Genomic DNA, 121,896 nt, shown 5'->3' on the forward strand with positions numbered 1-121,896 from the left:
GTGAAAGATGATGGGGAGTCTTTTTTAAATTTTTCTTTTTTTTAGAGACGGGGTTTCACCACGTTGGTCAGGCTGGTCTTGAACTCCTGACCTCAGGTGATCCGCCTGCCTCAGCCTCCCAAAGTGCTGGGATTACAGGCATGAGCCACTGCATCCAGCCTTTAAAAAATTTTTTTTTTTTTTTTTTTTTTAAGACAGAGTCCCACTCTGTGTCCCAGGCTGGAGTGCAGTGGCCATGATCTTGGCTCACTTCAACCTCTGCCTCCTGGGTTCAAGCGATTCCCCAGCCTCAGCCTCCCAAGTAGCTGGGACTACAGGTGGGCGCCACCACGCCCAGCTAATTTTTTGTGTTTTTAGTATAGACGGGGTTTCTTGTGTTAGCCAGGATGGTCTCAATCTGCTGACCTCATGATCCACCCACCTTGGCCTCCAAAGTGCTGGGATTACAGGCGAGCCACCACGCCCGGCCTGGGGAGTCATTTTAGGAGAGGAGGTAGCAGCAACAGAATTGTAGAGAGCCCAGAGAAGACACAATCAGGAATACAAATCTCTGCTCTGTCTTTATCTCACTTTAACAAAGTGATCAAATAAAAGAGGTTATAGAAATCTCTTCCTTCAGACATGTCCTCCTTTTCTGTGTGGTTTTCTATGTGCAATTTATTTATTTTGAGATGAAGTCTCACTCTGTTACCCAGGCTTAGTGCAATGGTGTGATCTTTGGCTCACTGCCACCTCCGCCTCCCAAGTTCAAGTGATTCTCCCATCTCAGCCTCCTGAGTAGCTGGGACTACAAGTGCATGCCACCATACCTGGCTAATTTTTGTATTTTTAGTAGAGACGGGGTTTCACTATGTTGGCCATGCTGGTCTCGAACTCCTGATGTTATGATCCTCCTGCCTTGGCCTCCAAAAGTGCTGGGATTACAGGCATGAGCCACTGTGCCTGGCCATGCAATTTATTTTATTTTTTTCAGACAGAGCCTCACTCTGTCACCAGGTTGGAGTGCAGTGGCGAGATCTCAGCTCACTGCAATCTCTGCCTTCCAGGTTCAAGTGATTCTCCTGCCTCAGCCTCCCAAGTAGCCGGGACTACAGGCTCGTACCAGCATGCCCAGCTAATTTTTGTATCTTTAGTAGAGACGGGAGTTTCACCGTGTTGGCCAGTATGGTATCGATCTCTTGATCTTGTGATTCCGCCGTCTCGGCCTCCCAAAGTGCTGGGATTACAGGCATGAGCCACTGCGCCTGGCCGTGCAATTTATTTTTATTTTTTTTAAGGCTAGTCAAGTGAAACAGTGGGCGTGAAGAAGGAACAAAGAAATCTGTTACTGGTTGTGATCAATTAGTTTTAAACACCACTGCACCCGGACCAGCAACTATGTACAATTTGAAAGAGCAATGCATTTCTTTCAGAAACAGCTAAAATAGCCCATCTTTTTCATAACATAAAGAGAGGTTATCAAGTGCTGGGGTGGGGAAGGGTACTGTTTAATGTTAGGGATGGGGAAAATGTTCTGGAAATGGGTAGTGTGATGGTTGCACAGCATTGTGAATGTATTTAATGTTATTGAATTACGCCTTTAAATATGGTTAAATTGTAAATTTTATGTTACATATATTTTACAATGTAAAAAAGCCTGGGTTTTTTGAGGCATGAAATAATAGCTGCAAAAGATGTTCAGTCTTAGTGCATTGCTGCTGCCCCAGGTGTGTGTGCATAGGAGATTATGTAAGGGGGCTTAACTCACAGCACATGGTCTGACAAAGTACCAGTTCATGGGAACCAGGGAAAAGATGAAACTTTTGAAAATAGATCGCAGGGAAAATCTGACATAAATATAGGCGATGCCTGGAACACTCTTCACTGGCCCCTTTGCCTGGTTGACTCCTGGGTTCCATATCATTTCTTTTTGGAGGGCAGTATCTTTCAAACTTCATTGTGCATAATAATCACCTGGGAACCTTGTTAAAACTGCATTCTCATTCAGTAGATCTGAAGTGAAGCTCTAGCCGGCATTTCTAACAAGTTCCCAGGTGATGCTGACACCATAGATCTACAGACTATACTGGGGGGCTGTGTAAATTTAGTCTTTCTTAGTTCACCATTATATCCTCATGTCCAGCAAAGTGATTAGCAAGTAGGAGATGCGTAATAAATATTTATTGAATGAATGAAGTATTTAACGTTGGTGTAGGAGGTTCACACACTTTGCCAAGTTGCCTCATGCTCTGTAGAATAAGGACATTAGTACTAAATTACTTCTGGCCTTACCACCTTGCTGTGTCAACTCTAACCTTTGAAATAGTGGCCACAGGTCAGGCGCAGGGGTCTCACGCCTGTAACCCCGACACTTTGGGAGGCTGAGGCGGGTGCATCATGAGGTCAAGAGATTGAGACCATTCTGGTCAACATGGTGAAACCGGCGTCTACTAAAAATCGGGAGGCCGAGGCAGGGGAATCGCTTGAACCCAGGAGGCGGAGGTTGCAGTGAGCCGAGATCGCGCCAAGAGCAAAACTCAGTCTCAAAAAAAAAAAAAAAAAAAAAAAAAAATCATGGCCGTAGACACGTGAATTGTGATGAACCCTGGTATACAAGCTCCGGGGAAGCCTTGCTATGTGGTCTACGATCCCTGCAAATAAATTTTCTCCAACCAAGGAGGGAGTGGAGTGCAAGGAACCTGCTGGTGTGGGGATCTCCAGATTTTGGTACCTTTCTGAGTAGTTGCTACCTTGGCCTCCTCCAAATCAAAAAGATTAACAGCTTGTTAAACAGAGTGTGTGTGGAGGTTCATTACCCTAAAATCCATGAATGTAATAATATTGCCATTATTTACTATTATCGTTTAGGATGATGATAACGACACTGGCAGTTGAGCGATGAAGTAGGTGGGGAAGTTGGGGGAAGGGACAGAGTGTGAGAGAGCCGGAGAAAGAGAAACTACAACTCCCAGAATCCCCCGGGAAAGCCCACGCCGCGGCGGCGCCCCACCCCTCTCGCAGACTGGACCCGCCCCCTCCGGTGACGTCACAGAAGTGACGTCACGGCGTCCAGAGCGAGGCTGGGGTAGGGAGGCTGACTGAGCTGGAGTCGTCCGCTTGTAGTGGAGGCTGCTAGGAGTCGGCCAGAGGGTGAGCGGGGAGCAGGCGAGCGAGCCACAGAGTAGGCAGGAGGGAGCGTCGCGCGGCGCAGAGGAGCGCCGGGGTCGGGCCGGGGCGGAACCACAGCCGGAGTGGGGCAGCCCGAGCCGGGCGCCGCGGGGTCCCCACCCCCACTCGGCCGGACAGTGCCCGGTGTTCCCCCGTGCTGGGGGCGGCGGCGGCGGCGGCTGACGGGACCGCCGGGACCGCGGGGGTGTTGCCACCTCCACCGAGGAGCCGGCGCGGCCGCGGGCTCCTCAGAGCCGGGGCCCGGGCCCCGTGACAGACGGGCCGAGGAAGGGAGAGAGGCGGCGGCGACACCATGTCATCTCCCAGTCCGGGCAAGAGGCGGATGGACACGGACGTGGTCAAGCTGTATCCTTCGTGGAAGGGAATTCGGGTGTATTTGGGGGGGCGGTGTGGGGTTGCCCAGGGCACCTCCGGAACCACTGCAAGGGCCCTGGGGCACTCCAGGCCACTGTCCGAGACTCCCCTCCTCCCCCAGTGCCTACGGCGGCTCCTTGGCACCTCCCAGGGGCCGAGAGCCTTTTCAGCTCTCCTTTCATCCGCAGCACCCCGAAATACGCGTTGCTGCTCGCTCTTCCTGCACCCTCAGAGCCCGTGACTTTCCTTCGCGACGTTTGGACTCCGGAGACGGCCTTTTTCCTTTTTGCAGGACCAGTCGCCTCGCTCTCTGATTCCATCTTCAGGGTTTCTCTCTCCTGTTGGCTTGCTCTGGATTTAGGGACTCCAGGCAGAAATTCCCGAGAGGGAAGCTTTTTTCCCTTTCTTGAGATGCCCCCATTTCCTCCAACTACAATGCTGCTTGAACTGGGGTCACTCAAGCGACCTCTTTTATCCCTAATTCCTTTCTATATTAGGAAGAGAGTCGTCTGCTCAGGGCCCCCGCTTCTAAGAAAGAGCTCTGTGTGTTTTCAGTCAGACCCTCCTGTTAAGCTTTCTGGTCCCCGGGAGGACCCTACTGTTTTCCTTTCCACTGACAAAGCCTGTCCCACCCATAGTTGTCTGCGATGAAGACCCCCCCCCGGGCCCTCCAGCAAGCCACCCTCCATATTGTGGGTATGACAGCTGGGGAAAGAGGAGCTCCTGGACAAAATAAATACCCCCTGGACTGGCCAGTTGGGCAAAACTTCCTCTGAGCGGGTCAGGTTCTTGGGGGAATACTTACCCTGATGTCTCCAAGTGACACCCTTTATATTCTGTTTCCCCCCTCTCCAACTATGCACTCTGGAGGTTGCAGTGGGAAAGCTGTAACTGATAAGAGCCCTTCAGGCAGTGGTTTTGGTTGGAGTCCAGACTGATTATTTCAGGACCTGCTAGAGAAATTCGCGAAGGTTCCTGTGACAAATAAGAGGATTTTTTTTTTTAAGGGGTAATTTAGAGGGTGGGGGAAACCCAGAGTTCTGGGCAACTAGTCCTTGAGGAGGGAGGAAAGCAGGGGGTTAGGGGGTGGTAGTGTGGAACACAGTTTAAAAGTCCTGTCTACTGTTTCTCTTTCTGCCTCCTCCCCATCCCCCCACCGTTTCCCCCTGTTGCAGGGTTTTGTTTATATAACTCAAGTTGTTTGGCTAAATTCTTCAGGTGATTTCCTTTTCTCTTCCTTTATATTTGCTGCTGTTTTTGATTGAGTGTTTTACCTCTTTGTAGTGGTCAGTGATTATTGTTGAAAAAGAATTCAGTTAGGGAATTTACTGAAGTTTTAAAGAAGTAGTTTTTGCATAGGGTTTGGCAGTGGGGGATGGGAGGGAAGTTGTCTGGGCAAGATATTTTTTTAAAAATAATCTTTTCAGAAATACGATGTTTCTCACTTTGCTCAGGGAGAACTTGGCTAGAAATTAGGAGCAGTAGGTAGACTTCTAAGTTTGTGGTTTGGAGTTTAGAATTTTTTTGGGGGGGGGTGGGAGATTAGAGCAGAGCAGCTTGTATAGTGCACCCACTGTATGTTCCGTGCGAGTGAAATCAACTCTTTATGAGCTGTTTGTGGCTGCAATTGTTTTGTAAATGTGTGAATGATACCAGTAATGTTGGCTTTTCATAAGGCTGCAGGAAAACTTGTAACTTGTGTGTACATTTTACACAAAGCAGTTTCAGGTTTTATTTTTGTTTAGAAACTAGGAAATGACATGGTGGCAGAACCTGAATTATTTTTATCTTGAATTGAGAGTTTCTGTCACACCTAACGCACATTTCTACCTAATGTTTAATTGGGATGGAGTGGGGAGAGAGAATTCCAGCTGTTTGTGATCATTGTCAGAGTCTCAAATTATGTACAAAGACATATTTTTTAAAGATTGAGGATAAAGAGGGGGGCCTAACTTGACCCGAAGCCTTTTTCATACCGTGCCTTTTGTTCATTTAGTAGTTGTGGCATCTAGAATGATTACCGCGTTTAGGAGTCGGGGTGTGGGGGGTGGAGAGGGAGAGGAAAACAGACAAAGAACAGCAGGGTGTCTTTTTTTTTTCTCCCCCTAAGTGGCTTATTTCATAGCTTATTTTTAGTGGAAGATGAAGAAAGGCAAAGATGTATTGGCCTTCTGTTCTTTCCCCACCTTCCTTCCTTTCTGACAAAAGAAAACAGAGGCGCTTTAAAATTGTTGATCTCTGAGATAGGAGGATAACAGTCTCGAGATTTAAAAGCCAGAGGTTATCTTTGTTTCATGTTTATTTTCTGGTATAATGGAGTTTGGAAGTTAAAATTTTTGGATTTCCTTTTGTGTATGTGTTGTGTAGGTGAGAGATTTTGTGTCCTCCTTTCTCTGTTGAATTCACAAATCAGTAGGCCCAAATGGAGCCAACAGTTTTTGAGTAAGGTATATTTAGCAGAAAATCTAAGGAAAAATTCCCCAGCCCTCTACTAAAATGAGTACAATTGGTCTGAAAAGGCTGGGGCTTGAGAAAGATGGTGGAGAGGAAGTAGGAAGAAAAGGTCTGAAGGAATGCACTTCTTGCCCTCCCCCCCCCATGCCCCTTGATGATTTCTTTGGTGTTGGGGGGGTGATAGCTGGTTTCCTTGCAGTCTCCTGTTTCAGCCCATTTTTGGATGTCTCCTGAGCGTAATTATACCACCACGATTTACAGCCTGGCAGGGAACCTATATAGTAGGAAAGTAGCAGTGTGGGGGTAGGGAGAGAAGAGGATGTGTAACTAATTGGCCGCTGCCTTCCACCACCTCGCTCAGTTCTTTTGGAGACACCGTCTCTGGTTGTTGTTTGGAGTCAGTGATATTTCTTTTGTGACGGGTTGGTAGGAGGAGAGCTGACTCCCAAGTTATGCAGGGAGTGAGTGTTTTGCACCGATGCACTTAATAATCTGGGTGATTATGTTCTGAAACTCTGACTCATTCATTGTTTCTCTTCTGATCCCTTGCTTAAGGTTGTGCAAACCTCCCCAGGAGCCTAGAAACTGATTTACATGAGTTTTGGATCCTTTAGGAATGTGCCCCAATAAAAAAAAAAAAACCTTGCAGTTAGCCTGGGTCCTATGGAATGGTCTCGAATAGTGCGGCCATTTGTTTGCAAAGTCAGGTAGATTGGTGATCTGTGCTGCCCAGTGCCTGGCAACCTTTGAGGTTTCCACCTCCAACCAGCTGATTATTTAGATTGTCTGAGAACTGGGACTCTGGTGACCTTAAAGTGTGATTTGCCCTAAAGGAATATCGGTTTAAGTTCTCCCTGATGGAGGAACAAACAGCTCAGATTACACGGGTTTCCTTGTTGGTGGGGGTTACTCATCTCACCCTGTTGCACAGCCCTGGTGATCCTTTTATCTGTGAACCAGTGGCCCCTGCTGAAGGCTAGAGCTGCTTGTTTTGGAAAAGCGTATGCAGGCAAAAGGCCTCAGGCACTGCTCCTTATCGCTCATTGGCTGCCCTGTTACTACCCGGAAAAGGAGGAGGGGAGGAGCTACCAAACAGCTGATGGAGTGTGTGACAAGAGAGTGTGTTTATATACAAAAGAGGTGGGGGCTGAGGAGGCCCTGTGAGGGGTGTTACAGGAACGAGAGTGTTTTCGAGGGGTGAAAAGATAAGAGGAAAACCTGACTTGTTAGAGTACAAGAAATGTTTAGAAAAATTAAGGTTAAATCAGAAAAGTGGATCTGATAATAATGGGGACCAGCCTACACCATAGTGTACGATTTCGTAACTTATAATACCAAGAGTTTTCAATAATTCTTTTCAGGGGGAGTGCAGGATACACCCCTTTATTTTTAAAATTTTTTGTAGAGACCGAGGTCTGACTAGGTTGCCCAGGCTGGCCTCCAACTCCTGGCCTCAAATGTTCCTCCCACCTTGGCCTCCCAGAGTGCTGGAATTACAGGTGTGAGCCCAGAGCACCTGGCTTAGGGTATGCCACTTTAAATGCACTTAAGTGACTCATATGCAGGGATTCAAAAATATGGCAGAAATGTCATCTCCCCTTAAAGTGTCAAAAGTGATAGAAAGGGGCAGTGTCTTAAACTAAATTCATTAACAGCCTGAGTGAATTTTATGGAATTGTTGGTGTCTGCTTTAGGGTTTCAGACGCTCTCTGTAACAAATTCAAAACCTCACATGTGGTGGAGTGTGGTGACTCAAACCTGTAATCCCAGCGTTTGGGGAAACCGAGGCAGGAGGCTCACCTAAATTTGAGTTTGAGGGTCCAGTGAGCTAAGATCATGACACTGCACTCATGCCTGGGCAATAGAGCAAGACTCTCCCAATTAAAAAAAAAAAAAAAAAAAAAAGCCTGACGCAGTGGCTCACACCTGTAATCCCAGCACTTTGGGAGACTGAGGTGGGCAGATCACCTGAGGTTAGGAGTTGCAGACAAGCCTAGCCAACACGGCAAAACCCCATCTGTACGAAGAATATAAAAAATTAGCCAGGCATAGTGGTGTGAGCTTGCAGTCTCAGCTACTCAGGAGGCTGAGTCACGAGAATTGTTTGAACCTGGGAAGTGGGGGTTGTGGTGAGCCGAAATTGTGCCACTGCATTCCAGCCTGGGCGACAGAGCAAGACTCTGTCTCAAAAAAAAAAAAAATTCCTCATATGTTTGGGTATCTGCTTTGTGCTAGGCATCGTGCTGGGAGTTTGGTAGTGAAAAATTCAGTATGGGTGGTCATGGTGCTTATGCAATTAGTGAAAACTTTTTTTTTTAAATTCAGAAAGGACAGGCTATGTTTGCTGTGTATAGTGCCTTTTTGAGTAACTTGTATTTACTCTTAGAGTGGACTTTTCACGGAATAGAAAGGTTAAAAAGTGAATTTTCTGTGATGGGATGTATATGGGGATCTGTACACCTGTTTAAAAAAATACTGCAAAACTTAAATATTAAAATGTGTCACCATTTGTCTTTGACTTAACTTTGGTATTGTGCTCTTAATCAGTAGTTATTTTATTCCTTAGTAGTCTGTTATTCTTTAATTTGTGTTCCAAGTGTAGACAATTCCATAATCTTTTAACTAGCTCCAGTGTCAATTGGGAACCTGTGGTTTGCCTCTTTATTTCCTGTGGCCTCTGTTTTAGTGAGATGAGATGAAAGTTGGCACAGCTTTATGGTCTTCAAGCTAAAAGTTAAAGATTTGGCAACTCCCAGTGTTCTGAATTTGTCTTCCCTGCCTAGATTTTGGTGACAAATATAACATACTGGTACTTATTTTGGTTAACCAGGAACCTATATGAGTAAGCATTCGCAGCTTCAGAACATCTGATTCCTGCAGTGCAGTTCTAGTAAATTACACACAAGCCTCAAAATTCAGCTTTTTGGGGAAAAAATATTTTACAAATGTGACCCTGTATTTGTGTATGTGTGTTAGAAAACCTAGATTTGTTAGTTTTTCCAGTGTTGTAATTTTCTTACCCATGACCTGCCTGGGTGACAGAGCAAGACTCTGTCTATAAAAGAGCATTTTATAGATATATTTAAAATTTGGTATTCTCTTCAGTCTTGACAGATTTGATGGTTCCAAGAATCATTGGATTTTTAGGCATGTAATCCAGCTCTTACATTGCATTATAATGTTTATAATGTAATAGCTTTTTACCTGTAGACCTACAGAGTGTACCTGTTAGTAAAATAGTTAATAACTTAGTTGGATTTTAAAAGTAATAAGATAATTGAGGTAAATATAGATTACAGGAAGGAAAACCAGTCACCTGTAATGCTATCCTTTAAACAGTAGTTTTCAAAGTTTAGTGTAATATTGATCACCTGGAGAGTTTGTTAAAACAGGTTACTGCATCCTACTCCTGGAGTTTTCTAATTGATTGGGTCTAGGGTGGGGTCTAAGACATTTCCAGATGTTACCCCCAGTCCTGGAACCACTGTCTAAGAACTGTTGGCCTTAAATGCTAACCTATGGCTTTTTTCCTATGTCTTTTATTCTCCCCAGGATATATCGTTTTCCACCTGTTGATTATATCATATGTGTCTGCTTTATTTTGGCTTAATATTTTGCAACTGTTTTTCCAAGTTACAAATAATAGGCTGGATGCAGTGGCTCATGCCTATAATCTCAGCACTTTGGGAGGCTGAGGCGGGCAGATTACCTGAGGTTGGGAGTTTGAGATCAGCCTGACCAACATGGAGAAACCCTGTCTCTACTAAAAAATACAAAATTAGCCAGGCATGGTGGCGCATGCCTGTAATCCCAGCTACTTGGGAGATTGAGGCAGGAGAATTAATTTGCTTGAACCTGGCAGGTGGAGCTTGCGGTGAGCGGAGATTGCGCCATTGCACTCCAGCCTGGGTACGAGTGAAACATCTCAAAAAAAAAAAAAAAAAAATCTCAGAGGCCTACACTCAGCGGGTTGTTCTGTTGTGTTTTAGTTGTTATTGTTTTGGCACTGAAATGGCCTAGCATAGTGATTAAAGATGAGTTCTAATTTCCTCTTTGTTTAAACTTTGATTTTTTTTTGTGGTAATGGTGATCCTCAATTTAGGCATACTTTTGTATTCTCAGAGTGTCTACCACAAGTCTTTAGGTTAAATATATTTATAAGCAGATAGATCTGACTAACAAGAGCTGTAAAATTAGTTTTGGCATCTTGAAATTCTTTTTTCTTTTGTTTATTGAGGTATAATTGATACCCGATTAACTGTACTTTTAAAAATTTACATACAATTAACTGTACTTTTTTAAAGCGATATATTTGATAAGTTTTAATGTTTTGTATCACGCATGAAGCTTATCCTTATCAAGGTAGGAGACATATTTATCTTCCCCCAAAGTTTTGTGTGCCCCTTTGTAATCTTTCTCTTCCTTCCCTCCAACCATTAATCTCATTTTTGTCACTGTAGATTGTTACATTTTCTAGAATTGTATATATAAGTGGAATCATTCAGTATATACTCTTTTTGTGTGGGTTCTTTAACTCATAATTGTGGCATTTACCCATGTGATCATTTAGTTCATTTTTTTTTAATTGCTAAGTAGTATTCTGTTATATAAACTACTGTTAATGCATTCACCTCTTGATGCCTAGTGGCATTTGGGTTATTTCCAGTTTTGGACTATTACAAGCAAAGTTGCTATGAACATTGTATGGGCATATGCTTTTTATTCTTTTGGCTAAGCTGGATCATGTGGTAGCTTTTGTGAGTGGGGGGTGTATGTTTGTGTTTTCAGACAGGGTTTCACGCTATTGTCCAGACAGAAGTTCATGGTGTGATCTTGGATCACTGCAGCCTTGGCCACCATGCCTGGCTAATTTTATTTTTTGTAGAGATGAGGTCTCACTGTTGGCCAGGCTGGGCTCAAATTCCTGGGTTTAAGTGATCCTCTGACCTCAGCCTCCTAAAGTGCTGGGTTTACAGATTTAAGCCGCTGTGCCCAGCCATATTTAACAGGTAGTTTGAATTTAATATTTACTGATGATGGTCCGCATTTCACACACAAGTACAGTTGTGACAACTGTTGTTTCACGTGTGTGTGTGTGTTGTTTTTGTTTTGTTTTCTTTTTTTTGAGACTGAGTTTTGCTCTTGTTGCCCAGTCTGGAGTGCAATGGCGAGCTCTGGGCTCACTGCAACCTCTGCCTCCTGGGTTCACTCGATTTTCCAGCCTCAGCCTCCTGAGTAGCTGGGATTATAGGCATGTGCCACCATGCCCAGCTAGTTTTTTCAGTTTCCCCATTTTGGTCAGGCTGATCTCCAAATCCCAACCTCGGGTGATCCGCCCACCTCAGCCTCTCAAAGTGCTGGGATTACAGGTGTGAGCCACCTTGCCTGGCCTGTGTTTTTTTGTTTGTTTTGAGATGGAGTTTTGCTCTGTCCCCAGGCTGGAGTGCAATGGCGCTATCTCAGCTCACTGCAACTTCCACCTCCCAGGTTCAAGCAATTCACCTGCCTCAGCCTCCTGAGTAGCTGGCATTACAGGCCCTTGGCCCCACACCCAGCTAATTTTTGTAGTTTTAGTAGAGATGAGGTTTCACCATGTTAGTCAGGCTGGTCTCAAACTCCTGATCTTGTAATCTGCCCTCCTCGGCCTCCCAAAGTGCTGGGATTACAGGTATGAACATCACACCTGGCCTTACTTGTGTATTTTTAAGGAAACATGTTAAATTACATGCTTTAAAGTACCAATTTCTTTTTTTGTCATTAACTTTATAGTATATGAATTTTGTTGATTTTTTAATCAGTAAAATGAATTTTATCTTACCATGGTGATTGTAATACTTTTCACTTGAATAATGATTTAAACACTTTACTACCTGTTTTTGAGACAGAGTCTTGCTCTGTTGCGTGGATTGGAGGGCAGTGGCATGATCTCGGCTCACTGCAACCTCTGCCTCCTGGGTTCAAGTGATTCTCCTGCCTTAGCCTCCCAAGTAGCTGGGATTACTGGGACCTTCTACCATACCTGGCTAATTTTTGTATTTTTAGTTAAAGACAGGGTTTTGCCATTATTGGCCAGGTTGGTCTTGAATTTCTGACCTCAAGGTGATCCACCTACCTCTGCCTCCCAAAGTGCTGGGATTACAGGTGTGAGCCACGACCCCTGGCCAATCTGGTTTTTTTTCTTTTTGAGATGGAGTCTTGCTCTGTTGCCCAGGCTGGAGTGCAGTGGTTAGATTTCTACTCACTGCAGCCTCTGCCTGTCAGTGCCTGGCCTAAATCACAGATTTGTAGCTGAATTTGGTCCAAGCTGATTTGGTAGCTTCTCTTTTCTCCCTAGTCCCATTTGAAATTAGTGAATTAAAATTTTTTTTTTTTTTGAGATGCAGTTTCATTCTTGTTGCCCAGGCTGGAGTGCAATGGCACAGTCTCGGCTCACTGCAACCTTCACCTCCTGGGTTCAAGCGATTCTCCTGCCTCAGCCTCCCGAGTAGCTGGGATTACAGTCATGCGCCACCATGCCCGCCTAATTTTGTAGTTTTAGGAGAGACCGGGTTTCTCCGTGTTGGTCAGGCTGGTCTTGAACTCCCGATCTTGGGTGATCTGCTCTCCTCAGCCTTCCAAAGTGCTGGGATTACAGGCATGAGCCACTGCCTCCAGCCATGAATTAAATTGTTGTTATGAAATATTTTTGTTAGCCTGAGCAACATGGCAAAACCCTGTCTTTACCAAAAAAAAGATAAAAAATTAGCCCAGTGTAGTGGTATGCACCTGTAATCTCAGCTACTCTGGAGGCTGAGGCAAAAGGATCACTTGAGCCCAGGTGGCAGAGGTTGTGGCAAGCTGAGATCACATCACTATACTCCAGCCTGAGTGACAGGGCAAGGCCCTGTCTCAAAAAAAAATGTTTTATGGCCCTTTGAAATTACAGTTTAGGAATCTGGCCAGGCATCATGGCTCATGCCTGTAATCCCGGCAATCTGGGAGGCTGAGGCAGGCAGATCACCTGAAGTCAAGAGTTCAAGACCAACCTGGCCAACATGGTGAAACCTCATCTCTGCTAAAAATAAAAAATTAGCGGGGCATGGTGGTGCATGACTACAATCCCAGCTAACTCAGGAGGCTGAGGCAGGAGAATCATTTGAACCCAGGAGACAGAGGTTGCAGTGAGCCAGGATTGCGCCATTACACTCTAGGCTGGGCAACAAGAATGAAACTCTGTCTTAAAAACAAAAAGGGTCTGTCGAGAGGCTGTTGTTGCAATAGTGGTTCTCAGTTGGGTATAAAATTTGAAAGGAATTGGGGGAACCAGGTACTATGGTTATTTTATTTAATTTCTCCTCTGCACTTCACCAGATGCTTGTGGAAAGTGTCTGGTTGTTATAGGCTGGTGCTTGTGGGGGTATCTGCCCATGCCCAGTGGAACCCAAATCCTCAAGAGCCTAGGGAAGCTCCACATGGCAGCCGTATGCTTTTGAGGGATGAAGGATCTTTTTTTTGCCTTTCCCTGCTTTGTAAGTGTCTAGGACATTAGGTAGGCAGTGTGAATAGTTGCTGCTGATATTCTGACCTTTCCCCGCAGAGAAGTCAAGGAGGACTAGGTAGCCTTTGTGAAGGGAGGGGTTTGGCTGGACTTTACCAATTCTCTGGAAGACTTTGCCATTCTCTGGAAGACTGGCATGGCTGGCGGGTCTGTCAGTGGAATCACACAAGATGCCTGGCCTATAGCACTTGGAGGATCCATATTTCTGATATTAATTAATTGGGAATGGGATCTTTGTCTTTGGTTCAGTCTCCTGGTTTCTAACTTAAACTGTTTTTAGAGGAGCATTATACATGAAGGTAGGAGATACTCCCTACATACGAAATCATGTTATTGTTGTGAGTTAATGTATTTTCTTTTTATTATTAGGCAAAATTTTTTTCATGTATTAAATTTTATCAAGTATACTTTTTAAGGTTTTTTGGATTATAAAATCTTAGTTTGAGGTAATATAAATAGAAAACTTGATACAGTGTGTGTGCCTGGTTCATGTTACCTCAGAAGCAGTTGGGCTGTCAGCCTAGTGAAAAGTAAATTTAGTTGTTTTGTCCAAAGGGTGCCAGTGTAACTTTGGTGATCTGGATTTTGCTTTTCATTTTGATGACTATATTGCATAGACAGTTTCTGAAAAGTTGATTAATTGAAAAATTCAAAATGTTGGGCATTTCCGTCTAGCGTTTGCAGGTAGAAGGTTGATTGGTTAGAGTCATATCAATAAGCGATCACCAAGTATAATATAGTTAGATCTATTGTTTCATGTTCTTACAGACTGCTGAATGTTTACTACCTTTTTGCTATTCTTTGAATCTAAATGTGTAAATAAATTAGTGATTCTCCTTGGCAGCAAAACATGGAGCTATATAACCCTTTTGTTTTTTTAAGACTCATTCTGTTGCTAGGCTGGAGTACAGTGGTGTGATCTTGGCTTACTGCAACCTCCAACTCGCTGATTGAAGCGATTCTCCTGCCTCAGCCTCCTGAGTAGTTGGGATTACAGGCACGCACCACCACACCCAGCTAATTTTTGTGTTTTTAGTAGAGACGGGATTTCGCCACATTAGCCAGGATGGTTTTGATCTCTTGACCTCATGGTCTGCCCACCTTGGGTTCCCAAAGTGCTGGGATTATAGGCGTGAGCCATTGTGCCTGGCTGGAACTACATAACTCTTTTAATTATTTTCCAAAAGAAGAAGAAACTGGGCAACAAATACTCACTTTTGCTAGTTGCAGTGGCTCACTCCTGTAGTCCAGCTATTGGGGAGGCTGAAGCAGGAAGATTGCTTGAGCCCAAGGCTGTAGTTTGCAGTGATTGTGAATTGCCACTGCATTCTTCCACCTGACCACCATAGTGAGACCTTGTCTCTAATAGTAAAACAACAAAAAAAAAAAACACAAAAAAAACCAGTCACTTCTATATGGCCTTTGGTTCTCACAACTGTGAATTGTACTTGGTCAGATCATTAATTCAAACTAGAGGCTGGGTGTGGTGGCCACGCTTATAATCCCAGCACTTGGTTTGGGAGGCCAAGGCAGATGTCACCTGAGGTCAGGAGTTTGAGACAAGTCTGGCCAACATGGTGAAACCCTGTCTTTACTGAAAATACAAAAATTAGCTGGGTATGGTAGTGGACACCTGTAAGGCTGAGGCAGGAGAATTGCTTGAACCCAGGAGGTGGAGGTTGCAGTGAGCCGAGATCGAGTCACTGTAATCCAGCCTGGGCAACAGTGAGACTCTGTCTCAAAAAAAAAAAAAAAAAATCAAACTAGGAGATCCTGCAAGGACAGTCCTGTGAGGGAGCTCTCAAACAGTTTGGGTTGGCTTTTCTTTTTTTCCCCAATGAGACAGTGTCTGTCTCTGTCCCCCCCCCCCCCTCTGTCTCTCTCTCTCTCTCTCTCTGTTGTTCAGGCTGGAGTGCCATCATGGCTCACTGCAGCCTCAACCTCCTAGGCGCAAAGCAGTCCTTCTGCCTCAGCCTCCTGAGTAGCTGGAACTACAGTCTCACGCTACCATGCCTGGCTAATTTTTGTATATTTTTGTAGAGACAGGATTTTGCCGTGTTGTCCAGGCTGATCTTGAACTCCTGAGCTCAAGCCATCTTCTTGCCTCAGCCTCCCAAAGTGCTGGGGTTACAGGTGTGAGCCATTGTACCTGGCCATCAATTTTTATTACAAATTATATTCAAATAGATGAAAAATAGGGAAAAGAATGTTTGTTATGTATAGCAGTTTTGACAGGAGTTTTAGCCCTTTATCTTAACTTGGTGGCTGGTATTAAAGTTGCTCTTAAGTATACTTAAGCATACTAAAATGTTGAACACAATATGTGTTTGGTAATAGAATTGTCAAGGGAACTGAGGAAAAAAGTACTCATCTTTGCATCACAATATGACATTATTAGCATCTGTTAACTTTACAAACCTGATTCATTCAGTTCTCCACAGCCACCATCTTGATAATGAATTTTAAAAAATCATGTATTTTGTCACTCTAATTCATTTGTATCTGTAAAGATTTAAAACAGAACATACCTTTCTTTTGAGTTAGATTGGTTTTTTTGGTTGAAAGAAGGAAAGGAGGTAGACTTTTAAATGTCTTGATTGCTGCCCATTTCTCCCAGCAGTGAAGAAAGGAGCTCTTTAGTGCTGTCTCTGATTATCAAATGCCATGTATGTGAGTATATCTGTGTTGTCTGTAGTGCCGTTGTGAACCCTCACTCGCTTTTATCTTTTCTATCCATGAGCTCTTGCCTTAGTAATAGTTACCAGTTCTTTCTCTTGGAATAATTAAGGTGACATTTCCCTTGTTTGAGCTTTAGCTAACACTTTCATACGTAACGTATAAACCATGATATATCAGAAAGACTGTATCTGTGGTTCATAAAGACTATAATTTCTAGCTTTGCGCAGTAGCAGTGTCATTAGCCAATGAGGTTTATCTGAGGCGCGATTATTGCTAATTGAAAACTTTTCCCAATACCCTGCCATGACGACTTGCAATATAGTCGGCATTGGCAATTTTTGACAGTCTCTACAGACTGATTTAAAAAAAAAGACTATAATTTCTTTTCATATTCATAAGTTGTTTGTTTTCAATTGTATGTTTGCTCTCTATATATTTTTAAGTTAATTAATTTTTTTTCAGCTGGAGTCTCGCTCTGTCACCCAGGCTGGACTGCAGTGATGTGATTTCAACTTGCTGCAATCTCCACTTCCTGGGTTCAAGTGATTCTCCTGTCTCAGCATCCTAAGTATCTGGGACTACAGGTGCGGGCCACCACGCCTGGCTAATTTTTGTATTTTTATTAAAGGTGGGATTTCGCCATTTTGACCAGGCTTGTGTTGAACTCTTGACCTCAGGTGATCACCCACTTTGGTCTTCCAGAGTGCTGGGATTATAGGCATGAGCCACCGCACCCAGCCTGTGTCTTCTCTGTTAGTGTTCTTAGCTTATACTTTAATTTTTAGGACTCAAGCAAAACAAACTCACTGATAGGAAAGTACTTTAGGTTAATTATAGGCAGCACACACTCGCCTTTGGAGAGAGGGTATTTCCAAATCCTTTAATTAAAAGTAGAAGCAAAGCCCGGTCCTTGTTTCTTTTTTCTTTTAAGATGGGGTTTCACCATGATGGCCAGGCTGGTCTTGAACTCCTGACCTCAGGTGATCCACCTCGGCTTCCCAAAGTGCTAGGATTACAGGCGTGAGCCACTGCGCCCGGACCAGGTCCTTGTTTCTAGGAGTTTGAGCTTAAGTTATATTTCATCTATTTTACTTTGTACATTTTGGCAGTGATGTATGAAACTTGATCTTACTTATGCTAAACCTGTGCAATTATTTACAATTTTGATGTGTACTCTCTGAATGTAAAAGTAACAGGCAATGCTTTGAGTTTGCCTTAGCACTGAAGTCAGACCCAATGGAACTTGGCACCTGAATTTTGTGTTTCTCTCTCTCTCTCTTTTTTTTTTTTTTTAAATAGAAACAAGGTCTCTGTCACCCAGGATGGAGTATGGTGGTATGATCGTAGCTTGCCTTAAACTCCTGCGTTCAAGTGATTTCTCTCACCTCAGCTTCCTGAGGAGCTGGGAATATAGGCATGCAAGATCACGCCCAGCTAATTTTTAAATTTTTATTGTTTTTATAGAGCTGGGCTTTAACGTGTTGCCCAGGCTGATCTTGAACTCTTGAGCTCAAGCAATTATCTTGCCTAGGCCTCTCAAAATACTGGGATTATAGGCACAAGCCACTGCATCCAGCCAAGTTTTGTGTGTTTTTTTTTTTTTTGAGATGGTGTCTCCCTCTGTCACCCAGACTGGAATCAGTGGCATGATCTCAGCTCACTGCAACCTCTGCCTTCCGGGTTCAAGCAATTCTTCTGCCTCAGCCTCCCAAGTAGCTGGGACTACAGCTGCACATCACCACGCCCAGCTAATTTTTGTATTTTTAGTAGAGACAGGGTTTCACCATGTTGGCCAGGATAATCTCAATCTCTTGACCTCATGATCCACCCATCTTGGCCTCTCAAAGTGCTGGGATTACAGGTGTGAGCCTCTGTACCCAGCCCACATTTTGTGTTCTTTAGAGGTCCTGGTCTTTCTTTACTTCTGAATAATTTGGTTTCTCTAAACTAGTTTAATACCATCTGGCCAGTTTGTGAGATTCAGAAACTGTATTTTCTTTAAGTCCTTGAGGTAGGAAATCTAGAGGTTGCTTTTTTTTTTTTTTTTTTTTGAGACCGACTTTCACTCTCGTTGCCCAGGCTGGAGTGCAATGGTGTGATCTCAGCTCACTGCAACCTCTGCCTCCCAGGTTCAAGCGATTCTTCTGCCTCAGCCTCTTCAGTAGTTGGGATTACAGATTATAGACATGTGCCACTATGCCCAGCTAATTTTTTTGTATTTTTAGTAGAGATGGTGTTTCTCCATGTTGGTCAGGCTGGTCTTGAACGACCTCAGGTGATTCGCCTGCCTTGGCCTCCCAAAGTGCTGGGATTGTAGGCGTGAGCCACTGCAGCCAGTCTGAACTGGATTATCTTAATGAACATGTGTCTTTTTATTTGCTTAATGAGAATTAGAAATTCTGTTTTTTACAGAATCAGAAATTAGTGTGTGACTTGTGTGCTTTTAAATTGGGACTATTCCTCATTTGAATGAATTGGGTAAAATGTGATGGTTTTAGTCTGCCAGTTGTGGCAGTTTTATTTCTTAAATGTCATTCTTAAAGTGTTTTGTCAGCTCTGATGATGTTCTGATGGCATCTTATTATTTAAAGTTAAATTTTAATAGGCATTAGAGTCATAGATTTTAGCATGTTTTTATACTTGGAGAAAACCTGGACTGCAAATACTAGTATTATAAAGCAATGGTGGCTTTCTGAATATAAGGGTGGAAATTAATAATAATATTATTACTATACTAATAAATGTGGAAATTAATAATCACTTCTCTTTAGGGAATAGCAAATGTGTCCTTAAGTAGTAGCTTAAGAAGTATTAGTGCTTGACTCTACCATTTCAGATTAGGAGAGTACACTCTTGTAACTTTGTTATTGATAGAAAAAAATAGAGGTGAATGTTGAGAGCAGACTGCTTTTCAACTGTGATTAACATCAGTTTTCCTAGTAGTCATTTTTGTTATGTGAAAAATAGAATTAAAACAACAGCCTAGTAATGTCTGTTAATCCTGTTTATGAATATAAGATTTGTAAAGAAAAATAAAAATTATTTTAGCAGGTTTTAATATCAGTGTTCTGGCACCTCTCTACAACAGTAGATTTAGACGGCATTGCATCTTACATTCTTTTGTTTTTTTTGAGACAGAGTCTTGCTCTGTTGGCCCAGGCTGGAGTGCAGTGGTCAGTCTCAGCTCACTGAAACCTCTGCCTCCCTGGTCCAAGCGATTCTCCTGCCTCAGCCTCCTGAGTAGCTGGGATTACAGGCACCCGCCACCATGCCTAGCTAATTTTTTGTATTTTTTTTTTTTTTTTTTTTTGGTAGACATGGGGTTTCACCGTGTTAGCCAGGATGATAGTCTTGTGTTAGTCTCGATCTCCTGACCTTGTGATCTGCCTGCCTTGGCCTCCCAAAGTGCTGGGATTATAGGCATGAGCCACAGCACCCGGCTAGAAATTGAACATTAATAACAAACATCTTGCTACATATTTTTCATTTATTTATTAAAAAAATTATTTGTGTGTGAATTTCTCCTCAGAAATCATTTATTTATTTATTATTTTTTTGAGACTGAGTTGCATTTTGTCACCCAGGCTGCAATTTTGGTTCACTGTAGCCTCCACCTCCTGCATTCAAGTGATTCTTCTGCCTCAGTCTCCTGAGTAGCTGGGATTATAGGTGTGTGCTGCCATGCTGGGCTAATTTTTTGTAATTTTATTAGAGATAGGTTTCACCATGTTAGCCAGGCTGGTCTTGAACTCCTGGCCTCAAGTTATCCTCCTGCCTCGTCCTTCCAAAGTGCGTGGATTACAGACACAAGCCACCGTGCCCAGCTATTCTTGCTACATACAAATAGTAGTAGTAATTAATTCCCTAATTTGAGATTGTAGAGAAAGTTCAGAATTATATATTAATTTATGAGGACTCCTGGGTTTTTGTGTGGTATGTAAGTCACAAGTATTTGTAAGCAGCTGTTTGTTAGTTTAGTAACCTTGGGGCATTTTTAAACCTTTGGCCATAAATAGTGCCAGTACCTGCATGTCATGTAGATAGTAAGAGTCAGAAGTATGGCACTTAAGTTTATCTTACTGGCTTGGTGACTCTGGGCCGGTGTTTAACTGGCTCTTTTGTAACTCTGGTCCTTTATTTGCCTTCTGAAATTTGAGTGCCCTATTGGGCACTTGTAGTTAACAGAGTTAGTAGTCTTTTAAAAAGTGCTAACTTTTGGCTGGCATGGTGGCTCACGCCTGTAATCCTAGCACTTTGGGAGGCTGAGTCAGGTGGATCACTTGAGGTCAGGAGTTCAAGACCAGCTTGACCAACATGGTGAAACTCCGTCTCTACTCATGGATCTCAGTGAGCTGAGATCGTGCCATTGCACTCCAGCCTGGGTAACAAGAGTGAAACTCCATCTCAAAACAAAAAACAAAAAATAAATACTAACTTTTAAACTATAAAAGTAGAATTTTTATGTAATAGTATTTACATGTAAATGCTATTTTACATATAAAGTTCTACAAACTAGTTTTACTTCTTAAATAAAAATATTTTTTATACTATATTTTAATAAAAGTATCTAACTTTTCCAGGATCCTGGCTCACTGCAACCTCCACCTCCCTGGTTTAAGCAATTCTAAACCTCCTGAGTAGCTGGGATTAACAGCATGTGCCATCATGCCTGGCTAATTTTTGTATTTTTAGTAGAGACGGGATTTCACTATGTTGGCCAGGCTGGTCTCGAACTCCTTACCTCAGGCTGCCCGCCTCAGCCTTCTAAAGTGCTGGGATTACAGGCATGACCCACTGCAGCTGGACTTTAAATATACTTATTTATTTTTGAGACAAAGTCTCGCTCTATCGCCCAGGTTAGAGTGCAGTGGCGCTATCTCGGCTTATTGCAACCTTCGCCTCCTGCGTTCAAGCGATTCTTCTGCCTCAGCCTCCTGAGTAGCTGGAACTACAGGTACCACCATGCCTGGCTAACTTTTTGTATTTTTAGTAAAGACAGGGTTTCACCATAGTGGCCAGGCTAGTCTTGAACTCCTGACCTCAAGTGATCCACCTGCCTCGCCCTTCCAAAGTGCTGGGATTACAGGCATAAGCCCCCGTGCCCAGTCTAAATTTATTTTTAAAAGGTATATATCTATTTATATATATTTATGCTTCTATATATACCTCTCTCTCTATATATATATTTTAATCTTTCACCTCTATTCTGTGGTGCACATATATCTGTATGTATGTATATATATTTTGTAGAAATGGAGTCTTAACCTGTCTATTCTTGAACTCCTGGCCTCAAGTGATCTGGCCACTTTTGATTTCCTGAAGTGCTGAGTTTACAGGGTGAGCCACCATGCCTGTTTTTTAAAATACTTGTTTTATGTTTTTTATGGATATATTTGACTTCAGAATTTTCTAAGCAATTGAAATTACTCCTTTAAGTGAGAAAATGTTGATGAATTTTGGTATATGTATGTTCATTTCACCTGTATTCTGTGACAAAAGAGAAGACTTAAGAAGTACTTTAGCAGCTCACCTTCCATAAAAATCATATGTGGCCTATTCTTATTCAGAATAATAGGAAAGATACTTAAATCAGACATTTAAAATCTCATTCTGCAAGTGCAAAACCTGAAGTTTAGTGTTATATTTAAATGTATATATACATAATTTTAGCTTTTTTGTGTGTGGGCGTGTGCCTGGTGAAAGAGGAACAGAATTTTACTCCTTAGGTTATTGGTAAGTAACGCGGAGGTTCCCACACAGGTGTTGTCTACAGCCCCTTAGAGACCTCCAGGATACTTTCAAGGAGACTGTGAAGTCAGAACTTGCTTCATAGTAATATTAATTCATTATGTGCTTCTTTACTATATTGACATTTGTACTAATAGTGGATAAAACTGCAGATGTCTTAGCACACCAAAACCGTCTTAATAGATATTGTATTCTTCACCACCACATACTTACAGTTGAAAAAAGGCAGTTCCATGGAAACATATCCTTGATAAGGAGTAAAGATAATTGATTAAATTTTGACCCTCAGGTACATGTCCTTTTAATATTCTGTGCACTGGGCTAGGCGTGATGGCTCATGCCTATGATGCCAGCACTCTGGGAGGCCAACACAGGAGGAACATTTGAGGCCAGGAGTTTAAGACCAGCCTGGGCAACATGGCGAAACCCTGTCTCTACAAAATATCAAATTTTAGCTGAGTTTGGTGGCCCTTGCCTATAGTTCCAGCTACTCTGGAGGCTGAGGTGGAAGGATTGCTTGAGCCCAGGAGGTTGAGGCTATAGTAAGCTATGATTGTGCCACTGTACTTGAGCCCAGGTGCAGAGTAAGACCCTGTTTCAAAATACAAAAAACAAAACAAAACAAAAAATCCGTGGAATGAAGCGGGAAGCATTTTTGCTGCATATTAAAAGTGTGGCAATTTCCAAAAAAGCAGCACTTGTGATTTTGAATTGCCATCTGAACTAGCTGCTTTTTCATTGGATGCTATTTGTATTGGGGTCATTCAGAGTTGGGTATCTGTCCAACATTTTCTAAAAAATGAAGAAAATGAGCCCATTGCTACAAGAGCAGCTGACCAGTATATGTTGTCAGTGATGAAATTTGAACTTTAAAGCAAAAATTAGAATTTTGGAATACATGTATCAGCTACTGTGTGCTTAACAGTTTTTTGATACATTTCTGACAGGATTTTTGATGTTGTATGATGAAACGGTGTCAACATTTGGAAGATCTGTGTAAGTTAGTGAACTGCTATTTTCCAAATGGTCAGTACATGATAGAAAAATTATGCTTAGGTAAAAGATCCATAAAAATGCAAAGTAGACCAGTGGATTTTAATATAAGAAAATGAAAAGTTCACTGGTTCACCTTAAGATTCCACATTGCAGTTAGCTTTTAGGAGATAATCACTTGTCAATTTTGGTACAATATCAACAAAAATGTCCAGAATTATCTGAAAAGTCCATAAAAGTACTCTTTCTAGTTACATTCAAAACATACCAGATTGAATGCAGAAGCGCATATGAAAATCCAGCTTTCTTTTCTTAAGCTGGACGTTAAAGAGAGCTGCAAATCATTAAAAACTATTTTTACTATATTATTCTTTGTTTTAGAAATTAGTTATTTTTCGTAAAAATGATTTATATTTACAGGCATAAGATTTACTTTTAAATGAACTAATATTTTGTGTTTCTAAAATGGTAATAACACACATAGGAAAGCTCTTTGAGGTCTTCAAATTTTTTTTTTTATTGAGACAGAGTCTCTATGTGTTGCCCAGGCTGAGTGCAGTGGCACAGTCTTGATTTACTGCAGCCTCTCTGCCTCCCAGGTTCAAGCGATCCTCCTGCCTCAGCACACTTAGTAGCAGGGATTATAGGCACGTGCCACCATGCGTGGCTAATTTTTGTGTTTTTAATAGGGATGGGTTTACGCCATGTAGGTGAGGCTGGTCTCAAACTCCTGACCTTAGGTGATCCACCTGCTTTGGCCTCCCAAAGTGCTGGGATTACAGGCATGAGCCACCGTGCCTGGCTGAGGTCTCCAGTTTTTAAAAGTGTAAAGTGTGCTGAGACTACAGTGTTTGAGTACTACTCCTCTAATGCATATCAGAAGATATAAATATATGTAAGAAGAGAAGTTTCATTATTATAAAGTCTAGGATGTGCTTTAATTTTAACCTAGCACAGTGTCTGGTATATCAAAACTTTTTTTTTTATTTGAGATAGAGTCTCTGTTGCCCAGACTGGAGTGCAGTGGCAACAGCACTCACTGTAACCTCTACCTCCTGGGTTCAAGTGATTCTTTTGCCTCCGCCTCTCGAGTAGCGGGGATTACAGGGGCCTGCCACCATGCCTGGCTAATTTTGTTGTTTTAGTAGAGACAGTTTTGCCATGCTGGCCAGGCTGGTTTCAAATTCCTGACCTCGAGTGGTCTGCCTGCCTCCGTCTTCCAAAGTGCTCGGATGACAGGCATCAGCCACTGCGCCTGGCAATGTGTTGAACCAGACTGGATTGAGTTATTCAGTAAATTGTGTAAATACACATTTAGCCAAGAAGGAAAATTGGTGGTGTGTGAAGATGGCAGGTGTTTTTATGTTAGTAAACAGTGTCAGGTTTATGTGGTATTTTATAGATTCTAAGACATTTTTTTCCATATCTTAACAAATCTTTGAAATTGAGATGTCTTAAAATGGTGATGAGTCATAGTCTAATGGGCAACTTTTTTCTTTCTTGGTGTGTCATAGATGTGATGAAATTTGCTAGTGTCTCTTTTTGTGTGGAGAGAAGGAAACATACTGGGTAAGCAGTTCAGTTCTTGAGCTCCAGGATATGCTGCATTAAATGTTACTTTTATGAGGAACTGAATTGACTCTGGGCAGTTGACAGTAGGCTCATTGTTGGAATATTCTGTTCATAAAGCAAGTATCTTTATTCCAAGCCAGAAAACTATACTTGAGTGCAAGAATTCAGGCCTTTAAAATAAAATATAAAACTCATATTTATGTGTGTTTTTTAATATGTAGAGCTTTTTGTTTTTCTGTTTAATCATATTGTTGATTTTCCCATCTTTATTTATGTATTTTTGCTTATTTTTAATTGACATATTTGTGGCATATGGTGATATTTCTATAGATGTATACAATGTGTAATGATAAAATTGGGCATATCTGTCACCTTACTTATCATTTCTTTGTGTTGGGAATGTCCAAAATAAACTTCTCTAGTTATTTGAAAAGACACAATCAATTGTTTGTTTTTTTGTTTTTAAATTGAGATGGTATCTTGCCATGTTGCCCAGGCTGGTTTTAAACTCCTGGGCTCAAGTGATCCACCTGCCTTTGGCCTCACAACTTGCTGGGATTACTGGTGTGAGCCACTGTGCCCAGCTACAGTAAATTGTTAATTACAGTCACCTTCCAGTGCACACTTATTCCTTTTATCTATCTGTAATTTTGTATTTGTTAACCAATCTCTGGCTACCTCCCCACCAGACTCTAGTAACCACTATTCTGCTCAGTTTCTGTGAAATTAACTTTTTTAGCTCCCACATATGAATGAGAATATGTATATGGTATTTGTGTTTGCCTGCCTGGCTTATTTCACTTAACATAATGTCCTCCAAACTCATCCATGATGCTGTGAATGATAAGATGTGGTTTTTAGGTTTTTTTATGGCTGAATAGTATTCATATGTAGTATGTAGTGTATATACATACCACATTTCCTTTTTTTTTCTACCACATTTTCTTTATCCATTTATTTGTTGGCCTCATTTTTTAAATTTCTAATAGGCCTATTAAAAGATAAGTTACTGTTACTGAATTCTGTTGTTAACATTTTTGTGTCTTTATTTTGTATAAAAGAATAGGACCATATCATGGAGACATAAAGATATCGTATGAATAAATAGCCTAGGTGTCCTTAGAAGTACATTTTAAAAAGGAGTATAGGGCCTTTGAAAAGTTGAGTCTATCAGAGAAGGCGTCCTGAAGAAGCAGAATGTCATAGAGACAGGAGGTATATGAGCAAGAGGGCACCCATGGGATATGAGGTGGTTGGTAGCTGCTTCTTCCCCGCCCCCCTTCTCCCGGTACCTTCTTGATTGAAGAATCAGGTTGTAAATAAGTCCCTCTTAAGTATTTATGTACTAGAGTGCAGTGTTTGTGACCAAGATTATGTGGGTTGCGGTAAGGTGAACGGGCTGAGTTTTTAATGATCTGACACTCTGGAATCAGTAGGGCCACAACTGTTACTTTTCTGGAGGTGTGATCTCTTATCAGTCAGCCAGAGGAGGACTCTTGGTAAAGAATTTACCCACAGAGGTTGAAATCCAATCCTTGTTGGCAGGGTTTTAATGAATTTGACAATGAATGGATTTGTGGCACATTATATAAGAATGATTAAGATAATTTTTTGAAATGCATCTGCTTTTTCAGGTGGCTCACACCTGTAATTTCAGCGACTCAGGAGGCTAAGGTGGGAGAATCATTCAAGGCCGGCAGTTTAGACCAGCCTGGGCAACAGAGCAAGACCCCTTATCCCTTTTTTTTTTTTTTTTTGAGACAGAGTTTTCCTCTTATTGCCCAAGCTGGATTCAGTGGTGTGATCTTGGCTCACTGCAGCCTCTGCCTTCTTGGTTCAAGCGATTCTCCTACCTCAGCTTCCTGAGTAGCTGGGATTACAGGCACGTGCCACCACACCCAGCTAATTTTTTGTATTTTTAGTAGAAATGGGGTTTTACCATGTTAGCCAGGCTGGTCTCGAACTACTGAACTCAGGTGATCCACTTGCCACGGCCTCCCAAAGTGCTGAGATTACAGGCATGAGCCACTGTGCCCAGCCAAGACCCCTCATCTTAAAAAAGCATAGACTTTTTCAGATGTATGACATTTGAAGAAGTGAAATACAGTGGAACAACTATAGTCTTCAGTCACAAGTTGTATTTGCATCTCTCTTTGCCTTGGGTTTCCTCACCCAAAAAAGGAAGGAAATACTTGTAATTTGTTTTGAGGTTATATTATATGAAATGTATGTGAATGTATTTAGCATGTAATTGCTTACTGGACAGCTCAGTTAGGAATTGTAGTTGACTGCTAGTAACAGTTCTGTAACTGTGATGGGAAGTTAGGCAGATAAGGGCGGGCTTGATGTCATCAGGGAATCCAGATTGCCACAGTGTGTATTCCCAGCCCTCTTCAGTGCATGACTTAAAGGAATGGCTTCTGTCATCATGTCACTATTTCATGTAGGGGGAGGAAGAAAGGGGTGAGTAAGCAGAAGGCTAAGAGTTAGCCTAAGACTACTCCCCTCCCCTAGTGACCAAAGGAACTTTTCTGAGTGTCCGTCCCTACACATTGCCCTGATCAACCTGGGTGAAAAGTGTCTTGTTGCAAAAAAGTCTGGGAAACAAGGATGTTTGACTGCCCTGAATAAAATCAGGATTTTGGCCAGGCACGGTTGCCTCACCCCTGTATTCTCAACACTTTGAGAAGTTAAGGCAGGCGGATCACGAGGTCAGGAGTTGGAGACCAGTCTGACCAAAATGGTGAAACCCTGTGTCTACTAAATATACAAAAAGTAGCTGGACGTGGTGGTGCTTGCCTGCCATCCCAGCTACTCAGGAGGCTAAGGCAGGAGAATCGCTTGAAGCCGGGAGGCAGATGTTGCAGTGAGCCAAGATCGTGCCGCTACACTCCATCCTGGGCTACGGAGCAAGGCTCTGTCTCGTAAAAATAAATAAATAAATAAAATCAGAGTTTTGATAGTAAGAAGGAGAGAATAGATACTGGGTTGGATAAAGTGCAGTGTCTTCCACAGCAAATGTTTCGTTTTTTTCTTTCATTTACATATTTGGAAGCTTTCATATAGACCTAGCTACCCATGAAATGTCCCCCACCATGGAGTTTATTTTTTTATTTTTTATTTTTTTCACCTGGAGAACACTGAATTTTTGTTTATGTGTATGTTACGACTTTTAGATTCTGCTTTGCTGAGGGACTGGGCTTACGTGATAAAATTATTCTTGAGCATTAAAGGAAAAAGAAAAAAGTTAAAGTTTTTTTTTTTTTTTTTTCTTCATAGTTTAGCTTGTACCCCCAACCTTTAACTCAGAGGACCTGATTTGGGAGTTTGGCGGTGGCTGAAGGTTGGTAGAGGAGAGGCAGAGTGTTTGTAGAAAAGGAGGCTGCCTGGAGGCCTGTCCAGGGTTTTTGTCCTTGGGTCCATGCTCGGTGACTCAGAGACCTTGGCGCTTTCACTTTCTTCTTGGTTAACTGTCCTTATCTATCAAATAAAGGGTTGGTTTAGATGATTTTAAGTCTTTCCAACTTGAATATTCTGATTTTATATGTAGATATTATACATGCAACTCTTTTGTGCGCATGTGTGTATGTGTGACTGTAAAAGGCCTTCACAGTCATATGTATACGTGGTATTGCCTTCTAGGGAATACAGAATTGAAGATAGAGAGTTATGACATAATTTTAAAATCTCATTTTGAGTCTTACTCTCTTTGCCAATAAATATGTACAATAAAAATAGATAAATTCTGCAGTTTATTACCTTCTTGGTATGCATTTTTACTAGGGCTTTTTAAGAAGTTGAAAGTAGAAAACCTTTAACATCTTCATTTCTGATTTTAAAATGTGGCAGTAAAATGTTCCATGTTTAGAAACCTGTGTTTCAAGGAAAAGTCTCAGTCTTATGCCATTAGTAATGATGTGTTGTTACCCTTTCATTTCTAGAAATGGATCCCTGGTATTAGATGGAGTATTGTGAAAGCGTAATTAAAAAAAAATTTTTTTTTAGGGGACAGGATCTCACTATATTGCCAGGTGGTCTCGAACCCCAGGGCTCAAGTGATGCTATCACTTTGGCCTCCTAAATTGCTAGGATTACAAGTGTGAACCACCATTCCCAACCTGAAAGTATAGTTTATTAAATTTTATTTTTTTTTTAGACAGAATCTTGCTCTGTTACCCAGGCTGGAGTGCAGTGGCATGATCTCGGCTCACTGTAACCTCCGCCTCCCGAGTTCAAGGGATTCTCCTGCCTCAGCCTCCCTTGTAGCTGGGACTACAGGTGCATGCCACTGTGCCCAGCTAGTTTTTGTATTTTTCATAGAGATGCAGTTTCACCATATTGGCCAGGCTAGTCTTGAACTCCTGACCTTGTGATCTGCCTGCCTTAGCCTCCCAAAGTGCTGGGATTACAGGTGTGAGCCACCACCTGGTAAAGGTATAATTATTAAAATGCTATCCAATGCTAGTTCATTACCTGCTTACCCAAGAATTCAAATGCTTTGTTTGCCCTGCTTAGGTCAGACTTTGGCCTACTCTGTGAATGAATCAGTTTTTGTCATTATTACAGATGGTGTAATTGAGTCAAGATGTTAATGTCCCTTGTCCAATATGGAGAGCTAGTTAAGAATGTCTTCTGGGGAAAAAATAAAAAAGAGAGAGAAAAATAAAAGGCCGGGCGTGGTGGCTCATGCCTGTAATCCAAGTACTTTGGAGGCGTAGGCGGGTGGATCACCTGAGGTTGGGAGTTCAAGACCAGCTTGACCAACATGGTGAAACCCCGTCTTTATTTAAAAAAAAAAAAGAGAGAGAGAATGTCTTCTGATTCTGTCCTGTGGAGCAAGAATATATATCTATTCACTTGATGGAAATTTACAGTTCCCTTTTGTCTTGTTTCAGTTTTTTCATGTGGAATTCATCTAGAGAGGCAGTATGGTTGAGTGGATTGGACAGGCCCTTGTGAGAATTCTTTCAAGGCCAGGCGCAGTGGCTCATGCCTGTAATCCCAATACTTTGGGAGGCCGAGGTGGGTGGATCACCTGAGGCCAGGAGTTCGAGACCAGCCTGACCAACATGGAGAATCCCCATCTCTATTAAAATACAAAATCAGCCAGGCGTGGTGGCGTATGCCTGTAATCTCAGCTATGCAGGAGGCTGAGGCAGGAGAATCACTTGAACCCAGGAGGTGGAGGTTGTAGTGAGCCAAGATCATGCCATTGCATTCCAGCCTGGGCAACAAGAGTAAAACTCTGTCTCAAAAAAAAAAAAAAAAAAGCTTTCATATAATTTTGTAATTTCAACCCAATAAATTTCTCCTTCATCTCTGTTCCTGATCCCTGGTGTTATGAACGATAGGTTTCAGAAGCTTCCATGTTTTAGGACCTCTCCTACCTAACGGTAAGCAGCTCAGATGTTTGTTATTGATAATTAGAATATTTAATTATTAGGTAAGAGCAAGATGTTATAGATTCTTAAATTTGGCTTATTACTTGGAAATGTTATTGAGGAAATTAATAAACAGTTGTGTGATTTTCTAAATTACAATATAACTTTTAGTCACATAAAAAGTGACTAAGCTTGTCCGATAGCAAGAGAGGACTGCTTCAAATTATAATTAATGATATGGCAGAACAAATTCTAAGTTGGTAGTAATATTTATTGGTTAAAATAGAGTAGTAGGTCTTTAACATGGATGTGACTGTAGATCTTTATTTTTGGCTGCCCTGTATTTGTGAATAAAACCAAACTTAAAGCAGGTAAAACTATTTTATTTTCGAGTTAGTTGACAAGTTTAATTCAGATTGAATTGCATAATAATGACAGCATTAAGTTTCTTGTTTAACTGTGTATGCACTTGTAGTCCCAGCTACTTGGGAGGCTGAGGCTGGAGGATCGTTTAAGCCCAGGAATTCAAGTCAGTCTGGCTAATATAGCAAGATCCCCATCTCTAAAACAAAACAACTCAGATATATAAAATTAGAATAGCATAAATAAATACCTGTATACCACCCTACTATGTAGACTCAATATTTTGCTATATTTGCTTTATCATATTTTTGGTTGAGCCATTTATGATTTGCAAATACTGTGACAGTTCAGCATACTTTTAACATGTATCTTCAAAGAATAAGGACTTTTCTGGCCGGGCACAGTGGCTCACATCTGTAGTCTCAGCACTTTGGGGGTGCTGAGATGGGTGGATCACTTGAGGTCAGGAGTTTGAGACTGGCCTGGCCAACATGTTGAAATCCTGTCTCTACAAAAATTAGCTAGATGTGATGGCATGTGCCTGTAGTCCCAACTACTCAGAAGTCTGAGGCAGGAGAATCACTTGAGCCTGGGAAGTGGAGGCTGCAGTTAGCCGAGGTCATGCCATTGCATTCCAGGCTAGGTGCCAGAGTGAGATTCTGTCTCAAAATAAAAATTAAAAAAGAATAAAGATTTTTTTTTTTTGAGACAGACTTTGCCCAGGCCGGAGTGCAATGGTGTGGTCTCTGCTCACTGCAACCTCTGCCTCCTGGGTTCAAAAGATTCTCCTGCCTCAGCTTCCCAAGTAACTGGGATTGCAGGCCTGTGCCACCACACCTGGCTAATTTTGTAATTTTAATAGAGACGGGGTTTCTCCATGTTGGTCAGGCTGGTCTTGAACTCCTGACCTGAGGTGATCCACCTGCCTCAGCCTCCCAAAGTGCTGGGATTACAGATGTGGGTCGCCACGCCCGGCCTAAAGTCAGCTTTTAAATTAGGGTTTAAATTTGCTTTTATAGCTGTGTATTTTTAAAAATTTGCTTGAGGCCAGCAGGTTGATGCTGCAATAAGCTATGATTGCATCAGTGCACTCCAGCCTGGGTGACAGAGCGAAACCCTGTCTCTGGAAAATGCAAACAACTTCCTAAAATAGGTGAACATTTTTCTGCCCTTAGAAAATATAGAATGGTGAGTGCAATTGGACCTTCAAGAGTAGATACCAGAGACAGTGATGGAGTTAGTCTGGAAGAAAATAATAGTACCTGCTGCAAAGGGTCATTGTTACCAAGTAAGTGAAATGGTGTAGTAGTAGTTAGCACCGTGTCTAACACATAAGCACTCCAATGTTAGCTTTAACAGAAATTGCATATGTGGGATATGTATTGATTTGGAACTATAAACACCAGGACTTTTTTTTTTTTTTTTTTTTTTTAAGAGAGAGTCTTGATATGTTGTGCAGGCTGTTCTCAAACTGCTGGCCGCAAGTGATCCTCCCATCTTAACCTCCCAAAGTGTTGGGATTACAGGTGTGAACCACTGCGCCTGGCCAATACCAGGACATTTTAAAGGTTGCTTTTTTCTTTCTTTTTTTTTTTGACATGCTCTAGTCATTTGTTTATTACATTTTTTCCGATGATGAAATATTTTAAGCAACACAACAACTATGTGGAATAAAATAATAATGAGACCCTATTCATTACTCAGTTGTCAGATTTTAACATTATCTTCAGAATTTTTTTTTAAAGACGATAACACCTGAAGTTACACTAATGCCTCCTGTGAAATCTTACAATTCCACTTTCCTCCTTGTTTTCGTGAATTAATCTTTCCATTTATGTTTTTCTATTTTCTCATATGTATGTATGTAGTATTTTGCATGTTCATATAAATATGCTCATTTTAATTCAGTATGACTATTGAGATTTATTGATGTTATTAGAAGTATTCTAGTAGCTCTACTTGTTTCTAATTCATTTATATTGATTTATATACATGTACCTTATTTTTTCTATTTCGTTAATGCACATTTAGGTTATTTCCAGTTTTTCACCATTATATACAGTGTCATAATTAACATTTAAATAATGTCTTTTTGAGCACATATGTGTTTCTCTGGGATAGTGTTTTTCAAGCCTTTTTGTTTACTAGGCACAGTTAGAAATGTACTTTGCTGGGGGGTGGGGGGAGGTGGCTCACACCTGTAATCCCAGCACTTTGGGAGGTCAGGGCAGGCAGATCACCTGAGGTTGGGAGTTTGAGACCAGCCTGGCCAACATGGTAAAACCCTGTCTCTACTAAAAATACCAAAAAAATTAGCTAGATGTGGTGGCAGGCACCTGTAATCCCAGCTACTCGGGAGGCTGAGGCAGGAGAATTGCTTGAACCCAGGAGGCGAAGGTGGCAGTGAGCTGAGATTGTGCCATTGCACTCCAGCCTGGGCAACAAAAGTGAAACTCTGTCTCAAAAAAATTTTAAAAAGTATTTACATTGAAACCCAACATACATGTATATGTGTGTATATATTCATATATATGCATATTTACATGTAATGTAAATTACAGTTTTATAAAATACCCTGAAAAAATATTTACCCATACAATGTCAGAGATGCATCCTTGAGATACAAATAAATATCCCTCATTAAAAAAATTCTGATCAGTACCATCTTTGACAAATAATAGTCTAATATATGTAACCTGAAGCAGAATTCCTGATCTTGATGGTGCTCATTTTCAGCTTGGCGAGAGATGAAAAAAATCACTCTTCAAAGTGGTTTTACCAAACTCACATTCCCATCAGCAACATAGCAGAGTTCCTGTTTATTCATATCCAGTCCAACATTTGTCCATCTTTCTAATATTTTGCCTATCTGATGGATGAGAAATGGTATCCCAATGTTTTCTTAGTCTGTTTCCTAGTGAAATATTTTGAGTGCCTTCTTTCCATCAGACCCTTTGCAAAGCAGTAAAGATGCTAACAAGAGAGACATGGCTCTCCTATTCTAGGGAGAAATATTAGCCAGCTAACATGGCTTTCCTATTCTAGGGAGCTTGTATTGTAGGAGGGAGAGAGATGAACTTTGCCTACCAGTGAGTGGCAAAGGTACACACAGAGGGGTGCAGTGAGCAGTCTGCCTGGGGAAATGGGGCTGTTCGAAGAGATGAAACTTGACTTTGGTCTTGAAAGATGAGTCGGCATTTTCAGAGAGCTGTGGAGTTGAGGGGCATTCTAGGTGGAGGGAAGGCTAAGGCATAGAGGTGTAAAACCATATCATTCAAGGAACTTAATGAGTATTAATGACTGTGTAGAGTCTCAGGATTGGTGAGGCCAAGGGATAAGCAGAGGAGAGCCTGCAGACTTGGAGGCAGGTACAGTTGTATCCTGCTGTTACCCAGAGTTGTTGAAGGTTTTAAGTAGGGTGTTAACAGGAGTTTGGTTTTGTTTTTACAAGTCTAGGAATGGATTCTGGTGTTAAAACAAGTTTGATGGTCAATCAAGTTTTTGTCTTAATTTCAGTTTCAAACATTAGCTTGAAAGTTTACTATTGCCTTTTTGAAACAGGTAGGTAATAGAAGTTGTTATATTTCCTCAGAACTGGAGTTGGTCATTTTCTACTCTTTCCTAGCATATGGCACATTTTCTTTCATCTATGTGCCTTGTTTTTTGGTGTTCTTTTTCTTGGTTTGTTTTTGTTTTTGAGACAAGGTCTTAACTCTGTCACCAGGCTTGAGTGCAGTGGCATAATCATAGCTCAGTGCAGCCTCTTGGGCTCAAGTGATCCTTCTACCTCAGCCTCCCCAGTAGCTGGGACTATGGGTGTGTGCCACCACACCTGGCTAAATTTTATGTTTTTTGCAGAGATGGGGTTTCACCATGTTGCCCAGGCTGATCTCAAACGCCTGGGCTCAAGTACTCAACCTGTCTCCCCCTCCCAAAGTGCTGGGATTACAGGCAGGAGCCACAGTGCACAGCCCTCTTCTTTCTTACATGTTAAGCATACACATAAAGAAAGGGTCTACATTGCCCAGGCTGGTTGTGAGCTCCTGGCCTCAACTGTCGAGCCCGTGCTCCTTAGTTTGTTAGTTTTTTAAAAGTTTTTAAACTTTTTATTTGCATTTTTAAAAAATTGTGCGTTCTAATAATTGAAATCATTTGAACAACAAAAAATATGGCGCTCTGATTAAACTGCATTACAGCCTGCAGGACAGCTTGGGCCAGCTTGGTTTTACTCTAGATTTCACTGTCGTCTCACTCCACTTCTCCTTCACCAACAGGCAAGTTCTTTCCTTCTCTTCCAGCCAGAGAGACAGAAGGGAGAAGCAGGCATGGCCTTCATTGTCAGTCGTTCTTTGATGTGAAAGGGGCAGCACAGTTCTTTAAACTTGATCCAGCCTCTTTGCATCTTACAAAGTTAAACAGCTAAAAGAAGTGAAATAAGAAGGCAGTGCTTGTGGAATGTACGGTGTATATTGGCAGTGCATGCCTCATTACAATTCGCCTGCTTGCTTCTCCTGTTCATTCCTTTCTTTGGAAGGCAGTGGATTTTTCTCTTGGGTTTCTGTCTTCTTCAGTTTTGGCTTACCGAAATTTCTTGATCTCAGCTCTATCAGGTTTGTCAGATGTGGTTGCAGAGGAAGAGCGGAGCAAGGTGTGCGAACAAATGAAGTCTGGTCTGCGCAGTGGCCACGATTGAGTTGTTGCACCTTAGTTTTAAGTGGGACAGCAAATTGTCTTCACAGGTGTTTTTTATTGTCAACTATGACTACGTACAGCTTTGTACAGGTTGGTAGTTTTAAGAATTTGGATTTTGGGGCTGGATGCTTGAGCTGGCCAACATGGCAAAACCCTCTCCCTCCTATTAATAAAAATACAAAAATTAGCTGGGTGTGGTGGCACATGCCTGTAATCCCAGCTACTTGGGAGGTTGAGCATGAGAATCATTTGAATCCAGGAGGCAGAGGTTGCAGTGAGTCTTGATCGTGCTGCTGCCAGTTGCTTTTTTTTATTATTATTTTTTGAGATGGAGTTTCGCTCTTGTCACCCAGGCTGGAGTGCAGTGGTGTGATAACCAGCTCACTGCAGCCTCCGTCCCCCCACCCCCACCGGCTCAGGTGATTCTCCTGCCTCAGCCTCCCAAGTAGCTGGGACAGGTATGTGCCACCACGCCCAGCTAAGTTTTGTATTTTTAGTAGAGACAGGGTTTTACCGTGTTGGCCAGGCTGGTTTCGAACTGCTGACCTCAGGTGATCCACCCACCTTAGCCTCCCAAAGTGCTGGGATTATAGGCCTGAGCCACCGCACTTGGCCTGCAGTCCTTTTTTTTGTTGTTGTTTTTTGAGATAGAGTCTTGCTCTGTCGCCCAGGCTGGAGTGCAGTGGCACGATCTCAGCTTATTGCAACCTCTGCCTCCTGGGTTCAAGTGATTCTCCTGCCTCAGCCTCCTGAGTAGCTGGGACTACAGGTACATGTAGACCTTGTGATCTGTCCTTCTCAGCCTCCCAAAGTGCTGGAATTACAGGCGTGAGCCACTGTGCTGCCCAGCCAGTCCTTAATAGGAGCATTTGTCTTGCTTTAAGGCATGAAAATTTGAGGCTTGCCAGTATCTAATTTAATAGAAGTAGTTTTTGAAGAGCAAATTATAGGGAGCGTTATATTTTGAAATACTCAGTGCCTTAAAAGAATAAATATGACCCATAGCATGGAATAGTAAGCACTTATTTGCATGTGAATGTTTGATACTAGCTTTTGGTGAGAAGTCTCACACTTGTGCTAGCTTTAAGGAGCATATTTAAAGGTATGTTGGTATGTTCATTGAAATGCAGGGGTGCACTGAGCAGTGCATAGATGCTATTTTTAATTTAGGAGAATCCTATGCAGGTAGGTTAACTTTTTTAAACCTTACAGTTCAAAGCGGTTGGTTTTTTGTTTTGTTTTGTTTTTTTACCCCTCCTTTTCACATCCCAATTCAGAGTTTTAATTGTGTTTCCTAGCTATTTGATATTTAACAATGACATACTTCTCTGCTATCTCTAAAATAAAGGCTTTTTATTAGTTTAGGACTTAGTCCAGGGAGAGCTTTTATTGCTCGAACCATGCTTGAGATGAAAAGAACTAGGCAGAAGCATGTGTTGCCCGTCCCTGCCTGTGCCCTTTCTTCTCAGAAAATCCCGGCTTGTTGATTGTCTCAGCCTCATGGTCTCTTGTTATCACCAACCTCCTTGTACCCCAGACTCTAGCAGGCACACACTCACACACGTGCACACACAGTTCAGCTTGTGGGGAAGGAGTAGGGACATGAGGGTATGTCCTCAGGGTAGAAACTGGGACTGTGATTTTCTTTCTGTCTTTAGCAAATGTAATGCATGTTAACACCTTGGCAGCAAAAGTGGACTGGATTAGCTGGATACAAGTGACTGTTCTAAAACAAAATGAAAGAGCATAATCTCAAATTTGTAGGCAACATGTGAGACCCAGCGAATGGAACTTTAGCAGGTGGTTTGGCCATTAGCTGTGAGCATGCTCAGGGTGTGTTTAGGCAAGTGAACAGGATGTTCTCTGTGTGTACTGTGTAACCTTGAGGCCTTGCATCTATTTCCATTTCCCTAGAAATGAAATCTAAAACAGATAGGCTGCTTTCCTTCCCCCTGGCTTTCCAAACAAAAGTGAGGTTTGTAGATGTGAACTAGACTGTGGCAAAGTGCTGGGGAGGATGGTGGTGGTTAGGGATTTAAGTAAGGCTTTTTTTAAACTGTTAGAACTCGAGTATGGTAAGTGGCTTCTTTTTAAAAGTGGGAAGAAAATAACAAGATCATTAACCACTTGTGCATATTTCAAATGGCTTAGAAATTTAAAACAAATTTGTTAAGGTTTGAGAAGCTGAGTGTGTTGATTTCTGTGGTGGATAAAAGCCGATGCTGTATCTGGAAACTGTTTTCCTCTTTTTCTTAGATACCTCTTGAATCGGATCTTTTTAATGGAAGAGGATTTCTCTTTTCAGCTGGTTATAATACCTGTTAAACTTTGTGTTTAGGATTTTAGAGTTGTGGAATGAATATCATTCACATTCATTCATTATCTGCCTATCTAAAAAAGCTGAAGTCATTTGAAGAAAAATTAACAAGTGCAGGAATATGAGCCGTTTGAAAATTTAAAAATGCATCTGAGAGAGCTTTCCAAGATTCAGAGGGTTTTATGGATTTTTTTCTGTCTTTTAAATAATTGATATGAAAGGTACATTTTAGTTGGATGGACTTATGAGGCTTGTAGAGGTCAAAGAATTTTGAAATTCTAGATTGTCTTTGCATTGCCTTTGGTCTGTTTCTGTATCCTGAACTAATGATTGAAAGGATCTGTGGAACTCAACATTTTTATGGATTTTGTGATACAAGGGGACTGCAGAGGTAGCTGCATGCTGTGTGGATGGTAGGAGTTCTCTTGAAAACAGGCAGGGTTAGGAGAGTCTGGGCCACTTAGCTAAGTCTGTTTGCTTTTGCTTTGGCCATAGGTGCAGGCAGGCTATTTTACAGAGTTAAAGTTCTGCTTCTAAACAGATGTCTTTCTGTTTCAGTGTTTCTTCCTGGTGTTCAGAAAACCATATGTGAGGAAAATAGTGTTCTGTTTGGAGGTTAAGGGTGTTGCCTGCCTGAAAGCACCAGTAGTAGTATTTAGTACTTATTTTAAAGTGTGAAGCAGCAGATGAAGAAACCTTCCATTTAACAAAAGGGAGCGAAGCCCGTGGTTTCAGTCTCAGGAAATGTGCTTCTACCACTCCTTTAAAGCTATGAAAGTTAATTTCACAGCCTTGGGGAAAGACGTTTCCCCTAAAGATCAGAACCTTAAGTTGGAAGTTGTCATTTGATCTATAACTTAGACTGAAGGAAAGTCTCTTGGAGTGCTTACTGTGTGCCAGACACATTAATCATAGTAGTAACAGCTGACATTTAGTGCATCCTGGGCAGGGCACTGTGCTTTTAGCACTTTAAATATCTTCTTCAGTCCTCAGAATAACTCCAAGAGGTAGGTACTATTTTCATTTTTTCTGTTTAAAGATGAAACCTTAGGCCCCAATCTCATGCCAAGTAAGTTGTAGAGCTGAGTGATAAGCTCAGTCTGTCTAACTCAGGAGCTTTGACTCTGAACCACTAAATTTTCTGTTATACTGATAATTCCCTGGACTGTGTGGCAAAGAGGGTGGTCTTATTTCATGAAGGGAGTGGGCTCAGAGAAGATACCTAATTTACTCTCGTAAGCCTTGTGTTGGAACCAGAACTCAAACCTGGGCCAGTTTGAAGTGAAAGCTTATGTTCTTGCCACTGAGTGTATCTTATGACCTCTTAGAGTACATTACTGTAATCTGATTTACAAAGGTCTTTTTATTTCTTTTGTCAGCTGCCCTCTGTTTCTGGAGGGAAATTGTTGAAAGAGTTGATTTTTGGTTCAGCATGGTGGCTCACGCCTATAATCCCAACATGCTGTGTTGGCCAGGGTGGTCTCAAACTCCTGACCTCGAATGACCCACCCACCTCAGCCTCCCAAAGTGATCCACCCACCTCAGCCTCCCAATCTATTAAAAATACAAAAATTAGCCAGGCATGGTGGTGCACTCCTATAGTCCCAGCTCCTCGGGAGGCTGAGGCAGGAGAATCACTTGAACCTGGGAGGTGGAGATTGAGGTGAGCCGAAATCACACCTCTACACTCCAGCCTGAACAAGAGAACAATACTCTGACTCAAAAAAAAAAAAAAGGTAAAGTTGATTTTTTAGTTGCTTGTTAGAAACTTGTTATGTTGTCCGCTGGCAGCGACGCTGCACCTGGTTGTAGTTCTGAGGCTGTCTGGCCAGAGCCCATTGGTTTAGTCAATACGGGCTACCTCCTTAAGCTGCTGACACCAACCTGGCTTCCAAGATCTGCATTGAGTTCCAAGCGGGGAGGAGAAGCAGATATTTGTTCTTAGTGTCCAGATTCCATTTGTTCCTTTATAAGTGTTAACTCTCTCCATGTCAGTAACAAACTACAAAGTATGGGGTTGTGGTTAAGTACAGAGCCTCTGAGGTCAGACTTGGTTCTGTCACCCGCTCCCTACTAGGTGATTGAGGTAAGGCTTTTAACCATTTTTCCCCTTGAGAGGGTCTGGCTCTTGCTCATGCTGGAGTGCAGTGGCGCAATCATAGCTCACTGCAGCCTCCAACTCCTGGGTTCACCCGATCCTTGTGCCTCAGCCTCCGGAACAACCGGGACTACAGATGAATACCACTGCACCTGTTTAAAGGCTCTTAACCTTTCTGAGGCTCAGTTTCCTTTTCTGTAAAATGGATGGATGTCCTCATGGGTTATTGAGGGGCTCAAATGAAACAAACAGGCCTTAGATGCTTGGAATGGCATCTAGACATGGTGGGTATTCAGGAAGTGATGGCAGTGGTGGTGGAGATAGCAGTAACTTCTCTGCTGTGTGGTCCTTCTCTTCTGTTACAAAAGACCAGGACCTTTTGTAGCAGGTAGAGGTGAATGTTCTCTGGAGTAGACTGTTGTGTTAATGCTCTGAATTGGATATAAAGTAAAATTTGGGATTCCCTTTATTTTGTAGGCACATGTGAGTCAATAAATCTCCTTGTAATTTAAATACTATATTGTCAAATTCTATGTTGTACTTTTTTATATTCCTTAAAGCCTTGACTTTTGTTGGAAATTCACTTGGTTGTGTTGAACAAAATATTTGAGGACATTTTTTAATGATTAGCTTCGATACTATCATGAGCCTTTAAGTTCTTGTTGAACTTATAATGTACATTTCATTTCTTAGATGGAGAAACTGAGGTAGGAAGTAGGGATAGCCTTCGCCTAAGGGCTATTGACTAAAGCATGAGTGAGCAGGCTTTATAAGGGCCAGAAACAGGTTGAGCATCCCTCATCTGACAATCTAAAATGCTCCAAAATTCAAAACTTTTTGAGCACCTACATAACACAAGTGGAAAATTCCACACATAAGTACTTAACACAAACTTTGTTTCATGTATGGAATTATTTAAAATATTGTATAAAATTACCTTCAGACTATGTGTATAAGATATATATAAGACATAAATGAGCCCAGCCTGGTGGCTGATGCATGTAATCCCAGCATTTGGGAGGCTGATGTGGGAGAATCGCCAACCCAGGAGTTCGAGACCAGCCTGGCCAACATTATGAGGCCCCATCTCTTTAGAAAAAGAAAGAAATATACATCAATTTCATGTTTAGACTTGGTTCTCATCCCCAAGATATCTCATTATGTATATGCAAATATTCCCAAACCAAAATCCAAAACATTTCTGGTCCTAAGCATTTCAGATAAGGAATCCTCAACCTGTAGTAAATATATTAGGCTTTTTGGGCCATATGATTTTTTTTGCAACTGTTCAACTCTGCTGTTTCATCACAGAAGCAGCCATTGATAATACATAAATGGATGGGCATGGTATGTTCCAGTAAAACTTTATTTACAGAAACAGGGTGGTGGGCCCTAGTTTGTGGATCCCTAAACTGAGGGAACATTTTAAATTCTATCTCATAATAAAGGCCTACCTTGGTCCTGCATCTCTCTGTGTACATTTATTAAAGGTTGTTTTTCCATAGGCTTCATTCTCAATCTTCTTTTCACATAATACATCCTTTGCTATAAAATGATTTATAGACCAGGTGTGGTGGCTCACTTCTGTAATCTCAGCACTTTGGGAAGCCAGGGCAGAAGGATTGCTTGAGGCCAGAAGTTTGAGACCAGCCAGGGCAACATATCAAGACCTCGTCCCTAAAAAAAAAAAAAAATATTTAAGAATTAGCCACGCATGGTGGCATACACTTATAGTTCCACAGCTACTTGGGAGGCTGAGGCAGGAAGAGCATTTGAGCCCAGGAGTTCAGGTTACAGTGAGCTATGATGATGCCACTGCCTTCTAGTCTGGGCAACAGAGTGAGACCCTGTCTCTGAAAAATGATAATACTTAAAAACATATGTATGCATCTTTAGTTGAATTGTTTCCTAAAGTAGGTTAGGGTAGGTGCCTGCCTTCCAAATATCTCTCTAAGACTATCCCAACAGGCCTCTAAAACTTTGCATGTTCAATGCTGATTTTAGTACTGTTCCCTCCAAATTCACTGCAGTCTGTTTTTTTGTATATGTTCACTTATCTATTGCCCAATAGGGGAACCTGTGTGTCTTAACAACCTCCCTCATCCTGTTTGTTCGGTCCTGTTTATTGTCTCCCCCGACCCTGCCCTCCATCGCTACCAACCCTATTTGATTCAGGGCCTCAGGATCTTACCTGGACTGTTGCAGATCATCTTACAACTTCAGGCCTCCCTGCATCTCGTCTATCTCCTTCCACTCTGCCTTTCATCTTGGCTGCCAGAGTGATCCTGGTTTTGTTTTGTTTTGTTTGTTTGTTTTGTTTTTTTGAGACAGAATCTCACTCTGTCACCCAGGCCGGAGTATGGTGGCGGGATCTTGGCTCACTGCAACCTCTGTCTCCTGGGTTCAAGTGATTCTCCTCCCTCAGCCATCCAAGTAGCTGGTATTACAGGTGCCCACCACCATACCTGGCTAATTTTTGTGTATTTTAGTAGAGACAGGGTTTCACCATGTTGTCCAGGCTGGTCTCAAACTCCTGACCTCAGGCAGTCCACCCACCTTGGCCTCCAAAAGTGCTGGGATTACAGGCGTGATCCTGTTTTTAGTACATCTGATTATGCTGCTTCCTGCCTAAAACTCCTTTTTTGCTCTTTAGCACCCTTGGTTTAAAGCCTAACCTTGTTATAAAAAATCAGTTTGATGGAGAGGCTGATAGATAGGTCAGCCGTGGTATAAAAGTCAGTTTGATAGGTAGTGCCTTCCTACCATCAGTCTAAGATACAGTGCTATGCTGTATGCCTCCCCACTCCCCTAACCTTCTCAAGGGACACTTCCTAACTCTTCTACAGAGTCGCTTTCTCTTTTGGGTAACTTTATTTATTTAGCTTGAGAGAGAATCTTGCTCTGTCTTCCAGGCTGGAGTGCAGTAGCACAATCTTGGCTTAGTGCAACCTCTGCCTTTCAGGTTCAAGTGATTCTCCTGCCTCAGCCTCCCAAGTAGCTAAGATTACAGGCGCCCACCACCACACCTGGCTATTTTTTGAATTTTTGTAGAGATGGGGTTTCGCCATGTTGGCCAGGCTGGTCTCAAACTCCTTACCTCAGGTGATCCGCCCTCTTCGGCCTCCCAAAGTGCTGGGATTATAGGCCTGAGCCACCGTGCCCAGCCACTGTTGTTTATTCTTCAGTATTCTCCTCAAGCTTTGCATCTTCCTCAAAGCCTTCCTTGAACCACCTGCCCCATATTTGTCTTAGACCCTTTTCCTGTCTTCTGTATGCTTTAATTGAACCCTTTGTTTTCCCCTCACATACACTTTATGTAATCAGCTGTTTGCTTCTGGCTCCAACTCCCACCTCTTTCAAGCTGCTCCTTAAAGGATAGATTCTGTATCTTACTCTTTGTCCCTAGCTCCTAGAACTGTTTGTCTTGCATATCTGGGCTTAAGCATTATGAAGAAGGGGGGGGGGTGTTAAATATTTATTACTAAAGAGGTGGGGCCATGTGTGTTTATATATTTTTTAATACAGACAGGGTCTCATTATGTTGCCCAGGCTGGTCTTGAACTCCTGGGGTCAAGTGATCCTCCCACCTCAGCCTCCCAAAGTGCTGAGATCACAGGCGCGAGTCATCCTCCTGGCTCATTTATCTCTTTTTGCAGGAATTCTTATTTCTACTCTTCCAGGGCAATTAGAAGCAAAAGGAAAAGAACCTTGGACTGGAGTCTGGTAGAAAGAATGCTCAGTGAGCAGACCTGGGGCTCTGAACTGTTTCCTTGTATGTTTTTCACAGCCTTGCAGCTCACTCCTTGGAACAGTGGTTCTTCGAAGTGTAGGTCAGAAGCTCATGGAGTGCTTCATTAAAGTGCACACGTCTGATGAATACCTACCCCCTGCCCACCCCTCTCTAGTTATCAGTGGAGTAGGAAATGTCATGCTCCTGGTGATTCCTGTACATGCTTCTTCTTCCCATTTCCAGTCATTTTTCCCACCTGACATTTTCTCCCTGCTCCTTACATTACATAGTTCTTCATGGTCTTTCTTCCTGTGTCTTGCATTCCTTCTCTGAGAGAGAGGGGCTCCAATTGCAATGAGGTGCAAATGATGGTTTGTTTTAGTGTCTCCATTAAAACTCCAAATGCACTTACATTTTCTAGTGAAAGCATTGGTATAGATGATGGTTAATATTCCAGAGTTAAATAGTATACTTCAGATATAAGTGAGTTAAATTGGCTTTTATATTTGGGAAATTACATTCCAAATTCTAAGCAATGGACTTAAGAAATTTTGAAACAAAACTTAAGGCTCTTAGTTAAGGACTCATCGAGTCAGATCTGCAGTAGAGAACATCATTCTGTACCTCCTGCCATATCCCCTTCTTGTGACCCCCATTTCTTCCCTTTACTGGTAAGAAACCAAGGAGCAGACAGTCTTTCTTGGGGATAACCAGACATTGGCCCCTGGAAAGTGGGTTGGAAAATTGGAAGGTGATGCTCATTCATGTTTCTCTGCAACTAAATCAGATGGGTTCAAAACAATTATTTGCTATCATATTTAGCAGTATACTTAGCTAGTTTTGAGATTGAGCCTATGCAGATAGTTAGCTGGAGCCTCTAAAAGAAGAAACCTTTTTATTTTGAGTGAGTGACTGCTTAGTAATCTACATAACAAATGAACCATTTTGCTTCAGAGACGTGAAATAGGCATCTATAAATGAATAGTTTCTGAAACTGAAGTTGTTAAGACAAAGTTCATCTTTTCACAGTAGGGTTTCTCCAGAAAACCCTCTTTTCTCTATTGAAATGCAGCTAGTTGAACTAGGAAAGCATATTCCAATAATAGGCCCATGCAATTAGCCTTTAGTATAATGGAATGAATGCTGGAATTTTTTGTGCATTATCATCATCAATTGGTGTTAGTCCCAAACCACATAATAGCTAGAAGCCTTGATTGAGAGACACAAACAAAGGTTTCTTATTCATGGGCATGCTTTAATTCTTGAAACTAGTAAAATGTTAGGCCCTTAAATCTTACACTCTTTTGATAACCATCTACTGATGGTAAGATTGAGACATGGTGCTTCAGAATTATGTCATTCTTTTGAGTTAGAAGAAATATCGAACTCTTCATATAGTGCCATACCCAAGCCAAACCTTGTATAGAAATGACATGGTGGTGTGCTGGTGAATATTGAACAACCACCCTGGGGAGGGGGTAAAGCCCTGGTTTCTAATGTTTGCTGATTTCTGAGGTATAAATACTCCATCATGGCTGGTTTCAGGCTACTAGTGTTAGGTTGCTAAAGTTGGAGAAAAATGCATATAAGCAGCTGTCTTAAATTAATCTCAGCTATCAAATGTTCAGGATTTTCCAGTCTGTTTTTTTTTTAAAGATGAGGTTTCACCATGTTGGTCAGGCTGATCTTGAACTCCTGACCTCAGGTGATCTGCCCACCTTGGCCTCCAAAGTGCTTGTATTACAGGCATGAGCCTCTGTGCCCAGCCGTCTAGCCTGCATTCTTAATGGTCAGCTTATTCTTGTCTTTACCTTTGTTTTTTAAAAATTAGTTGTTTACGGAGGTGTAATATATGCAGTAAAATTCAGCAGCTTTAAATATATACATTTGATGAGTTTTGACACATGTATACCTCTCCACAATCATGTTATTCCATACCCTTTCTATACACAGTTGCCAGATTAATTTTTCTAAAATCATGCTTTGCATCTGTTGTCTACCTGAGCACAAAACCTTTACAGGCTATGTACTGTTCATAGGCTAAAGTACAAACTTCTGTGGTCTGGCTCGCTACCACCTTGCTTTTCGTCTACTTACCTGTCTTTATGTACCACAGCCTGGCTATGTGAACCCCTTATTCCAGTAAAACTGATTAGCCGGTTCTAGGCACAGTTTCTGTATCTGTGCCTTTGTTCTCAGCTGCACCCTGCCTACGATATTTCTTGGACTTCATATTCCTTCTTGACTACTTGGCCTTTCCCTAAAGTCTGGCTCAAGCCCCATTTTCTCACACGATCCAGGCTTTGCTGATTACTCCTGCATCCTGACTGCTATCATACCACTTGTTTTGGCACTTAACCATCACAACTTGTGTTGAAATTCCAGAGGCATTTTTTGGAGTCGTTCGATCTTACCCAGCAAAGTTGTAAACTATGATGGGGTAGGAAATGTACAACATGGTTTTAAGCAGTTTGCTAAAACAAAAACAACAAAAACCTAATAAATGGCTTTTGATGATGATAAACCTTTAAGTAGCTCTTCTAACTCGGTGAGTCACAAATTCAGTGACACTACTGGGGAGATTAGTAGTCTGCTATAGCATCCACGTAGAAACCGAAGCTCTGGTCTCTTCCAGAGCACAAATGTGTAGTAATGTCTCTCAAAACCAGTGTTAGTCATTAAAATGCACATTGGAGATTTTATCTCTGCCTTGAAAATTCATCCAAAGGTAGTTAGCATCATGGACTTGGGACTTTTGGCAAGGATTAAGTGTCTAAAGTAGGTCCCAAAAGAAACTTCTTTGTTTCTTTCAACCAGCTTTATTGCACTTTTTGAAGTACTGGTAAGAGGTCAGGAGGGTGTATCTCATTGGTTTCCTTCCTGTCCCAGGAAGCCATATTATGGTATTCTGAAAGAACTTTTGTCTTTTTCAGTAACTTTATTATAAGCAAATTGTTTTTCTTTTTTTTTTTTCCCCATCATTTGCACCTTGGAATGTTTTTCTTTTTAAAACTTGTGTTTTCTCTGTAAGACATTGCATGTATTTATTGAAAGCAGACATTAAATGATAACCTAGCAAATACTTAAAATAATTCTAGATACGTATCTGTTTCTCAGGATACCTTGTAAGTTCCTCTTTCCTTAAATATAGGCTTTATTCAGGGCTGGGCACAGTGGCTCACACCTGTAATCCAAGCACTTAGAGGCTGATGCTGGCGGATCACATGAGGCCAGGGGTTCAAGACCAACCTGGCCAACATGGTGAAACCCTGTCTCTACTAAAAATACAAAAATTAACCGGACATGGTGGCACATGCCACCCAGCTACTCAGAAGGCTGAGACATGAGAATCACTTGAACCTGGAGGCAGAGGTTGCAGTGAGCTGAGATGGCACAACTGGGCAACAGAGCAAGACTCCATTCTCAAAAAAAAAAAAAAATTGACTTTACTCAGGGTTTCACAGTTCATCCTTATCTCTTGGTAGTTAGTACCCTTTTCTTGGGTGATTTCTTCTATTATTGCCTGAATGTGTTTTTAGAATAAAAATTTCATATCTCTTGAGCTCTGGTCTTAGATGGCCAAATACCTATTGGACATCTCTTTGCTGCTCTTCGGAGACCCCAGATTCAATATGTCTTAAATGGAACATCTCTTTCAGTCTTTTTTTATTTTTATTTTATTTTTTTTAAGGCAGTGCCTTGCTCTGTGGCCCAGGCTGGAGTACAATGGCACTATCATAGCTCATTGTAACCTCTAACTCCTAGGTTCAAATCATCCTCTGGCCTCCTGAGTACCTGGGACTACAGGTGTAAGCCACTGTGCCTGACCTCTCTGTAAGTCTTAGGCCCTCTCTTATTCCTCAATTGCTGAATGGTATTACCATCCCCAGATAACTCAAGCCACAAACCTTGGAATCATCCTTGGCTTGTCCCTCTTCCTTTTCTTTCTGTATCTGTCAGGTCCACCTCAAACATTTCTTAAAAAAATCTTTTTCCTCCTCTCTGTTTTGAGTTCTGGCCAACCTTATTCTTTGTGGGAAAGGGGACTCCCCTGCCTTCCAAGCATCTAATTTGTGAACTAAGAGCAGATCTACTTCCATGGCATCAGATTAAACAAGCTCATAAGACTATAAGGTACAACTGGAAAACCAGCATATAATTTTCATTATGTACCAGTGTGTGCTCCCTATAAGTTAACATAGGTAGGATCCCATACTATAACTGGAAAGAAGGTTATTTGAGAAGGAATTAAAAGCAATGAGATGAATCAAATGTATAATGGTCTGACACAATCTGATGATGCCACCATCTCATCATATATCTGTCGTGACCAGAAAACTCATGTCTGTGAACAAAGACTCCCTTTTCTTCCCTATCCAGTTGCTTCAGTGGCCCCTGCCAGTCTCTTTCATTCTTCTTCCGTGCTTGCAGGGGTGACCCTTTTGTGAGATACCTTGATTCTTTGCATGTCTGAATACATTCATTCTGGCTGTACTTGAATCTTGCTATGTGGGAAACCAGATTTTCTCTTTCAGATGGCTTGTACTCCCCTCAGTCAAAGTGTGTTCTCGAGTTAAACTCTGAGGGGCCATCTTATTTCATGTCCTTGGAAAAAACTTCACTGTAGCTGCCATGTAAGAGCAAAATGCTATTCTCCCATTGCATTTGGCCAGCATCACCACCTCTTGAAAACAACTTTGGCTTCCCCACCTCCTGGATGAGGACAGAAGCACCTTCAGTGTGCCTCCTCAGCATTGCTGGGTCATCTTCATATCACTCTTATCTTCCTCTTTGGTAATTGATTGTTCATTTCACTACTAAACTTGGAGCTTTCAGAGGGCAGATGCTCTCCTATTTCTAGATCCTGCTGTCTAGCATAGTGTCTGGCACCTACTCACACTATTCATTTAACCAGTTTCTGTTGAGCATCCACTATAGGCTAGGCACTCAGCTAAGCAACAGGAATAAAAGCAGATGGGGTTCTTGCCCTCTTGGAACTCGAATTTTGTTCTAGGTGAGGGAGGATATAAACAGACAAAATAATACTCATGATAAAACCTACAGGGAAATAGACAGTAGAATGAGGTAGAGAATAGTTGGGATGGTCTGTTGGGCATGTACTTCACGTGGTCAGAAATGTCTCTAAGGAAGTGCCATTTAGACACATCATAAAGGCCTGGTGCAGTGGCTTACACTGTTAATCCCAGCACTTTGGAAGGCCAAGATAGGAAGATTGCTTGAGGCCAGGAGTTTGAGACCAGCCTGGCCAACATAGTGAGTTCCCATATCTATTAAAAAAAAGACACACTGTAAAGGATAACAATCAGCAAGCTATCTGTCAGAACAGGGAAGTCAGGGCTGGGCAGAAGAAACAGCCATTGCAAAGGCCGTGGGAAGGAAGAGAGCTTACTGTGTTTGAGGAAATGAAAGACCAGTGTGGCTAGAAAGGCAGAGAGGAGGCGTGTGGCAGACCGAGAGCATGTCAGGCATATTGTGGGCTTGGATGAGTGAAATTAGACAATTGTCGATACAGTGAGTGATTCACATCGTTAAGATTTGTTCGGAACTAGCACTTGGGATTCTACATGTTAATTTTGCACATTCTTTTCTGGGATGTTAATACTTAATTATTGAAAGATAACCTAGAATTTATTATTTTTTTAAGAGACAGGGTATCACTGTTGCCCAGGTTGGAGTGCACATGCCAGCGTGCCTTGTACTACCTGTAGCCTTGAACTCCTGGGCTCAAAGGATCCTCCCATTTCAACCTCCTCAGTAGTTAGGATAACAGGTGTGTAACACCATGCTCAGCTAGTTTTGTTTTGTGTTTTAAATAATAGACATGGGGTCTTGCTTTGTTGCCTAGGTTAGTCTTGAACTTCTGGGCTCAAGAAATCCTGCCTTGGCCTCCCAAAGTGCTGGGATTACAGATGTGAGCCATCACACCCAGTCATAGTTTTAAAATTTTGTAGAGATGAGGTCTTGCTGTGTTGCCCAGGCTGGTCTCAAACTCCTGGCCTCAAGTGGTTCTCCCACCTGGGCCTCTTAAAGTGTTGGAATTACAGGGATGTGAGCTACTATACCTGGCCAAGAATTTCCGTCTTTATGTGAAATATATCCTACAAGTGCAGACACTCTTAGGATGTTCCTTTTCTTGTCTGAATTTCTGTCCCTCAGTAGCCTGGAATATAGCTATATTGAGAGTTTTCTGTGTCGTATTGAGAATTTTCATATAGTCTTATTAACTATTGTTGCATTCTGCTGGTTGATCTATTTTAGCACAACTATTGAAATAAATACTGTTCATTTAATGCCACATCCTTATCTGAATATCAGTTCAAGGATAAGCACAGCTGAGTCATTTAAGCTTGTATGAGTACAGTTTTTGAATTTTGTTGATGGTGCTTTAAACTGTTTAGATTCTCTGTAGGTGCAAGCCTTCTTTCCTCCCCTGTTCTCACATTTATTCTGTGTCCTTGGCTGCACTAGGTCGCATATGCATTATTGAGGTTAATGGGAAGCCAAATGCGGAGCCGGGAGCCACAGTGAGTAGCAACTCTACTACTCACCAACAGTCCGACCTTGGACAGTGTTGCAGCCTGACAATGTATTCATTTTTTATAATGAAAACGATACTTGCATGATAGGGTTGTTGAGAGGATTAAATGGTGTAACATATGTAAGACACTAACATTATCTTGATAGAAGCTTGGTAAATGTTTGTCACCTGTTAATCCTCAGCTTCCCCATAGGGTGAATGTGCTTATCCCCACTTTTGTAAATGGTGTGGGGAGGCAAGGCTTAGAGAACATTGCTTTAGGCTGGTGCTCTTCAGTCACTGGGGACTCTTGTTAAAATGCAGATTTTGATTCAGTTAGTCTGAAACCTGAGGCCCAATGTATTTATTTCTAACAAGCTCCCTCACCTTAACTAGGGAGGCCCTAGGCTACTTACCTAGGAAGTGGGGAAGATGGGCCTCAAACCCAGGTTTGTTCTACTCCTAAGCCTTCCCCCGTCCCATAAAGCTTCTCTTATTCTCACTTCTGAGTTTTTTGTTTGTTTGAGATGGAGTCTCGTTCTGTCGACCAGGCTGGAGTGCAATGGCACGATCTCGACTCACTGTAGCCTCGCCTCCCAGGTCCAAGTGATTCTCCTACCTCAGCCTCCTGAGTAGCTGGGATTATAGGCACCTGCCACCACGCCTGGCTAATTTTTTGTATTTTTAGTAGAGACGAGGTTATGCCATGTTGGCCAGACTGGTCTCGAACTCTTGACCTCAGGTGATCTGCCTGCCCTGGCCTCCGAAAGTGCTGAGATTATAGGTGTGAGCTACCGCACCTGGCTGTGCAATGGGTTTTGTTAAGAGACTTGTATGTTATTTAAACATTCCTGGCTGGGTGTGGTGGCTCACAGCTGTAATCCCAGCATTTTGGGAGGCCAAGGCAGGCGGATCATGAGGTCAGGAGTTCTAGACTAGCCTGACCATCAATGGTGAAACCCTGTCTCTACTAAAAATACACAAATTAGCCAGGCATGGTGGCAGGTGCCTATAATCCCAGCTACTGTAATCCCATCTACTCAGGAGACTGAGGCAGGATAATTGCCTGAACCTGGGAGGCAGAGTTTGCAATGAACCAAGATCGTTCCACTGCACTCCAGCCTGGGCAGCACTGTGAGACTTGGTCTCAAAAAACAACAACAAAAAATCATCCCTCAGTCTACTAAGATCTGAAGTTATATTTTATTCATTTGCTCAACCTTTACTTAAAACTCTTTGTATGCTGAGTTCCCTTTTTAAAAATCTACTTTGAAAAAAGTAGGACTAGATGAAAATGGGTTAATAATACTTAATGTTGTCTATTGGACAATTATTTGTTGTCTCATCATCTTAAATGTTCCACATTGTTCATCTCTCTCCCTGTCCCCAAACTTGCTCTTGCTACCCCTGCCTGCCTTTTATTTTTATTAGAACAGTGTCATCGGCCAGGCACAGTGGCTCACACCAATAATCCCAGCACTTTGGGAGGCCGAGGCAGGTGGATCACTTGAGGTCAAGAGTTTGAGACCAGCCAGGCCAACACGGTGAAACCTAGTCTCTACTAAAAATACAAAAGATTAGCCAGGTGTGGTGGCAGGCACCTGTGTAATCCCAACTATTCAGGAGGCTGAGGCAGGAGAATCACTTGAACCCAGGAGGCAGAGGTTGCAGTGAGCCAAGATTGCGTGTTGCACTCCAGCCTGGGCAATAAGAGTGAAATTCCACCTCAAAAAAAATAGAACAGTGTCATCACCTGCCAGATTAGAAATACCAGATATTCTTGAGTCTTTCTTCTCCCTTACGTACAATTAGTCATCCAGTTCTTTTAGTTCTTCAAAATCTCGTTGAAATGTGGCTTCCCTCCAGCCCATCTGCTACCTGTCAGCTCTCACCTATGTAGTAGCCCCCACCGACCTCTCTCCCACCAGCGTCTCCCTGTGGCACTGTGCAGTCTCGCTGTGGTTCATCTTCCTAGTCAGAACAAGCCTGAGAGTGCCACACTCCTCCAGAAGCCCTGTGGTCTTGGTAGAGAAAGGCAAATAGGTGGCTCAGAACAGACTTGAACTAGACTGCCTGGGCTCCTATCCTTCACAACTCATCAGCCCAAGAGTGAGAAAGGTCAGTTTGCTAGGGAAAACATTTAAATACAAATACTCATCTTAATGTGTTTAAACATGTTGAGACAGTTCTGTAAAAGGTGAGGAACAGGCCGGTCGTGGTGGCTCGTGCCTGTAATCCCAGCACTTTGGGAGGCTGAGGAGGGCAAATCACCTGGTCGGGAGTTTGAGACCAGCCTGGCCAACATGGTGTAACCCCGTCTTCACTGAAAATAGCCGGGAATGGTGGCCTGCGCCTGTGATCCCTCAGCTACTTGGGAGTCTGAGGCAGGAGAATCACTTGAACTCGGGAGGCGGAGGTTGCAGTGAGCCAAGATCCCACCACTGCACTCCTGCCTAGGCAACAGAGTGAGACTCCATCTCAAAAAAAAAAAAAACAAAGGTGAGGAACAAATTAAGGATAGATACATTGGTTTCTTACTAATTTTGTGTTTAAGACAGTGCTTATTTCCTTGGGGAAAAATACTGTAAAGAAGACAAATTTTAATCTGTATGGCTCAGAAGTGAATAATATTTATATGGTCATAATGTAATCTCTGAATAGTGATTTGATCAACAATGGTGATATGACTATTCCATGGAGAGGGAGAAAGAACATGGGGGTGAGGTTGAGAAAGTCATTTAATAATATTTGAAACTATAAAATCAAATAGTTTATACAAATGTTATGTAGATATAGTGAATTTCTCTTCCATGTGTTTGAATTATCTTCTGTGGGATCTCACATTTAGTCAAGGATAAACTATGGCTTTTAAGCAAATTGGAGAGTAACATATGTTACATGAATGTTGGATGTTGAGTGACTTAAATCCATGTCATTCTTTTGTGAGAACACATTATTTTGCATGCTGTAATAGCAGAGTAGTTTGGAATAAGGAACTATTTAAAATATCAGGTCCACCTAAGAAATAAGAAATTAACTTCATATCCTATTTGGGGCATAGATTTATTAATTTTTTTTTTTGAGATGGGTCTTGCTCTGTTTCACAGGCTAGAGTTTAGTGGTGTGATCTCAGCTCACTGCAGTTTCCACCTCCCAGGTTCAAGCAATTCTTTTGCCTCAGCCTCCTGAGTAGCTGCGATTACAGGTGTGTGCCACCATGTCCTGCTAATTTTTGTATTTTTGGTAGAGATGGCGTTTCGCCATGTTGGCCAGGCTGGTCTCGTACTCCTCACCTCAAGTGATCTGCCTGCCTCGGCCTCCCAAAGTGCTGGGATTACAGGCCTGAACCATGGTGTCCAGCCTTATTGGGACGTAGATTTAGAAGTACAAACACTTTTTAAGTATTTGAGATGTAGGTAAGATACTACTATTTGTTGTTTAAGTGATGCCATGATAGACTAAACTCTGTCCTTATTTTTAGTTTTTTCTGGTCAGGTTCTGGAGTTAACCTGTCTCATAGATTAAGTGAGATTTAATTGGTTAGCCTTCTCTTTGAGATAGTTGATGAAAGGTGCTTCATATCTTAGTAAGTTTGTGTTCATGAATCCTGAGCACGTGCATGTGTTGTGTTAGAGAGGCAAGAAGGAAGGTCAGTAGAGCAAATCTTTGTGAAAAGCGTGCTTTTCCCCCTGGGTCACGAAGCCAGGCCTCTGGTGGATTGGTGAACAGCATGAGAGGAAAAAAAGCACCGGGAAATTTAAGCTGCATTTGGCAATTGAGGTGGTGTGTAAAGGTGAACTTTATTTTACTATAAAAGCTTTGATATTGGTATTGGTGAGAGCATGAGGGAAACAGGTCTGCTCATGTGATAGTAGTTAGAAAGTAACTGGGTGCAACCTTTTCGAAGGATATTTAGGCATTATTAAAATTAGGGATACAGCCCTTTGAATAGAAGTTCCACTTCTAGAAATTGCAGGCAGCTACTTGAAAAAGTATACCAACACACATGTACTGGGATGTTTATTGTAACTAATAGCAAAAAAAAAAAAGCAGCAGACAATGTTCACTAATGGATGTGAAATTACGGACAGGTAAATGGTATATTGACATTATGCAAGCACTGAAAAAGGAGCTGAGATCTATATGTCCTCAAACTTATCCTCCATAGATGCATGGGCAGAGGTATTTTACAGAACAGTTTGTACCTACATGTCTTTATGTGTGTGTATATAAACATTTCTATGGAAAGTGCATAAGCCATGGTAGTATCTGGGCAGTGGGACTAGAAGTTGGGGGGGGTGGAAAGGCTGTTTTTTAAGCCCCAGCCATGTTTTTTAAAAGTCAAGAGAAAAAGCCTACAATTCAACACTTGATCTGATGGGGTTATTTGGTTGTATTGAAGGTGCTCTTGTCTTTCAGGAGGGGCTTTCCACTGCACCATTCCCTCTGATTGCAGCACCAGCATGTCTCACTTGGTGGCACCTGAACCTGTCAGTTCTGTTTGTCTCTGTGGTGCAAATACGAGAGAAGGAAACTCAATAGTTTTGTCACCTTTTCAATGTCAAGTTTTCTTACTATGTATACATCCACTGTTGTGTATGTGTGTAGGTTTGTTTTCTGTTGTTTTGCTAAATAGCTTGTTTTTTTTCACATTCAATTCAGGAAGCACTCCTTGTGAGAAACTTGATTTTTAATGTTCTTCTCATACTTCATAATAATACAGCCTTTATTCTTACTGTTGATGCATACTTAAATCTCAAACTTCTACTTAAATGATTAGGTTGGTTTTCATGTCATTTATTTATCACTTCCATATGTCCTAATTGTACCTGACAGCTCATTTCTTAACTGTGTGTCAGTCATTTCTGTTGGTCTTGAGCTAGCAGTCTTGCTAATACGGCAGGCTGGCTTTTTCTCTGAGATCTATCACCTGTTACTTGTATAATGCTGAAAATAGCTCTAACCACTCTTGTATCACATTGCACACCTAGTTACAGTCTACTTTCACCTCCCTTGACTTTCCAGGGTTTTCTTATTTACTTACATTGGTGTGATTTTCTTGTGGTAGGGAGTTTCTTTCTGTAAAATTATTTCTTTTGCGTATTTTCACTAGGGACTTTTTTTTTTTTTAAAGCAGTATTCAGGTTTCTGTTGAAAGTTATCGCAGTTCTTTCATCCTAAATATTGATAAAGATAATAAATACAGGCAGCTTGTAATAGTTATCCGAACATATTGTCAAATAAAGTATTTTCCTATTAACTACACTTCTGTATAATTTTTAAGCAGAATTTCAGTCAAGAAGATACTGCTATTTTTCCATATCTCTTTAGATTACTTTCTGATTTTTTAAAACACTGTTTATACAAGTTTTTATCAAACTTCCAACAGATAATGGGTACTACTTCTCATAAGTCTTCCAAAGGGACAGTGGAAACTGGGCCCAGTTGAATAAAGCCATATTCGTTTGTTTTGGAACGCAGGGTTCTCTGCATGTAGATTGCATTTAGCACTGTCTAGTGTATTCATCTGTAGTTTCAATTTTTTCAGAATAAAACCTTGACGATGATTTTGAACCTGAACTTTATTCCTTTGCACATGTATTGCTTTAAAAAGGCCAAAGTCTAGTATTCTTCCCCCTTTTAAGTTTTATGAAATCAAGGTTAAATTATTATTAGTGCCACTTAATATTTGACACCTGCTATGCTTAATGAACTTGGAGTAGTAAAGGGAGCAGCAGGGGTCAGCCATCCATGTTATATAAGATAGAGAATGAAGGGGCTATGATTAGAGCTTTAGAGTAGTGGGTTCTCACCTGTTATAAAAGTACTCATTTTTTATTATTGCATATGTGTTACCTTTCCTTTTTCCTCTGGATTTATAGGCATTTATATTTGAATTTTAAGAATTTTCTTGAGATTATATTACAGAAGTCATTAAGATGGGGAATCAGTCTCTAGAGACATAAACTGGCAGTTAGTGTAGGGAAGGAAAGGAAGACAAGACATGGTCTGGTTTGTGGAGTGGGATCTTTGAGTACGTGGCTCCGTGACTTTGGGGTACTGAATATAATGTAAGAGGAGGGAGGTAATGTCGTATCTAGCATCTCTTCCTGCTCATGTCTGTGGTCTACTATTCACACTTTGAGCATCTTTATCTGCTGGAGGGGGTGCCACTGCTTGGTATTTATTCTTACCCACCACTCTACAGAGGTAACGATTTGTCACTGTGAAGAATGCCAGAGAAAATATTTCCTCGTAAAATTTAACTGCTTACTGTGAATGATTCATATATGTCTGATTAAAATGTCTGTGAGTAGAGATTTTTATACACTGACTTAGCTAAATGCCATTTTCATTGAGTGGCATTGCCGTCTATATGTCAAGTTAGAGTAAAAACTATATTTAAAATGGAAAAAAAAGGGGGGTCCAGGCAAGGTGACTCACACTTATAATTCTAGCACTTTAGGACCTGAGGTAGAAGGATCACTTGAGACCAGTAGTTTGAGACTAGGCTGGGCAACATAGGGAGACCCCATCTCTACAAAAAATAATAAATGAGCCAGATGTGGTAATGCATGCCTGTAGTCCCAGCTACTGGGTTGGCTGAGGGGGAGAATCATTTGAACCTGGGAGAGTCGAGGCTGTGGTGAGCTGAGCTGAGATTGCACCACTGCACTCCATCCTGGGCAACAGTGAGACCTTGTCTCAATCAGCAAGTAAATAAATGCAATGAAAAGAAATAAGATGAAAAATGGAAACAGCGTTTTTAAAGTTTTTTTTTTTTTGAGATGGAATCTGGCTTTATTGCCCAGGCTGGAGTGCAGTAGAACGATCTCAGCTCACTGCAAACTCTGCCTCCTAGATTCAAGGGATTTCTCCTGCCTCAGCCTCCCAAGTAGCTGGGATTACAAGTGCCCACACCACCACACCCAGCTAATTTTTTCAATTTTTTAGTAGAGATGGGGTTTCACCATGTTGGTCAGGCTGGTCTTGAGAACTCCTGATCTCAGGTGATCCACCCGCCTCGGCCTCCCAAAGTGCTGGGATTACAGGCATGAGTCACCGCACCCGGCCAACGTTTTTCAGAGAACATTGGAAACTCGAATACCAAAGGCACTACATAGTTATTCCATCAAGTCATATTAAATTTAGCTTCGTTAATATTGCGAAGTTGCTTTGTGATGAGCACTCTGAGTGGTACAGCAAAGGCACATACAGCCCAAAAGGGGAAGTAGGATGTTTTTAAATAGATGTTTTGGGGAAGAGGAGTTTGGGGGAAGAAATAAATAGATGTCTTCGTTAGGATTTTGCAGAGGGCCACCTGATTATTTGGATGTTTTTATATCATTTATGAGGAAATTATATATTGCCTATGACTTAGAAGTTTTCAAGGTGAGATGCTGTTGTGATTTTTTTTTTTGAGACACAGTCTTGCTGTCATCAGGCTGGAGTGCAGTGGCATGATCCAGCTCACTACAACCTCCGCCTCCTAGGTTCAAGCAATTTTCCTGCCTCAGCCTCCCAAGTAGCTGGGATTACAGGCACTTATCACCATGCTTAGCTAATTTTTGTATTTTTAGTAGAGACAGGGTTTCACCATGCTGGCCAGGATGGTCTCAATCTCTTGACTTTGTGATCCTGCCACCTCGGCCTCTCATAGTGCTGGGGTTACAGATGGGAGCCACCGCGCCTGGCCTGTTGTCGTTTTTAAGGTTGTGATTTCTTTGTCTTAGCAGCCTGTGATTAGGTAGGTTCTGCCTTTGGAATGACAAGGCTCTTCCTGCATGTTTCTCTCATGTGCACAAGGGTTTCATCTCTCCTCAACCCTTAAGGTTTGCAGGTCTAGGTCTTTGCCTGTGCTTCCTTTCACGCCATAGCCCCCACATAGAGACTCTGTGACAGACATAACTAAATGCCACCTGGGACTTCTGTACAGCATGTCAGACACACAGCTCATTGTTTCCCTTCAGGCTTACGGTTAACCAGGAAAGATTTTTGTTGTCTCTGAAAGTAATTTTATAATTTCCTGAGAGCAGAAAAAGTGGATTTTAATTAAGTACCAGATGTCTTTTAAGGTCCTACCTTCTAGAAGTTTTCCAAAAAATTTTTACAACAATTTTTCTAGATTTAGAATTTCATTGCGGACTTGTTAATGTCTCTGAAGTGTCTCATGTCTTGAGAATCTGGCAGGACTTTATTTTTTCTCTGCAGTTCAAAGTTGTTTTCCAAGTTTGCAGATTTTAAACTGAATGCTTGAGTAGCTGATAGTTATTTGACAGTGAGTGTTACTTTTCTGTATAATTAGTATGCCACTCTGAGAAAAGAAATTTTTAAACAATTACGGGAATTAGATATGAAACAAAAGGACATCATTTTTTAAATTTAGAAACAGGGTTTTATTCTGTTGCTCAGGCTGGAGTGCAGTGGAGTGATCATGGTTCACTGCAACTTTGACCTCCTGGGCTGAGGCAATCCTCTCGAGTAACTGGGACTATAGGCACATGCTACCATGCTCAGCTAATTTTTGTATTTTTCATAGAGATGGGGTTTTGCCATATTGGCCAGGCTAGTCTCAAATTTCTGAGCTCAGAAGATCAGCCTGCTTTGACCTCCTGGAGTGTTGGAATTATAGGCCTGAGCCACTGGTCCTATTTGCTTATTAATTTATTTTTATTTTATTTTATCTTTTTGAGACTGAGTCTCTCTCTGTTGCCCAGACTCACGTGCAATGGCACAGTCTTGCTCACCACAACCTTTGCCTCCCAGGTTCAAGTAATTCTACTGCCTCAGCCTCCTGAATAGCTGGGATCATAGGCATGCACCTCCATGCCTGGCTAATTTTTGTATTTTTAGTAGAGACAGGGTTTTGCTGTGTTAGCCAGGCTGGTCTTGAACTCCTGACCTCAGGTGATGTGCCCGCCCTGGCCTCCCAAACTGCTGGGATTACAGGGTGCAAGCCACCATGCCCAGCCCAAAAGTAAGCTTTTGATGAACGCTTTAGAAGTTAAGAGAGTAATATACTGTTTAGCTAATATACTGCTAAGTTATATACATGCATTTGCACATTATGTAAATTTATAATTTTCAGTTGCAAGTAAGTAAATATGCACTATTGCCATAAAACAGCAAAGCAGTGAAGTTTATTAAGAGGCTATTGATATTCATCAGTAGCCTTCTAGCTTCTAAATATCTTAAGGTGCGTGACTGAAATTGGAACTTCTTTCAAAATCTTTGTTTCGACGATATTTTCTTGTTATCAAGATGACATCATTATTTTTCCCTGTTTCCCTTCACTTTTCTCTCTCTCAAACTGTTTCTGCAATTGGGTCACTCTGACTTTGACTGTCTCACTTTGTAAATCTGCCTTTAAAAATACTTTGTTGAGTATAGGGGTGTGGTACTTAGATTTCTGATAAGTCTGAAGTTTTTTCTATGAGTCAATTTTTTTTTTCCAGTCTTTTTACTTTATTATTTGGAAGTCTGATAGAATAATATATTCAGGGAAAAGCTAAGCTGAGTATTCAGGATACCATAGTAAGTTGCCAATTTTTATTTTTATTTTTTTGCTTCTGGGCAATACATATTTATTTTGAAATGGCTATTTTTAAGTGCTACTTCCCTTACTCAGAAGCTGTTTGACAGCTTTGGCCAACTATTATAGTTGTAAACTTGCTAAAAGTTGATTGGAGTGTATCTTTCTTAGGATATATTTTCCTTTTTTTTTTTTTTCCTACATACAGTAATTTTATGAACTTCGGTTACCTGATTTTTCTAGCCTATTGTAGATACGTTTTAAAGGATAGTAGCCTTGTCACATCTCCCAAACATAGCTGAAGGTTAAGAACAAAGAGAAGGCCAGGCGCAGTGGCTCACACCTATAATCCCAGCACTTTGGGAGGCTGAGGTGGGTGGATTACCTGAGGTCAGGAGTTCAAGACCATCCTGGCCATCATGGTGAAACCCCATCTTATAAAAAATAAATAAATAAATAAAAATTTTAAAAAAGAACAAAGAGAAACCAGGAAAAGAACCCCTCAGTGCAAGGACTTTAGCATAACAATGGGGAATTTTCTATAGCAAAAAATAAGTATATTTCTTATTTGTTCCTAAGGGCATCCTTGTATTTTATAGTACAGTGTAGCAACTATTATTCATAATGATGACCCAGCATCAAGAAAGGGTGTAGTTTGCTTTTTTTAGTATTCTGCTTAAGCACGTAGGAAAAAACCAAAACTATAAAGAGAAAAAAAAACCCTATGTTAAAAAAAACCTTTGAATTTTAGTTTTGTGGCAATTCATTTAGGCAGAGTTCTGTATATTTATTTTTACATTTAAAAAGTTCCTGTCGTGTCAGCTGCTGGGCCCAGTATCTTTGGATATACAGTATTTTATTTAATTTTCCACAATTCTGTGAATGAGGTAATGTCCCTCCCCCCTTTGGTTAGAGATTAAGAAACAGGCTCAGATTTAAGTGATTTTCAAGTTGACTTTAAGTCATGAGTTTTCCAGCTGTTTATAACGTATTGCCATTTGATTTATCTACTGATAACCTCAAATTTAGTGTGTTCAGAAGTAAACTTATTAATAGTATCTTTCATTAGAAAACTACTTCCTGCTCTCCTGTGTTTCACTTCGCCATTAATAGTATCACCTTTGGCTGGGTGCAGTGCCTCATGCCTGCAATCCCGGCAGTTTGGGAGTCCAAGGCAGATGGATCACCTGAGGTCAGTAGTTGGAGACCAGCCTAGCCAACATGGTGAAACCCTGTTTCTGCTAAAAATACAAAACTTAGCGGGGCATAGTGGTAGGCACCTGTAATCCCAGCTACTTGGGAGGCTGAGGCAGGAGAATCACTGGAAACTGGCAGGCAGAGGTTGCAGTGGACCATGACTGTGCCATTGCACTTAGCCTGTGCAACAAGAGTGAAACTCCATCTCAAAAAATATATATGTGTGTGTGTGTGTGTGTGTGTGTGTGTGTGTGTGTGTGTGTATGTATAGTATCACCTCACCTGTCAGGCAAAAATTATATTAAGGTCTCAACTTCATTCCAGTGTTCATATTATTTTAAAATTGCTTTAAATTTATTTGTTTTTAAGCAGCAGAGTCTATTTGTGTCACCCAGGTTGGAGTTCAGTGGTGCCATCATAGCTTACTGCAGCCTCAAAGTCCTGGGCTCCAATAATCCTCCTGCCTCAGCCTCCAAAGTAGCTGGGACTACAGGCTTGTGCCACCCTGCCCAGCTCATTTTTTTGGTATTTTTGGTAGAGACGGGGGTCTCACTGTGTTGCCAATGCTGATTTCTGACTTAACTCCTGAGCTCATGCGATCCTCCCCTTTCAGCCTCCTGATTAGGACTATAAGCGTGTGCCACCATGCCTGGCTAATTTTTAAAAATTTCATTTTTGTAGAGACTGGGTTTTGTTATGTTACCCAGACTGGTCTCAGACTTCTGACCTCAAGCGATCCTTCCACCCTTGCTTCCCAAAGTGTTGGGATTATAAGTGTGAGCCACTGCACCTGGCCTCATGTTCATTTTATATCGAGTGTCTACTGCTTGCTGGTACTCTTGTCTGAACAAAATAAACAATTCCTGCCCTTATGGAGCTTACACTGCAGTAGGAGATAAAAGTAAAATATGTAGTATATTGCGTGGTGGGCATGTCAGGAGTATGTGGTTGTAAATAGGATGTCCCAGAAAGCCTCACTGAGAGGGAGACATTGGAGCATATATGCTTTGTTTACACTTAGAAATTTAGAGATTGATTTAGAAATTAGAAGATTGATTTGGAGATCCAGTTTTTGGTTTCTTATGAAAATTAGACATTGTAGCAATGTTGGAGCTTTCTACTGGCTCTGCCAGGTCTATTCAGCTGTGAAGGCCTGTGAGGGCCCCGTTTAATCTCCCATCATTCCTGTCGCTATTATCTTAGTTGAGGCCTTGAATATTTCTTTTCTACTGTTTTGCTTTAACACTGTTTATTCCCACTTTTAGCCAGTCCTACACACCACAGTGGGTTATCTTTGTAAAGCACACATAGATGCACTGTGCATGGAATACTGTTTCCCTGTTTGCCAGATAAATCCATACTTCGGAGCCCTCTATAATCTGGTCTTGGCCTACTTTCTAGTATTCCCTTGGTCCACTCATCAAAATAAATATGTATTGTTCTCAATTTTGTGGACCAGTCGTATACTGAACCTTTGCATTAAATTCCTTCTCCCACCTCAGCGTGTCCAAATCACACTCTGCTTAAGACATTCTATAAATCCTTACCTTCCATAGCAGACCGTCCCTATCCCTCCCTCCAGGCTAGAAGAAATTTCTCCTACTCTGAGCTATAGAAGTGCTTTATGCAAACTCTTTCTGCACTTCCTAATGAACAGATCTCCTGTTCCCTTGCTAGACTTCAAACTTCCTGAAGACAGTCTCTGTTTAAGAGTAGTTTTTATGGCTGGGTGCGGTGGCTCATGCCTGTAATCCTTAGCACTTCAGGAGGCTGAGGGTGGGTAGATCACTTGAGGCCAAGACCAGCCTGGCCAATATGGTGAAACCCTGTCTCTATCAAAAATGTAAAAATTACCTGGGAATGGTGATCCACACTTGTAATCCCAGCTAGGGAGGCTGAGGCAGGAAAATCACTTGAACTTGGAGGTGGAGGTTGCAGGGAGCCGAGATCACACCATTGTACTCTAGCCTGGGCAACAGAGCAAGACTCTGCCTCCAAAACAAAACAAAACAGTTAGTTTGCCTTATGATGCTTACCTGAAAGGTGTATAGAATATTTAGGAAACCAACTCTGATTAGAAATAAAGCCTCTTTGATCTTTTGCGGATCTAACAGAGCTAGACTATATTCTTCATAACTCAGTTTAATAGGTTCCTGTTAATTCTTAAAAATAGTTTTGGGGGGGATACACGGAATAAAACTGCTTGAGCTTAGAAGATAATGACACAAGTATGTTGTTTTGTTTATTTGCCCTTGACATAGTATTGCCTCCCAGGTTGAGATAAATGAATACAAATATGCCCTAATTCTTTTTATTTTTTTTTTGTCCTCCCGCTTATTTCTTTTTTTCTTTTGAGATAGGGATCTTGCTGTATTGCCCAGGCTGGAATGCAGTAGTCCAGTCACGGCTCACTGTGGCCTAGACTTTCCAGGCTCAAGCAATCCCACCTCAGCCTTCCAAGTAGCTGGGACTACAGATTGGAGCAAGCTACCATTCCTGGCAAATTTTTAAAAATTACTTGTAAAGACAGGGTTTTGCTATGTTGCCCAGGCTGATCTTAAATTCCTGGGCTCAAACAGTCCTCCCACCTTGGCTACTTAAAGTGCTAGGATGACAGGCGTGAGCCACTGCAATGGTCCCTAATTTTTATACATATGGATTTCATCACTGATTGAAGCCCACCCTGCCCCCATAGTCTTTTCTCTGTGCCATTTTTCTTTTTTTTCTCTTTATTAGCAATCTTTTCCCAAGTTATGCTTATTTTCTGAATAACTTTTATTTCTGCCATTCAATTAAATAAAAAGTTTCCCCCTCTTCATTTGAAGAACATTAAAAACCTTAAAATTTTTTCAGCTCTTATTTCAACCAGGAGCCTTTCTATTGGACATAACCATTTTTCCTTATCGTTAAAGAGCATATCTTTAGTTAGGATGTTGCCCAGAGGCTGTTTGTCATGGATGTACAGACACATGCTTGTCTTTCTTCCATGTGATTGAGTTTTTCAGACATCCTTATGAAGCCACTTAAACTTGTTTCCTTCAGAATATTAGCTATTGATTGACTGTCTTGGCAGAGTATGCTTCTCTTTCAATGTAAAGTCTTTGTTTTCTTTTTTTTTGAAATGGAGTTTCACTCTTGTTGTCCAGGCTGGAGTGCGATGGTGCGATCTTGGCTCACCACAACTCTGCCTCCCAGGTTCAAGTGATTCTTTTGCTTCAGCCTCCCTAGTAGCTGGAATTATAGGCATGTACCACCATGCCCGGCTAATTTGGTATTTTTAGGGGAAATGAGGCTTATTTTTAGTAGAGATGGGGTTTCTCCATGTTGGTCAGGCTGGTCTTGAACTCTGGACCTCAGGTGATCTGCCCATCTTGGCCTCCCAAAGTGCTAGAATTACAGGCATGAGCAGCCACGCCCGGCCAGTCTTTGTTTTCTTAAATACTAAATCACTTGCTTTTTTTTGGTCGTCTTCAAACTGTTAAACCTCAGAAACATTTTTGTCTCCTTCAAACTGTTATATTTCAGGAAAACTTAGATTGTTTCATAAATGTTAAGAGAGGACGGGCACAGTGGCTCACACCTATAATCCCAGCACTTTGGGAGGCTGAGGCAGGCGGATCATGAGGTTGGGAGTTGGAGCCTGAGCCACATGGTAAAACCCTGTCTCTACTAAAAATACAAAAATTAGCCGGGCATAGTGGCATGCACCTGTAATCCCAGCTACTCAGGAGACTGAGGCAAGAGAAACTTGAACCTGGAAGGCAGAGATTGTGGTGAGCCAGGATCACGCCACTGCTCTCCAGCCTGGGCGACAGAGCGAGACTTCTCAAAAAAAAAAAAAAAAAAGTTTAAGAGAGCTCTAGTAGCTAAGTTCTTCTAAACCTTTATGCCTCTACAAAGCTAAACTTTTGATGATAACTATGTTATTAGGTTTTTAAAGAACTTTTTATTATGGAAAACTTAAAATATAAAACAAAAATAGCAAGAACAGTGTAACAAATCACCGTGTGCCACTAGGACTCAATCATTAACATGGGATTCAATCATTAACATTGCTGGGCTACTACTATTTCTTCTCTACCTCTCCTACCCACATTGGGTTATTTATTAGCCAATCTTAGATACCTTTTTATTAGTAAATATTTCCATTTATGTCTCTGAAAGAGAAGGATTCCTTATAAACATATCCCCCAAAAGCACTATTTTTGTGATACTTACATATTAATGGATTAACAGACATATTTTTTTTTTTTACAAAAGAAAAAACAAAACAAACCAGATAGTGAAAGTTGCCAAGTTTCTTCAGCTTTTCTAGTGTGATTCATCTCCAGGAGAGTAGGAAACAGCTGGGTCCGAACAGAGAGAGAAATCCACGCAGCTTGTTTCTGCCCTGTGCACAGAAGCACATTCTTCATGCCAGGGCCTTGTTTCCTTCCACACAGCTCAGGGAGGGCAGCCTTTTATGAACTTGTTACCAGTAAATTTAGATACAATGGTCCCTGAATCCTTGGTCCTTGACCTGTTATTGTCAATCCTATGGCACAGACTTTGCCTTTGGCTCCCTTTCTGTAAAATTTCAGAACTATATAAAAATCACTTGTAAAACCCTGATAGACACATTTTGCCAAGAATATAATTTATCTCATGACAGTTTGGCATTTGCCTTTAAATATTAGATTGTGTAATCAGTAATGCCTTTCAGGGAAAATAATGTGGTGGTTGGCTGGCACTTTAAACGTGAAATGGACTTAGGTTCTTAGAACCGTTAATCGTCATTCTACACAAAGTGGTGATACCCCTTAATAAGGAAATACTAAATGTGTATAAAGTAGTATTTGTGAATAAGATCAAAAAAGGTGAATATAAAATGTGATTTATGGTTTTATTTAGTGAGTTTTTACCAGAACGGCATCTGAAGGGTATTTTATATTTTTAAGCTTTGAAACAGAAAAAGTAATGAGGCACCTTCTAGTGAGTCCCACCAGTCTCCCAGCCTGACCAGCACGCCCAGAAATAGGTAATTAATTTTGTCATTTTAACCTGCCTTCGTATTGCCTTCCTTGCCCTTGACTTTGCAGCAGAGAGGAGAAAGAAACTCGTGGTCTCTACCATAAATACACATTGTAACAGCAGTGAAGTAATTATTATATTTTCTTTGTGGCAAGTCATTCATTCAGTGGTGATGAAATGGCTTATTTTTAATGCAATGTTTTTCTTTAGACTAAATCTATTTCTTTTTTCTATATCATTTTGTGCTTGTACCATTCCAAGGCAGCATAAAGTTAGCACAGCTTCTTATTTTACCATTTGGTTAAAAGTTTTGAAAGTTTAGTTCAGTTTGCTTTTGGGTTTTCATATGAGGTAGACTATGAGAACTCTTTAATTTATGATGTGATGTCTGATTAAAGACAGGCCCATTGTATCTAGCATGTAGGTTGTACTGGGGATCATGGGAAAGAGAAGGCTTGGAGAATCTTTTTTATAAAAGAGATATATAAGTATGGACTAAATTCTAAACTGCAAAATGGAAGAAACCTTGCTTTATTGCATCCAGGTAAAGGATAGAAAAGATACCTTCAGTTTTCCCAGAAGTGACATGATTAAAAGTAATAGCTATAGATCAGTGTCATTCATTGCAAATTAGTTTTGATCGATGGAGAATGCTGCATCTATGGATTTTTGTATTATAAAATTAGTTTAAGACTTCTTTTGTTAAACTCTAATATTCTGCACTACTTCATTCTTTATCTTTGTCAGTTTAGTCGTTTTAAGGACTGGAATATCTTTGTACAACTTAATTCAGTTGACTTCTTCTGGATACCCTAAGTTGAACAGACACATACATTAGTAGAGCTCTGACTGGCAAGAGGGCACTAATAGATATTAATAATAGCCTACTGCATATGGGTGTGTGTGTGTGTGTGTGTGTGTGTGTGTGTGTGTGTTTTAAAGAGGTTCTCACTCTGTCTCTCAGGCTGGAATAGAGTGGCACAATCAAAGCCCACTGCAAACTCAAACTCCTGGGCTCAAACAGTCTTCCTGCCTTAGGCCTTCCAAAGTGCTGGGATTATAGGCATGAGCCAGTGCAGCCAGCCACCTATTGTATAAATGGCTTATAAGTCATCTGGCTAGGCATGGTGGCTCACACCTATAATCCCAGCACTCTGGGAAACCGAGGTGGGAGGATCGCTTGAGCCCAGGAGTTCAAGACCAGCGTGTGCAACATAGACGCTTTCTATACAAAAACTAAACATGTTAGCTGGGTGTGGTAGTGCCCACTGTGGTCCCAGCTAGGGCGAAGTAGAGGTAGGAGGATCACTCCCTGGGAGGTGGAGACTGCAGTGAGCTGTGATCATGCTACTGCACTCCAGCCTGAATGACAGAGTGAGACCCCATCTCAAAAAAAAAAATAGTAACTAATTCATTTAACCAGTTTCTTATTGATAAGTGTTTAGACTATTTACATTTTTAAACTTCAAATATTCCAATAAACATATATACAGATTTATAAGAAACACTTATTTTTGTAAACATTTTATTAAAGAATAACATATATGCAAACAAAAAGTACAGAAATTTTCTTTATTTTTTTGAGACAGAGTCATACTTTGTCTCCCAGGCTGGAGTACAGTGGTGCAGTCTTGGCTCGCTGCAACCTCTGCCTCCCGTGTTCAAGTGATTCTCCTGCTTCAGCCTCCCAAGTTGCTGGGATTATAGGTGCACACCACCACACTCAGCTAATTTTTGTAGACAAATTATTTTTGTAGTTCAGTGCTGAAATCTGTAAAATGCTTCGTTACGTGTATAAATTCTTTTTTTTTTTAACTTGTATTTTTTTGACATGGAGTCTCACTCTGTTGCCCAGGCTAGAGTGCAGTGGTAAAATCTCAGCTCATTACAATCTCTGCCTTCTGGATTCAAGTGATTCTCCTGTTTCAGCCTCCTGAATAGCTAGGACTACAGGCACCCGCCACCACACCCATCTTATTTTTGTGTTTTTGGTAGAGACAGGGTTTCTGTGTCTGGAAACCCTATTGGCCAGGCTGGTCTCAAACACTTGACCTGAAGTGATCCACCCATCTCGGCCTCCCAAAGTGCTGGGATTACAGGCATGAGGCATCATGCCCAGCCTCTTTTTTCTTTTTTAATGCTTTGTAATTTTCTTTTGGGTGACTATACTACTGCTTATTCTTTATGCCGTTGATGAATATTTGGATTGTCTCTAATTTTTGGATGTTACAAATAGTGCTGTGAACATTCTTCAACATGGGCTTCAGTGAATGTGACTATCCATATGTATTGGGCATATCTCTGGGAGTAGCACTGACAGGCATAGGGTATGCATATGTGCAGGTTTAGTACTGCCAACAGTTTTTCAGAGTGGGTGAAACCATATCACCCTCCCACCAGCAGTGTCTGGCTATTTAAAAAAAATAACTTCATAGAAGTGAAATTTGAATAAAAGAGTAAATTCATTTTAAGTTTTGGAAGGTAGTGCTGGATTTGTCCTCAGAAGTACTAATTCATACTCCACTGAACACTAGATTTTTATCCAGCTCTTTCATTGTTTTCATTGTTTATAGTGAGAAAATACCATTTTTAAACTTCTTTAATGAGTCAAACTTTTTTATACTTCAGTTTTACCCATTTCAGTTTACTTGACTTGGATATTCTGACCTTTTCTTTGTTGTGGTGTTTATATTTTTTTATTACTGCTTTGTAATAATTTGTTTTAAAAATCCACAGTGTTTTTTCCTTCCTAGTTTGTCCTTTGTCTTTTACAATATAGAAGTGTTTTAGATGTCTGTTTTCTTTAAGGGCTGTATTATTTATGTTTAATTATGTTTAATTTTGTTTTAACTGGATTTGCATTTTTTTTTTTTAAGACCAAGTTTCGGTCTTGTTGCCCAGGCTGGAGTTCAATGGCATAAATCTCAGCTCACTGCAACCCCTGCCCCCTGGGTTCAAGCAATTCTTCTGCCTCAGCCTCCTGAGTAGCTGAGATTACAGGCATGTGCCACCATGCCTGGCTAATTTTGTATTTTTAATAGAGACAGGGTTTCTCCCTGTTGGTCAGGCTGGTCTCAAACTCCTGACCTCAGGTGATCCACCTGCCTCAGCCTCCCACAGTGCTGGGATTGCAGGCATAAGCCACCACGCCCAGCCTGGATTTGCCCTTTTTACCTGACACAAGGATTTTTTTTAAGTTTTAAAACATGTTAAACATATTATACTTTTAAATATTTTGCAGGATGTCAGAGGGTGACTAGTCAGAGTAGGCATGCATGTGTCCATTTGACCAAGCCAGAAATAAAGCCAATTTTCCTGTGTGGAAAGTATTAAATCCTTTTAGTGTGCATGTTTCTTAGTTATCATTTAGAAAAGAATTAGATCAAATTAGCGTAGACTGAACTATCTTATTTAAAAATCTCTTGGGGGATACTGTTCAGAGCTTTTGAGTCAAGGACTTTACCAAAAATACACCTGGCATCTTGCAGTCAGTTCTGTGTCCCACAGGACATGGGCTCAAAGTGCCAAATATTTAATTTCAAATTTATTCTCTAAGAGATCATTAAAACTATTTTAATGTTTTTTTCTGTTTTGTATAACAGTATGTAATTTGCACTGCTGATTGAGAAATATGAGACCAGTCTGTCATGTTATAGTGGGGTTTGAGAGCTTCCCCAAGCCTCTGTTACTTAAAATTCCTGCTGAGAGAATCATTTTTGAATTTTACCGCAAAGCAGATACATAGAACAGATTTTAGACAAATAGTCCTCTCTACTAATATGGATTAATTTGGTTCTGAGAATTTAATCTTAGTACCTTGAAGGGACAAGCATCTGAGAGGTAGGTAAGTTTTAGAGGAAGGGAGCACAGCCCTGTTACCCCTGTGTGATTAAAGTCCTGGAGCGCACCAAACCCTGAGGCAAGTCTGAAGAAGGTGGAGTTTGCGGGGTGAGGAAGAGTAGGTGACAGCAAATGTCATGGATGAGATTTTAAAAAATTTTTGTTTTGTTTTGTTGGTCTTTTGCATTTGGCAGTACTGCTCATAGCAAGGTTGTGTCATTAACTATATTGATTATTCCACATGCCAAGGAGACAACTGTGGGAACTCTTCTTAGTAAACCCCTCATTTTAGGAGCATAGCATTTCCAATTTAGGGGAATATGTATTTTACTGAATTTTGAATTTGACTAAAGGGAATACTGAATTTATATGACAGGCTCATTAGGGATAGATTGAGAAAGAGTGTAGAAAGGGATAGAAAAGCTAAAATTAAGTACCTGTTTTTCATGTACATTTTTTATTTTGTTTGTTTATTTATTTATTCATTTATTCATTTTGAGACTGAGTCTCACTCTGTCACCCAGGCTGGAGTGCAGTGACGTGATCTCAGCTCACTGCAACCTCCACCTCTCAAGTTCAAGCTGTTCTCCTGCCTCAGCCTCCTGAGTAGCTGAGACTACAGGCATGCGCTACCACGCCTGAGTAATTTTTGTATTTTTTAGTAGAGATGGGGTTTCACTATATTGGTCAGGCTGGTCTTGAACTCCTGACCTCAGGTGATCCATCCACCTTGGCCTTCCAAAATGTTGGGATTACAGGCAGGAGTCACCGTGCCTAAACTGTTTTTCATGTATATAGACAAAATGCAGTCTTATACATTTAACATGTTTAACCTGTCTAATCCTCATAAAAATCATATGATATGCTGTTTTCCCAATTTGCAAAGAGAAAACAAAGACTCAGGGAGTAAACTGACATTATTTTGGCTGGGCTTACTCAGCAAATGGCAGTCTTGGGATTTGAACGGCAGTCTCTGAATCCAAAGCTCATGCATATTCTTCTCACAACAGTATTTATTGCCTCCTAAACTACCAGAATTATTATGCATATTTTATCAATGTCATGCCAAATTTTGGTAGCACTTTAAGTGGCACATCCCGGGGATGTTGTTCATAATTCTGCCAGGTACTGTAAAGCCTGTGTAATTTCCTTTACTCTCCACCTTAGCATTGAGAGTAAACATGAGGTTACGATCCTGGGAGGACTCAATGAATTTGTAGTGAAGTTTTATGGACCACAAGGAAGTAAGTACATGTGTTGGTATGTGTTCTTCTATTACAGTCTTTTTCTCTATTTCTTAGTAGAACATCAAAGACAGATGGTAGCATCCATAGTTTCTGAAAAGCAAGTTTAGTTGGACTGCAGAACCAGTGAGGCAATCTTTCTCCCATCACAATTACTTTATATACAATCGTCCCTTGGTATCCGCAAGGGATTGGTTTCAGCACCACCCCATACCAAAATCCACAGATGCTCAAATCCCTATAAAAAATGACATAGATGGCCGGGTGCAGTGGCTCATGCCTATAATCCCACCACTTTGGGAGGCCGAGGCGGGTGGATCACAAGGTCAAGAGACCATCCTGGTCAACAAGGTGAAACCCCGTCTATACTAAAAATACAAAAAGTAGCTGGGCATGGTGGTGCGCACCTGTAGTCCCAGCTACTTGGGAGGCTGAGGCAGGAGAATTGCTTGAACCCAGAAGGCGGAGGTTGCGGTGAGCCAAGATCGTGCCATTGCATTCCAGTCTGGGTAACAACAGCGAAACTTTGTCTCAAAAAAAAAAAAAAAAAGCATAGAATTTGCATGTAACCTACACACATCCTCCCATGTCCTTTAAAAATCATCTCTAGATTACTTGTATTACCTAATATAATGCAAATATTATGTAAATAATTGTTATACTGCATTTTTTTTTTAAACAATGGAATCTCACTCTGTTGAGCAGGCTGGAGTGCAGTGGTGTGATCACCGCTTATTGCAACCTCCGCCTCCCGAGTTCAAGCAGTTCTCCTGCCTCAGCCTCCGAGTAGCTGGGACTATTGTCGTCCGCCATCACTCCCAGCTCATTTTGTATTTTAGTAGAGTCAGGGTTTCACCAGTCTTTTCTCAGACTTCTGACCTCAGGTGATCCACTCACCTCAGCCTCCTAAAGTGTTGAGATTACAGGCATGAGCCACCGCAGCCAGCCTTTTTTGTATTATTTGAATTGTATTGCTATTTACTATTGTTTGGAATTTTTTTCTTGAGTATTTTTGATCCATGGTTGGTTGAATCCAAGGATGTGGAACCTGCAGCTATAAAGGGCCGACTGTAGCTTTCTCTTTATCTCTATGTGACAGTACTAGACATGAGTTGTAAGTTGTGGGTTTTGTTATGGATGGCCACGTGGGTGGTTTCCAGAAAATGTTTTTTGTTTTGTTTTTTTTTGGCTTTGGAGCAGGGATGGGCATTGGGTTTATTGAGATAGGAGAGAAAGTAACGTGGCTGTTACTTACCAAATAATTGAATAGTGTTTAGTAATTTTGAAGAATCATGTAAATTACAAAAGAGAATGAATCTGCTTATTTTTTAACTCTGGATCTTTCCAAGAAAAGTATCTTAATCTGAACATGGTGCACCTACTGATTGTTACAGGTCCCTGACTCTTGAAGGAATTATCTGGAAGGTTTTCAGAAGATGAGGGGATAATGTTTAATTTACTCTCAGATTTATTTTCTAGTTTGGAGATGCAGTTCTGATGAATATTTTTGCTTTTATTTCAGCACCATATGAAGGCGGAGTATGGAAAGTTAGAGTGGACCTACCTGATAAATACCCTTTCAAATCTCCATCTATAGGTATGTGACTACTTGGTTTCTCCCCTTAGAGAGTTTTGAAATCTAAGAGGAAAAAAAATTCTTCATTTCATGGGAGATAATTAATTCCAGAAATGGCTATTTAATTGAATTTTTCCCTTTTTGGCTTTGGTTCATCAATGAATTTTGGGGGGAACTTCTATAGTTAGAAGATATTTAAATATACCCTTTGCATAATTATAATGACCATTACTTTAGTTTTTGTCTTTCAGTGTCAGATTTAACCAGCTTTAAGGCCCCACCACTCTTCAAGCTGTTAGCAGGAAAATAATAAACATATCTTAAGTCTAATTTTGAATGCCATATCATAAGAATGAATGTTCTAATCCTATCATTTTCAGAAATCCTCCGTAGATCCTACGTTGCTTTTTTTTTTTTTTTTTTTTTGGAGACGGAGTTTCGCTGTTGTTACCCAGACTGGAGTGCAATGGCACAATCTTGCTCACCGCAACCTCTGCCTCCTGGGTTCAGGCAATTCTCCTGCCTCAGCCTCCCAAGTAGTTGGGACTACAGGCACGCACCACCATGCCCAGCTAATTTTTGTATTTTTAGTAGAGACGGGGTTTTACCTTGTTGACCAGGATGGTGATCTTGACCTCGTGATCCACCCGCCTCTGCCTCCCAAAGTGCTGGGATTATAGGTGTGAGCCACTGCACCCGGCCCCTACTTTGCTTTTTTGTTCACTCCAACTCTGGGTACCTCATAATTAAATGACCCTTGCAGTCTCCCCATTCCCAGTCTTCTTAGCCCTCTAAACAGCAGAAGAAAGAATAGAAACCTCATTGGAATTGTACAAAGCGTACTTCTTCTTTACCTTAATGGGGGATGTTATTTACCTGTCACCCCCAGTCCCCAGTAAGGCACTCAGTGACAGATCTATCTGATTGAAGGTTGATACCTTTAAATACTTGGAGATTGTAGAATGGTAGTAATTTAGTTTACTTAAGCCAACTTTTTTTTTTTTTGGCTTCACTTTATACATGTCTTTATGGTAAAATATTGACCAATTTTAAGAAAGAACAATACAATTGTAATATATTGAGCATTCTGAAGATTATGTTGAGAATTGCCAGAGTTTAAACATTTTGCTACTGCTATGGCTGTCTTAAGAACTAATGCCCAATCTCCTGGAGTCTAGACCACTCCCCACTACACCCCCACTCCTAACAAAAAGGTCTTCTTAAAAGAGGTGGACCAAAATATTCTGAGCTTTGTGGTTTAATTCTAGGCTCCCCCATTTCTTTGCAGGGCAAATGGTGCAGAAAAGTTGGGATCATCACCAACTAGGTCCCACTTAAAAGCAGCAGCCTCTCCTCCAACATCTAGCTACTTTATGTGTGTCAGAGTTTTATTCTATAAAAATACTGCATCTATAGTTTCTTCTTGGGCTGGGGAAGTCAGTATTCATTTGAAGAATAAATGGGTAATTTCCTTGAGGTCCTTTAGAAGAGTTTTCTAAACCCAATACTGAAGAAGATCCTTTACAGGTAATTGGATCAGATATTTCTTTCTTGCTATACAGGGGCCTCTACCATTCAGCGTTGTGAATGGTAAAGTGGGACTGTAGCTGTGAGGTGTTATGTCTTTGAGACAATCCCCGAGCACATCTGACTTAGCACCTGTATAGGTGTAGAAACGTGCACACCTGTACATCCTCTCCTTTTGAGAGGGCTTTACTGTTGTGTTGTGGTTCCCTGTCCCTAGTTTATTCATCTTCTGACTTTAGGGTATTTCTTTCTGTTCAGCCATTTAAAACTCCTGTGTTTAGTGATATGACTTTAAAGCCTTTATATAAAAGTCCAAATCATAAATTCAGATACATTTCATAAATACCTATTTACCTAAAGGCTGAAAATTGGCATGCTAAGTCTAGTTTTGTTAACCCCACATTCCTAGTCAGAAAGGAAACAGTAGGCCGGGTGCAGTGGCTCACACCTGCAATCCCAGCACTTTGGGAGGCCAAGGCGGGTAGATCACCGTCCTGGCCAACATGATGAAACCCCATCTCTACTAAAAATACAAAAATTAGCTGGGCATGGTAGCAGGTGCCTCCCAGCTACTCGGGAGGTTGAGGCAGGAGAATTGCTTGAACCCAGGAGGCGGACGTTATAGTGAGCCGAGAACACGCCTCTGCGCTCCAGCCTGGTGACAGAGGGAGACTCCGTCTCAAAAAAAAAAAAAAAAAAAAAGAGTTTGCTGAAACTGTGAACTTACAGAAATATAATTTTCAAATCCTGTAGAAATGTAGTCATTTCTCAGACCTTATCTTAATGTATTTTTCTAGGTAGTATGATTATCTCAACATAACTTTCTAAGTAATGTCTAAACTGAGTCAGGCATTGCCTATTTATTAACTAATGACACAAAAAGCTTCCATGCTTTCTTAAATTAATGATGCAATATGAAATTGGTTGGAACAAATGACTAAGCTAATTTAACTTCTTCATAATTTTTTTCTTTTCCCTTTCTGTGTGCTTTCAGGACTTGATAATGCCTACAAATGTGTATCATCTTCTCTTAGGGAAGTAGATATAGCTGAAATGTTTGTACAAGCTGTTCTTGTTTCCTCCAAAGGAAGGTTGCATAAGAGAGTTTCAATCAGTTGTGTGGGGTGACCTGTTTTCAGGTCGTCAACAATGTAATTACTGTTGAGATGTGCTTTAAACATTCTGAAAGGTTGTGGCTCACTTAGAAAAGACAAGGATTCCTTTTTGAGGCGTGTAGATAGTTGTAAAATTATATAGAATGGTGAGGAGGTAAGATAAACCCAATCTCAACATTCTTTTTAAATCTTGCCCCTGTTGTATCTGGGTAGGTGTACTGTTCTTCGTGAGCCAAATTTTGAGCTTCTAAATAATAAGCTGTGCAAATTTAGATCATCTTTAATGCTTGGATCTTGGAATTTTGCAACATCTATGTGTACTTTGTTCTATTTTGTGTGTTTGTATGTGGATGTATATTTTAATTGTATTAATGACTCATATCCATTGGAGTAAATATAAGAAAATCTGTAAGCCAAAGTAAAGAAAAATCAAAATATCTTATAATCTTATCCCTTAAAGAGTGTCATCATTTACATCCTGGCATATGCTCTTTAAAACATTTCTCTCTGAATATTTATATATTCAGTATAATTTGACATGCTCATCTTTGGGACACTCTCCAAATGTAGTTTTAGAGGTCTCTCAGTAGTTGCACGGTTGCATGAGATGTCCCTTTAAACAGTCTACATCTATACATGAGTGGGTTTATCTTTTCTCAATAGCGGCATAGCTACTTTTTGGAAAGAAAGGAATATAAGTAGCCACCTTGGAAGCTTATGAACTTACTCTTACAATGCCATTATTGTTTCAAACTTTATGTTTGAATATCATAAATGATGGCAAATCTTGCTGCTTTGAAGCTGGATATGAATTTTTGAAATGGCTAACAGTCATTTAAGCCCAAAGAATAAGATGAATGGAAAAACTGAGTAATATCAATTGGGGTATAAAACTGGTCCTCTAGGCACTTTGAAAGAGTAATTATAAAACTCCTTTAATCAACTATAACATCGCTGAAATATTTGCATAGTTTTCCAGAGAGACTGCTTTGAAATGAATCATGTTTGAATCATTTTCTGATTTACTTGAAAATTCAGACTTTTATCTTTTTCATTCAGAAACATTAGTTCCTAGAGTGCTTAGCAATGCTGCTGGATGTTACTATGTAGAGTTAAGAGAGTGTGATTGGTCAGTGAACTGGTTATCAGAACAGAAGTTGTGGCCCTGCTTCTCCTTGACCATGAGAGAGATACTCAGCTGAACTATTGTTTCCTTTTCTAAAATGAGATAGTAGAATTAAACGGATTCTATGTGTTTGATATTGACCAGTGTATTAAAACTCCAGGTACATGGCATCCTGCTGGACATGAGGAAGGCTGTAGAAGATTTTTACTGGTTAGGAGAGAAGAGGAACGTAAATAAAATGCTACATGTGCTTTAATGGCATGGTTCCATTGTTTTTTAGGAGAGGTGTGAGTCAGCACATCAATTTAGAAGAGAGAGAGTAAGGAAGAAATAGGCTTCTGCAAGAAATAAATATATATATATATATATATATATATATATTTTTTTTTTTTTTTTTTTTTTTTTTTTTTTTGAGATGGAGTCTCACTCTGTCACCCAGGCTGGAATGCAGTGGCATGATCTTGGTTCATTTGAACCTCCGCCTCCTGCGTTTAAACGATTCTTCTGCCTTTGCCTCCCTAGTAGCTGGGACCAGGTACGTTACCACACCTGGCTAATTTTTGTAATTACGGGGTTTCACCATATTGGCCAGGCTGATCTTGAACTCCTGACCTCATGATCCCCCTGCCTTGGCCTCCCAAAGTACTGGGATTACAGGCGTGAGCCACCGTGGCCAGGCAGATTATGTTTTACATGTTGAAAATACAGTCTTCCCAAACAGTTACATAATTGCTACTCTGTAGTGATCTGTATCTTTTTTCTGAGATGGAGTCTTGCTCTGTCGCCAAGGCTGGAATGCAATGGCACAATCTTGACTCACTGCAGCCTCTGCCTCCCAGGTTTAAGTGCTCTCCTGCCTCAGCCTCCCGAGTAGCTAGGATTATAGGTGGGTGTTACCACACCTGGCTAACTTTTGTATTTTTAGTAGAGATGGGGTTTCACCATGTTGACCAGGCTGGTCTCGAACTCCTGACCTCAAGTGATTTGCCCTCCTCGGCCTCCCAAAGTACTGGGATTACAGGCATGAGCCAGTGTTCCCAGCCAATGATCTTTTGAATTCCAGTAGAGAGAAATGGGTTTCTAGTAAGGAAGGTTTTGTTTAAAAAAAAAAATAGAGATAATGCTATGAGAGAATAAGCTATTGTTGAAAGCTTTTTTACTGGTGTTCTGAAAATGATATTTTTCAGAATACATTTAAAAATTATGTCTGGCAGTTGAGGCTTTGGCTATGGCCTGTATCATTTCTTCTAATCAGGTTCACAAATTTCTTGGATACCTACTGCATGGTGGGCATTATTCTGGATGCTGTAGATACGGAAGTGAATAAATTGCTCTCTTGATACTTGATGTTCTTTTGGAGTGAGAAAATAAATCAAAAATTAAAACTTCTGATAGCTTTATGCAGAGAATTAATGGATAGAATAGCTACCTTGGATCAGATATTCAGGAAGGGTCTGACAAAGTGCAAATTTAAACTGAGACTTAAAAAGATTAAAAGGAAAAAAAAAGCCAGCCCTGATCCTCTAAGATCGTGGGTAAGAGCTTTCCAGGCAGAAGAAATTTTGAGTACAAAGGCCCCAGCCTGGAAAACTGGGTAAAAAGTGAGGTGTGTGACACAGGGGCCAAGCAGCAGGCAGGGTTGAGGTCACAGACTGCTTTGTAGGCCAGATTAAAGGCTCAATTTTCATTTTAAATGTAAGAGATCACAAAGGTTTTCAGTAGGGGAGAGAAAGGTCTGATTTTGTTTTTTGGGTTTTTTTTTTTTTGAGACTGAGTCTCGTCCTGTCACATGGGCTGGAGTGCAGTGGCGATATCTTAGCTCACTGTAACCTTTGCCTCCTGGGTTCTCCTGCCTCCACCTCTTGAGTAGCTGGGATAACAGGCACGTGCTATCACACCCAGCTAATATTTGTACTTTTAGTAGAGACAGGGTTTCACCATGTTGGCCAGGATGGTCTCGATCTCTTGACCTCGTAATCCTCCCGTCTCTGCCTCCCAAAGTGCTGGGATTACAGGCGTGAGCGACTGCACCCAGCCTGATTTTGTTTTTAATGATCACTCTACTCTGTGGGGCAAGAGACAGTGATGGGATAGAAGCACAGTTATAAAAGCTTTTGTAACCAGAGATGCTGGTGGCTTAGACAAAGCTGCCAAGGTCAAGAAACTTTGATCTGGACACACACTGCTCTGAAGAAATGTGGCTCCATTAAGGAAAACCAAATGGGGGTGGAAGATAAAGGGATAGTCTGTTGTTGTTTGTTTTTTTTTTTTTTAAACAGATCTCTTTTGTCCAGGCTGGACTGCTGTGGCATAATCCTGGCTCACTGCAGCCTGGACCTCTTGGACTCCAGCAGTCCTTCCACCTCTGCTTCCTGAGTAGCTGAGACTACAGGCATGCGCCACCATACCTGGCTAATTTTTTTGTGCATTTTTTTGTAGAAATGGGTTTCACTATGTTACCCAGGCTGGTCTTGAACTCCTGGACTTAAGCAATCTGCCTGTCTTGGCCTCCCAATGTGCTGAGACAACAGGTGTGAGCCACCATGCCTGGCCTGTTTTTAATTTTTTTAAAATGGAAGATTCAGAATGATTTTAAAGTGCTTATTGTAGGGAGATGTTTCAAAGAGGGAGAGTTTGGTGATGCTGGAGTTGGGAAGAGAATCACAGGAGCACCACCATTAAGAAGGAAGGAGGGGGCCGGGCACGGTGGCTCACGCCTGTAATCCCAGCACTCCGGGAGGCCGAGGTGAGCAGATCACCTGAGGTCGGGAGTTCAAGACCAGCCTGACCAACATGGTGAAACCCCGTCTTTATTTAAAAAAAAAAAAAAAAAAAAAAGGAAGGAAGGGGAGGGAGCAGAATCAGAACCCAGAGTCCTGGTGTTTCAGAAGAGGGGTATATTCGTGCAAGCTGTTGAGACAGGAGAAAGAGTGTGTGTGTAGGGAGGAGTTTAGAAATTTTCATGGAAAATTGAGGGGGCCTGCCAGTTGGCTTTTATCTTCTCAAAGAAAAGGGACAAGGCTGTTTAGTGAAACAACTGGAGGAGAGGTTAGGGGAATAAAGGGAGGAGGAGAAAAACTAGGAGATTTGAGGGATTGTGGTAAAATGTAACAGTCATGGGAGATTGTGGGAGTGAGCCGCCAGAGAAAGAAGGGAAGCTTGTAGGTGATGCTGAGTCCATGAAAGGCTGCTGAGCATGTTTAGATAAATTGGTATAGATTTGTTTACTTATGTCTCTCCTCCTTGTCAGCTCAGTAGATGTGAACTTCTTTAAGGCAGCCCCTGTCTCTGTTTTACTACCACCATCTACATCCTCTCCAATAGTGACTACTCAAGGCCTGATACATTACCTGTTCTGCAGAAGAATATTTGTGTGAGTGAATCAATGCCTACCTAGTGGTACCCTCAAGTTGAAATTGAGCAAATGTGAATGATGCTTTCCCTGGTAGATTTGCTAGATGGGCATTTTGGACGGGAGAGGACAGAGGATTTGCAGAGGATTGCTTGAGAATGAGGATGTGATGGCTCTTAAATCTTAAGCTGAGTAAGAAGCCGGTGAAGATTAGAGGGCTGGTAGGTGGGAGGAAAATGGGAGAATTTGTGGATTAGAATTAACAGAGGAAAGAATGAATGATTCCTGGAGTGGGAAGCTTTTAGCAAGGATAGGGGATTGGTAGGATAGGTAATGTCTGAATTTAGTGTTTGTGGAGGTAAATATGTGATTGTGGAGGGAATGACAAAGGTCAAGGTATGTCCCTGGGGGCATGAAGTGGAATGGAATAGAAGAGAGGTCATTGAGGAGAGGCTTAAGAAACAGAGACCTGGGCGTCAGGAGAATGGTCTGTATTGTCACCAAAAATGACAGGGGTTGGAGCAGAGAGTGACTTGAGGACCAGCCAGGTGCTGAAGTTCTCAGTGAGAGGAGCCAGTGGTCAAATGGGCCCTTTTGCTATGAAACCTGCTGTGAGCAGGCTGTAATGTCTAAATTGACTTACCTTCATCTTGCTATTAGCCAGAGTAAAAATAGTACATTAGCTTTCCCAACCTCTTCCTCAGGCTGCCACCTTTAAGAATAAGCCTGCTTTTGCATGTGCTTGTTGCTATCAGAGGACTTGTCCATTTCTTTCTTGAAGTTGACTTATGCCAGTTTTAATTCGGCCTTTGACCGCTCATTATTTTATAATCTTTCCATTCGCTATTTAAAACTTCCACCAAACTTGCTGTCTAGGTTGGTTCCTACTCTGTAGTGGTTGACCTCTAGCCTTTGAGCTGGTTATTCTGACATCTTTTTGGCATTAAATCTATTTCTTTCCATTTAGGATTTGGTATGATAATGAAAACAAGTATTTTTGGCATCCTTTTCTTTAGTTAAACTGAATTTCTTTTGAAAACAAAAGTCTTAGTTCTTTTTAAAACCCTATTCACAGTTTGAGATTTGCTTATATTCCTGGTGTTGGTGAAAACTGTGTTGTTAGGTGAAAGTTTAGAGATTATGATATCCAGTTTGCCTGATTTTAAGAATGGAAGAAAATGGCCCTGTGTGGTGGCTCACCTGTAATGCCAGCACTTTGGGAGGCTGAGGCAGGCAGATCACGAGGTCAGGAGATGAAGACCATCCTGACTAACATGGTGAAACCCTATCTCTACTAAAAATACAGAAAATAAGCGGGGCGTGGTAGTGGGTGTCTGCAGTCCCAGCTACTCAGGAGGCTGAGGCAGGGGAATCACTTGAACCCAAGAGGCAGAGGTTGCAGTGAGCCGAGATCACGCCACTGCACTCCAGCCTGGGACAGAGCAAGACTCTGGCTCAAAAAAATAATAATAAAAATAAATAAGAATGGAAGAAAATGAGGCTGAGATGTATGACTACTAACTAGTTGCAGAGTCTGGCTTCTGGCTTCTAGTTCAGTATATATGTGCTTGTTTTTTAACTATACCAAATGCAGTCAGGATGGGTTTTTTTTTTTTTTTAATCTTTTGCTTGTACATCAAGAGGGGATGGTCTTTTTAGTTAGTAATAAATATGGGGCACATGTCCTCAGGACATCCTGGGGCTATGTCACAGAAATAGTAAAATATTAAAAATAAAAAAATATAAGTGTATTTTTCATTTCCAGTGTGATGGAGTTATAGCAAACATCTCTCTGAATCATAATATCTTCTCATGTTCTTGACATTTCCAAGAGCATTAACAGATGGACACATAGGATAGATATTATGAGTTTTAAGATGAGGACAGTAAGAAGAAATTACTTATTCATTAAACTTATTAAGCTAATTCTGACATTACTGCATGCTTACTGTATGCCAGTAACTGTTAAAAGGTTTTACGTATATTGAACTTGTTTAATCCTCATGATGGTCCAGTGATGTGTAGATGCCATTATTTAGCCTAGTTTTAGGAATAAGGGAACGGAAAGGCAAAGTGATGAAGTAAATTGCCCCAGAGGCTCACACAGTGGCATTTAGGCTTTCTGACTGGAGCCCGGTCCTTTTTAAAAAATGTATTGTTACATGAGTTACATAAGTATTTGGGGTACATGTGCTATTTTGGTACATGTATGCAATATGTAATGATCAAATCAGGGTAATTGGGATAGCTGTCACCTCAAACATTTATCTTTTGGAGACTGATCTTTTAACTACAACTCTTAAGAGTGGTAGAGAGGGCCGGGCACGGTGGCTCAAGCCTGTAATCCCAGCACTTTGGGAGGCCGAGGCGGGTGGATCATGAGGTCAAGAGATCAAGACCATCTTGGTCAACATGGTGAAACCCCGTCTCTACTAAAAATACAAAAAATTAGCTGGGCATGGTGCCACGTGCCTGTAATCCCAGCTACTCAGGAGGCTGAGGCAGGAGAATTGCCTGAGCCCAGGAGGCGGAGGTTGCTGTGAGCCGAGATCACGCCATTGCACTCCAGCCTGGGTAACGAGCGAAACTCCATCTCAAAAAAAAAGAATGGTAGAGACTTGAACTTGGGTTTTGTGAGTTCAAGTCCGATGTGTTCTGTACTGTATTATCTCTGACCATGAAAATAAATACTGCCTGATCAACAGTGTGGTTATCTGAATGACCAAGAGATTGAAAGATAAACTATGAAAACAAGACAGAAGTTAGTCTTTTAATAATGAAACTATAGGAAAGTAGGCCAAAGGTTTTGGTCATCAACTAGGTCGGTAGAAGGATTATGCTATTGAAGGATAACACTTCACCTTTTCTTAGTTTTAAATGAACTTTTCTTATCCATTTAGCTCATTCCTCAGACTCCATATTATCAGAGAGAAAGGAAGAAACAGAAGAGGACCCCTTCTTGAATTTAGATCTGAACACACAAGTTCAGTTCCATAGTTCCCATGACACAGGGCATTGAGAGAGAGCTCCTTGTCTGGTTCCTCACCCAAGAAAAGACAAGCCCAGGTCCATCTCCCCTGAGTAGGAAGGCTCAGTTCTCTGAAGAGACTTTTACCTGGGCACAGGGTCCCTCAGGCAGGGCCTAGCTATCTGAGGTAAGATGAAAATCTATCAGATTGTGCAATCCTGCACACAGCTGGCCATCGGCTATCACTAGTGTTGCTGGCACACCCCTACGCCTTACTCAATTGGAACACCCCAACTCTGGTCACCCTGTGTCTTAGGAACAGAGATCCATGTTATTACCCTTAAAAAATTTTGTAGTCTGAGATACTGCAAGGGAAGATGAAATTCAGTCTTTAATAAGAATATTTTAAACAATTATACCTACTCAAAAAATAGAATTAATTAGTTTAGTTGTGAATAGTCTGCTTTATGTGGGCAGTTGTTCTGAAGATAGACGATTAGAATGACAATGTATTCACTTACTGCTTTCTCATAGGAATTCATAAGCTTATAATGAAATTGCATCAGCCATAGCTGTCTGAGCCACCTTAGTCTAGCTAGGCTCATTTTATCCCTGGGATGTAGCTGCTGTTTTGGCCGTTGGTGCTTTTCACCCGTTTACCATAGGGTGGATTTACCTTGATTCACAAGTCATTTGTCTAACCTCTCATTTTGTCAACAAAGTCTAGGTGAAATTTTTGGTGATTGGCCCAAAGTATTTCATTTGTCCACAAATCGGATCATTAATATCCTCTCAAATAAAGGCAACAAAGGTGGAAAATAGATGAGGTTTGCCCTCATTTATTTACATATTGACCCCAATGTCAGAAGTTACTCAGAAGTGTATACAACTCTGGATAGACCCCTTCCTGGAACTAGACACAGTGGCTGAAATAAAAACCAGTTTCAACATGACTTTGCATGTTGTTATTTATGTTTGCTGCCTATTAGCCTGTGGGTCATGAGATTTGTTATTCTAGAGCAGTTGAGTATTGAGTAGAACAAGCAAAAAAAAAAGCAAGGCATATTTTTCTATTGTAATCTGTGTTTTTTATTTTTTAAGATGTATAATAATAGTTTACATCAACTAAGTGTAATTTGGATTCCTTGTCCAGAATTATAAATCACCTAATTCCCTTCTTCTAAAAGATGCAGGACACAGATGGTAAGCTTTTTAGCTGGACGTTTATTCCTGTTGTGCAATCCTCCCCATCCCCTTTAACAAGTGCTAGAACTACGCCAGAGAATAATTGTCCAAAAAAAATTAAAGGAGTTCTGATTTTTATCTGGTCAAATCACTGAAATATGTCATTAGGAAATGTCTGGTAGTGGCTGGTCACGTGGCTCATGCCTGTAATCCCAGCACTTTGGGAGGCCGAGGCGGGCGGATCATGAGGTCAGGAGATTGAGACCATCCTGGCTAACCCGGTGAAACCCCATGTGTACTAAAAATACAAAAAATTAGCCAGGCATGGTGGCACACGCTTGTAGTCCCAACTACTTGGGAGGCTGAGGCAGGAAAATTGCTTGAATCCAGGAGGCAGAGCTGAGATCATGCCACTATACTCCAGCCTGGGCCACAGAGCAAGACTAGGTCTCAAAAAAAGAAAAAAAATGTCTGGTAGTGAATAAAATCTTAAGTCATGTAGATTAAAAATAACCTGCTACTTCTACTTATCATGTTGCCATAAAAGCAGTTTTCAAAATATATTCTCTCAAAATATCTTGAAAATAGTTCCTGGTCTAATGGAAACAAGTGTTGGGAAAATTCTCTTGCTGCAGACATTCATTAGTGTGATGATAGCATTGCCAAAAGGAAGGAGAACATGCCAGGGCCAACACACACAGTCCTGAGAACATTCCTTCTCCGAATTTCTGGCCTGTTCTCTTTCTTCCCCCTTCTTACCCAGGAGTTCCATTGTTGGCATCATTATCCAGAATGTAAATGGCTTTGCCAGAAACACTGCCCACAGCTTAACTAAGAACAAATGTCAAGGAGATATGCTCTTTTCCATGTATTTGCTTTAAATATTTTTCTAACAATTAAAAAAGCCTGGGGGCTGGGCGCCGTGGCTCATGCCTATAATTCCTGGCATTTTTGGAGGCTGAGGTGGGTGCATCACTTTAGGTCAAGAGTTCAAGACCATCCTGGCCAACATGGTGAAACCCCATCTCTTCCAAAAAATACAAAAATTAGCTGGTTGTGGTACTCCCAGCTACTTGGGAGGCTGAAGCAGGAGAATCGCTTGAACCCGGGAGGCGGAGGTTGCAGTAAGCTGATACTGCACTCTAGCCTGGGTGACAAAGTGAGACCTTGTCTCCAAAAAAAAAAGGCCTGGTATAAGAAGAGATCATTTTAGTTTAGAAAGTAGAAAGTTTTTCGGTAGGGTTGGTCTGGCTGTGTTCATTCCTCAAAGGCAAGGTTATAAACTGTTTCTGCCTACTCTGGAAGAGTCAGAGGGTTTGTTTTGTGGCTCTTCATGGTATTTTATCATGTTGGTCATTTCGTATGGTATTCTCTAGAATACTTCTGTACCTAAAAATGCTGTCTTACAGAATTAATTTCCTTTAAGGACTTAACTCTTGGATATTTCCCCTTGATTCCTCTGTTCTCAGAGTACTTGCCATTGTTATTAAATATTAAATGCTAGAGTTTTAGAGCTGATAGGGCCTTTAGAAATAGAGTGGAGATTTTGGAGATCATGTGGTTCAACTATTTGTCTTCGTAGGTAAAGAAACAGACCCCACAAGGCAGGGCCTACGGATGATAGTAGAGTTGGAACCCATGTCCCTGTTTAGTACTTTGGACTTTGTGATGTGATTCTGCCCTCTGTCCTAGTGCTGAAATGGTGTTCTATGCTTAACAGGGGCACTGGAGACTAAGCTCCAAACCATGTATTATTAAAGTGTATGTATACCAAGTTCTTTATGGTTCTGTTATGTATTCCTGTATTCAACCAAGCCAAATCTAGATTTAATTGAAAACGGTATAGAAACTGTTAATTCCATGGCCGGGAGGGCAGTGACTCACGCCTGTAATCTCAGCACTTTGGAGGGCTGAGATGGGTGGGTCACAAGGTCAGGAGTTCAAGACCAGCCTGGCCAACATGGTGAAATCCCATCTCTACTAAAAAACAAGCAAACAAAAAAAACCCACGAAAATTAGCCGGGCGTGGTGCTGGGCATCTGTAGTCCCAGCTACTTGGAAGGCTGAGGCAGGAGAACCGCTCGAACCTCAGAGGCAGAGGTTGCAGTGAGCCAAGATCACACCACTGCACTCCAACTTGGGCAACAGAGACTCCCTCTCAAAAAAAAAAGACACCTTAGTCTTTCAGAGACCATTTTGATAAACATTTAAAGCTTACCATAATTATTTTCTTGACCTAACACCTTTAAGTGCCCTGTGGTATCAGCTTGTTGAAGTGTAATGCCCCCGTAGGATCCCCATTCCATTTTGCTTGAGATCTGCCATTCCCCAGCACTCAGGTGCTCTGAGCTGATTGAGCTGTCCCCAACTAGCCTATTTTAGGACACAAGCCATTTGTTAAACAAGCCAAGGACGTGAATATGTCACTGTTTCGGCACTAGTCTCAGTACCCTCCCCACATGTACTCAGAATAAAAGTCATCATCCTTTAAAGGGCCCCGAATGCTGATCACCTCTCTGACCTTACTTCTCATTTTCTGCCCCTTACTCAAATACCTTCAGTTTCAGGAAAAAACTTCAGAGTGTCAGGCAAGCTCCTAACGTGCTTTGCACTTGGCTGTTGCCGCTATGTAGACCTTCTCTCCTCTTGGTACCAGGTGACTACTCTTTTACCTCCTTCCAAGCAAGTCACCTTCTTAGGAAGTCCTTCCCTGACCATCTCATTTAAAGTTGCAACCCCACCCCACCCTTTCCATTTCTGGCCCCCTCCTTTGCTGTGTTTTTCTCTGTAATCCTGGCAACCTTCTAACATAGGACTTAGTTTTTCTAAAGACCTCTCTTTACAGAATTAATTTTCTTCAAGGACTTAACTGTTGGGTATTTCCCCTGAAGTCCTGTGTTTTCAGAGTTCTTTGATATTGCTTTTAGTTTATTTAAATGAAAAGTTCCCAATGCTTCTCATCTGTAGCCAGCATTGGGAACTTTTGCCATAGACGTTGCTTCATTAGGTGTTAGTTTTGAGAGTTCTCACAGAGGCAGTATTTTAAGTATCAAGAATATTTTAAATTCTTAATAGTAGCTTCAAGCAAAATACCTTTGATATAGTAGGACTATTCTCTTGCATTAAACCACGTAGTGGCTCAGCATAGTTCCCCACTCATCAGAAAGCTTCCCTGCACTAGTGATAGCAGCATATTCCTGGTAGCTGATCTAGAAGACCACACACCTTATAACCTGAGGGTCCTCTGATTTTGGTGGGAGGGTAATGAATTTGTATTATTCGAACAAGAGTGTTCAGATAGGAGATTTTAAATAAAATGGTTGGTTTTACTGACTTAAGATAGTTCAGCACTAGTTATTGTTTGTATAATTAAGTCTATTTTAGAATGTTTGATACTATGTATAACTTTTTTTTTCCTCCGGAAACGGAGTCTACCTCTGGCTTCCAGGCTGGAGTGCAGTGGCATGATCTCAGTTCATTCCAGCCTCCACCTCCCAGGTTCAAGCAATTCTCCTGCCTTAGCCTCCTGAGTAGCTGGGACTACAGGTGCCCACCACATGCCTGGCTAATTTTGGTATTTTCAGTAGAGATGGGATTTCATCATGTGTTGGCCAGGCTGGTCTCAGACTCCTGAACTCAAGTAATCTTTCTGCCTTAGCATCCCAAAGTGTTGGGATTACAGGCGAGAGCCACTGCGCCCAGCCGATACTGTGTATAACTTTTTATTTGAAAGTTTTTTTTACTTTCAACTATTAAAATTACACATTGTAGAAATGTCGGAGAGTCAAGAGTACAAGTAGAAATAATGGGAGAATACTGCAAAGATGACAACCATTGACACCTGTTTCCTTCTAGCCTTTCCCCATTGCTGTGATCCTAGTTCTGGTTCAGGTGTGGTGGTTGGGGGAGTGATGAGATTTGAAAAGTGCAATGGATAAAATAGTCCCACCAAGAATTAACATTTGTACTTACTTGCTTCCAGTTTCTTAATTTATGTGCATGTCTTAGAGCAAATAATACACAAGTACATTGTCCCTTTTTTAAAGATATATATTAATAGTGTTAGATAAAGTCATTTTTTTTTAAAAGACAGTCTCACTGTGTTGTCCAGGCTGGGGTGGAGTGGTGAGATCCCGGCTCACTGCAGCCTCTACCTCCCGGATTCAAGTGATTCTTTTGCCTGAGCCTCCCAAGTACCTGGGACTAAAGGTGCATGCCACCACGCCCTATTTTTTGTTTTCTTTATAGTAGAGTCAGGGTTTCACCATGTTGGCCAGGCTGGTCTTGAACTCCTCAGGTGATCCACCTATCTCAGTCTCCCAAAGTACTGGGATTACAGGCGTGAGCAACCGTGCCAGGCCAGATAAAGTCATTTTTAACCAGTGTTTCCCATTATGTTTCCTATTCCTATAATGACACCTGGCCCTGTGCCCTAACTGAAACAGTTACTTTTGGAAATTTGGTATACGTTGGTTCAGTACAATTTTCCCATACTTGTTAGTTACTATGGAGAATAGGTAGTATTGCTTTGTTTTAGTTTATTTAAATAAAATCAGGCTGTAAATATAACATCCTGCAACTTAAAAAAACAAAAACAAAAAACCCCTCAGCTTTAGAGCTATACAAGTTGATACATGATCTACTTCATTACCTTTGGCTATATAGGACTCAAGTAGATGGATGTACTCCCCTTCATCCAACCCTATCCCATTGACAGTGCTGAATTTGGCTCTTAGCTTTTATAAATAATATTGCAGCAAATACTCTCATGGGTCATTTGGGACATGTGTATTAGCATTTTTCTAAAGTTTTGTAGATTTTTTTACCCTAATTTTTCTCCCCTTAATATTAAGACATAAACATTTCCCATTATTAGAGACTTTGAAACATCTTTAATTTTTTTAATGAAAAATTAATATTGGACACAAAGCTTTTTTTTCGTCAGAGTAACTTAAGCATCACATGGGCCCTCTTGATTGTAGTAGATAGAACAGTATGCTGTTTCAACACAGAGCATCTAAAAACAAAAGTGTGAGTGACTAGAATGGTCTAAGACTGGAATACTTGAGACTTGGTGTTCTTACCTGTTTTCTAATTCAGGGGAAGTTTCTCAGGTTTTTGGAGACAATCTCTGTAGTGCCTTACTTGAGGTTCCTCCTCCAGTGCCATTTCTCTCCATCTTCCCTGATTCTTCTTGTATGTATTCCCCGCACTCACTCAGTACTTTGTTTAGATTGCAATTATTTCTTGATGTCTCTTGTCCCACTGCCAGTGACCTCTTCAAGAATAGTGTACTGTCTGTCTTATTTTTGTACCCTATCCAAGCGCAATGCCTGCAGTATAGGTGCTGACCAAATATATTCTGAATGAAAGAGTGTGGGGATGGGGTGAGGGAGGGTGGGGATCGGAGATAGTGGTGGTGATACTCACCTTAATAAGGAACTTCAAATATTGAAAGTGTGGAACAGAATGAGAGTCCTAAAAGGAAAGGGAGTGATAAGGATGACAAAATAACCCCTTTGACAAAGGATCTCTGCTTTAGAATATTGCCATTTGCATATATACTAAATCACTGGTTTTTAGAGAAAAAAATGAATTTCTCAAAGTTTAAATGGTCATATAGCTATTAAAGTGTGTCCTTGGTTCGCTAGGAAAAATTTTTAAACTTAGATCTCCAACAGATATAGCCAACTGAGAGAATTTTTTTTTTTAACTCCTGCTTCATTTCTTGGTTGCCTCAATTTTAATCAAAACTGGGTTTCCCTGAATGAGTAGACTAATGTTAAAGGAAATATTTCGGTCATTGTTCTTATGAAATCCTTTGTGGTTTGAAGTGGTATTCCTTTAGTATTTCAACAGTTTCATTCATGTTCCGCACATGGTGTAACAAATGATACCCGTAAGTAAGCTTCAGAAGGAAAAGTTCAAATGCAGAACCTCCAGATTTAAAGCTTGAGCAATAAAACTTTTGGGAGGAAGAGTCAGAGTGAAGTTTTCTTAGCTTTTATCATGACCCTGGTTATGAACCATTTAGTAGTATAATTTCTCTTTGGGCAGTAGCTTCATAGCTAAGAAAAACAGTTGCTTTAATGATTGTTTTGTATAAGAAGCTGCATTTCTCCCAGTTTGCTTGTTTATTAATAGAATGCTGATGTAAAGTAATTGGAGCTATCAGTAGAATATTTTCAGTAACCAAAGATCTTTATCAGTAACCAAAGATCTAAGGTTGAAAGTAGTGATTTATAAGGCTTACCATCTTTTCCCAATACTGAAATTGTTTCTAATACTGAAATACTTTAATTGTTTTCTGGATACTTTTTGCTGCTAATTAACATCTCTTTTTACAGGATTCATGAATAAAATTTTCCATCCCAACATTGATGAAGCGTAAGTAACTATTTTAAAATGTTTAAATTTTAGCAGGAACTGATCTTGATTAGTGTTTCTCTGTCTTTCTGTTATAAAAAGCCTCGGTGACTTTTTTGGACCTTCTCAGGAGTTAGGACTGTACAAATGGTCATGTAAATGGTAGAATCCAAAGGATATGAGGTTTTTAGTCACTTAGTTCACATTCTGCTATTGTACCACTTCTTTTTTTTCCATTGTTGTGACTGGATCTTTCATTTTCTTGTTATTCCGCTAACAGTAGTCATGTTCCACTTCTCATTTCTCTTTGTGTAGACACAATTCAGAGATCTGTTTTCAGTCTACAGATTTTTTTCAGGTGTTAATAGTATTTTCTCAATTCTTGAGAGTAAGGCAAGATTCATTTCAGTTAATGAATCTTATTTATTCCTCTCTTTCATTCTAATATTTTATTAGTGATACTTAAAATATTCTAGCATATCATGTTTGTACTTCTAGTGCTGTTTAGAATATATGATTGTTTGGGACACAGTTTTAATTTGTCATGGCACTAAGTTTTACTGTCTCTCACATATACCAAGGTTTTTCTGAACCTTGTGTGAGTAGGTTGTATGTCTACATACATCATGCCCCTTAGTCCTTTAATATTAATATTTTAAGATATCCTAACAAAGACATTCTCTTATGTATTCACACTATATAGTTGTTAGATTCAGGAATTTAACGTTAATGCAATACTTTTTATTTAATCTACTGCCATATTGCATCTTTAAAAGTAACTTACTTTTTAGCACTTTTTTCTTTCAGTAAAGGATCCAGTCTAGAATCATACATTACATTTAGTGGTCATGTTTCTTTAAACTATAGGCCAATTATTTTATAGATTGTTCCTCAATTTGGGTTTGTCTGATGTTTCCTTATTACATTCAGGGCATGGACACACTTAAGGCCAGAAAACCACAAAGTGAGATTGTGTCCTTCTTGAAGTATCACATTCGGAGACACACAAAGTCTGTCTGTCCCTTGCGTTCTCAGCACCTGGTTCAGGTGATGTCTGGTTTCTCCATTGCATAGTTACTATTTTCCCCTTTCAGTCTGTAAGGAGACACATAAGACCTTGTACTATTCTGTTCCTCATCATACTTTTCCCCAATTGGGATTCTTTTTTTCACAGATCTATTAGAAGTATTTCTCTTGATAAGTAAAATCAGTTGCCAGATACATGCAGCTAACTTTCTAATTTTTAAAAACATGCCATTCTTTCCATCTGTTTCAGGTCAGGAACTGTGTGTCTAGATGTAATTAATCAAACTTGGACAGCTCTCTATGGTGAGTTTGGCCATGGAATATTTTTTGGAGATGTTGAGACATTGCCTAAAAAACTGTTGTTGGGCTTTGCTTTTCTGGTTTAAGATGTTTCATTGGGAATGAGAAGGGATTTTTGAGGGACTGACTGGGGAATTTTAATCATTGGAGAAAAAATTTTCTCTTAAGTACAAATTTCAGTTTAGCTGTGAAAGTTTAAAATGATTTTGTGAGATTCTGAACTTAAGGTATAGTGATACATATACACACACACAAATACATGTGCAAACATTTTATGTGTGTATTCAGAAGCACATAATAGTTACATATTTACTATATATAATACCTTTTAGTTTCGAAAAAACACTTAGGAATGTCCCTCTGAAATGAAAGACAAATGATGTAGTAAGAGGTTTTAGGGGATCATCATTTCAAAGGCCAAAACCTCCTGATGAAGAAAGAGTAATTTAGCCTTATCTTCAATGCTGAAAGTGACACCCCATCTCTGACAGTGAATCAACAGATTAATTGCCCAGCTCTGCAAAAATACTATGCTGAATATCACAGAGACTTATAAAGAGTATCAGGCCTTCCCTCCTTGTCACCTGGTTTGGGGAGCTAATATTATTTTAAAATACAGTCATCCCTTGGTATCTGCAGGGGATCAGTTCCCAGACCACCTGCAGATACCAAAATCCGTGCTTGCTTAAGTCCTGCAGTCATCCCTGCGAAACCCACTGACTTGGAGGGCTAGCTGTGTTTATTGAAAAACCACGTGTGAATGGACCCATCCAGTTCAAACTGTGCATGGACCCATGTTCAAGGGTCAGTTGTCTATTTGAAGTTAATTAGAGATACAGCAAATGAATCTGTTTTTCCCTCCACATGTCCAAATCCTCTGGCTTCATAGAGTCTCCCTACTCCAGTGTTCCTACCCCGTACACTTCCGCCGATTCTCCAGCTGGAAGTAATCTCTGGATACCATTACATTTCATAGCTCCTTTTTTATGGCCCACTTTTACTTTCTACTTTGTATTTGTTGTTTATGCCTTTTTTTTTTTTTTTTGGTGCTACTCGATTATTTCCTACCTTAAGGGCCATCAGGTATGTGTCTGATTCATCTGTAAGTCCCCAGACTCTTGTCACAGTGCCCTTCACCAATATGAGTTGAAAGAATGAATGGTACAGGTAACAGTTGCTGAGAGGCACAAGAAAAGAAGGGAAAGCTCAGTTGAGGCAGAGCTTAACCAGGGATGGCTGCTTCTTGTTGAAGACTTGTGAGACCTTTCAATGGTCTAAGGTAGATAAGACTTCTTAGTCTAGCCACAATCTGCAAGTTACCTTTGACAGGTAGGTATCTTTGAACTAGATTGGTAAATGAGAATCACAGAGGAAGATTGGTCACCAGCAGAACACAGTTAATCCCCGCCCCCAGCCGATTGTGCCTTTCAAAAATTCTTTTCTCTACCTTAGTGTTCTCCCCTGATCTTTGTGTGGTTGGCATCTTCTTCATTCATCTCACACATCACTTCCTCAGAGCAGCCTCCATTCCCAGCCACTCTATCTGAAATCACATCCCTCCATAGCACAGCACTCTGTTGTATATATATATTTTTAATTTTAAAATTATTTTTTAATATATAGAAACAGAGTGGTACTCGTTGCCCAGGCTGGAATGCAGTGGTGCAATAATAGCTCACTGCAGCCTCGAGCTCCTCCTGGGCTGGAGCGATCCTCCCACCTCAGCCTCCCCAGTAGCTGGGCTAGTACCTGGTTTTAAATAAACTTCTAAAACTGGTATTTGTTTATTATTTATCTTATCCTCATAGATTGTAAGCACCATGAGTGGGGACTTTGTCTTGTTCTTGTTTCTCTCTCTACACACACACACACACACACACACACACACACACACACGACTAAAACAGTGCCTGATATACAATAATGGTTCAACTGTTGCCTTAATGAGTGAATTAATCATGTTCAGCAAGAGAGTTTTAGGGGAGATGATGGCACATAGTTGAGGCAACAAGAAAGAACATACACTGGTCGATTAAATGGATTCCTTTTAAGATGGTTTTTTTGGTAAAAATGTCTCATGGCAGGCTGCCTGGAATATCTGATGTAATGATGTGTTTTCTTAAACTACAGTCACATACTAGAAATGTATATATCAAAATACTGCAAGCTGCTTCCAATTACAGTGAAGTAAATTGAAGTTTAGTTTTGTTAAAGCTTTTACCATTGACCAGAAAAGCTTTGTAGATGTTTGCTGACTCTCAAGTACCTCACGTCTCAGAACAAGTTTTAAAAAGAACAAGTTTAACTGAATTATAATTCACAAGCATGCAACTCGCCCATTTAAAATGTGTAATTCAGTAGTTTTTAATATATTCAATTATATTCAGCCATCACCACAGTCAATTTTAGAACATTTTCATCGCCTCAAAAATAAACTTGTACCCTATAACTATTCCCTACTTACCCCCACCAGCTCTAGGCAACCATGAATCTGCTTTTTGTTTCTGTGGATTTGTCTATTCTGGACACTTCTCAGAAATGTAATTATATAATATGTGGTCTTTTGTGACTGGCTTTTTTCACTTCGATGTTGTTTTCAAGGTTGATCTGTGTTGTTGCGTGTATTGGAATTTCTTATGGCTGAATAATTCATTCTATGGATAAGCGACATTATTTGTTAGATAATAGACATTTGGGTTGTTTCTGTCTTTTGGCTACTATGAGTATCATAAATATTTGTGCAGAAGTTTGTTTTTATTTGTTTGTTTTCTATGAGATGGAGTCTCAGTGTAGCTCTGTTCCCCAGGCTGGAGTGCAATGGCGTGATCTCGGCTCTCTGCAACCTCTACCTCCCAGGTTCAAGCGATTCTCCTGTATCAGCCTCCTGGGTAGCTAGGATTACAGACACTTGCCACCATGCCTGTCTAATTTTTGTATTTTTAGTAGAGACAGGATTTCACCATGTTGGTCAGGCTGGTCTCAAATTCCTGACTTTGTAATCTGCCCCTCTTGGCCTCTCAGAGTGCTGGGATTACAGGCATGAGCCACCATGCCCAGCCTTGTACACAAGTTTTTATGTAGGCATGTTTGCATTTCTCTTGGGTATATAACTAGGAGTGAAATTACTGGGTAATATGTTTAACTATTTGAAGACTGATAGACTACTTTCTAAAGTGGCCAACATGAGTAAGATTTCATCACATTTATAAAACGTTAGAGTATGTTGTTACATTAGCTTGCAAAGCATTTAATAAGCAGCAGCAGTTAAACCACATTGGTCCAAGTGAACTGAAAGCAGACTGCTGTGTTACTTACATGTGTATGAGTTATTGAACATGTTTCATAATGAAGGAGTGTGAGCACACTAACAGGTAAGTGCAGGAAAACAAGAAGAAATATTTTCAGAGTATAGTCAAAAGTATACTGAGCATGGGAGAATTGTTTTGACATTTTTCTCAAAACAAAGTATTTCTCAAGAAAATTCAACATTTCTTTCATGGAAAGTTTTAGGAACAGGTAAATACAATTTTATAAAGTACCAGTAGAATATGTTCATTCAGATGACCTTGAAGTATTTTTTCAGACTTATCTGATCTTGAGATCTGAACTGAATTTTTATTACAAACTGTTAAAGCCTCTGGCATTGAAGGTTGGTTCATAATTGGTGAGTTCTGAATCACTTCATTTCCTGCAGTGGTTCCTGAGAGAATCTTAGTTCAAAGGACCGCCCCCGCCCCCGCCCCCGCCCCCGCCCCCTGCACCCCCATCCTGCCAAAAAAAAAAAAAAAACCTAACACTAAATAACTAATAGGAGAAAGTTGGCATGTCAACATAAATATTCAACTGAAAAGCAAAAGGCTAAGCCTGGCACCTAAAACTTGTTTCAACATTTTCCTCTGCTGTATAATACGAGGAGGGAGCCGGGAGTGGATTGTGAAATTTCCTGCCATTCACCTTGCCCCAGGGCATGTACTGTGCCTTGGCTATATGTTTTTGTAGCATAACAACAATTCATAGTTGAAATTTCAGATTTATGTTTGTCATAGCCTAATATTAAACAGCATTTATGTTAGCGGGCGGTAAATTTAGTCCTGTATCCCCTCACACCCCTCCCTGCCATTGATTTCTGGTAAGCCAGTTGACTCATTGCTTCTGTCCTCATCCTGTTATCTCTTTGCCAGGTGTATGTGCAGTTTGTTTATTCAGAGTTCAAAATTGGTATAATTGTGGTTTACTCACCCAGTAATTTTTAATTGTGTATTATTTAACCTTGCCAGAGAGCTAATTATAGTCAGGAATCGGATTAATTTTGTAAAGATGCTTGTCATCAGTATGAAGCTACCAAGTATGAAGTTATCTATTGTTATTCTTGTGACATTAAATGGAAAGTAGCAGGTGACAAAATTGATTCATTTTGACTTCCTGCATGATAGCATCTTTTTTTTTTTTGCATCCCTTTCTGCTCTTCCAGACAGCAGTGACAAAGCTCTGAGAAACATAAAATGTAGCCAAGGGGATTTGGATTTCCATTTCAAAACAAATTAATTTTAAGGACTGATAGGAGAGTTCATGAAGCCACAGGTAGCTTTTTAAGCTCTCTTCTATTTTCCAGTTTCCCTTTTTTCCTCCAGAATATATTTTATCCATAGTTGGCTTCTCACCCTTGCACTCCTGGGGCTCAGGTACCTTCACTGCAATACAGCTTTAATCTTTCTTTCATCCCATCCTTCTGGAGCAAGCATGCTCGATCTTTGCAAATACGTTTCTCTGTCCAGCTTTCATTTTACTCGTTCTTTGACTGACTTGGTAAGTTACTTATATGATGGAGTAAGTTCTGGAGAAGTGAGGTGGAAGATAATTTTCTTATAAAACTGGGCGGTTTACATTTTCACCCTTAGGGTTGCTAGCCAGTGGACTAGATACTTCTACTTTTACTTTGCTGGGGAAAAAAAATCAACATTTGGGAAATGTCTTCCCCTGTAGTTATCTGGGGAGTTAGTAATAGCAAATGAAATTGACTACAACAGAAGGAATGCTTCAAGGACTTTGAGATTAGGCAAGAGTTACAAAATTTCTTTTACCAGGCATTTAGAAATTTAAAATACAAATTTATCATTTATTCCGTCCCCTTTTCAGTCTGATAGACTGTGAATCTTCCCAAATAATTCAGATTTTGGCAGAAGGTGTATCTTAAAATAATGCTTTATGTTGGATTAGTGTATGCTGTTTCTAAACATTTTAGTGTAATTACCCAGATAAGAAATATATGTATGTGTCTGCACAGATGATTGGCCACCTACTATTTGAACAGCTTGAGAACTTCAGTATTGATCTGACATGTTGAATCACAAACATCGTCCTTCCTTTGGAAGAGCTGGATGTTACTATTTCTAGATAGAGGCCAGGTAGAGTAATTCTGTCCAGTACTATTGGGATAATGTCACCTGTTGTACATAGAGAAGAAATATGCTCAGTTGTGGATTTGTGCTTCAACAGCTCAGCTCCATGAACAGCTTACTTTATCTGTCTGCCTGGAAATCTTCGGATGCAGTGTTCGTATGTCATTGTTCGTAGGTCACTAATTATATACATAAAAATAGAGTCTCCTGGCTTTGAACAACTTAGTGGAAATTCATTAAAAATATCACAGTCAGTGGTGGTCAGCTTTAAAACCATGGGGTGGTCCAGACATTTAGGATCGTGGTACATGAGCCAGCAAGGAAAGGTATGGCTCTGAAAGGTAGTCACAGCTGTGTTCTGCTTTCACAGCGGCGCTCCAATTTTAGGGCTTGTTTCATTCTTGATTATATGGAAATGCAACTTTGATGTGTTTTCTCCTCATTCGCTTGTGATTACTGAGTTATAGATAAAGTCTTCCCCGTATATAGACACTTGGCTTGTAACTGCAGGAAGTTATCTCTTATTGTTTTCCAACATTAACAACAACTAAATTATTGTCTAGTAATTACAAGCTTGAATAGCAAGTTTTAGTATGACAGTGAGACTATCCAGCTAGCTAATTACACATTAACTGCCCTAATTTCTGGAGGGTTAATAACAAATCCTATTACCACGTTTTAGCTTACAAGCTCTTAAGGTAAGCAGGGTCATGACAGGTTTGAACTAGAATGAATGACCTCTAAAAAACAAGTAAGATGAGAATTGTTTTGAGATTGACAATGCAACAATAACAGTGTTTTTGATGAACAGGAGCTTGTTTCCTTCATTCTAATCTATGCAGTAGCATTCATTTTCTTCTGCAGCTCTCTGAAGTTTAAATGCTTTGTACGGAAAGGGGCTACAATTTGGCAATGAATGGGAAACTATCTTTTAAGTGGGTTCAGAATGCTTTAAAAACAGTCCATGTCCTGTAACTACACCTCAGATTGGTGACCTGGTAGCCTGGCCCTGAGCAGAATGCGGCTGGTTTTCCTCCTGGTTTCAGCACCCTGTATCATTCATATTGCCCTTTCCCACACAGCACAGGAACACTTGTTTCTAGCTTAGAACGCTTAAAAACCAAAATGCTACCAGTAAGCGAGATTTAAATGTATTTATCATGTATGTTGCAAATATTTTCTTTGAGTGTTTGAATTCCTACTTCTTTTTTTTTTTTTTTAGACAAGGTCACCCAGGCTGGGGTGCAGTGTGGCTCACTGTGGCCTCAACCTCCTGGGCTCAAGTGTCCTGTCTCAGCTTGCTCTCAAGTAGCAGAGACTACAGGCATGCACCACCACACCAGGCTGATTTTTTATTTATAATAGAGATGGGGGTGTCACTGTGTTGCCCAGGCCTGTCTCAAACTCCTGGGCTCAAGTGATCTGTCCACCTTGGCCTCCCAAAGTGCTAGGATTACAGGCATGAGCCACTGCACCCAGCCACCTCTTTTTTTGAGAGGTGAGAGGAGGGAGGTGAGGTGTTTATTGTGTTTTTAAAGCATCCTACTTTTTTTTCTGATAAGGGAGGTGTTTTCATTTGTTTTGTTTTTTCTTTTGTTTAGTTTTGTTGCCTGCATGGCCCTCTTCATTAAGACTTTATCTTTAAAAGATCCCCATGGACAAATATGAGAAGATGTGTGAATCTGCTGAGCTTAGACTTTCTGTATATTTTATCCACACATAAGACCCTCTCAGTTAGTATTTGGTGGCAGGTTATATTATTTTATTTGCAGCTAGTTAGCATTCAGTAAACTAAGTGCAACATAACATAGTGAGCCCTGTGGCCAGCTGGGCCTGAGCCACGGTACCACAGGAAGGCTATGGTGGGCTGCTTTAGCTCACCACCTGTGTGCCTTCAAACAGCTGGAGAAATGGGCTTTCTGTTACTGAAGTTGTTCAAATTAATTATTTGTCTTTTTTTTTTTTTTTTTTGAGATGGAGTCTCACTTTGTTGCCCAGGCTGGAGTGCAGTGGCACAATCTCTGTTCACTGCTACCTCCGCCTCCTGGGTTTAAGCGATTCTCCTGCCTCAGCTTCCCAAGTTGCTGAGATTACAGGCTCCTACCACCAACCCTGACCAATTTTTTTATGTTAGTAGAGGTGGGATTTTTACCATGTTGGTCAGGTTGGTCTTGAACTCTTGAGTTCAATTGATGTGCCTGCCTCAGCCTCCCAAAGTGCTGGGATTATAGGTGTGAGTCTCTGTGCCTGTCTCAAATTAATTATTTTAGAGAATGGTACTTTTAATCTCAAAACTGTTTCTTTGAAGTCTGCCTACCTCTATGATTGGTTTCATTGAAGTTTTCCTTGAGAGGCTATCTTTTACTGCCCTCTGTTTGCCAAATTTTTTTCAAAGATAACAACTGCTTGGTTGCGTGCAGTATAGGATTCTTTATAGGTTTTTGGCTACTCTTCCTTTCTTGTAGAATTTCACTATCTCTTAATGTTTACTGACTGCAAGCAGGATAAAATTAAAATTAAAAATTCAACAATTATTAACATTGCTGCTTTGTAAGAGCTAGTAAAGGAGTGGAAGGTAAAGCTCTATTAATTATGGTATCTAATACACCCTTGAGGAAAATCTATTAGCCCCACATTATTAAGTAACTAAAGAAATCTGGAGATCTTAGCCTTACCAAAAAAATAAATAAATAAATCTACCTGGTTTTTGTACATACAGTAGATACCACCACCACCAAAAATAAATGTGTAAGATGAAATTTTTATGGTTGGCTTTATTTTGAGCACATATTATAAAATTCATGACTTGCATGGCAGTTCATGATGAATTCAATACGGTTTCTTATAAGATGGGCAAAAGTCAGCTGATAGAATTTTGAAAGGTCAACAGCTGCTTTTATCTAGTAGCCAAGGATATGAATAACAAGGTTGAAATTCTCAGGAGTTTCAACTATAATGACCAAAAGTACAGGGAAAATGATCTAAGTCTCAGAGGGAATCATTAGTTCGAGACAGGAATCAACTTGTGATTTTTGTCCATTTTTTCCTCTAGTTGTGAACAGATTTTTCTTCCTTTCAGCCCTGTTCCTTTATCGAATTACAGAACAGATAAATGCCTTAAAGAGTAGTGGCTGTCCCTGTGGTTTTCAGCTGGGAAAGCCAGGAGTCCTACCCCTGAGGGGAGAGGGATGGTGAAAGAAGTTTGGATAGCATCCTTCTGGAGGGTGCAGAATTTTGATGGACAGACAGTCATTGTACATATTCATGGGGTACGTAGTGATGTTTCTTCTTCTTTTCTCCTTTTTTTTTGAGACAGAGCCTTGCTCTGTCACCCAGGCTGGAGTGCAGCAGCGTGATCTCGGCTCACTGCAGCCTCCACCTCCCGGGTTCAAGCAATTCTTCAGGATGCAGAATCCTGATCGAGGGCAAGAGGAACTTATTGTTTGTGGGAAATGATCTAAGTGATTGTTTTAAGGAAACTTTTTCTGATTACAAAGGTGAGAGTGTAGAGCCTTGAAGGCCATTTAGGAGATGGCTGCCCTGATCCAGGGCTGGAATGATATATTGGGCTTGACATAGTAACATGCCCAGGGAAATAGAAGAAAAACTAGAGACATTTATGGGAAACTTAGTGAGTACATGGAAGAAAGGAAGAATACCTAGCCAGATTCCTTCCAGAGGCTTGGAGCCTAAGAGCAAGGGTGTTAGACTCAACCTACTCCCCTTCATTAGGAGAAGGGAATGGGTTTTCAGGAAAATAATCTTAGGCATGTAAATTTGATAAGACTATAAGACTAGACATATGAAGGACCGTTTGTGTGGATTTGGTAGTTACCAATATTGTCTTCTTATTTTTCTTTCTTTTTTATTTAAAGAGACTGGGCCTTGGCTGGGTGTGGTAGCTCACACTTGTAATCCCAGCACTGGGAGGCCAGGGTGAAGAGAATCACTTGAGCCTCAGAGTTTGGGCCTAGCTTGGGCAACACAGAACTTGTCTCTGCCAAAAAAAAAAAAGAGAGAGAGAGAGAGAGATTGAGATTGGGGGTCTCATACCATCATCCAGGCTGGAGTGCAGTGGTTGTGGTCATAGCTCACTATAACTTCAAACTCCTGGGCTCTAGTGATCTCCCTCTTTAGCCTCATGAGTAAGCAGGATTACAGGTGCAAGCTACTGCCACACCCAGTCGACTTATGTCTTTAAAATTGTAGGATGGCTGGATGCAGTGGCTCACACCTGTAATCCCAGCACCTTGGGAGGTTGAGGTGGACAAATCACCCTGAGGTCAGGAGATCAAGACCAACCTGGCCAACATGGCAAAATCCTGTCTCTACTAAAAATACAAAAAATTAGCTGGTTGTGGTGGTGTGTGCCTGTAATTCCAGCTACTCAGGAGGCTGAGGCAGGAGAATCCCTTGAAACCAAGAAGCAGAGGTTGCAGTGAGCTGAGATCACATCATTGCACTCCAGCCTGGGGCGACAGAACGAGATTCTGTCTAAAAAAAAAAAATTTATAGAATGATGGACTTCCCAGGGTCATAGTGTACAAAGCTAATTCTTAAAATGCAGATGCCACAGAATTTGCGCCAATATGCAGGATGCTGATGTCTTTCCAGATAAGTTTTTCGTTATTTGTTTGTTTTTAAAAAGAGGAAACCCAGGATGTTGGGCATCTGGGGGACAAGGAGAGGTAGTAGAAAGAGGTTGGGGTAGGTTGGTTTGAGAAGGGAAGTATGGCTTTGATGGTTCTTGGCACTTGGCTGTGACTGTATCATATAATGGTGGTGGTTTCTGAGTTACAGCATTTATTTTTCAGTATTAAGTCTGAAAAATAAATGAAGATTACACAGGTAAAAGTCTCCAAAATGACTGCACGTTTGCTAATTGTGGTTTCTGGTGAGACAGAGCATGTCAAGGTTTGGGCGTCTACAGGATTTTAACTTGGAGAAAGCAGTGTATATTACCATTTTTTTTTTTTTGGTTGGGGGCGGAGAGAGAGGGTCCTGCTCTGTCACCCAGGCTGGTGTACAGTGGCATGATCACGATTTACTGCATCTTTGACCCACCCAGCCACCTGCCCTTGACTGGAGAAATCCTCTCACCTCGGCAACTACTGAGCAACTACTCTCGAGTAGTTGGAACCACAGGCACGTGCCACCACGGCTCATTAATTTTTTTTTTTTGGTGGGGGGTGGGTAGAGACAGGATCTCCCTATGTTGCCCAGGCTCCTTTTGACCTCTTGGGCTCAGGCAATCTTTCTGCCTTGGCCTTCCAAAATGGTGGTAGGATTATGGACATGAGCCACTATATCCAGCCTGAAATTTTCCATTTATTTTGAAGGAAATAGAGGGAAAATAAATAACTTGTGGTCAATGGTTCATAAAGAGCCAAGAATAAAACATGAGATATGTGATTAACCCCCTCTTGTGTTTTCTCCTTCAAGCCCTTTTCCATCTCATTGTGAGTCACCTAGAGTTAGGGGGGTTTTAAGAATTGGTACTTTTATTTCAGTGTAACTCATTTTAATTAACACATGTTCCTTAAGGGATACAGGCAGCTGAAATGTCTACCCTCAGAGGATGTCATATTTGTATAAATAGTTTAGTTCTTTGGTGCAATTGATAGATATCTTATAGTCACTTTTAGTAATATGACTAAAATTTGTGATACTTCCCTGTAAGGAACAGCAGTGTTATACTTCCCCTTTTTCAGTGAAGAAATTGAGATATAGAAAGGAAAAGACCTGCCCAAGGTCAAAGAACAAGTCAGTGGAAAGCCTGATGTTACACTTGTGGTCTTTTAGAGTTTTCATCTGTTGCTCACTGAGGAGCCAGCTTTCTGTTTGCTGGAGACAGTTCAGCCTAATGGAATTTGCTCTGCCAGATGTCCACAGTATGTTAGGTGATGATTCTCACCATCCTGCTAATACCCTTTCTCCTCCAAAGTGGCCCTTTAGTGCCCCTCCAGAAACAGATCTGCTTTTGACTGCCTGTGATTTGGCACACCTCTGCTAGAGATAGCAGTGGTAACAGCAGTGTGCAGAAAAGAAAGAGGGAAGGGTCAGGGAGGGCCACTAAACCAGAGTTGAGCTGTTAGATGCGAACATTTTCTGGCACAAAAGAACCTACGAGCAAATGGCCCTTTCCTTCCCATCTGGTCTTTGGGGATAGGGGATGAATGGGCCAGGTAGTATTTCCTGACTGTGCATTTGCATACAGATGTCTATATCATACACATCCAGTCCTAAACCAGAAGCCCTGGGGTAGTAGGTATGAAGATGCATCCTTAGGATGCTATCAAGATTTTGTTGTTGGTTTTTTTGTTTGTTTTTTTTTTTAAGCAGAGTCTCGCTCTGTCACCCAGGCTGGAGTGCAATGGCACAATATTGGCTCACTGCAACCTCCACCTCCTGGGTTCAAGCAATTCTCATGCCTCAGACTCCCCAGTAGCTGGGATTACAGGTGCGTAGTACCACACCCAGATAACTTTTGTATTTTCAGTAGAGACGGAGTTTCACCATGTTGGTCAAGCTGGTCTCAAACTCCTGACCTCGTGATCAGGAGTTCAGAGTGCTGGGGTTACAGGCGTGAGCCACTGCACCTGGCCAGCAAGTTTTTGGAAAAACTCCACAGGTAATTGTGATGGACAAGCAGGACCTAGGCTTACCCCAGAACCACTGCTGTAGACTAAGTGATGCTGCTTTTGATGAGAAATTGTTATGATTTGTGTGTGTGTGCGTGTGTTTTGGAAACTGAATCTCATTCTGTCACTCAGGCTGGAGTGCAATGGTGCAATCTCGACTCACTGCAACCTCTGCCTCCCGAGTTCAAGTGATTCTCTTGCCTCAGCCTCCCAAGTAGCTGGTATTACAGGAACCTGCCACCATACCCAGCTAATTTTTTATATTTTTAGTAGAGATGGGGTTTCGCCATATTGGCCAGGATGATCTTGAATTCCTGACCTCAGCCTGTTTTTAAAGATTAAATATGAATATAAGTTATTAATTTATCTGCATAAACTGAGGTATGAATGTTATAATTTTACCATTAATATTATAAGATCAGGCAGGGCACGGTGGCTCACGCCTATAATCCCAGCACTTTGAGAGGCTGAGGTGGGCAGATCACGAGGTCAAGAGATCGAGATCATCCTAGCCAACATGGTGAAACCCTGTCTCTACTAAAATACAAAAATTAGCTGGGCATGTAGTCCAGCTACTCCGGAGACTGAGGCAGGAGAATTGCTTGAACCCAAGAGGTGGAGGTTGCAGTGAGCTGAGATTTTGTCACTGCACTCCAGCCTGGTGCCTGGTGACAGAACAAGACTCTTTCTCAAAATAAATAAATAAATAAATTCAGATTGAAGAGTCAGTGCTAATGAACCACATTTTGGTAACTGCTGATTGAGTCTAAGGCAAAAGTAAGGGCTGTTCGCTCATCAGAAACCATATACTCAGGGATCTTGGAACTTCCTTTTAAAAATTAAGACAGCCAGAAATGGGGCCAGCTGACTGTACTCTACAGGTTAGGTGAACTGTGTGTGTCTGGCTCTCTTCCTTTCAAAAAGTTGAAGGTTAATGTTTTTAAAATAAAGATCTTTGACATATTTTTATCATTAACAAAAAATCTAGAGGAAAAAAATGTTCATTTTTCCAAAGATGAGTATCTTTATTTTATTCTTGATTTATAGTTTTAGTCTTCTCTGCCAGTCTATCTTGAAGACTTGCTGCACATCTGCACATTTGAGAGATGGTCCTTTTGGAAACATCCTCTGTAGTAATCACTATGTTAGTCACTTGCAGGAAGGCTTCACTGCTTTCCCATGGCCAGAGCCATCACATCTTGGCCTCCCAAAGCTGTCATTTTCACCTGAAACTGGGCCTTGTGTGTTTCCTTCTGCTCTTCTGTTTTATAGGTGTGACTCAGCACTTCTGTAAAATGGATAAAAAATATATTAATGCAGGAAGACGGTAGATACGGGAAGGAATAACCAAAAATTCAGGGTTTTTAAAATTTGTTTGGAACAAATTCATAGGCAAAGCCATTTATTGGTAGCTTGAGGAAACTTAAAAGTAGTAGGAAAGGGTATAAAATCTCTTTCTAGGACACATGAAACTCCTGGTTTTATAACATGTTGTCTGTAATATTTCTCTAGCCTGGAAGCGCTTCTGAACATTACTTCAGAACATAAACCTATGCTTTGTTTTTAAAGGTTTTTGTTGTTATGTAATAGCATCCAGCCACTAATCCTTTTGAGCAGCACCTGTAATAATGTGGCAGGAGGAGCCACCATTCACTATTTACAGGTGTCTGCAGGTTACCTCCTGCAGTGGAACCACATGAAAACAAGCATACCACCTTTGCAAAATAGCCACAGAGACGCCTGAACATCCTTTGCTTAGCATCTTTCTTTGCTCTTGTGAGAAAGGGATTCTTTGGGGAGGAGGGTGGTCAGCTGTGATTCATGGCTTTGGCTTCCCTGCCAATGAAGGTGTGAGATTTTGACGCAGAGACATGGGGAGCTTGTGCCTCATGAAAGTTGCGGCATTTTTGTGTTTTATCAATTAACAGAGGCAGCATAGCAGATAAGCTCAGGTGTGAGTTCCAGATCCATACTTAAGCTTTGTGTGCCTCAGTTTCTCCATCTATAAAATGGAGACAGTAATGGTACCTACCTCATTGGCTGTAGTGAAATTAAGAGTGTATATGCAGAGCATGGAAGAGTGTCTGGCTTGTAGTAAATGCTATATAAGCATTAACTTGCTGCCATTACTGTTAATATAACTATTGTTTAACTCTTACCTGCTCTGAAATCACATTCAGTTTTTTATTTTTATTTTTTGAGACAGAATTTTGCTCTTGTTACCCAGCTGGAGTGCAGTGGTGCAATCTTGGCTCACTGCAACCTCTGCCTTCCAGGTTCAAGCAATTCTCCTGCCTCAGCGTCCCAAGTAGCTCTTATTACAGGTGCCACCACACCCAGCTAATTTTTGTATTTTTAGTAGAAATGGGGTTTTACCATGTTGGGAAGGCTGGTCTCAAACTCCTGACCTCAGGTGATCCACCTGCCTATCAAAGTGTTGGGATTACAGTTGTGAGCCTCTGCACCTGGCCTATAAAACTTCTTAATTTGCTTACCTTTTGGCATTTTTTATCACTGCCTTAACAACTCACTTACCTAAGGATAAAGAGAGGAAAAGAAAAGCATCAAAAACAGGACATATTTACAGGAAAATGTTATTTTTATTGTATTTATTTGAGACAGGGTTTCACTCACTCAGGCTGGAGTACAGTGGTGCAGTCTCAGCTTGCTGCAACATCTGCCTCCCCAGGTTCAAGCAGTTCTCCTGCCTCAGCCTTCCAAGTAGCTGGGACTACAAGTGTGCAACATCACACCCAGCTAATGTTTGTGTATTTTAGTTGGGACAGGGTTTTGCCATGTTGGCCAGGCTGGTCTCAAACTCCTGGTCTTATGTGATCCACCTGAACTCTTGGCCTTATATGATCCACTCCCAAAGTGCTGGGATTGCAGGCATGAGCCAAAAATGCTGATTTTTAAAGGTTAAAAAAAATGTCATTTGAAATATGAAAAGCAGAAGTTATACCAGGCTGCTGTTGCCTTGACATAGTTTTTAAAAATGTTCATCTTATATATACACACTGTACATAGTTGTAATTCTAGAAAACATACCATTTTATAGCCTTTCTCTACCCAGCATTCAAGTGTAAGCATTTTTTTCATTGAAAACAAGTAGTTTTCAGTGATTTTCGTACCCTAATAATTGTTTCTCTTTTTAAGAAAATTATAAATAAAACATTAGTGAAAATCTCACTGCAGATAGTTTGGGGGTTATCTAGGAAGGTGGTTTTTATTTTGCTTTTTTGATTTTTTTTGATTAGGAGTGTCAGCATTTCTTTTGTAGTACATGAGAACCTTACCATAAAGTGGTTCTTTAGGACTATTCTGAAGTCAACCTTTTGAAGGTGAAATAGACCCAGATGAAATCACCCCAAGTCTGTAACTTTTGTTACAGGGCAGAGCTGCTCTGCGTCAGTACCTGATGCATGAGAACAGGACTGTGGTAGCTGTCATGGGACCCTCTATCTTATCATTCACTAGACCTGTGCTGTCCAACACAGGATCTACTAGCCATGTGTGGGTAAATTTAATTAGAATTAAATAAACTGAAAAAGTAATTTCCTTATTTACACTGGCCATATTTTGAGTCCTCAGTAGCCACATGTGGCTAGTGGCTATTGATTTGGATGGGGTACATAACATTTTCATCACTGCAGAAAGTTCAGTCGAGTAACAGCTCTAGATTATTCTCTAACTGCTCAGTTTCTTAACCTTACAATGATAAGAGCCATCTCTTATAGGTAACATTTTCTAGAGCAAAGTTGGGCAGACTTTGGCTACTTGTTTTTGTATATGTAGTTTTATAGGAATATAGCCACATCGATTTGTTGACCTGTTACCTCTGGCTGCTTTTGTGTTACAGTGGCAGAGCTGAGTGTTGAGTAGTTATGACAGAGACCATATATGGCCTGCAAAGCCTAAAGTGTTTGACTCTTTACAAAAAGGTTTGCCTACCGCTTTTATCTAGATCAGGGTTTATCAGCCTCAGCACTGCTGACATTTTGGTCTACATAGTCCTTTGCTGTGGGGCTGTCCTGATGTTTAGCAGCTTCCCTGGCATTTACCCACTGGATGCCGGTAGCACCCCTTAGATGTGACAACCAAAAATGTCTCCAGACATTGCCAAATTCCATGGGAAGCAAAATCACCATAACTGAGAACCACGAATCTGAAGCAATGTGGTTTGGCAAAGCATTCATCTGTAGTATTACAGAGGAGCGGCCATTGTTAAAAGAAAAATCACTTGAAAGAGATGACTCAATGAGTAGTTTTTTTACGCTACTTCCTATACTTCAGCATTGTCTCTAGAAACAGGAATGTTTTATATAAAATGTGACAAAGTAGCTGGAGTAGGGCAGAGACGTGGAAGCATTCTCATGTCCTTCCATTTCTCAGGGGTGCCACAGTTCACTGAGGAGCAGAGAGTAGAAGTTACAGCATCTCTGTAGCTGTGGGGAGTGTGGGTTGTTACATGCAGGTTCTCGGCCTGCTTTTGTAAGACACTGGGTAACTGGAGGCTGTTTGTTTTTTGCTAATTGTGTGTAGATATCATCTGTGTATACCTGGCAAGAAGAGAGTTAATAATGTCACATCTATAATCCCAGCACTTGGGAAGGCCAAGGTGGGTAGATCACTTGAGTCCAGGAGTTTGAGACCAGCCTGGGTAACATAGGGAGACCCTGTCTCTATTTAAAAAAAAAAAAGCTGGGCATGGTGGCACATGCCTATAGTCCAAGTTACTTAGGAAACTGAGGCTGGGAGGTTGGCTTGAGTCCAAGAGTTTGAAGTTGCAGTGAGGTATGATCACACCACTGCACTCCAGCTTGGGCAACAGAGTGAGATCCTCTCTCAAAAAAACGTTTTTAATAAATAAATACAGTAGGTTGGTTCTTATCTGTCTCATGAGTACTTGTGGTTTTATGTAGTCCATATAGATTCCTACTCTCATTACCCAGAATAATTGAAAAATTGATCGTATTTACCTCTGTTAAAAGTTGCAAGAATTGAATTAAATGTCAAGTCCTATAAAACTGTGTTCAAGGCTGAGTGTGGTGGCTCATGTCTGTAATCCCAGCACTTTGGAAGGCCGAGGCGGGCAGATCATCTGACATCAGGAGTTCAAGATCATCCTGGCCAACGTAGTGAAACCCCATCTCTACTAAAAATACAAAAATTAGCCAGGCATGGTGGCAGGCGCCTGTAATGCCAGCTACTTGGGAGGCTGAGGCAGGAGAATCACTTGAACCTGGGAGGCAGAGGTTGCATCGAGCCGAGATCACACCACTGCACTCCAGCCTGGGCAACAGAGCGAAACTCAGTCTTAAAAAAAAAAAAAAAATAATTGTCCTCAATTCTTTTAAGACCCAGCATTTGAATACCTTTCAGAGTTGGGGGTTTTGTAAGCTGTAGAAAATGGCTGTGTGAAATAGCCATAGAAATAGAGGAAAGTAGAATTGGAAAATTGTCTTTCAGAGTATCAGGTATATCTTTATCTGGTTCTTCAAATTAAAAATAAACTTAAAATTTTTAATTGGTATTGAAATGAATATGTAATACAGGTCACATGTAATAGAGCATACTTTTATGGAAAATCATCCCCATGTAGTTAAATGTCTAGGAAGCAGTTTGACTACTGAATGCAAGTGAATTTTAGGTGAACTTGCATTTCCCACGCATGACGTGTTTCTGTTTGTTTTTTCAGATCTTACCAATATATTTGAGTCCTTCCTGCCCCAGTTGTTGGCCTATCCTAACCCTATAGATCCTCTCAATGGTGACGCTGCAGCCATGTACCTCCACCGACCAGAAGAATACAAGCAGAAAATTAAAGGTAAGAGGGTGCGTAGTTTAACCTGGAGACAGTCTTTTGGACTTCGGTCATTAAAAGTTCTTTTTTTCTTTTTTCTTTGACATGGAGTCTTGCTCTGTTGCCAGGCTGGAATGCAATGGCTTGATCTCAGCTCACTGCAACCTCCGCCTCCCAGGTTCAAGTGATTCTTCTGCCTCAGCCTCCCAAGTAGCTGGGACTACAGGTGTGCGCCACCATGCCCAGCTAATTTTTATATTTTTAGTAGAGGCGGGGTTTCACCATGTTGGCCAGGCTGGTCTCGATCTCTTGACCCCGTGATCCACCCGCTGTGGCCTCCCAGAGTGCTAGGATCACAGGCATGAGCCACCATGCCCCTTAAAAGCCCTTTTTAGGCCGGGCGTGGTGGCTCACACTGTAAACACACAAAAAAATTAGCTGGGTATGGTGGCACGTGCCTGTATTCCCAGCTACTCAGGAGGCTGAGGCAGGAGAATTGCCTGAACCCAGGAGGCAGAGGTTGCGGTGAGCCAAGATCGCGCCATTGCACTCCAGCCTGGGTAACAAGAGCGAAACTCCGTCTCAAAAAAAAAAAAAAAAAAAAAAAAAGCCCTCTTAAGTTACTTAGTTGCTAATACTTTTTATCAGGCCTGAAAAGAGACAGCTGTGGGCTGAAGTAGTCGGGTGGTAGTAGCACCAGTTTGTTCATCCTTTAGGACTTAGAATCCTATTTTCGCATTCTTAAGACAGTTTATATGCTGATGGGACGTGAGTTTCATTTAAATGAAAATAAGGTTGGGAAAGAACATCTCGCTGGGCGTAGTGGCTCACACCTGTAATCCCAGCACTTTGGGAGGCCCAGGCGGGTGGAACATGAGGTCAGGGGTTTGAGAACAAACAGCCTGGTCAACATGGTGAAATCCCCATCTCCACTAAAAGTTTAAAAATTAGCCAGGTGTAGTGGCACACACCTGTAGTCCCAGCTACTTGGGAGGCTGAGGCAGAAGAATCACATGATCCCCGGAGAACGAGGTTGCAGTGAGCCTAGACTATGTCATTTTACTCCAGCCTGGGTGACAGAGCAAGACCCTGTCTCAAAAAAAAAAAAAAAAATTCTTAAGTTCCAGCTGGGTTCAGTGGATTGTCCTTTTTACCTCTGTGTATGTTTCAGAACTTTCATAATGAAAAGTCTAGATACATGAAGCTCTACCAAGAAGCAAAGGAATTTAAAGTTTGTGAAATATACCTGCTGTTTTTAACCAACAGCAGGCATTAGTATCTGACCAATTTTTTGCACGATGTGCCCATCTGCATAGCAGTCCAGAATGTTGGCTTCCTCAAAGTGTGTGGCCTCCCTGAGGTACATTTGTAAGAGATGGCAGTAGAAATAATTTACCAGAGCCTGAGTGTGCAGGTCCTTACTCATAAATGTGCAAGTATGAGGCAAACCGGGACTATGCGTTAAACAGTAGCTTTTCTTGTTTGTTTTCTTCTTCTGGGGTCTCTATAGGGTGTTGTTTGGAGCTTTTGTTGAGATAAAGCAGAAATAAATTTATTATAATTTATTAGATCTCAAGTGCTTTGCAAATTAATATCTAATTTATGTGGCAGAACATATAGCTAAGCAAACATGTATTTGAAGAAAAAGGCAGTCAGTTTCAGCCAGATATAAAGTACTGTTATGAAACTGTATTAAAATTTTGACATAGGAATCGCTTAGCAATGTCTGCAAACCACAGATATCTTGGAGCAGTGTATATTTCTCTAGTTCACATAGGCATTCTGTCTCAACAATTTAGCAGTATCCCTGTTTTAGTACCTATTTGCTATAGTTCCATTTACAAAAAGAACCGAAGCTACATTTATCTTAGAATGGCGCACTTCAGCTTACGGACCCCTAGTGTTCGTAAATGTTCATGTCAGCTATCATTTTGTCTTCCTTAGTAATCTGAGAAAATCATGGCCATCAGACCTGAGCTCACCCCTGCTTCCTACTGTGCCTTGATCTCTTCTCCCCGCCTCCCCTCTACATCTTTTCTTTGCTCCAATGGGAAATAAGAGATTTCTCAAACGCACTCCCACCGCCAGCCTGTGATCTTGTTTCCCCAACACCCCCGCCGTCTCCATGCAGTCTTCCTTCTCCACCCCTGACTGTCAGAGGTCTCTGTTTGAGAAGCAGTGATCTGCTCCTGTGGCCTCCCTTAGGAGTCATGCTGTTCATTCCCTTTTATTTTCAAACTTCTTGCTTCCTCACCTTAAACTCCTCTAGTTTTTTCCCCTCCTCCGCTTAATCCGTGCCCTCATTTCTTCCCAATTCTTTGGACTCTTCTCAAGTCCCATTTTGCTGGACCTCTCTGCAAGTGTTATATTTTACCCCCACCTTTCTGGAAACTTCTCATTCTGTTTCCTAAATTTGGTCATTCACTCAGGACTCAGTCCCTGGGCTCCCTCTCTTCCTCTCGCAGCCCTGGGGAGCTGCTTCACCTCTCACAGTTTTATGAGTCAGTCCCCTCCAGGGAGATGATTTCTGAATACGTGTGTCTAGGCCTGGCCTCTTCCATGCTGCTGCTGGACATTTCCACTTGTGTGGTAGTCACCACCAACTCAGCACACCTACCACACTCAGCATTCATATTGAGTTGGCGCTGTCTTATAGTGCACATTTGAAAACGTGTTTAAATATTGGATAGCCCGTAGTACTGGGCACCATTGGAGCTATCTAAAGCTGTCACTTCCCTGTTCAAAACCCTTTGCTAGGTGACATCTTTGCCTGCCATTCAGGGTGTTCTGATAATTGGGTGGAATCTACATCTTTGCCTTTACTCCTTTTTTTTTTTTTTTAAGACAAGGTCTCAGTTCTCTCTCTCTCTCTCTCTTTTTTTTTTTTAATTTTTAAATTTTAGCTCTGTCACCTAGGCTAGAATGCAATGGAATGATCTCAGCTCACTGCAGCCTCTACCTCCTGAGTTCAAGTGATTCTCCTGCCTCAGCCTCCCGAGTAGCTGGGATTACTGGTGTGTGCCACCGTGCCTGGCTAACTTTTTATATTTTTATAGAGATGGGGTTTCACCATGTTGGCCAGGCTGGGTTTCAAACTCCTGACCTCAGGTGATCTGCCCGCCTCAGCCTCCTAAAGTGCTGGGATTACAGGCGTGAGCCACTGCGCCTGGCCGTAGTTCTCTCTTAAGGTTGTGTTTAAACATCCCAGCCACTTTCAACGAAGCAAAGCCTTTCCCTGGAGTGGCCTCTCACATGCAGTAGCTGGTAGGACTTGGGGGTCAGTGTGGCTGGGACTGCCTTGCCCGCTTTCTTCCATAACTGCCTCCCTCTGGTGACCGATACTCAGCAGCTCCTTCCTTTTATCTTCTTCTGTTTCCTCCTCCTCATTGGTGACCTTGCTCTTCCATTCTCTAACCCAAAGGCCTTGTTCTAGTAAGTACTTAATACACATTTGTATCCTTGAATAAAGAGGGCCAATAGTATCAAATTCTAGTGTCAAAAAAACAGTGTTGGCCAGTGGCTCACGCCTATAGTCCCAGCACTTAGGGAGGCCAAGGTGGGTGGATCGCCTGAGGTCAGGAGTTTGAAACCCAGCCTGGCCAACATGGTGAAACCCTATCTCTACTAAAAATACAAAAATTAGCCTGGCTGGCATGGTGGCACAAGCATGTAATCCCAGCTATTTGGGAGGCTGAGGTAGAAGAATCACTTGACCCCAGGAGGGGCAGGTTGCAGTGAACCGAGATCCCACCACTGCCCTCCAGCCTGGGCGACAGAGCCAGACTCCATCTCAAAAAACAAACAAACAAACAAACAAACAAACAAAAAATCCCCACAGTGTCAATATGTAGCTTCTACAAAGGAAGAGGCAAAATAGCCAATCCATCAGAAGTTAAAAATAAAATTGCTAAAGTTTGAACAAACATTTATATCACTCTAAAATGTAAATGAAGGTAAATTTCTACCTAATCATGGGCTACTTTCATTGTCATGAAGTCATTAGCATAAAATTGCGTTATGAATTTGAAGGGCTCTAAGTCTCAAACCTGCAAACCTTTTCTCTAAGGGGCCATGTTGGCCAGATGTGGTCTTTGTCACACTGTCTGTTTACTACTGTGTTTTAAGACAATCTTTAAAATAAACATTCTTAGGCCCTGTGCTAGTTATTCAAGTCTGGTAGGCCCGTTTGGCCATTCAGCTTATCTTCCTGTTTCAGTGAGTCCCTGCAGCTCTCTGGGAGGAGAAACAAAGCCGCAAGGGCGCGTTTTTGTGGCTTACGTTCTGCACAGGCTTCTGTCTGTCTTTCCCTATTGTGTGTAGGCTATTCAATTGAAAACAGCATGCACTTAGTTTTTAGGAACAAGTTTGTTTATTCAGCAGTTCTTAAAAGCAGTTTAAGTAGTCGAGCAGTTCTGATTCAGCCTAGGATTCCGCCGAGGCTGTAGCAGTGTAAATCTACCTTCAGGTAAATAATACATGGAAAAATCACTCAGAGGCGAGGGATGTCTCCATAAAGCAGCTCAGTCCTGAGCAGATTGAGCGATGGTTTTTGCCAGCTGCTTCAAAAACCTGACAGGCAGGATCTGTTTAGACTAAAATCGATTCCTAAAATAATAGACCTGGGCTGACTTTAATTATATAACTTCAAATCTAAAAATGATGGGGGATTTCCTTATAAACTACTATGGAGTCATGACTAGCCCTGTAGTATCTGGGAGGTGAAAGTAAAAAGAAAAGTGCAGGCCTCCCATTTCCCTGGTCCCTGAAGAGTTCTTGGGGTGCTGCAGCACGTGTTCCCCGAAAGCAGAACCTGCTGTGTTGCTCTTCCCAGTACCCCTTCCCTCAGGGCAAAATTCGGAAACTCGGTCCCAAAGAAGCCTCCCTGTGGGATTCACCTTAACTGTAGTGACCATGATTACTGTCATCTTTGCGCGCCCCCCCCCCCCCCCCCCCGGTTTAAGGTAAGTTTGAACCTCCCCAGCCTTGCCAGCTTTTTGGGGTTGCCAAAGCACATGCCTGCCCACTCACTGCCCTTGTTCTCTTTTCCCCACCCCATGCAGAGTACATCCAGAAATACGCCACGGAGGAGGCGCTGAAAGAGCAGGAAGAGGGCACCGGGGACAGCTCATCGGAAAGCTCTATGTCTGACTTTTCCGAAGATGAGGCCCAGGATATGGAGTTGTAGTAGAAAAAGCACCTGCTTTTCAGAAAGACTATTATTTCCTAACCATGAGAAGCAGACTATAATATTCATATTTAAACAAAGCAATTTTTTTTATTACTAAACAAGGTTTTTATGAATAATAGCATTGATATATATATATTATATATCACCCTTTAGATCTTGATTTCTTGGTCATTTCTCAACCTGAGGTGCATAGCATATTCCCACATTCCATTTGGTAGCAATATGCGGTCCGAATGCATGCATTCATAAGTCCATGTGGCCAAGTCAGCCTGTGTGCTACTGAACTGTCAAAGGAAATAGCCGCTCTGATAGGTAGACAGGAGTAAAAATAACAGGAAAAAGTCGCTTCTTTTATTGATGGTTCCAAAGAAACAAACCAAACCAACGAGCTCTTGGATGTGAAGATAAAATAGTGCTTTTTCGAAATGGAAAGAAAAAAATTGGCGAGGAAGAGGCCTGCTGTGGGAGCGTTTAGAGCCAGCCACATAAGAATGAGAGCTGCTCCTTCCTGTGAATCCTAGGTGGCCCCATGTCTTCTGTGGAGTAACAATATAAAACAGGGAGCTAATTAGAATATTAAAACGTAAAACCATTTTTGACTCTGATTTTAAGTACATTTTTATTATGTCAGTTCCTGCCCTTCACTACCAGGCCCTGCAGCCACAGTGTTCTGTTGGAGAAACCTTGAGAAGCGTTTTCTGAATCCGTTCTTTTTCTCGGGGTAAAGCTTGTAATCCAGACCTGTTTTTGAAAGGACAGCACAGGAGAAAAGTGACTGGGATGATGCTTCCTCTGATCTAAAACACGTGCAGAGTCACATCCTCATCCTAGCGTTTAGCCAGTTTGAGACCGCTACCCTGAACTTAAGAGCTTTAAATATGAGGGTTGTGTTTTCGGGGGGTGTATTTTTTGGGGGGTTTGTGTGTGTGTATTGTGCTTAGACAGGTTGCAGATTTCATCTTTACCTACCAAGAGGCGGCCGCCTCCTTGGACAAGCCGCTCATGGACCATTAGACTTGAGAAGAAGACCCACGTGGTGGCTGCAAAGCCCTGGGTACTTGCCTTCATGTTTTGGTTTGGTTTTCCCTTTTCCTGCTGCTCTTGGCAGTAGCCTGGTCATCATCTGCTTGTTGGAGTGGGAAAGGAGCATTTTAGACCCAACACAGATTCCGAATTTAAAATGAATAATAATTGGAACAAAGAAAGGTTCTTGTACCCAGAGTGATTCAACATGGGAAAAACAGAACAGCTTTTCTCAGAGAGTGACCGAATAGGAAGAAGGGATTCAGAAATGTGATGTAGTAGAACAGGCCCTGAAGGAAGAAAATTTTTTTCTCTCCTGTGTATGTTACGAGAAAATCAGTTTAAAATGCCTGCTAATCAAATGTCGACTCAGCTAACCGTATGTCCAGGTTGCTGCAGTTTCTTACAGATCTGAGTGTTGCCTGCTGAATTCGGAGGGGAGTCTGGAGAAGTTTCAGACAGCAGCTCTGTGTTCTTTTTTTTGCCGCAGCCAATGAGATAATAGTAGAATTAGCCAGTCCTAAAACTTTCTTAAGACGATTTTTGAGCATCCCACTGGGATTATTTAATTTTTCTTTTTGACGTGTGTTTTTAGTTTAGAAGTGCTGTATTCCACAAGGTTTAAGTCAGTGAGGTTGGAAGATACCCTTTTTTTAATTCAAAAAGCACAATCAATCTTTTCTTTGAAAATCTATATAAAGTACAACTTGTTTTTAGCATGATTATTTTCCTAAATAAAAAGACAAAGAATTTACTTACTTTATGTTAATTACGGGCATGAAGCAAAAGGTTTTCTTTTAAAAAAAAAAAAAAGTGCAGTGATGTAGGGCTGTGGTTAGTTAACCGTTCTGGGTCATCCATCTAGCATCCGTGGCTTGCTGGAAGGGTAGTATTAACTATTCAACTTGTGATGGTGTGCCTCACTCTTAACCTAGCACGCTGTCTTCTCATTGCTTTGGGGAGGGAGGGTCTCTGCTGGCACTGTCTAACTTGCTTACCTGCTGACTTTGCAGTTTGCTTGTGCTATGACATTTATTGTAGGTGCTATTTAGGGTAGGCTTAAAGTGCTGGGTGGTGATTTGAGTTCAAACAATAAAAAATTGTATTTTTTCAATATTGTATAAACAGTAGTGTTCTAATTACCTTGAAAAAAATAATGACCAGTTAAGGATTGCTTTTGCTCTCTTGTCAAAAAACCAAGTAGACCCCCATTTCGGGAAGGTGCGTGAGCAGTGCCATGGCCCTGCCCCTCACCTAATCCCATATCTCTCTAATGATGAGACATTGACTCACCTCTGACCAGAGGCCCAGCACCAGAGAGCAGAAGGTGCAGAATTGTCAAATGACCTGCTGGGGAAGGTTGTAGGAGTTAAACAGATTTGAGTGTGGCTGCAGAGAGAGTGTGTATGTGAGTGAGTGTGTCCATCTGTGTCCCTCCAGGTCTGTCTGATGGTGAGATTAGGCTCCTCTGTTGGCGCTGGAAGCTCTGTCTTTGCTGCCTGGTCCCACTGCACCCGCTTGCTCCGTGCAAGTCTGTCCTGTCCAGGCACTGGCCTTGGTCCCATGCATGTCTTAGCTCTGGGTGGGGCTTTGCCTCTCCCTTGGGAAACTGACTTTTGCTGAGTTGAACAGAGTCCCTTCTTATGCTTTTTGTCCCTTCCCTGCACCTGGGAGGTGGGAGTAGGAGCCCAAACATGTAGGTACAGAAAGATCTGGAAGAAGACCTGGCAGTGAATCCGAGGACTCTGGGCCCCAGCAATAGATGATTTCGTTAAGTCTGGAGCAGGGGTGTTTCCCCACCAAATGCCTCTCCAGGCTGTCTGAGCTTGGCCCTTCCAACACTCAGAAAATCATCCCGATCTCTGGACAGAGGCTGAACATTTTTGGCTTTAGAGGTGATGACAGCGGCAGCAGGTCGGAGCCACTTCTAGCGGTTTCCTTCCCCGTTTCAGTGCCCATAGTTTTTGGATCTTCCCTGTGTTTTACCAGCACAAGCCATTCTTTGCCCCTGTTCACGTAACTGAGTTCAGGCTCTTTCCAAACGCCAACAAGCAAGATGGCTAAAACCCAGCAACCTGATTCCACGGCCCTTTGGGCTCCCTCTGGAAGCCTCAGTACGGGGCGGGGGTCTTGGGGGCACAGGGTCAGTGGTAGCCATCCTGGACACCGGCATTTGGCTTTGTCTTCAATCTCATCACCCTCCCTGAGGTTACTGTGCAGTTTCAACCAGCATTTTATACCAGTGAGGTCATTATCAGGAGTTGCCATATCATCTCTCCGCTATCTAAAATTTCTCATCCACTTCAAAAGCTGTTCTGACTGCCAGCTGGCTGATCTAAGCTCCTGAGGAACGTCTCCTCTTGAAGAAATTTTTTCCTCCAAAGGTCCCCTGAAGTCCTAGTTGGTCTTGGCCTGGCCAATGCCTTCTGTCAGGCCCCCGTTGGGATGGCTGAGAATCATGAAAGATGCTCCGCCAGCCTCCACGGGTCAAGTTTCTAGACACACCCCGTCTCTGGGAACTAGCATTTGATTTTAAACAGCATGCGGCCCTTCTATGTCTCAGTGACTTACAAAAGTTAGCAAGGTTTTTTTAATCAACTTCCCAGCTGGGCTCCCAGCCTTGTTGAATGAAATCAAATATCTCTGATTGGGCGCAAAGAACTGCATTTCTTTGGGCTTCTGAATCTGTGTTCATGCTTTCTCTGGCCCTTGAACTCCCCGGTGATTCCCTTAGGGGTGAGATGAGTGGAGGAAGCCCTTTGAGAAGTGGGTTTGGCCCTCTGGTGTGCAGGTTTTCCACTCATCTTTGGAAGGGCCAGGGCTCTGAATTTAGCCAAACACGCATCTTGGCTGTGGGCTTGGGAAGAAGTGGCCATTATTTATGGATTGTATTTGGTACATAATGTGTGATACTTGAAAAGAAAAGGGACTGCCAGCCCTAACTGAAATCTAAGCTTTTTATCGCTTACTTTTCCTCGCCCTGTCTCCTCCCTTCCACCTTTTTCCTTGCATTGTGATGATCTAGTAGGCACGTCTGTCAACAGGACACATGCCTCCTCTGACTATAACCTCTTAATAGTTGTGTATAATGAAAACTGTAAACTTTTTTAAATAAAATGTGTATATACCTTGGCAAATGGCTGGACCTTGATCAATAAGATAATAGCCCTCATGATTACTCTAAGCTGGTTTTCTAAAGTACCGTCTCTGTTCTGGCTCCTTTGAGCAGCAGACACTGGCTTCTTTTGGCTGAGTGGCTCTTAGATGCAGATGACTGGATTCGTTTGGAAAGAGAGTGACACCCTTAGTAAACGAAGAGGCTCTGCCCAGAGAGGCCTGTCCTTGAACCTGGCACTCAGATGCATGACTGCTGGCTATGAACAGGGAGCTGTGAGGCTCCTCCACTGGAGCCTTGTACAGCCGGAAGGTCCCTGTCTACCCCCATGCCTAAACCTTCTAAGCCTTGTCAGCTCACACTGAGTGAGGATACCCCATGGCCTGGAGTTCAGGGACAGTGCAGCTTCCTGGCGGGGCCAATATGCCTAAATAGGTGGTCCTCTGCCAAGCGCTAAAGCCTCCTGGAACGGTGGATTTTGCATGGGAAAACACTGATCACTGGATTAGACCAGCATTTCGATTCCTTTCTAAAGCATTTGCCCTTGCTTACCACCAGATGGCGATACCGCTCAGTCTAATGGAGGCGGTTTTGTTAGCAGGACCTTAAGACAAAGGAAATAGTTTTGCTTTGGTCTGGTGTTCTCATTCCAGCTCTTTCCCACAGTTATCTCCTTGTTCATTCTTTTTTCTCCCCAGTTGGCCTGGCTTCATATCTACCTGCCAGATTGAATGAGGTGAGGCCACTGAGGAATGGTGTGCCAGTGCCTGCTCCGTCTCCACTGGCAAGGAACCCGCCAGCTACCCAGGATGCCTTCAGAGCCCAGAAGCAAAACGTTCCAACACTTTATTTGCCGGTGGCCCTCATGGACCCCTTAGCCAATGGACTGAACCACAGAGCCGTGTTCGATTCCCAGCCCTCCCGTTAGCTGTGCAACTCCAAGCCCCTCGCTGGGCTTTCATGGACCTTGGGTACTGAGCTATAAAGCGACATCTCTAGACTGACTAGGTTCTGACTCTGCCACCTTGTGACTCAACTCTGCCCAGGCCCCGAAACAGTGCCACGTCACAGGATAGAGTAACTGAGAGAGGATACTGTATGTTAACCACAAAACACAAAGGTTTCAACACGGGTTTAGTTTTTAGACCCAAAGAGCTTTGGGAGTAGAGAGCACTTTTCAGCCTAAAGGAATGGAGAGGTACATGGGTCATGTGAACAGTCATTCCACTTGTCTCACATAAGGCAGCTGCTTTTAAAACGATCCCAGGAGAAGTCTCAGTACAGTTGCTGGCCATTGGGTCCCCCCGCCGCCCCCCTCCACCAACCCCGGTAATCTCACCTGGCACAACACCCTCTCAGCCTCAGTCTAGCTGCTTTCCGAGTGGCAGGTGACTTCTCACTGCCTGCCTGAGTCATTGTTCCTTTCCTGGGAAGGAACGGGGGTTTCTGAGACCCATTGTCCTGGAAAAGAAAGTAGTGGGCTCTGAGCCCTCAAACTTCTCTTGCTGGCTCTGAAGGCTACTTCGTCCCCCAGGGAATGAGTGGCTGTGACACTGGATCTGGGGCTATCCTGCTTCCCACCCAGAACCAAAACAGGATTTTTCTGACTCCCACAATCCCTGGAGCTGCAGAGGCCTAGCAGCCCCTGGCAGGCCAAGCAGACCTATTTGTAAGTAGCACATGGTGTCCCAGGGACTCATCCCCCATGAGCCATGGATGGGCACCTTGGGCCCAATCCTGCTCACTTGTGCCTTACTGTGTGCGCCCCCAACTTCTCGGAACTGAAGAGTTATCCTGACCAGGGATTTAATGTTAGAAGATAAAAAATAGCATTTCCCTCAGGCTGTGTGTGTGTGTGTGTGTGTGTGTGTGTGCCTGCGTGTGCATGTGTGTACCTATGTAGTGAAGGGTGTTTATTTTTGAAAAAAGGCTGGGTACATCTGTGGACCTGGGCTCCTCAGAACTCTTTGAGGCTCAAGACTTGGTTCCCAGGACCTGGTGTCAAGGGGTCAGAGGTGGCAACACAGACTTGGTCTCCTTAAGAGAAAAACTGCACCCTCTGGCTGCCCATACTTAACAATGAACCTAGAAGGGGGTGCTGGACACCAAGTGCGGCTGGCATTCAGGCCTCCCTCAGCTTCTCCTGGGGTCCCGGCTGCCAAGGCCGGCCAGTGCGCAGCAAGAGGTTCCTTCGAGAAGATTCAGCCTCCTTGTACCTAGCCTCACCTCCACTTTCCTCCGTTCTGTAAGCCACAAATCAGGGCTTGCTGCGCTCCACTCGTGTGTTCACAAGCATAGCACAAGGCTTTTAAAGATGCATTTTCTTGGCCGAGTGCAGTGGCTCATGCCTGTAATCCTAGCACTTTAGGAGGCCAAGGCGGACAGATCACCTGAGGTCAAGAGTTCGAGACCAGCCTGACCAACATGGAGAAACCCTGTCTACTAAAAATACAAAATTAGCCCGGTGTGGTGGCGTGTACCTGTAATCCCAGCTACTTGGGAGGCTGAGGCAGGAGCACTGCTTGAACCCGGGAGGCAGAGTTTGCCTTGGGCCGAGATCATGCCATTGCACTCCAGCCTGAGCAACAAGAGCAAAACTCCATCTCAAAAAAAAAAAAGGATTTCTTTTTTTTCCTTTGAGACAGGATCCCACTCTGTTGCCCAGGCTGGAGTGCAATGGCATAATCACGGCTTACTGCAGCCCCAAATGATCCTCCCACCTCAGCCTCCTGAGTAGGCGGGACTTCAGGCACATGCCACCGTGTCGGGCTAATGTTTGTATTGTATTTTTTATAGAGATAGGGTTTTGCCATATTGCCCATGGCTGGTTTGAACTTTTAGGCTCAAGCAGTCTGCCCACCTTGGCTTCCCAAAGTACTGGGATTACAGGCATGAGCCACTATGCTTGGCTAAACCATGCATTTCTGCCAATTTGAAAATTATGTGCTGGTAACAAATCAGCATTCCAGAAATAAGCCATCCTCCAGAGAGGACCGCCATGGGCAGGGCTAAGGAGGGCTTCCCTCACAAGCCGCACTCAGTGTACTGAGCCCTTCAGTAAGTAGGCCAGGATATTAACTGTTTGAACCGTGTCAAATGGTTTAGTCACACAGACAGTGGCACAACCATGCTAGAAGCCGGGTCTTCAGGCCATCTCTACGTGTTCTTTCCAAGAATCACTCTGTGCCAAGCTCAGTGCCTGCTCCCAATGCCTGCTGGGGCTGGGAGCACCTGTGTCTGTGTGAACTTCGTGCCTCTTGGGCCCTATGAGATGCTCCCTGCCTGACCTCCGGCCCAGGGCTCAGGCTATGAGCATGGTCTCTGAGGATCAGGGTCTTTTCCCATACACATCCCCATTTCCACTGATAATGATTTCCCCAACCTCTGGCGCTTGCAATAGGGTCAGAAAATACAACTCTAGATTTACCCCAAACTCCTTCCTAGTGCAGAAATACAGAGATAGAATGTGATCTACATTTATCACTAAAAACATTCTAGAGCCAGGCGCGGGGGCTCACGCCTGTAATCCCAACACTGGGAGGCTGAGGCAGGCTGAGGTTGGGAGTTCGAGACCAGCCTGACCAACATGGGAAAACCCCATCTCTACTAAAAACGCAAAATTAGCCAGGCATAGTGGTGCATGCCTGTAATCTCAGCTACTTGGGAGGCTGAGGCTGGAGAATCGCTTGAACCTGGGAGTCAGAGGTTGTAGTGAGGGGAGATCATGCCACTGCACTCC

The 121,896-nt window shown here is 41.6% G+C and overlaps 1 protein-coding gene and 1 non-coding gene across 10 annotated transcripts; both read left to right on the top strand.

Moving 5' to 3' along the window:
* Nucleotides 1-3,050: 3,050 nt before the first annotated feature.
* On the top strand, nucleotides 3,051-118,179 carry UBE2H (ubiquitin conjugating enzyme E2 H). Of its 9 annotated transcripts, none has more exons than XM_078343769.1 (9): nucleotides 3,683-4,493; nucleotides 4,698-4,740; nucleotides 65,291-65,370; nucleotides 70,371-70,463; nucleotides 71,970-72,044; nucleotides 89,644-89,683; nucleotides 90,939-90,991; nucleotides 108,727-108,855; nucleotides 113,892-118,179. In XM_078343769.1, exons 4-9 carry the CDS (start codon nucleotides 70,433-70,435, stop codon nucleotides 114,014-114,016), a joined length of 453 nt encoding a protein of 150 aa, XP_078199895.1. In that variant the 5' UTR covers nucleotides 3,683-4,493; nucleotides 4,698-4,740; nucleotides 65,291-65,370; nucleotides 70,371-70,432; the 3' UTR covers nucleotides 114,017-118,179. The 9 variants fall into 9 exon arrangements, with proteins under 9 accessions (XP_054093680.1, XP_035110632.1, XP_035110634.1 ...); XM_078343771.1 differs by having other exon boundaries at nucleotides 70,371-70,447; XM_054237705.2 differs by lacking the exons at nucleotides 3,683-4,493; nucleotides 4,698-4,740; nucleotides 65,291-65,370 and adding an exon at nucleotides 3,051-3,513.
* Nucleotides 16,408-16,548, top strand: LOC118143885 (U4 spliceosomal RNA). The gene has a single exon (XR_004728374.1). It is a non-coding gene; the product is annotated as a U4 spliceosomal RNA (small nuclear RNA).
* Nucleotides 118,180-121,896: the final 3,717 nt, after the last annotated feature.

The sequence above is a fragment of the Callithrix jacchus genome, chromosome 11, assembly GCF_049354715.1.
Source record: "Callithrix jacchus isolate 240 chromosome 11, calJac240_pri, whole genome shotgun sequence".
NCBI lineage: Eukaryota > Metazoa > Chordata > Mammalia > Primates > Cebidae > Callithrix > Callithrix jacchus.

Coding starts and splice junctions, on each gene's coding strand:
- UBE2H (XM_035254741.3), top strand. CDS start 3,461: ATGTCATCTCCCAGTCCGGGCAAGAGGCGGATGGACACGGACGTGGTC. Junction 72,045..89,643: donor TTTCAAATCTCCATCTATAG/GTATGTGACTAC, acceptor CTCTTTTTACAG/GATTCATGAATAAAATTTTC. Junction 108,856..113,891: donor ATACAAGCAGAAAATTAAAG/GTAAGAGGGTGC, acceptor CACCCCATGCAG/AGTACATCCAGAAATACGCC.